The sequence below is a fragment of the Trachurus trachurus genome, assembly GCF_905171665.1.
Source record: "Trachurus trachurus genome assembly, chromosome: 12".
NCBI classification, from domain to species: domain Eukaryota; kingdom Metazoa; phylum Chordata; class Actinopteri; order Carangiformes; family Carangidae; genus Trachurus; species Trachurus trachurus.
This window is the reverse complement of record NC_139908.1, coordinates 6599532-6743710: the sequence shown is the minus strand read 5'-3', so window position 1 is coordinate 6743710 and position 144179 is coordinate 6599532. Positions and strand designations below refer to the sequence as shown.

Sequence of the window (144179 nt, the reverse complement as noted above, 5' to 3'; positions counted from 1 at the left end):
CTGTTCTTTTTTAATTTAGCTGGTCTTTTACAATAATTATAATTATACTTTCCGTTTTGATCGGCCTTAGTCCCTGTGATCGCTTCTGCAGATATTATGTAAAACAAAAACCAGTTTCACTGACTGTTTTTAATCAATATATTTGATTGTATGAAATGCCTTCATATGTCTTGGAGCATGATTTGTATATCTCTCCTGAAGCTGGCTTCTCCTGATGACGACGACGACGAGTTAATGGCGAGAGAACCGAAGCACATAGGACGGTGTTTTTAAAGAAAACCAGAAAAAAATGAACACTGTAAGTGTGTTTTGAAAATCTCTGAATATGATTTTAGAGATGATACAGAACATCTTTGTTTTAAAAAAGGAAAAACATAACAAAAAACAAAGAGACTCGACGATAAATACTCATACTGGTATAGTTTGCCTTTTCGTCTGCTTCTGATACTTGATGGAATAAGTTTGGGGTCGAATCAAGGGTACTCAAGCTGAACATTTGTATCCCTTGTGCCACAGTAATATTAACATATTGTACAGTCTGTGTGAAAAGTAAGAACAAAAAACAAACTTAATTGCTTTTCATTTACTCTCCCAGTTGTTGGGGAGGACGGATCATTGTTAAGACAATCCCAGGAAACATGTATCACTTAAAAAAGAGAAAAAACACTTGCAAAATAAATTTTATCAAAAAGTTCCTCTGGTTGGTGTTTGGTGTAAAAGATCAACTCATTTACAAACTGTTTAATTCACATTATTCATTTTTACACTGCATGTGGTGTGTATGTTTGACTCTGGGCCAGTAGATGGTGCAAGAGAGCTGATTCATCGTCTCTATGAACTGTGGGTGTTTCTACTAACCTGTCTTTTCTGTTGCATGCTACATTCACATCTGGACCCAGATGTTTGCACCAGTCTTTTAATGCAGCTGATGTTTTTTGTGCAACACACAGATACATTTATTCTCCTTTATATCAAACAAGACTGAGAAATAAATGTAGGAAATAAAATTAAACAATCAAACGGGAAAGAAAAGCTGGATTTATATAACAGTAATAAAAAATCAATATGAGCACATTACTAATACACATTGATAAATCATTCAAAGCTGTTCAGAAAAGGAATGGGATGGAGCAGAAGCTTTATCTTGTCCTATCCCAACATTAATTAACTAATAATAATAATACAGTAGAGCTTCTGTCCCATTAAGTGTATGTAACAAAACTGTCTTTTGTACAATTTTTGAATGCATTTTATTGAGGTTTTTTTCTTCAATGTCATATCACAAAAGAACTCTGCACAGAGAGCGATAACAAAATTGTATAAATTTGTAAATGGTGAAACAGGAAATTGGTTTAAAATATCAACAAAAAAGATGCTGACAATTTTTAATTTGTTTGCAAATTAGGTCAATACCAAATGCATCCCTGTTTACACCTCAGATAAAAACCAGGTAGTGTGACATCCCATCACACAAACAACAGACTTATATTGATTCAGCTAATTAAAAGTTAAAATAAGCTTATAGTTTCACAAAAGTCAAACTTTTACTTTTTGCACTTTGACTAATGAGCCATGGGCCATAACACAAAGTTTTTTTTGTCTCCACAAGACACGTGCAAAGACTTTATGTCATTCAAAACATATATTGAGCTGTGTATATTGATGTACGACAGGAACTCTCTCTGCCTGGACCATCACCATGTATCTCAGTAATTGATGTTTAAATTTTAATGATCGTCTGTCTCGTGTGTTTCCATCTCGTCTCTGCATTTCACAGTCAATCTGTGCCCACCGAGCCGCCTGCCCGCCCTCAGAAGGCTTTCAATCCACGTCACTTAGAGAATATAAATGGCACCAATTAAATCATAAGTGATAAGTGTGACATATGGATGATATGGAGGCCTGGGAGACTCTTCCCAGATAATAATCTTTACATTTCCTCACTGCATGTAATTAATGATAATTCTACCTAAATGAATCCCAAAGATTAATTTAGCTTTCATTCATTCATTGCAGATGAACCAGAAATACAATATAAATGTGCAACATGATACATGATAATAACAATGGGTGAAAACAGGACTCAATGATAATTTTCACATGATTCTAAGTGCAAAATACATCTGCAGCCACAAAATAGATCCAATAGAATCGATCTCTCCCATCAGTCTATAAGTCAGTGTTAATTGGCAATACACAAGACCAGCCTATCAGGATGCACAATATTTTATCTGCTTTATGACCTTTTTAAAAGCAATTTTCTACAGATTCCTCACATGTAAACCTCATAACAACATGTGCATCTAAGATATTTTCTTAAAATGCTTTTATTCTAATCTTGTCTGTATGCAACAGTCAGTTAAAAGTCCAACAAGTCTGTCATTCATGCAGCTTAAATACACATCATACTGAAACATGCAAGGGTTTAGTTTAGTTTAGTTCCTAAATGTTAAACTACTCCTTTAAATCTGTATTTTAAGTATTAACCACTACATTTATTGCACCACTAGGGGGCAGAAGTTGGAGTTGTCTCTCCACCTGTTGAGATGTATTGATCTGGTTTGGTCAGGAAGCTCCCAAATCTCTTTTATATATTTGTTCAGTTCACGTCACCTCTCACCTGTTTACTTTGGTTCTCCACTGTCTTCCTCTTTCTCTGGTGTTTCCACCGTCCTTTTGTGTGAGAGCAGGTGTTTGCAGTTTTATATTAGAGACACGCCGCCACTGGGATTTAAAAACAGATGCAGACTTGAGCAGAGTTGATTCCCTGCAGGATTCTCACTTAAAGGAGCATTATCGCAAATACAGCAGTAATAGCATAAAATAAGCTGACATATGCAAAAGATGGGTCGGGGGGAGCCATAAGTAAATTTACAAAAAAAATCGCCAACAGTATAGTGTCCGTGGGGCAAATGCAGCATTTGTCTTTGTTATGATCCAAGCCGGCCCGGCGCTTGCTGCGTTAAAATGCACTCGGAACTCGCAAATCCGACCTCCGAACCGGACAAATATGCAACAGTAAGTAATGTAGCAGTGTTAGGGTGCTCACAGTCACTGAATCGCTGGTAGAACACTTTGTCTCCACGTCCCTGTGTCTTTCTTCAGCTGTCCTCTCAGCGTTATTAAGGAGGAGGACGTTTCAGTTGTTGTTGTCGTTGTTGTGGTTGTGCGCGACGTAGAGCTGCCGCTTCCACTAGCGAGTTTTCTTTTTCCCGCGATTGCACGTTCATTCGGCCTGGTGAGGGAGGAGGGGGGGCGGGGGGGGACTAAACGAGGCTGCTCTCTCTCTCTGACAGCTGCCCACTTGTTTATATCTGATAAGCTCCGCCTGGCTCCATCTAGTGGCCGAATTTTGCGATAATACTCCTTTAATGCAAACCTCTCGCATTTTAGACAGTTATCCAAATCGGTTTTTATTTAAAATATAAAACATCTGGAGCCTAGCCCAGATGTTAACCCTGTATAGTGACTGCATGGGCCTGATGTCAGTCAGTTATTGATATTCAGAGGCAGCAGTGAAGGGCCGTGAGAGGGGCTGAGTGGTGACTGTTAGTGTGCTCCAATTACAAATCTATAGCACATCAATTCATGTCTCTACTATGACTAAATGTAGCATATGTAGTCATGGCGACAGATGGATGAGGAGAACTGCGTACAGTAGCTTTTTGATATGGAGGTCAGTCATTGCAGGTGTGTGAGCAATTTCACCAGGGATCTCTATTACTTTCATACATGGAAAAAAAAATCATACATGAAACTGTAATGAGAAAGAGGAGTGGGAGGAGGGTGGGTGGGTGGGGTGGGGGGCTTCGTCTCTCGCTCTCTCGCTCAGCTTTTGGAGACAGAGGCTTTGTGATAGGGAGAAACATACATTTTTAATGCGTTCTCTTTGGCTTTTAAGTCAGACTTCAGGAAAAAAAAAAAAACAGAACAGCTCAGAAACAGAGAGACGAGTCATAGGTGTAGACAAATTATATCTCCATAACTCTGACCCTGAGAGAATTTACATTTACGTACCACTTATTTGCAATTCACATTTAACGATTAAGTTTCCTCCGTTGTGCAAAAAATTCACCGGATCCCTGTGGTTCTCCAAGTTTTTCTGACATTCACTGATCATTAACAATAACAGGCAGAGAGCTGCTTATACAAAGGATCCTTGTTTGACCTTAGCAGCAAAAGAAAACTCGTTTATTATCATGTTAATCATCTAAGTTTGATTCACACAGTTTGAGAGCCACTGCCTCAGTGCAGAGCTGTAGTTCCTCATAGACTTGACCAACAGGCACAAAAATGACAGGTGTCGTTTTCACAGGTGTCGTTTTCACAGGTGAAATATCAATATCAATCAATATCAATATCATGTTATACTGTTGTCACTGACACAGGGAGGTTTCAACACTCGAACAAAGGTGAGAAGACTTTATGTAGCATCCTAAAAACAAACAGAACCAGAACAAAACAGCTGCTGCAAAAAATGATGAGGTTTTGCAATGAAAAAAAATCACTGGGCTTATTGGCTGTTTGCATAAAACTGCTACATATTGAATTAACCACCATTAAATGGTCTGCAAAGTGTCAATCTGGACTTAACCAAAATGTTGGTCACAGACAGTGATAAAAAAAAATCTAATTGTGAATTCTTTCACTCACATCTCTTTGTAATGTTATATTCTTCAAATGGTGGGTTATCATTCATTGCATCATATGGTAAGCCATGGTTTTCTCTTGCATTTTTTATGCAAAATGTTGTAGTTGAGTACAGGGACTCAATCTAAAAAAGTCTGAGAACCGAAATGCATTGTGTGATTAATTACATATTACATGTTGTCTCAATGAGACTTTACCTAAACGACCATATATATATAAATGTATGTTATATATCTCATCTAAAGAGTCAAATCTCACTGGAGCAGCCAGACTTTTTTTCATAAAGTTTGGTTGGTTTGGTATAAACAACTTTGTTCACCTCAGTGATAATACAGTAATTATATATGAATTTCCAGCCAGTCGTTTTCCAAATCCCATATCAATTACATATAAATCTCATGAGAATATTACTCATCAGCACATGTCTGATATAAAGTGTCTATCATCTTGTTCAGTCAGAAGGTGTTTCCCATGTAAGTTCCCCCAGGTGCAATAAGATAATGGAAGCTAAATAAATCAATTTGCAGTATTGTGATGTGCTCCTTTACGTTTAATGAAGTGCACAGTCAGATATAACATAAAACCTCCTCCTCCTCCTCCTCTTCCTCCTCCTCCTCCACCTCCTCCCACACAGATGTGGAGAGATTAACAATGTCCTCAGTGTGGGGCAGCTAAAAGGAATGGGCTCTTACAGTAAATAGCTCGGGGAAACAAAGTGACACGTATGTCTGCCTGATGAAAATCTCACATAAAATGGCACGTCGACCTAATGGAAGAGCTAGAGGATAGAGATATGGCTGAAGGTAGCGGCGCTAATGGCTTTTGGAGATTAGTGGGTCCAGGAGGTGACTTTAATCTGTTGAGAAGACAATCCATTTTCTCTTCACCCACAGGACACAGATTTAATAGATAGTTAGTGTGGGGGCCACGTTTATTATGGCCCTCCAGTAATCACCTGTATTATCAGCTGATTACGTTTGATCTCATTGCTTCTGATCTTCTGTCAGATATCAACACAAGAGAACGGCAGCAACAGTGTTTTAGCTCTGGATCCATTTGAATCCTCTATTTTTTTTTAGAAATAAATATGTTGAGGTGTTTTTTTGAAAATCCTCCTCCAAGGCAAACAGTCAGCAGATTTTTATTCACAACAATAAAACACATCAGCTGTCGCCTACGCAGATCAATACATCTGACAGAACTGTTGTATCATGGAACGAGTGCAACAATATTGAACACAGCTGCTCAATATCAATAATCCAGTCATCCGATCCAGTTCCCTGCTTCACTGAGGACAAATATCCAACATATTACCCCATATAACCCTGACTTGTTTAGATGAGTTCATTTATTTAGCACATTATTAAAAATATACAGAAAAATGACAAAGATTACTTATTGGAAGCCTCCAAACTAGAAATGATTACAACTTAAAATACACAAAAAGTAAAAAATAAATGAACAGCACAGCAAATTAATGAACAAAAATTATAATACACATGCATATACGTATGTATGAGTGTGGGTGTATGTAAAGGGGGATTAGTTTTACTATATTAACCCCTGAGCAATAGTAATATTAATACACATAATAGAGGAAGTCATCCCATAATTATACATTATTATAAAAGACATCTATAAACATCTTTATCTGAGAGGTTTTGATGAGGTGTTATGATTCAGTCAAGTCATTTTCTTTGACCCCTTTGAAATGAGAGTGCATCATCATTTGGGTTGGATTTGGGTTAATTCAGGTTCTTTCCTAAAGTCAGATGTGTTTAATCTTCATGGTTACAGTGATAAATGTGTTAAATGTCACTATAGTCACGTACTGATGAAATCTGACTCAAACTAGTGATCATTAGTAAGAAAATTGGCATCCAAACAAATAATGTTGTTGTTGTTTTTCCCGTCCTCTCACTCAGCTCGATATGAGTACACTCTCCTTGCGACAGAAATATAATCACATAGAGCAGGAATAAAAGAGGCGATGTATCACTTCACTTCACTGATATCCATTTTATTCATTTTTAGACCACTTTTTAAAAGGAAAAAACTCAAAAGCATCTGGCTATTCATCTTCATCTTTATGGGTTAAGTGACACATTGTGCATTGAAATGTTTCTACTTGAGAGATTTAATATACAAAAAGTGTATTAGTGTGAGCAAGGACGTGTGAGTTGCACCCGAGGGAGACAAAGATTTGTTTTTCCAAATCCAGTCAGAGGAGGTTTCTCAGCTAAAAAGTTCTGATAAAAAAAAAAGTTGACATGATGTGTGAGTTAAGAAGAGACAATCAGAGTTTGATCTGTGTGAAACTTTGACAATCTTCCAAACAAACTTGCCTCTTTCATCCTTTTAGTCATGGTTGAACTTTTAATCCTTTTGTTTTAATCACCCGGCTTCTGATTCCCATCTGTATCTGCTGATTAAAAACCTGCAGCAGATCCTTCAAAAACACTCCACAATCTTAACAAATACATTTCTCTGAGCGGCTCAGGCCTGTTTTATTTTAATCATACACTGTATTTATTTTTTACTCGTATCTGTCGTGAGTCACAGCTCATGAAAAGTAAAACAAACCAACAAAGGAAAGCCTCATACATCTTATTCATCCATTCCAGACACACAAACACTGACATTTCCTTCGTTATGATGAACACAGTCTCTGTATGTGACATCAACGTGCTGCCTGCTGCAGATTTTTTTGTGCTTCAGCACCAAATGTGTTGCTAAAAATATCTCCCAACAACCAGTAGGCTAATACTTCCCCCTTTTTTTATTTTACATTTAGCGCTGTGTCTGTAAAAAAATCACTCAGCTACTTCCATTTCACAAACAAGCAGCAAATAACATAAGACCGGCCTCACAGTGTGTTTAATGTTGTTGTTTTTTTCAACACAAGCAAAGCCAAAAAAGATAGCATAGAATACAGAAGACACATTATAAACATATCCCTCCTGTATGTGCATGAATACAGGTCAATAGGATTTCCTTCAGAAGTGTAGGCTACCTGTATGGATGAAGTGTTCTTCTCACTGTAAGATTGTCGAGGAGGCTTTCATTGTGGTGAACTTCATTATATGTGCTTCTGTGAGATGAGAGTTGTTTGGAGAGACATGGCCAGGAATCTTAATCAGAGAGTGTGTATCACTTCAACGATGTGACTCACATGCTCATTAACATCACACACTTATAGTAGCCTAGTTATAAAGCAGCAGGTTGTTACAGTGAGGACTTCATGTAATTTTATTTTTTTGAGTGTGATACTTCCTTAAAGGTGTTTTATTCAGACATGACGGATCCAATATCAGTGGCTGATGAATCGTGAGCAATGTGACGCATAATTTGTGTGCCTGCATTATCCAATGCGAAAAAAAACTACCCCACTTTCATCCCAGATTTACTCGAAAATATAATTTTGCACACAGTTTGGGCTCCATCATCTGATAGACGAGTTATTACACTAATGCTAAGACCCATAGTGGGCTCAAATTAAATGTTCTTGTCTGAATACCTTTACCTTTTTACCTATACGAAAAATACATTTTAAATATCTCATATAATGAATTAAGGAGAACTATATCTATAATAATTGATATTGCAGTGTGTGTATGTGTGTGCATTATGCAGGCAAAACAGGGACCAGGCTCTTAAAAACAGTGCTCCACAGTGCCACAAAATAAAAATCCATAGGGAGCCGTTAACACTTTGGCACAAACACATCAATTACTGTAACTTGTAACAAATTCTGAGCACACAAAAAAAATTCATAACATTAAAAAAAATGCTATAATGACATAAATAAATTATGGATTACAAAAAATGACATAATAAATATATATCAAACTCCACATGTTGATGCTCTCCTGATCCAGCATCAGCAATAACACATCACAAAGATTGAGGTAACCATTTCAGATAGGTAAGTATAGGATACACGTGGAAATTGTGCACGGACCAAATAGCTTCCGCAACTTCAACTCCGCATATAGATGTTGTATATTCATGACAAAGCTGTTCATTCTCAACACCAGCCGGCTCTCAGCCATGATAACCACTCCAAAGTCTATTTACTTCCTGTTGAAGTCTTTGTGACTGAAGCTCTTGAACCAACAATGAAAAGCTGCAGATCTTCACACAGATGCATCGTGTTCCTCCCGTCTCCATAGTAGCAGTAGCTGTTCTCCTAAACACTGTATGCACAGTTAAGTACAGCTGTCATGTTCAAAAGGTTTCTGAAGGAACTTTAGTAATTAGTTTCTATTTGATTCAGTCTTTATGGTGAGTTTCTCCCATTTACGCATATGTTTCTCTCCAACCAATCACAAATTCAACATCCTAATATAACTTTCTTCTTCCTTTTCCTCTTTCTTCTTTTTTTTTTCTTCCCTTTGACACTGTTTTAAGTGTTCAAATCTCAAAGCGCTCTGCAAGCAGCAGATAACTGCAGGGCTGATGGATGCTCTCCAAACGAGTCTGTGATCCTCTTCCAAAGCCGCCACATGTCGCAGCCATCAGCCCAGTGCCAGCTGCCTTTAGGGGAGGTGGGGTGGGAGGGGTGGGGCACTTAAACATGCACTTAGACGAGGGGGCAAGATGACATACATTTCAGTACACCGCCTTTCACATGCGCATTTTCCAAACTCGACATATTCAATTGCACTCTGGGCTCTCTGATAGGTTGTTGTTCTCTCACTCTGAAAAGTCGAGCAGTGGGAGCAAATGTCCGGAGCACTTGTGAATTTAAGTTTGATTGAACCTACGCCACGGCTCCACATCCATTGAGACTCAGTTTCTTTTCATCACCTGCAAGGATCAGTTGAGAGTAATAGATGTGACACAGCCGGACAAGGCCCAGAGAAAGAGAGCCGCAGAAACACAGCTGAGGTGATTAAAATAAAAATAGCCGTCCAGCAGATGTCATTACAGTGTGACATAAAGTGGACGTTCAGAAACCCTGAAGGCTGGATAGTGTTTTTCTCACTCAGCCTGTTGATCTGGGAGATGGACTGTTCACATGTTGTGTGATTTATCTGCACTTTTTGGAGGGGGAGGAGGTGGGGGGCATCGATCAGATGTTAAAAAAAAAATCATTTTCATTTTCACAAGGGGTAGGTCCTGATGGCACATGTTGCAGAAGATAATTGAGGCATATTTTCAACGAGGCGCTGAAGCTCTTAAAGGGATACTTCACCCAAAATCGATAATTCACCAATTTTCTACCTCACCGTCATGCCAAGGAAGGGTTTGGAGAACTTTCAGATTTTCATATAATGGCGGTGGATAGAGCTCACTTTTGAATCGTCCAAAACACACACTATGAAACATCCAGATGCCTCCATACTGCTCGTCTGTACTGACCCAAGTGTCCTGAAGCCGCCACATGAAAAAGTTGTTCGTAAAAAAATTAACTTGATCTCTGTTTTTATCCTTGTTGTAGCAGTAGCTCCCAGTGGCTGCATGAGATTTGTTGCGAGAAATCTTGCACATGTGCACAAACATCAACAGAGACACTGGGAGCTGCTGCTACAACAAGGCTAAAAACAAACATCAAATACATTTTTTCCGAACAACTTTTTCATGTGGCAGCTTCAGGACACTTGGGTCAGTATGGACGAGCAGTATGGAGGTATCTGGATGTTTCATAGTGTGTGTTTTGGACGATTCAAAAGGGAACTCCATCCGCCGCCATTATATGAAAATCCGTAGCCAGCCGGACCCCCCCTGGAACTCCTAAAGTGTTTCGATGACTCCGAAAGTTCTCCGAACCCTTCCTTGGCATGACGGTGAGGAGAAAAGTTGGTGAATTATCGATTTTGGGTGAAGTATCCCTTTAAAGTGTCTCTGTGCACATCTCTGTCTCAGTCTTTCCGTCTAAATGTGGGATGACTTCTCCAGATCCTCCATGATCAGGTCCTGCTTGGTATCATTTTTACACCTCTCCTCCTGGAACGAGCACTTCCCGTTCCCCACCTGCAGCGCCGCCGCCGCCGGCCCGACCGCCGGCCCAACCGCCGAGCCGGACCTGCTGAGGGTGGCTGCGTGCTGCACGGGGACCACGGCGTTGCCCCTGATCCGGTGCGAGTAGGTGTTCTGGTGGTGGTGCCCCATGTCGGCGTAGCACAGCTGGAACTTGAAGGCCGCCTGGAAGCCTCGGCGGAAGTTCTCGTTGAAGAAGCCGTAGATGATGGGGTTGACGCTGCTGTTGAAGAAGGCCAGCCAGTGGGCCAGCGGGTACACGTAGATGTTGACGACGCGGTACTGGTGCTCCGTCAGGCTGGCGTAGTCGCTCAGCATCATCAGCGTCCACAGAGGCAGCCAGGAGAGGATGAAGAGCAGCGCCACAATCAGCAGCATCATTATCACCCTCTTCTTCTTCCTCGAAACCGTGTGGCGACCATGCTCCATGCTCATCTTGTTGTTCCCGCTCCCCTCTGCGGACAAAGCCACCCCGCTGCCCCTCATCGGAGGAATTGTGGTCTTGAAGAGCGTGAGGCCGATGCGGGCGTACATGATCACAATCAGGCTGAGAGGGGCGAGGTAGATGTTGGCGAAGAGCACGGTGGTGTAGATTTTCCTCATCTCCTGATTGGGCCAGTTTTCCCGGCACCAGAAGAAAGGGCGCGTGTCGTTGTTGTTGTTGTTGTCGCGGGCGCCGAGGACGATGCGCACCCTCTGCTCCTTGGTGACCTGCAGCATGACCCCGGAGGGACACATGATGAACACGGCCAGGACCCAGATGACGACGATAATCAGCTTGGAGGTGGCGATGGTGAGCTTCTGCTTGAAAGGGTAGACAACGGAGCGAAACCTGACACAGAGGGGATTGAAGGAGATGCACTGAGGAGAAGCAAGCCTCTTGGGGGGATCTCGCCACCACACGCCCACACAAGCACTTAATAATATACCAAGTAACACAATTACAGCACTCACCTGTCAACAGCTATGGCCACTAGAGTGAACACAGACGCAGACACGGAGATCCCCTGGACCATCCCGCTTAGCTTGCACACCAGGCTGCCAAACGGCCATCCTGCAGAGAGAAACAACAAAACATAAAGACAAAACAGAGTGCATGAATACTTTAGATATTAAAGGAGACATATGATGCCCCTTTTCCATAAATTAAAATAGTTACCAGGTGTCTTGAAGGCATGTCTGTGACATGCTTCGGTCAAAATACCCCAAGGATCAAACATCACTCAAACAGCCCTGTTCAGAACGGCTGGTTTCAGTGCTTGTCCCTTTAAATGCAAATGAGCCACTTCCTACCCCGCCCCCTTTACTGGTACTCACAGGTACAGTAGGGGTGGTATTATGCAAATTTGAAAACTAATGATGTCATGTATGGAAATTGAGGGAACAGCTTGTAAAACCATGTGGATTTCAACCTCAGGAGCCTGAAAATTGAACATTTTTACGTCAATTCTCAAATTTTTGGGGGCTGGAAGGCAAAACAAACACCCCAAAATATGTTAAAGGGACAACGAGGAGTTTGTATTTGGTTATAAAAAAGTCTCATATTAATGTGGATGAATCTACGTTACCCACACTTGTTAATGAGTCCATTTTCGATAAATATATCGTTTTGTCTTTATCGTTATTTTGTTATAAGTGGTGGAAATGCTGCCTAGTTTCGCCCGGCGGGTCATGGGAATAACGCCGCCAAATCGCCGTTTATGGTCGGAACTACGATCGTCTTTGAACCTCCGACTTTAATTATTGATGAATGAAAACATTCTTGGCAAGACATCCGTCATAGGAAATGTAGAGTGAAAATACTTTGCTTTCCAAAACTCCTCATTGTCCCTTTAAAGAGCCTTCAAAAAGTGACATTCCCATAATATGTCCCCTTTAAACTGCATGAACTTCACATCCTCACCTGTTATGATGTTGTCCACCAGAGTGGTGGGCATGCAGAAGATGCCAACCAGCAGGTCGCTGATGGCGAGGTTGAGGATGAACAGGTTGGTGACGGTGCGCATGTTCTTGCTGCGCAGCACGATGAAGCACACCACCCCGTTGCCCACCATGCACACCACGAAGATGAGCAGGTAGGACACGGTGAAGACGGCTGCCACCGACGGCTTGTGGAGGTAGAAGTCCACATAGGTGATGTTCTGCTGGGTGGGCGGGGCTTCCTGTAAGTGCTGCGAGGTGTTCGGGGAGGGGTTCAGACTCTCCCAGGTAGCGTTCGAGGCCAGATTCTGGGTCATGGTGACAACGTGGCTGCTACACAGAAAGAAGAGACAGATGTGCAACATGTGGATAACTCATTACACGCTGGGTTTAAAAAAAACAACTGAAATCTTCCCTTCTAACAAAATCATCCAATTATAGCCCAGTGCCGTTTCCAAACATCCTCCCAGTGGGAGACGAATCCTGCAGACCAGAACAGGAATCAATTGGTAATTAAATAAAACAATAGAGCCTCTCTGGGGATCAATAAACCAATTGCTGTGTCTTTTGATTTTGATCAAGTCAAGTGTGTGCTCTCTCCCTCTCTCACACACACACACCCTGTAACAGCAACATGCTGAGTGAAATGACCAATCTGTCCGGTGAGCAGGACACTACAGCTCCACAATTGGGCACATCAATCATCCAGATGTTACACATGTGGGACAGAATGAGGTTTTTTAATTAACAAGTCTAATTACTTTGGGGGTCAGCATCTCCTGCCTTTAACACAGCAATGTTTTCTTTTCTTTTTTTTTCATGCAGCTACTTAAGATACAACTGTTTACAATGAGTTGTTAAATCAAAGTGTGTGTGTTTGCGTATGAATGTGTGTGAAATTGTTTTTTTCAGTGGCATAAACAAACCAAAGTAGGCCAGGTTACTCTTTGATGAATATTTTATCAATGTCATGTGATGAATCACAGTGTGCACTAATTAGTAATTACATACTGTATGGAACCGCACAGATTAATAATTTTCCTTTTTTTTTTTACACATTTTCAGAACCTATAAAAATAGAGTCAGTGTATAAAACTGACTGAGTTTAATTTGCTCTTCGACCTCTGTGCTGTTCAATCTTTATGAGGATAATCACAATAAAGGAGAAAATGTGATTATAGCTGTACTGCATATGGTTACTATAGCCACACAGTCACATCCATCATGCTGCTCATTACATTATGACATGTTTTTAATTATGAATGAATAACATGAACCCAGGTTTATTTTGTATTGGATTAAATCATTGATTGTTTTTTTTCCCTTGAAACTATAAAACTCTTTGCCCTGACACAGATCACCAGATCAAGCTAAAAGAAAATGCATCTAGGAACAAGTAAGAAATCCATAATTAAACTGATTTAACATCAGTAATTCCCATAAGATACAAAGGAATCAGACACTTTACAATCTAAATATTAAAAAAAAAAAAAAAAAAACTGTGTCTAAATGACAACTAAAGGACAGACAGTTCAATTTAACTTATAAGAAAAGTCATTTTTTTCTTAAATTAGCTGCAGGTAATATAAGGATAGAAAGTCTCCACCATAAATTTGAATTAAATCATTTTTCTTACCTTACAGTGGGGGGGGAATCTGAGCTGTCTTCCTCTTTCCTCTTCCTCTCTTCTTTTCTTTCTGAATGTAAATATCTGTTTGATAGAAATCCCACTCATTCAGAGTAACGGAGCCGTGCGTCTGCGCAGTGCGCCTGCCACACAGAGACTGTTGCTGCTGCTGCTGCTGCTGCTGCTGGAGCCGTTAGAGATGAGAGGGGATGAGAGGAGACGAGAGTCACTCGGGGGAGAGAGGAGATGTGCTGGGCGGTGCAGGTGCTGCCTGGCTGGGAGCGATACAATATAGATGCCCGGAGGCGTTATGTGAATTGAATATAATATAGGCTACGAAAGCTGTCACAATTTTTTTGCAATCGACAATGAGGCGATGAGGTCAAAGGTTGAAGTGGGTGGGAAACACATGCAGGCACCTGTTTCTTTTGGCATCGTGCGAGGGCAGGAAGTGTGTGATATGAGGAGAGACGTCACGGCTCATGTTGGATCGGTTGAGACATTAGTCCTCCTCCTCCTCCTCCTCCTCACCTCTGCACTGATCAGGTCCTGCGTAAGTCAGGTCTCACCTCCTGCCTCCTCACCCCTCACACCTTCACTCAGACTCAGAGGGAGAGAAATGTGACATCCAAGCTCCATGCAGTGATCTGAATGTGTAATCGGCTTTATGGTGCATGACAGCGGAGGTATTTTAATGAATGCTGCTGTAACAACAACAACAATATTGCAAAGTAAATTTATGATTAATGGCAAGAGAAACTGCATGCTTTTCGAAGTTTAGAGAGGTGGTTGATGGGTTGAGAGGTGAAACACAGGATTGGGATTCAATGAAAGGTCGTAGTCTGATCGATACAAGAGTGAGAGGTGAGAGGAAGAGGTGCTGCCTGATTGTGCAAACTGAGATCCTTCAGGTGGAGGATGAGGGGTGATGTACTCTAAGTGGATGGTTGACCTTTGACCTTATGGATGAAGTCAATGAAGTCTACAGTACGAAACATTGTCAGTGTTTGTTTGGAGAGCCAAACCCTTGCTGCAGCTGCTGTACAGTGTGTAATTAACATGTTAAAATGCCTTCAGCAGCGTTTGTCAAAACAGTTGAGATTCTCACCTTAGAGAGAAGTGGGAGGGAGGAGGAGAGGAAGGAGGGAGGAAGGGAGGGAGGGGAGGGAACACACTGTCAGCTGGGGATGAAGGATGGAGTGAAGTTTGCCATTTAAAAAAAAAATAAAGTTTCTTGTGTCTACTGAACCTTGTAATGGCTGCCACATGCAGTTATAGTCATTATGTCCTATGAAATTCACAGAAAGCAGCCGACAAGTTGTGATGGCAGACTCTCTCTCTCTCTCTCTCTGTCCTTGTTTGTGTCTTGTGTCAAAAATGAAAAGTCACAAAGCTCTCATAAACACACACTCCCAGCTCAGTTTTGCCTCATCCTTGAAGTTTTGAGCTCAAATAATAAAGCTAAGCTAATTGTTTAACATCACTAATGAGACCAATTATTAACATTAACATTTGCACTTGTATTGCTGCTATTGTGCCTTAAAGTGTAATTTTCTTTTTTTTAGTTTTATACGACCCTATACGACCCTTGTTTCGATCCTCTGTATGTCCTGTAGCCTACATATTGTAGAATTGACAATAAAGCTGACTTTGACGTTCGTTAAACATTTCTTGATCTGTGTATGACAAAGTGCATAACAAACAAAAAAGACATTAATTTCAATCAATTTAAACAAGTTATTTTCTTTTAATCAACTGGAATGCCATCTGAAGTCGGATCTCTGACTTGGAAAGCCAGATAAACCACAAAAGCCGTGTAATAAGAATTCATGATGGCCACCACTCTGTAGTTTTTTTTATTGATTATTTTATTTCTCTCATAATTATTTCACATTTCACATTAACAAGTCAGCCACGTACTGTTCAATTCTTATCCCTGGACATTTTCCTACGTTTGTGAGTGTTGTTATCAAAATAGCATTGTTAACAATGGCTAGCAGCGGCTAACAGCTAATGGCCCATTTGTTTTGATGTATGTTACATGTTTTTGTTGTAGTTTGTACGGCTTTTTCAAAACGTTATAAATAGTTTGCATTGAAAACTAAACATTCACAAGTATGAAATCATTATATTTTTGTTTCGTTCTATTAATCGTCCATTTTTCCAACTTCGGTGTTTGTTTTTCAACGAGAAAGTGCTCAAGTTGGAAGTGATTGGATTTTAATATGTAGCTTATTTGATTTTTTGATTGTTTCTTCTTCTTCAAATTTGACCCGACCAAGATGACCGAGACAAAACAAAAAACAAGACCAGGAAACAGATAAGAATAACAATCTATTAAAAGACTAGAGACAACAGTCATGCAGCTTATTTAGACACAAATACCAACTACAGCAATGTTCAGTCAGGAAGATCTCTACTCCTCTGGCATCCACAATCCTCTCATCCTCTCCTCTCAATAACCTCAGCAGCCAATCACTTCATGCCGTGATCTCAACCAACCAATCACGTTGCTCCTCAGTTCTCACCCCTGCTGTCAGCCGTCATTTTCTATGACCCTCTCCTGCTCCTTTCACCTCCTCCTCATGTCCAGTGCAAATTGCTGCGACCTCCTCCACAGGATCCCCTGAGCTCATCATCACCCTCCACACACCCAGACCTCCAGCTTCTCCTGCTGTCATCTTCAAGACCACTCCCCAGTCTAGACCTCCTGTGGGGGTTTCCTATATCGATACTCTGCAGAGCCTCATGCACATCGCTTACTTTTTTCTGTCTTATTTTGCACATGGAAATAAAACTCAATTCATTAACACAATGAGTCGCGGCTGATTTGCACTCCATCAAAATAAACACTAGAACTAAAGGTGGAAAAAGCCTTAATAGCGTGGTAAATGGTGCATTCAGCTGGTGTGTAAATCATCTACAGTACAAGCTGCTGTTTTGGTTTGTGGAATTTGGAATTGCAAACTGGAATCTATTCATAAAAGGATTAAATAATCTCTTCTCTCCTCTTTTTGCCCAAGGCTATTTGGCTCACTGCAATTTCTAACAGTGGTGTTTTTCTTCCACAGCTCTGCACTCCCTCCAAACTCCCCCTAACCCCCCCTCCCTCGGCCCCTCCAGGCGACATTTCTGTCTTAAGTCCTATAACGCGCTCCATGTGTGGTTTGTAAAGTATCTCTGCATTTCACCTGAGTGACATCTGCAGGATTATTGATCGATCCTGCACGAAAACACAACTTTCTTTTTCTCCAGCAAATTCATTGTGTGAATCCATAGGGATTCTGCATAATTGTGTTTATTTCTTTTATATAGCTCAGAGCCAAGGCGACTTTCACTAGCAGGTTAAATAGGCTGTCATTAAGTGCTTAAAACCTTTGTTTCAGCTGCTCATAAATCACAATAGCCTATTTCAAAAACAAAAAGCTTTTCATCGGCTTTTTCAGAGCAAACTGAATGCATTTTGTTATTTACGACAAAAACGTACACTAAGGGCCACATATTCCAGACAGATACTGTTATAAATCTACAGAAAGAGAGAGGACAGGAGACACAGAAACCAGATAATCACCTGAACTTAAAGGAGGTTTGATCAATCATCCAATTTTTTGCTGAAACTCAGACTGCCAAATTGGGAAAAAAAAGTTCTGTCTGACAAACTTTAGGTCACTGTCTGTTTGTCCTCACTGTCATTCGTCGCCCTTCATGCTTCAGATTCATCAAAAAAAAACATGCATTATATGTGTGAGGTGAAAAGACTGCAGCAGCAACAACTCTGGGCTGAGCTGCGCCTTCTTCTCAAACGTCTCCCATGTTCAGCTGTGGTGACACCTGGTGACTCACAAGTCCTGCTTGTGACTCGGCCGGGGTCGTCTCTCTCCAGTGAAGTATTTTCTCTGGTTGTCGAGGTTTTGCCTTTAATCTGACACGCGGCAGCTGTCAGACCTGTTAACACTGGCACTGGCACTGACACTGACACTGTTGCCTCACAGCAGGAAGGCCATTAGTGTGAAACAGACAGTTCTCTCACTGTCTGTCTTCTGCCACTGTCCAAAAACATGCCGCTCTGTTTCACTTTTCATTTTTCTCTACACTGACAATATGCTTATTATCATTGTTTCTATAAATGCACAGCATCACTTTATCATACATCATTAAGCTGTTACAGAGACGTAGATGTCAAGTCAAGTCACTGTTTATTGGCATTGACAGGATACAGAGAGAGAAGTGCCATATTCTGAAGCTTGTGCAGAAAACAGCGAACCAATACAAAGCAGGGGAAATGTTTTTTAACTTATTTTGAAACTTTTGAAACTAGAGGTTTTAACCGAGGATCACCGAGGCTTTTAAGGTCACTCAGCCTCACTGTGACCCAGCTAAACGAACATGAACATGATAACGTGGGCGATGATGACACAGGCAGAAGCTGAGGGCACCATCTTGTTGTGGGAGGCAGCAAAAAAAAAGAAGAAACACACAAAAAAAATGCATGGAAAATTTGCATGAACGATTTTCTGTAGGCAGCTCACATCAATGATGACGTCACTGTGGGAGTCAGAGTGGGTTCTGGGTTTTACAAAGTAGAACTGACACTGAGATGTGCACTGCAAAAACTCAAAATCTTTCCAAGAATATTTGTCTTATTTCTTGTAAAAATGTCTAATTTCTAGTCAAAATTAAACTCTATAAGACTCATCACCTAAAAATGAACTTGTTTTCAGATAATTTTCATTTGTTTCAAACTAATTTTCACTTGAAATAAGTAGAAAAATCTGCCAGTGAAAGCAGGTTTTTTGTGCTTGTAATAAGAAAGAAAAACTTAAAGCTACGTTTTAATGTGATGAGTCTTATTTTAAGTATAATAAGATTGTTTTGACTAGAAATTAGACATTTTGACTAGAAATAAGACAAATATTCTTGGAAAGATTTTTGAGTTTTTGCCGTGTGAAACATGGAAATAACAGCATTTTCTGTTAATTAAGTCTTTCAATGTAAAAGCACAGGTTAGGTTAGGTTAGGTTAGGTTAGGGTTAGGTTAGCTGAGCTTAGTTTAGGTTATTTAGGTTTGGTTAGCTTATTTTATCTTAGCATAGTGGAGGTTAGGTAAAGTTAGGTTAGGTCAGGTTAGGTTAAGTTATCTTTATTGTACGACTTAAAGACGAAGCAATGAACTGCACACAGTCAATGCCATGGAATAAGGCTTCAAAGTGAGTGTAGGTCAATAAAACATACATGCAAATGGGTGCAAGTACAAAAAAAAGTGCACTTAGTGCTGTAGAGTAGCTACTAAAAAAAAGTGATCCCTCACATCTCTGCAGAAGTTAAATAAATAAGTATAATGAATATAAAATTCTCACAGTTAAGCAGTTTTACTTTAGTGATAATGAAGACCATAAAAAACAAACTGATCGCTACTGCACACTAAAACTCTGAACAATGAAAATCTGGGTTAACACACCCAGAGTTTGAACAGAACAATAATTACAGGGCTCATGAGTCGGAAGGAAGATTTGTTGCAGAGTCGTTTTCTGCTCCATTTACCTCGTTATTAAAACGTCGACCAAAAGTCCCGCTCCTCGTATCAGTACCCCCCCCCCCTCCCCCCTCCCCCCAGGAGCTTACTGTGACACATTTTCTCACACCATGCGTTCCTTTATTTGGATTGCACATGCATACATTCAGCAGTGCTTTTGTTTTCCTTTGCGCATTGGACTGATGTATAATTACAGAGCCTTTATGTTGTCACCAGATCACGGTGTGACATCAGTAAACCTGTTTGTGCTGCAGGCGCACAATCCTGCTTTTGTTTTAACATCATGTTCCTTGTGCGAGTGTCAGAACAGAGGGATATTAATTAGCAGACAAGCACCAGCATAAAGTGCAGAATAAGAATTAAATTAAGTCATAAATATAGATTCATTTTATTAGCTGTGACGCTGCTGATTGGCTTAACTGCTCAGTGAAAGACATTTTATTTTTGGAGGGTAAAAAAAAATTGACATTGTGCTTTTTAAAAAAAAAAAACTGCTCATGAGTCTGAGATAGAAAACACTTTAATGGGTTGTCTCGACTAGAGATGGCACAGTGAGCAGAGACTCACAGGACATCGTTATGAACCTCTGACATCATGTGTGGAGGGGCTATAGGCGCCTTGTCACTTTATTAAGAGAGTTAAAGCTGAAGCAGAACAACTACTGCACATCAAGTTTTCAAATCTCCACCAAACATCTGTTTTTAACTTTTCTTTATTCACATACCAGGAACAACAACCAAATTTAGCAGCTCATGTCACTTTCACTCTTTTTTTTCCTTAACAATCGATTGTTAAAGGTCAAATGTAGCCGCTAAAGTGAGTTGACAGTTTGTTTTCCAGAGGAATTTTATGTTTAATGGTCAAACTTAGCAGTCAAAGTTACATGGAGCTTTTATTTTACTAATTCTAATGACATTTTTCCATTTTATACAATGTTATTGTATTGGTATTTTCCAGATAGAGGATGATGTGTTGTTGTCTAACGTGTTTGCATGTGATTTCTTAAGTTGCACTGTTTTGGGCTCTCAGGGCCACCATACTACTGCCCCCTTCAGGCCAAATGTACTGCATTTTCATGTGTCAAAGGTCATTTTAATGCATATTTATATAGGCTATACATAGTGAGGTGGATCTGCTGGCTATGCATTTTCTTTCTTTACATAGTAAATGGTAAATTATGCAATAAAAATACAAATCCAATTACAATTCTGCACATAATTCACTTTAAATGCCTTATAAATATGAACTATGCATTTATTGTTTATCATTAACAGGGTATATGTTTATATTTTGCATATGGGGGTTATATATTTTTTTTTATAATTTGCATATTTGAAATGGAGCGCAGTAACAGAATAGTTTCTCATGTGGAATTAATGAAGTATTTCTGATTCTGAAGGTGTGTGTACAGTATGTACTCATTATATAATTCATTTGTATTGTATAATGAGCAGACACACAGCGCTGGGATGTTTGTGTGATTGTCTTGAAATTCCTCCCTGAACTTTAACAAATCACTCCATCACTCATATCCAGTTGCTCAGGCAACACCTGTAATATCCAATAACAGCAACCTGAGCGGAGAGAGAGAGAAAAAAAACACAGACATTCCCTCCTACAGCAAAATGAGGAGTTAATTATTACACATTTCTCTCATCTTGGCAATGACAAGAACAGAGTGAGTCATAGTAATGAGCCAATTAGTTTCATTACAGCTGACTCAAGTCCTGTGATCGCGGAAACTATGTGCCGACCCCCCCCCCCCCTCCTCCTCTGTCTTATCTGAGCTGTGAGACTGGGATGTGAGGACGACGTCTGACTGTAGCTTGGCTCTGAGTTTGAACTCAACCCAATGCATCCACACACATGCACTCCATGTGTCCACGTCTCACACAAACACACCAGATGGTCGTGAACTGAAAAGTTGCTGGAGTAAAATATTATTGTGTTTATAATGTTGTCTAAAAACACTTTGTGGGCTCCTAAAATGATGTAAACCTGGTTATATCCACTGTGCAAGTCACACAAACTCATACTTTAACAAAAAACACACAACGACTGCATTTAAGAATCATCTGGACCGATTTATTGCTCTCATTCAAGACACTAAAAAAAAAAAAAAAGGAAAAAAAAAAATCCCACTGACGTCTGCTTCCTTCTGAGTAATCTATGATTATTGAACACACAAGATGTTTGTATAAAATTGGTTTCAGAGTTAATACATCAAAAAAACAAACAAACAAAAAAATATATATGTATGTATTTTACATTAATGGTGGAATCAGAACCAGAAAGTCAAGATATACAGATCACAGTGGAACAAAGTGGAAGACATTGTGCTTTTTGATTTGTTTGTTTTTTGGTTCAAAGCAACTTTAACAGTTTGTACGTCACAGTGACACCTACTGATGTGATTTAAAAAAAAAAAGCATGAATTAAAAAGCCCTTATTTGAAGTAAACAGCGCTGATTGATTTGTTTCATCCTTTTCCCGCCTCAGAGAAATATAAATATGTACATCACAGGATTGAGATGCCTTAAATTCAAAAATAGGCCTTATAAACTCTTCACAAGTTACAGCGTACATTTCAAATCAGCAAGAAGAAGTTATAGATATAAACATTTGAACAATATTACAAAATTAAAGACAGGTGCATTTTGAAAACTGTTGCTATAGAGTTTAAATGATAATGATAATGTGTCTCAGTTTTAAGTTGAAGCACTTGTTTCATTCTGTACACTATAAAGCAGTAGTTCTTCTTCTTCTGAGACTAGAAGTCACAGCGTTGCATTGCCTCACAGTGATGGTTGGATTTTCATTATAATAACAAAAAAGAAAAATCCACATATAATTTAAAAAATAAACTCAAGACGGAACTCAAATTTATCACATTAAGAGCTTTTAAATATGATCACATTTCAAAGGAAAATTCAACTTTAAGTTCATGGTCAAGTGTGTGAGAAACATCCAGAAGTGTTAAAAAGAGACAGAACATCACTCCCCCCCCAAAAAAAAACAAAGAAAGAAAGAAAGAAACAAGTTTTATAGTAATCAGATGATGCCATTTTACATTTTAGTTTCCCTGTTAAATGTTGGAAAATTTTGATTTTTTTTTTAAAGAATGAAAACCCTAAAATGTTAAATTTTGATGGAATTACCCGTTGGAAAAAAAAAGGTTTAATATATTAAAAATACAAGATTTGAAAAGATACTATGCAGTGCCAGTTAAAATTAAAAACAATAAATAAAATGAAAATAAGAAGGAAAAAAAATCACATATCATAATAATAATGATCTGGCACCTACAGATAAGAGGTAGAGCTACGTGCTGGTACGGTATATCTATGAGGTGACCACAGTCAGAATTTGCACAAACAGGGGATTGTCAAATGATTAAAAAAAACAAAGATTAGATTCAAACAGCAAATGATTCTGCTCACTGAGAGTTTAAATATAATAAATATATAAAAAGAGGAGAAAAAAGAAACAGAAAAGTCAGCTCCAGTCTGCGTGACATTGAAATCCTTTTCACTTCTCATCCTGCTGATCTGGATTTTAACATTATCTTCTAGATGGTGTTTTTTATGAATATGCAGCATTTGATGGATTTTTGATGAATAATACATGTACAATATGCTCATAAATACTAAATGCATGTCCGCTCTGATGACCTTTTTGTTCACTATGTTGTTGCAGAAATCTGCTTTGAAGCCATGTGTACTCTGCTTACTACAAGCCTAATGTGTCCCGGGCCCTTTAGTTAGATGCATGATAAATTATTAGCGTCCACATTAATAAGATATTAATGTTCCAACACACACTGTATTACAGACGACCTTTTGTAGTCCTTTTTTTGTTTTGTGCAGATAAAAAAAAAAGAAAAGAACATTCACACAGACGAAGAACCGGTCAAACAGATCCTGTGTCAGCCTTCATTAAAATTCAGTACCACCAAAGTGTTTCAGCTTTAAGACAAATACTTCCAGCCGTTTGGATTTAAAATACCGCGAAGAAAGCCGGTACGATAGTACAAAAAAGAGGAAGAATGTTGTGTTGTGTTGTGTTGTGTTGTTATTGTACTTTTTTTTGGACGGTTTGTTTGTTCGTTCACAGATCCGTTTCAGAGCCCCTCCTCCAGAAGAAACCGTTCTCCACAGAGTCCCGGCCGATTCGGATCTGAGGCAAACCTTTACTGAAGGATCCTCTGTCAAGACTGGGGGGAGAAAAAAAAAAAGAGGATATAGATGGTTGATTGTGGATTTGTACTTCTGCGTTTCCTTTCTGAAGTTATAAATATAAATAAACATGTGGCGAGGATGCCAGCTGCCGGTACTCACTTACTCGGCCACTGTGGAAGACTCAAAGTAGTGCTCAGCACGGCGAATGCGGGCTAAGGAAAGTCTGGGATTTATCTCCTGCAGGGAAATGAAAAACATTTTAAAAAACATACTTCACAAACACTCTGACATTTCGACAGCGGCAGCAGGGAAGAAGAAAAAGAGAAAGAGGCGGAAAGCATCAACAAAGCTGCTTTTAGTGAGTGTTGCGTTACAGCAGCAGCAGCAGCAGCTCTTATTGTGCGGCGGTCAGAGCAGCAGTTTGAGCTTTCAGGGTTTTAAAGTGATGTTGAAGTGCAGACGAGGTTTGATGGAGGAAGATGAAGTGAAGCCGTCAGAAGCAAAGATCAAGTAGCAGCAGCAGCAGCAACGGTGGCGCTCGCTGGTCTGTACTCACTATCCACTGATTTGTCCCCCAGCATCGGCTCCTTCTCCATCATGTCCATGGAAATTTTTATACTGGGGATGTTTTCATTGTAGGGGTAGTCGGACTGTGTGAGGATGAGGATGAGGGATGAACATTAACACAAGGATGCTGAGGATCTACTACAGGAGGCTGTATCACACCACCACCATCACATGACAACACAACACATGGATGTTTGGATATTTAAGGTTCAAACTAGTTCAGTTCACTTACAAATTCAGTTTCGCTGTCGATGCTTCCCTTCTTCTTGCTCTTCTTCTTCTTCTCGTCCTCCTTCTTCTTCTTGTCTTTCTCCGGGATGACGTCGTCCAGGTAGCTGAGGTCGTGCTGCGAGAACAAGTAGTCCATGGCCTTACGCACCGCCACCAGGGCCAAGATCTAGAAACAAATAAAACAAACCAAAAAAAGAAAGAGGAACCGATTAGTCACACGCTCACGTCTGCAGTTGTTCACCATAATAAACGCGTGTTGCTCTCACCATGACGGGGAAGACGATGGCCGCCACGGTGGACTTGAGGATCCAGAGCAGAGCCAGACACAGGCCCTGGATGAAGGTGAAGAGGTGGATGCGTCTCTGGGGGACGTGGCGCAGGTAGATCAGGTCCGGCTGGTGCTTGGCCGGCATCAGGAGCAGCTGCAGTCGGTCCATGAACTGAAGCGGACAAGACACACATGATAAAGTGTAAATTTACAAAACGATGCTGCAGAAATTTTCAATTTAAAAGAGGCCAGTTGTTTTTTTAAGTTTGCAACATGCATTTATAATATGAAATTCAGAAACTACAGTTACTAATTCAAGTGCTGCTTCATTATTTTGATGTTTTGCAGCAGCCAAATTCACCAAAATGTAATTTATAACTAGAGCAGATGTTCAAACAGGTGTATGCTAAGCTAATCACCTTATGACACAGTGTATTTTTTATTCCTACATGTTAAAAACAAGACGTTGTATTTAATGTATCCCCATAAGGAAACTGCAGCAGAAACTTGTTAGATGTAACGCATTATGCACCGTGCAGTGTGTACTGTATCCGTGTTTACAATATGAGCTCCTTATGTGAAGTTATATGTACCTGTATTATTTTGAATGCTCTGAACATTACTGTACATCTTATGTAGATTTTCTAAATGTGAGTTTCGTATATACATGTACCTCCACAAGGAAACTGTAGCGGAAACTTGCCGGATTGAATGCATCATGCAGTGTGGACCGTTTTTTAGGTGATGAGCAACAGTATTTATCATACTTGAAATTGCACTCTGTAATTTAATCATGATGATTTAAAAACACAACCCTTAGTCTTATGATTGCTGGTATTAATGTATCCTGTAAGTACAAGTTAAGATACACAGTACAATCTATTTATGATCAATCTATTGCGTTCTCTGGTAAATCTAAATCTGGTGCAGCCATCTTTTTATTTCTTTGAATAATCAACGTCACTGCACGCTGTCCTGCCATAAACTAAATAAACTAAAACTGAAGTGGAGGATTTTAAAATGGTTTTCTATGCACTGTGCTAAATGTGATGAAGCAAAAGTAAAGAACCAAGTAATTTAATTAGTTAAACAACCTGTTCTGTATTTACTTACTCAATTAAGTAAGTAAAACCTAATGAGTCACACTGGTGCAACAGGTGCAGGTAAAAGCTCAGTCTCACTCACCTGGACTCCGTTGAGCGATGCCACTCCCATGTAGAGGAACACGCCGTAGAGCACAGGCATGGGGATGAACTACAGGACACAGAACATATAAGGTATTAATGTCACATGTAAGTGGCTGCAGTGATGTCATTGCAACTATAAATAAACTAACAAACTTGAAAAAAAAAACACAAGATGCAAAAGGTTTATTTTTAGCATCCCTGCTCGGTTAAAAATAGTCCACAAGCTGCTTTTCTGAGAAGGTTCTTTAAGCAGACGCATCAGTGTGAACAGTCACTTGGCTGCGACTGCTGCAGGTTTAGTAACCACTTGCTTAGTATTAGAGTCTAACTATAGAGCAGAGGAGGGGAACCCACTACAATCTGGAGAAGCAGGTGTTGCAGACTAAAAAAACATCAATAACATCAATAATCAAACTAGAAGATGATAAAATGTCAGATTTATTGCATCTTTAATAATTACTTTTTGCACTTTTTCAAAAATCCTTATGGTATGTAGTGTAAAAGGGGGAATAAGACAATGTGGGCCCAGAGGTGCAGTGTGAGAACTGTCCACAGGGGGGAGCAGCAGCTCCACTGATCTGGACCCACTGACTGTGAAGTCTTTTTTTTTTTTAGGCTTAATGAGGGAATGGAAACTGGAGAAGCACTCAGCTGCAATCGGAGCTTAAGCCCTGATGAACATGCTTATTTCACATCGTGTTACTTCAACTATCAGGAGTTGCTAATCGGATGAGCACCAGATTTTTGAAATTATTTTACATTTGCACAAAAAGGGGCGACAGAGGAGTTTGTCCTAAAACAGGAGGACAGTAATCCACATTTCCGAGGAGGAGGAATTAAAAAAAGCTACCTTGAGGATGGGGGCCATGAAGACGGAGAGTCCTGTGAGGAGGAACACGAAGATACCGGTGACTCTTTGCTCTCTGGATCGGAGGAAAGGTGGAAAAAGTACAATATTAATCGATCAGGAAGAGATGGATTCTCATCAGTGAAGCCAATACACACAAAAACTCATGATATTCATGTGTATTTCTATATAAACAGCTGTATACATTCCTGATTGCTTCATTCTTGATTGATTTAGAGAGATTGTTGTTCTGCTTTGACAATTTATGGGAGTGTGGCAGGAAGGAATGAGGTCTGAAGATCTGTGTGCAGGTGCAGCTCTATAAATCTTATCGTTGTGTGTCAACTCACACACTCACACACACTGTTGTGGCTCATGCTCCTAGAAACTGGGCAGCTCTGCCCTGCAGCTACTTACTCGGAGATTTACTTTCACCCAGGAGTCTGAACTGAATGTAATTAACTACCTGGCACAGTCAAAAGCCAACCGAGCTCTGGGAAAAAACCGGAGAGAGGAGCAGAAACCTCTTTTTAATTCTCCAGTGACGTACGTAGACGCTCCGTCCGTCTTTACTGACCTGACACCCAGGAATTTGGGCGCCTCCCCGGGCGCCGACGTCTGCGTCTCCATCTTCAGGGAGTCGATGTGGGCGATGGAGATGACGGTGGCGGCCACGTACCACGGCAGACCCATGAAGGAGCAGAGCACGATCAGGATGGCCACCCAGAACAGGTCCAGGTGATAGCCCGCCCCTTTCTGACGGACAGCAGACAAAACATTTCAGAATAAAAAAGCGTCTTTTTCTGGACAGTTTCATCCTCAAATCTCTTCCATTTTTGTACATTTTAGTAAAAAAAACTCGATACCAACCTTGAGTTTGTGCTCTTTCCTGTTGACGATGACGGCCGTGATCTGCTGATCCATGAAGATGAGGATGGTGACGAGCAGAGCGGGCAGCGCAGCAGCCAGGTACACCCACCAGGGGTTCCCTCCGAACGGAGGAATAAACCAGCCCCTCTTTGGATTGGTGGGCTGGAATACAAAAACAACAACATTTCAGATTTATTTTTACATATTGATGAACACTGTCATGTAAATATGTGGGATTGGCTAATTTCCATCCCCAGTCCCATTGGCAGGTTGATGTTAGACATAAAAACAATGAAGATAAAAGCACAAGGAGGCAGGACTACGACAATAGAACAATGCATCATGACGCACCTTGACATCTTACACAAACATGACTTGAACAACATGCGTATGTTAATTGACCAAAGTAGTAAGGGGCCCAAAAGATTACAGAAGTTATAAAGTGCTAATTAAAGTGCTATGTGCTAAAGTGACATGAGTGCAAGATTAAATTTAATCTGATTGCACAATGCCCCAATAAAGTGCAAGACTGACTTAAATTGCACTATGCCCATGGCACACGATTGCACATGCAGATGTGTGTCTAATATTGCACTAAATTTGTGTACATAAATGTATTATGTACACACTATTGTATGGAATTGGGATACATAAGTATATGTATATACAATAATGAGAAGGAGAGAGAAAATTATTAACCAATTGGACAAGACGTACACTTAAGGAGACCTTTAAAAAGAAAAGAAAGCCACACAGACACCTGACTGCATGTCAGCAGTCCAGATCTCAGACGTGGATAACATGTCAGACAAAAAAGTGAGAGAGAAGCAGTTACTTCTTCACCGAGTCTGAAGTTACCGGTGAAAAACCTGTGAATTCAGCCTCTGTGGTCAAACAAAGCCGCTTCTGTACTTGCAATTATAAGACCATCTGTGTTCTCACATCGCCTATAATCAAGTTGTTATTCGATGCAGGTGCCTGCTCCTCGATCCCATCACTCCCTCTCTGTGTCGGGGCAGAGGAGGAGGAAGGAGGGAGGAGGAGGAGGAGGGGGGAGTCTTAACGCCAGCGGAGGAACATTTGAGCTTAGCAATCTCAGTTTCAGGTAATATGTATCGCTGGCTGGGCAAACTACAAAGAAAGTATTATGCCGGGATTTCAGGGAATTACTAAAGGCCGTGCTGCAGGAACATGAATCATTATCTGTGTAATTAGAGGAAACTGCACCTGGCTGACCGCTGTCATTCACCTGATTGATTTCTAACCCACAGCAGAACCAGGACGTGTCTCTCCCTCTCTTAGAAAAAAAAGTGTTTGTTGGTATTTTCTATTTTACCTTGAATTCACTTGGCACTATGAGCTTGGGGGTGTCCACGCCGACCAAGGCGTCCACGCCGCAGAAGAGGAGGATGGTCAGGATGATGGCGAAGTCGCTGATGAGCTTCCTCACCTGCAGGGAGGGAAACAAGTCACAGCAGGTTGGACAGCGTTTCACGGCTGGAGGCAGAAACACTGTGGTTTTACTTTTTACTTGTTTCCTTTCTCTCATGTGTTTGGCAAAGACCAACAGGCGGTTAAACCACAAACTTGTAGACAAACAAACAAACACTGGCAGATATCAACCTGCTGACTTCTGTCTTTGTGATACTGAAAGTGCAGTTATATGTGTCATTTCTGTTCAGGGACTTTAGTTCTGCAGGTTGTGACTGAACAGGTTTTAAAACGAGGCCACAGGATCATTAAGGGAGGGAATAAAAGAAACAGGTATTTAATATATAAACAACTGTGATCTGATGATGAAAGTCAAGTTCATCGGTCAAGGTTTTATACATCTGAAAATTCCCATCATGCTCAGCTACACTGTGAGCCACGATGGTGAAACCTACTTAACATTAGCATGTTTAGCATTGACATTATGTGACCTACCTTTGTAGTCTTGCATTTAATTCAATTTTTATTATTTAACTTATCATTTTTTACAGTTTTATTATTACGTATTTATTCTTTTATTATTATTATCCTATGCTTTAGCATGTTTTCATCTGATTTAGTTAAGTACGTATTTATTTCATCTACTATTTCTGCTAATTTTATCCTGTTTTCTTTTTTTCCCTGTATCTTCTCTTATATTTCTGGTTTTACTTCTTTAATATGTCCCAGTTTTATTCATTTTCTTTTACACTTCATTTTTATAGACTCTTTTCTTTTGTTTCCCCATATCTTATCACCGTTCTAGTTCTAGTTTCATGATGTATTTGTGGTTTGGGTGGTGGGGCAGGCTGTTTTTATTATGTAAAGCACTTTGTGTTGCATTTTTTAAATTGTATGAGAAGGACTATAGAAATAAAGTTTGATCGATTGATGTCAGTGAGAGAGAAAACCAATGTAATCTGCGAAAGCCAACTCGGTCACTGGTTGTAAGTGGCGTCACTCACTGTGGTGGGGAAGAAGCGACTCGTCTTGAACTTCTTCAGACACATGGAGCAGGCGTAGGTCCCGAAGAACAACATGAAGGACATGAGGGTGATGTCAGGCACGTAGCCACAGGCGTCTCCGACCAGCTCACCTCCGTACGTCACACACTGCTCCTTGTCCAGGGACGCCCAGGTGGCGTTCACTGGCTGCAAACAGAGAAGGAGAAAGAAAGAGAAAGAGAGTTTCCTTTTAACCAACCAACCAACAACTGACAGTTCAGTAGCGTGAAGTCAGAGTTGACAAAATGTTGCATAAAAGAAACTGAACGTCACCAGAACAAAAAAAGCACAAGGACACCACATACCAGATCAGTACTGTTTGTCGAGGCAGCGAGATCAAGGAGTTCTGATGAGTTGCCTGGAGGAACAGAAACAACATCTTATCACCAAAATGAGAAAACTATCACTCGCTGTATCGCGTTCGCTGCCGTTTAAAAAAAAAAATCCGTGTCAACATCTCGTCGCTGCCAGGTCACATTTGCGACACAGAAACTGATAGGGCTGTTTGGAAAGTAAACAGAGGTATCCGGAGGCCGACGCAGTCCGCTATCATTTTATTATCTTGACTGTAAACACCAAGAAAAAAATAAATTGAAACCTTTGTTTGACACGTAATACGAACGTCGCTGCCAAACCGGACAAAACTGAAGATGATGACGGCTTCACTTTCAGTCGTCTGGTATCACGGCTGCTGGCGCCCACATACAATCAACAATGAGGCGTTTTTCAGCCAAGAGCGGTTCAAGAGACGACTGAGCTCTGGTGTCAATGCAACCTTACTACTGTAATCTATCTTATTATAACACATCGTCATCGTCGTCGTACCAGGAAGGCATTGGCAGCTGTACTGGGTGACCAGGTTGGCGTTGAACCCGGCGTTGATGGGGTTGTGGTGTGCGAGCTTTATCATCTTCTTGAACGCGTCGTAGATGAAGATGAAGCTGATGAGGGCGGAGAAGCCTTCCTCGGTGAAACGCGTGAAGTACTGCACCAGGAAGCTGGCGTCCGTGGCGACCAGCAGCAGACAGAAGACCCCCGACCACAGGCCGATCCACAGCCGGAACTCAAGGTAGTCGAAGCTGTTGTCTCTGAGGAGGAGGAGGAAGAAGAGAGGGAGGTGGTTTTATAAAAGAAATTCACTCCTACATACAGTATCTTTTTTTTTTTCAAAGCATAAAACTTTAGGTATGCTCCGACTGCAGCCCTTCAAAATAAAAAACAATCTTTAAAGGGTTCAACATTTTGGCAAATTGGCCCATTGCCATAATCTCTATAGTCATAGCAGTAGGTTCGTTACCTTTAATTGTCGGTGCAAGCTGTTTTTAGAACGGCGGAGCAGAGCCGTGAGCTGCTCAGAGCTACGCTATAGAGGCTAATGGGATTTCTTGGTTTCCCTCATCAAACTCATCAAATACACAATCCAACAACTCCAAAACGCTCTTGTGGACAAGTTGTGACCTGCACATTCACCACGCTATGAGATAATAACAGAACGTTACCAGACAGAGTTGTTTTAGAGGGAAATTAAAGCAAAACCGCTGATGCGCGTTCCTGTCGGGAGCAGTTTTTCGGCAAACAGTCTCTGCATTTACCTCTAAAACAACTCTGTCTCGTAACGTTCTGTTATTATCTCATAGCGTGGTGAATGTGCAGGTCACAACTTGTCCACAAGAGCGTTTTGGAGTTGTTGGATTGTGTATTTGATGAGTTTGATGAGGGAAACCAAGAAATCCCATGAGCCTCCGTAGCGTAGCTCTGAGCAGCTCGCGGCTCTGCTCCGCCGTTCTAAAAACAGCTTGCACCGACAATTAAAGGTAACAAACCTACTGCTAAAACTATAGGGATTATAGCAATGGGCCAGTTTGCCAAAATGTTGAACTATCCCTTTAAGAGCTGCCTTTCAACCATATAGAAAATCATCCACCTATGCTATGTGCATGTTCAGCAGCTACAGACAAACTATCAGCAGCTGCCACTGACTGACTCAGCAACTTCTGCCACCGCCGCCGCCACCGACTTGAGGCATGGAAACATTTGGAGGCCACGAGGGCTCGGCGACATTCTTCGCTCACAGTGTAAAATTAAATGAGAGTGAATTATTAATAACGGAACATAATCAGCGGTGTTTGTTTGGGTAATGCAAGAAGACGCTCTGTGGGAGAGGGGAGGGGCGGTACAGTGGAAGGAGGAGGGAGAAGTCGACACCTTTAACTCCCTCTGGGTTTCATCTGCACAAATATGGAGTGATATACAGTATGTATTTAAAAGTTAATATAGTATTTTTGTTTTTTTCCCTTTTGTTTAATGAACTTTTATGCACTTTATTGTATATTCTCCTTCGTCTAGTTTGGTGCCAAGTTCACAATGTGAATATTTCTATTGCCATTGCACAAGTACAATGAAAAACTGAGGTAGAAACACTATTAAAAAGAGATTAAAGGGGCAAACAGAAAAAAACAAGAGTAAAAAGACACAGCAGAGTTAAATACAAAAAAAACAAATTAAGTGAATAATCTCTGCACAGAGAGAAAACAGTCAGCTGTAGCCTGCAGTCAAAAATTATAGTGAGATTTTATCCAAATCTTGTTGCACGGCTGTAAAATGGAAATTATCCATTTGTTTTCATTATGTTTTTATAGTTGGATCGAATCTCTGTCGCTTTTTTCCCCCCAGAGGCCTGATGCAGGGAGTTTGTGTGTTGTGTTTAGGGTCTATAAATATCTGCTGGGCGACTGTTTCTGATTCTGAACTTTGCTTCACCCTCGCGCTAATACTCAGAAAGACAGAAAGGAGCGATCGACTGGACTTCGATCGGCCGGCGACTCCACTCACTTGCTGAAGTTGAAGAGCAGCCGCTCGAAGACGAGCACGGGGCCGGTGCTGCTGAGGATGGTGAGGGGCTGACCGGACAGCAGACAGAACACTGCTCCCGTCAGCGCCGTGCCCAGGAAACTCTCCAACACTCCCTGCAACAAACACACACACAGCACAGAAAGAAAAGACATGAAGCTTTTGGTGCATGTTCAGATTTGAAAAACTATTCAGCCTGAAGCAAAATCTTCACACTGCAAAAACTCAAAATCTTAACAAGAATATTTGTCTTATTTCTAGTCAAAAGTCAAAACAATCTCATTATACTTAAAATAAGACTCATCACATTAAAAAGTAGCTTGTTTTTAGACACGTTTTAACTTCTTTAAGCATATTTTCACTTGAAATAAGTCTGATAGTGGGGCAAGTTTTTCTTTCTTATTACAAGCACACAAAAAATTGCTTTCAGTGGCAGATTTTTCTACTTATTTTAAGTAAAAATTTGTTTGAAACAAGTGAAAATGATCTAAAAACAAGTTATTTTTTAGGTGACAAGTCTCCTTTTAAATGAAAAGAGATTAGTTTTGACTAGAAAAGAGACATTTGGACAAGAAATAAGACAAATATTCTTGGAAAGTTTTTGAGTTTTTGCAGTGCAACTGTTTTTTTTTTACCCCCTCTGCTCTTTTTGAGCCTTTAACATTGATAACATCATTACACGGCAGGAAACTGCTACACTACATCACACACACACCCCTGCAGGTCTGGTTCATCAGGAAAACCCTGTTTAAATTCCAGTCAAATCATTGGAGTATTTTAACGGCCCTGCTTTAGTTGCTACAGAGATAAATGAGTGATTGTGAACCACGGTGCAGAGCGAGAGAGAGGTGAGGTGAAGTGAGGGCAGGGATTCCCTCGGCTGTTCCCAGAGCAGCAGCAGGAGGAGGAGGAGGAGGAGGAGGAGGAGGAGGAGGAGGAGGAGGAGGAGGAGGAGGAGGAGGTGGGTGGAGGGTGATGCAGGATTGAGGAGTTGCACACTCGTCTGCGGGGGTGGAGTGGGGGTGGAGGGGGGTTGACAGGGTTGGGAGGAGCAGAGCCGAGTGGAGTGGTCATGACGGAGCTACAGTGCAGCTGAGTAATCTGGATCTGTGGTTATTTACGGCCGCGGGGTAAATCCCTGAGGCCGGCCGGCCGGCGCTCTGCAGGGCTGCAGCTCTCTGCCAGGGGGAGAAGCTGCAGCAGGTGTCTCCTCTGCGTTACTGCACACACACTTACACACACACGGATCAAGCAATGCATGCCATCATAACACAATTGTACAACTCCTTCCTCCACATGCTGCAGCAACAACAGCAGGTACAGCAGATGGAAGCAGTATATGAGCTCCACATTAGCATCAGGGCTAATTTATCATCTGAAGTCAACTCCTTGTTCCTGCTCAGAGGTTTTGTTACTTTAGTCCTGATGGTGCATGAATGAATACGAGGCCGACGCTGCACCTCCACCTCCTCCACCACCACCTCCTCCTCCTCCCTGCGTTGAACTCCCAGACACAGTTAGTTATGCAAACTTATTTGCATCGGAGGCCGATTCAGCCGCTTTTATCAGCTTGTCAATCTTGTTACTTTCCCACCGTGTGCGACCAAAATAAAGAAGCTCAGAGTGACACGTTTGCGAAACACGTCTGACTTTAGTTTCATAATCAGTGTGGGAGTGATACATCGTCTTTTGTTGTTGTTGTTGTTGTTCGACATTTACAGGTTTGTTCAGATCTTTTTGGGGGCTTTCAGTGCCTCTACATGCACAGTACACCTTCTATATCAATTTAATCTGATTATTTCTTGTACCTGATGGGCCCAGTGTATTTAATCGATGTGCATACTGGCCATCTATTGTGATGTGACTTTTTGCATTTATTCTAAATATTCTTTAAATACTCATCTTGGGAAAATTTGTTGAACACTTGTTTATCTATTCATCTGTATTCATATGTTTACTGATTTTCTATCAACCTGCTCAGTTCCTCAGAACCTTTTTATTTCCCAACAACAGCCTCAGATTGTATTGATGTGTATGCTGCATCCCTGGCTTGATGACCAATTACTTATATGAACAAGGTGTCTCCTTTGTCCTCTATCCTGACGAATATCTATGTGGTCGAGACATTGATCTTATAGCCTACTGTACAATAAACATCTGAGGAGCTACAACAGTGAGCGGACTTCACCCTTTCTCTAAAAATTGGTTCAGATTTAGATCCACAGTCACCTGCAGAAAGATAAATCTGTATCTATATAGAGAATCTTTGGAGACTCGTGACTGTTGTTGTGCAAGATTCGACCTGACCCCAAACTGGGTCAGTTTGTTCTCCCCTCTCCGTCTGCGTTAGTTAAACCTGAACTCTAATTTAAACTTGACCTGTGTGTCACAACTTTGCAGGGTGAACAGGAAAGTCGGTTGTGTCTTTTTTTCCTCTGCATGTGCATTACAGTGGTGGTTTACCTGCATGTTATCCGTTGCATCTCCCAGCAGGCCTCCGAATGTGATCGCATTCGTGACCGTGCCCAGGTAGATGAACAAGATGGCCGACAGGGACTGGATGTGCAGCGCGTCGTAGAAGTCGCTGGCGAAAAACGGCAGCTTCCTCTTGATGTCCAGGACCAAACCTCCGCAGAACCTGGAGGAGACACAACCATTTATTTATCAGCAGGCCTGATAACCATGATATAACTGGGTTGATTTATTCAGGGAGCCATGATGATATGTAACTGATTTGTTTATTAGACGAAGATTATGATTTCTTTGGCAAAGAGAATCAAGAAGGTAAAACTTGTTCTGAGATGGGAAAACAAACGGTGGATTGTTTTCATTGTTCTTCATGTGTGGAACGTTTCCTCATCAGAAACCTACAGAGGGTCATTATTTCTACTCAACGGTGCATAATGCCAACAATCACACACCATCAGGAAGATAATACACTCATTTACAAGTATGAGAGGGTCATAGCAGTAGTTCTGAATCAATAAAAAAGGTGTTATAGTTTTATTTTTAATCAAATCCACTGATTTCTTTTTCTTCTTCAATTTCAAATTAGGAAAATATCAATGTTTGATTACTTTCTGGTGCGCTGCAGCTCCTCTCCGACCTCGTGACCTCCTCCTCCTCCGTGTCCCGCATCATGAGGAGTATCTCCGTTCATCTGAGGCGTCTCCAGCCCCACGTACATGTTCTTCCTTTAACGAAAAAACAGAAGAAGTCAAACATACAACAAACTTTTGACAAATCACATGCACACAGAGAAACGGTGAGAAAATCTGTCAGTACGACTTGAACGTCCTTTGAATGTCAACAAAGAGCGGTCACAAACTGTGTGTGTATGTGTGAATAATGTGTATATTGCTCACTATTTACTATTTATTGTTTTTATTTAAATATTTTATTGCTTGGAAGACTCCAGAGATTTGCCAGATAAAATCATGCAAATATATAAAACATGGACATTTTACATATTTTCTAATTTGAAATGAGGCTTTACACTGCAAAAACTCAAAATCTTTCCAAGAATATTTGTCTTATTTCTTGTCAAAATGTCTCATTTATTTCTAGTCAAAACTAATCTCTTTCCATTTAAAATGAGACTCGTCACCTATCTTTTCACTCGTTTCAAACAAATTTTTACTTAAAATAAGTAGAAAAATCTGCCAGTGAAAGCAAGTTTTTTTTGTGCTTGTAATAAGAAAGAAAAACTTGCTCCACTATCAGATTTTTCTACTTATTTCAAGTGAAAATATGCTTGAAAGAAGTTAAAAAGTGTCTAAAAACAAGCTACTTCTTAATGTGATGAGTCTTATTTTAAGTAGAATGAGATTTGTTTTGACTAGAAATGACATTTTGACTAAAAATAAGACAAATATTCTTGGTAAGATTTTGAGTTTTTACAGTGTAGCAGCAGAATGGATCCATTTCAGTGTGCTATGTTGAGTGTTGTGCTGCTTTGAGTAACTACACTCATTCTGGCTTCAGACATGTTATAACTTTTGAGAAAACAACTGACACAATCGTCTTATCAATGATCATTTGAATTGCATACAATCACTGCTATATTGCCACAGTGCAACCTGGTCTGGAGTCAGCAGCAGCTATTTGCTTATGTTCACACATTTAAACTCTGATGCAACTTGAGCATCTGCATCATCACTAAAAAGCTAAAACAGGAGTTCTGCATTGACATCATCATGATAGATCAACGCGGATCGGATCATCGGATCATCAGACCTCTTGTCGGACGACGGCAGAGACTTGGGCGGCTCTATCCTGATGTCAGGGTCCCACTCGCCGGGGGGGAGGACGATGACCTCGTCCAGGAACTCCTCGATACCAGCCAGCAGGTCCTGCCTGTCTTTAGCTTTGTAGGCGATATCATGGAACACCTGCCAATAAACACACACACACAAACACACACCACTGATTAGTAATCAGCCAATCAATAATATAACTTATCTATTTGTTCATCCAGAGCTTTGGAGAGAGAGAGAGAAAAAAAAGGTACAAAAACTGGGACATAGGGAGGATTTCCCCTCTTTCACAATGTCCATAAATAACGTCACCATGCGTGTGTGTGTGTACACTGCAAAAACTCAAAATCTTACCAAGAATATTTGTCTTATTTCTAGTCAAAACAAATCTCATTCTACTTAAAATAAGACTCATCACATAAAAAGCTGCTTGTTTTTAGACACTTTTTACTTCTTTCAAGCAGATTTTCACTTGAAATAAGTAGAAAAATCTGATAGTGGAGAAAGTTTTTCTTTCTTATTACAAGCACAAAAAAATTAGTTTGAAACAAGTGAAAATTATATGAAAACAAGTACATTTTTAGGTGATGAGTCTTATTTTAAGTGAAAAGAGATTAGTTTTGACTAGAAATGAGACATTCTGACAAGAAATGAGACAAATATTCTTGGAAAGATTTTGAGTTTTTGCAGTGTATGTGTGTGTCCTGGGACAAATGTGACATGCAGGTAGAGCCCTGCTGGACAGCTCAGGGGGGGGGGTTATTAGTCCAAAACACAAACATCTGTTAACCTGTGTCACAACAGTCATGGGACAGGAGAGGAGAGGTGGGGGGAGCAGAGGGGAGAGAGGAGAGGAGGGGGTAAAGTTTAACTTGAGGAAATCCTGGAAAAACACTTCCTATCCTGCCGTGTTGACACATGAGACACACCGAGGCCTGTGGGAATTTGTGCGCCAGGTGCTCTCAGGGTTAAGAGACGTTACGAAGTGCTTGTTAACATTCCTGACAAGACGGAGGAGAAGTGAAGACACACACACACACACACACAGATCAGGATGTTACAAAGAAGTTTAAATAAAAAAAAGAAAAGAAAGAAAGAAAGACCTGGGTTGTGTTGCAGGATTCACTGTGTTGACACCAAAACAAAAATGTGTCGAACCGCAACTCCAGCCCACGGCTTAGCAGCTAAAGCCGTGAGCTGGTGAACTCACCACCAACTGCTGCCATGATTAATACGGCAATATCCACCGAGCTGAGAGCTGGCAGCAGGTCAAGTGGTGAAGGAGGTGGAGGTGCAGAGAACTCTTTTATCAGAGAGTCTCAGAAATGATCTGGCTCGTTTTTGTTACTTATGAGGTGCTAATGTATTGCACGGCAGTTTTTCAGTATCATGGATTCCTGTTAAATCTCCTCTGTATCTCAGTCTCTGGTGAACTCTTGACTTTATCTTTTGTACTTTTGATAAAATGACATGTGGCAAAGACACGTCGTCCACACTAATGACATTCCCATCAGCCACAGCTGCACTTTGCATTGGGAAAATGTTAGCATGCTAACCTGCTAAAGTTTGATAAGTTATCTGCTAATATACTGTATTAGCATGCTTTTTATGCTTTTATGCCATTTCATTCAGCTTCTTATATCTGTCTTTCACAGTGTTTATCTTTTTATGTCTTAATGCAATTTTGATTTCTCTCTCCTTTAATCGCTCCAATCCTCTCACATCTTTCTGTTGTTCCTCCTCCTCGTCTCCTGCCGTTATTCTCTTGTACGTTTTTCTGCTTTTATATATAGCACTTCGTAACACTTGGCTCAAATGGGACCAGTTGTTAGTTATTACATTATAATAGCTGCTGAATCCGTGGGCTAATGCAGTTTATTGATTCACTGGAGCGTCGTCCCTCTTAAACCATCTTGTTATCAAATAAATGTCAAGATGCCCCATTATCCCAGGTTTACCACAGTAACTTAACAATTACACTAACCCAATAGAACCGGCTCTCAGACTCCAGGGTGAAAGCTAAAAACAGAGGAGAGGGTAAAGCAACAAAATATGAAATTAGCGCGGTAATAATCACCTCATCTGACATCAGAGTGGCGATGGCTCTTCCGATCTCGTGATAGGACTTTGCTTTGCCTTTGGGGCCGAGCAGCACAAAGAGGAACCTGAATGCAACAAAATAAGATGCTCATGATATCTATTGAGTGACGGTAAGTTGCTGATGCTGTTGTGTATGTACTGTATGTGTGTGTGTGTGTGTTGTTATACCTCGTGGGCACGGGGACCTCGGTCAGAGCGCCCAGCATGACGGCCTGCTGCAGACGAACAAACGCCACGAAGGGAGTTTCCAGGAAGTCGACCTCCCCGACCAGCACGTTGGAGGCCTCGGCATCACGCGGCAGTTTCTTCATGAACTTATTCTTCAGCTGTTTTTTGGGGGGACAAAAAAAACAAAAAACAACATCAGAGAGGCAGTGAATGAAAAAGTTACAGGCCGACTTTATAACAATGAATTTAGATTTACGCAGCGAGACACGCTTCCTCATCTGATGACAGACGAGATCTTAAAGAAAGAAACGACTACGTCTGACGTCTTGTTTGTATTCTATAAGCACATAAGAGCAGGTAGTGCCCACCCTTTCCTACTATTATTTGCTCAGCAGCAACTGCAGTTCGACTTCATGCCACTTAAAGGGATAGTTCAACATTTTGGCAAATTGGTCCATTGCCAAAATCCCTATAGATTTAGGAGTAGGTTCGTTACCTTTAATTCTCGGTGCAAGGTATTTTTAGAACGGCGGAGCAGAGCCGTGAGCTGCTCAGAGCTACGCTACAGAGGCTAATGGAATTTCTTGGTTTTCCTCATCAAACTCATCAAATACACAATCCAACAACTCCAAAACGCTCTGGTGGACAAGTTGTGACCTGCACATTCAACACGCTATGAGATAATAACAGAACGTTACCAGACAGAGTTGTTTTCGAGGTAAATTCATGCAAAACCGCTGATGCGCGTTCCCGCGCGTTCCCGCAGGTGGCAGTTTTTCGGCAAGCAGTCTCTGCATTTGTCTCGAAAACAACGTGCCATGCCTGCCATTCTAAAAAATAGCTTGCACCGACAATTAAAGCTAACAAACCTACTCCTAAAACTAAAGGAGTATGGCAATGGGCCAATTTGCCAAAATGTCGAACTATCCCTTTAATAAACAAACTTTACCACAGTTGTGTGACTCTGCATGTACATGTACGTAAGAGAGTGACATGCAAAGTCTGCACTGCTCTGATTTTGAAGAAGTTGCCAAAAGAAACAAAAAGATAAGTTGTGAGGCGATGATTAACCGAGGCCTTGATGCGATGTCAAAGGCCGGAACCATTCTGACTAATGCACAGTTTCATTAACTGTTGGTGCAGGAGCGTTAATTCTTGCGGTTACACTTTAACTGCTTGTGATCTTTCATCTGTGTGTGTGCAGAGCATCTGTACAACACCCGGTGAGTTTCCTCATCCATGACTCACGACAAAGAGAGAGGGAAGAGAGAGGGAGGGAGGGAAACTGCATGTGCCTGTGATAGAAACTCACACGACAAAAACGAGAGACAGTGAGCTTTTGTTCCAGAGCAGCGAGGGAGCCAGGGGTCTTATCTATCGGTGTGTGTGTGAGGCTCACAAGCTCATGCGCACACACACACAAAGCCCCGACACATGACATGACGCTGGCTGCAATGGGGCTGCTTTGTGAATGCATGCATTGATATAAGAAGAAGGGACAGAGACACACAAACAAATTTATTACCTGGTCCTTCTCTGGTTTGTCAGAGAAGTCGCTCAGGCTGTTGGAGGTGAGGTTTCGATGGGCGGTGGTTGGGCTGCCTGCACGAACGAGGAGGAGAGAGACACACTGATGATGTTAGAGGAGAGGAAAAGACTGGAGATATTTAAATGAGAAGAAGCAGTATAAGAAAAAAAAGAAAAAAGGCAAAGAGGAAGAGGAATCAAAGACAGAGCTAAAACATCAGGAGCTGAGCTGAATGTGTCGAGGCTGAAGCTTTTAAACTAAACACCAGATGTTCATTTATTCAGAGAGGCAGCCTGGTCGACTTATGCTCGGGTAACTACGTAGTGTGTGAGAATGCAAACTTTGGAAATTCACGTGACTTCTGCAGTGTTTCAGTTTTCTGTTGCCATGTAAATATTTATGTAAATACATCAGGAGTTATGGAGCGAAGCTTTTCTGTCTTTGTGTTGTTTCTACACTCAACGCCGAGTAAACACAAATCCAGCTGTTTGACACGATGGACTTTTTCTGTTGGCTCTACTCAAATGTGGTGATTTCCATGTGTACCAGAGGGGGTGTTGCTTAAAGGGATAGTTCAACATTTTGGCATATTGGCCTATTGCCATAATCCCTATAGTTTTAGTAGTAGGTTTGTTACCTTTAATTGTCGGTGCAAGCTATTTTTAGAACGGCGGAGCAGAGCCGTGAGCTGCTCAGAGCTACGCTACAGAGGCTAATGGGATTTCTCATAAAAAAAACTCATCAAATACACAATCCAACAACTCCAAAACGCTCTGGTGGACAAGTTGTGACCTGCACATTCACCACGCTATGAGATAATAACAGAACGTTACCAGACAGAGTTGTTTTAGAGGTAAATTCAGAGACTGCTTGATGAAAAACTGCCCCCGACGGGAATGCGCATCAGCGGTTTTGCATGACTTGTCCACGAGAGTGTTTTGGAGTTGTTGGATTGTGTATTTGATGTGGGAAACCAAGAAATCCAATTATCCTCCGTAGCGTAGCTCTGAGCAGCTTGCGGCTCTGCTCTGCCGTTAAAAAAATTGCTTGCACCAACAATTAAAAGGCAACTATTCCTAAAACTATAGGGCCAATTTGCCAAAATGTTGAACTATGCCTTTAGAGAGGCTGCATTCTAGAGGAGGGGGAGTGCTACGCCCTCACTTACAGAGGTATCCCATGCTGGAGCTCCTCGTGACCTCGCACTGCTCCTCTACGTCTTGTGGGGTTAAGAAAGGCACTGGGTGCTCTTGGGTGCTTCGTACTATAAACCACCCCCCACACCCAGAGGCAGGAAGTCAGAGGCAGCAGAGATCCAAGAGGAAGGAAAAAGGAAAAAGGAAGTAGAGAGAAAAGACAAGGAGGGAAAAGAAGTGAGAAGTCGTATTAGGAAAGAAAATAACCAACAGTTTGTTAGTGACTGAGTTGGAAATGAGTCAAAGTGAGAAGTTAAGAGAGTTTAAAAGAAGAAAAAAAGATTTTCCTTTACCGTTTTCCTGGTTGGAAAACAGACGACTGGCGCTGGAAACGCTCTTGCCGATGTCGGCGAGAGAGCGCAGGTTGGACTTCTTGGTCTGGTGGCGATGTTTCCGTAGCAACGTGTACATGACCTTCTCCTTCAGGTCGGCCTTCAGCTGGCCGTTTTCGATCTGGCTGTCGGTGATCAGCTCTGTCGGACAGAAACGTCAGAGATCACCACCATTTGTCGACACAGAGGCCACTGGCAATTTCGTTGTATTTTCTTTTACAATGACAATAAAGCTTCTATCTATCATCATTCCTCTTTGTGGATGTCGGAGGGGAAGAAGAAGACGCCGTACTCACCGACCACCTGCGGCAGCGTGCCGGCCTCCAGGTCCAACATGATGGTTCCCTTCTCGATGCACGTCTTCAGCTCCATCAGGCTGTGCAGGGACAGCGTGGCCACGTGGGGTTTACTCCAGCGCTCGCCGCCCTTCTCCACCTTCTCCTCGAACTTGATCCATCTGGAACGGGACAGAGCAGGACGAGACAAGACAGACAGAGGGACAGAGGGACAGTGTTGTGATGCATTCACTGCCAAACAAAAGCACAAATACCAGAGTGTGTATAATCATTTTTTTTCCCCTTCTCAGGCTCCTGAAAGGTCACTGCAGAATATAAATACGTGCAACAGAACAATGGCTTTTAAAAAAAGAAAGAAAAAAAAAAGGTAGGGAACAAAATACAGGCTGCAAACAAAAAAGGGAGACAAGATGGGTTCTGCTTTCTTTACCAAAACAAACCCCGAGGTGTTGTGACTCGGTCACCGTTCACAGGGACGGAGATGGAGTACGGGCTGCAGGGGAGCGTGGAAATAAAAAACAAATCTCGAAAACTTTAGAAAAAAAAAAAAGACACTGCAATGTCATCAGCAGGCCTGCACCGCTCTCAGGTCGCACAGAGACTTTAAGGATAGTCGAGTCCTGAGGCCCAAGACTCAGGACAAGGATCCTTTTTTTTTTTTTTTATAATAATGCCTCACATGTCACGGCTACAAAGAGCCTTTCTCCTGAGGCCGGAGGATGGGGTTTCCTCTGGGGATAGAGTGTCCCCTCTGGCTGAGCTCCACACGCCTGTGACCAGACATCCACCAGGGAGAGGAGACGCTGTCGACCTGGAGGAGTCCATTTACTCTGCTTTTTTATGCAACTCACTCTTTTAAAAGAGAGAATAAAGGCGAGACACTACAGGCAGAAACATTGGTTTTTCATGCAATGATCAATTTTGCTTCCTTAACGTGTCTTCTTTCAGAATAGTGGAAAGAAAATGGTAGAAAATCCACATTAAGGTGGTTAGTTTACTTCATTTTGTCTCTTGTTGGTAGATTTTTCCTAAATTCACCTAAAGTTAGCATGCTAACGGGCAAACTGTTCCATGCCTGCGTCATGTCAGGTATCATTGTAAAGCTCTCTCTCTCCTGAACAATTATGTAGGCTCCAAAAGTTGTCATTTCCTTTGTATCAGCTACAAATCGTAAAAGTACGATTGATGACAATCTATGGAATTTTACAGTACAAGTCATTAAAAAATGAGTTTTTCCACAGACTGAGCTAAAACCAAACCTTCCAGTTTTATTCCTGTCTATATTCCGAAGGTTTTTACAGAGGGGATTGTTGATATATCATTCACAGCCTGATTTATACAACATTTTATTCCTAAAAACATGGCGAAATTTGATTTTCTTTTAGGGCTAGTGACAGTATTTTCTCATTTACAGAATGATAAAAAGAGATATCCAAAATCTCCTCTGTAAAAACTTCTGATGTTAATATGTCAACAAAATAAAACCAAAGTTTTGAAAGTGGCTTTATCCATTGATCAGATTTCTGTTCTGGAATTTTATGCAAATCGGTGCATATTTAATTAGATATTCCCTCATTTACATATTTAAACATAAAATTTGACAAAACTCGTAATACGAAAAATATTTGTCTTAATGTAAGTGATAAACTTGGGAAGTTTCATGGTGATATCTGTTAGTTTAAATTTCTACCCTATCCACCTGTAGTGTCACTGTGCTTCCTCTATTACAACTGACTGCTCAGCTTCACAGTCAAAGTGCTGGAGAGCCGAGTGCAGCATGAAGTTTTGTTGTGACCATGTGGGAGTTTCGGCCTCTTCCTGCTCTCACAGAGCAGGTACAACTGATCTCAGCCTGATAAGAGCCGACGGGCAGTTCGCTGGACGGCGGCCTATTTCCCTACACACTCACACACACACACGCACACATGCACACACACACAAAACGGGATTATTCATAGGAGGCCGTGTTCCGCAGGAAACTTTCTCTACACTCCCCATGGCTGGTGGTGTAGGAGGCAGGGAGGGGATGGGAGTAGAGGGAGTAGTGGAGGTTGGGGGATTGTATTGCATGCTTGGCTTCTGTGACTCGGTGTCTCACCTGGCCGTCTCCTTCCACTCCATCTCCTGCCCGTCCACACACAGGAGCTCGTCCAGCTCAGTGAAGAGCTGCGGTGGCGGGGGGCCATCGTCCTCCTCACCGAGGATGAACTTGATCCTCTCAGCTGGAGAAACTGAGGAGAGAGAAAAAAAAGAAAAAAAGACAAGTTAGAAACTGGTTTTCTCAGGTTCGACTCCTGCAATAAAGCTGATAAAACATGATTAAAAACAACAGTGTTACTCATTTATACTGTATGTGAGTGTGCATGACAGCAGCAGCATCTTATGTAACAAACAGGGTTTAACAACTGTTCATGAAGTCAAAGATGCAAATCATTTGACGCAACATTTCTCATGCTACATTTAAGTTTTTGTTGTTCCATGTAACACAAAATCCTCCGACACTTCACTGTCTGTGTTGTTGAGGCCATAAAACCAGTTGTTACAACTGTGACATGAAAAGTCAGCAGCGATTAACTTCTCAGGAAAAAAAACACAAAAAAAAACAGAGGTCTTCCAAATAACCTCAGGCTCGTTGCATAACCTGAGTCATTAGTCTGAAAATCAACAAGTGTTTGGGACAAACAGTGACGCAAATGTGTAAAAGCCACTGACAGACAGAGCTGCAGGGAATATGTCAAGTTTGTTTTGAGGAAACCTTTAAAGAAATTCTGAAATACTCTACTTGAAATCTTCACTTAAGTATTTAAGGTTTTATTTTTTGGATTGTATGTTTAGTTCTATGTAAAAGTATCACTCTAAGTTAGATATTGATATTAGCAGGAGTGGTTCATGATATTCTGAGTGTGTAAAAGTCATTTCCTCTTCTTTTTGGAACAGTTTTCCAACGTATCATCTTCCAGGTCAGATCTACTTCTTCCTGAGCTGAAGGAACCTCTCTCTCTCTGTGCGTCACACCCTCACACCCACTTTTTTTTTTTTTTTTTTTTGCCTTGGCCTATAACTTTTTACTTCCTTCTAAGAAAGGTGCGCCTGAGCTCTGTGTCAGCAGACTGACCTGTGAACATCCAACAAGCAAAGAGGTGAAGTATGCATCTTCCTCTTCCTGTTCACACAGATCACACAGATAAAGGAGGAAGCCATGGCAACCAACAGGCCACATTATATAACAACAATAACAATAATAATAATAATAAAAAAGAAAGGAGTTGCTGCTGTGTTTTAGATTCAGTAGCTTACAGGAGGTTTTCAGTCCTAATGGTTCTGAGAAAGTTGTGCAACTTTACAAGGTGATGGTGGTGGTGGTGAGGGGGGGTTATATAGACGCAGCTTTTCTCTTGATACACTGCAGCGGACTGCAGAGTGTGTCACCTTTTAATCCTGAAACAGCGCGCCCAAGCTTAATTTAGGATGCTTGTTTTTAAAATAGTACAGTGGGAGCTGTTCCACCGCGCTGAGAAAATCTAACAACTGTTAAGCTACAACAAGGTTAAGATCAATGTCGCGACTGACAGCTTCAGGATACGGACCACTGAGTGTCCCCTCGTTGCTGTGTGTCAACATCATCCAGCCACCACGACAACGGAGGTTACAAAACAGAAACACAACAAAGATCTCCTTTCCTGGTTCCCACAGGACCTGAACTTGACTTTTGAATGCAACACTTTTGTGTGACGCCACGCGGTGTACCGCACAACAGCGCTCACCTCTTAAGCCTCCGGACTGTGTGTTATCAATGAAAACCAGGCTTTTGTTGTGGTTACACACGACTTTTAAGTGGACAGCTCCGCGGGACGGAGAGAGGGGGGAGGAGGGGAGGGGGGTTTGTTAGAATCAACAGGATTAGAGAGATTTGGATGGAGGGCAAAACAGCGGAAAATCCTACAAGTGGAGGGCGCTCCGTGTGTGTGTGTGTGTGTGTGTGTGTTGTCTAGAGAGGTGTGTGTTTTGAGGAGATGTCATCCTACCCACACATCAACATCTCCCACTGTATAATATACATGTACACTACAACATCTTCACACATGGTGCGTTTAAGGACCTCAAACCTCCCTCTTCCCTCCCTGATGCTCCTCAATTATTCATATGGAGCAACTGGTGGAGGCAGCAGCAGCGACGGAGCAGAAGGTCGACGCAAACAAACTAAACAGGAGACAACATGTCGTCGTACACAAATGGTAACACTTTACAATAAGGGTCCCTTAATTAACATTAATTAGTACATTTTTAAGCATTAATTACCTGTTTACAGAATCATTATTATGCATTACTTAGGATTAGGAAACACATTAATTATGTAGCCTATTAGTAAGCAGTTTGTTTACTACTCAAAGTTAGTTAAGAAATTATTAAGTTGAATAATGTAATTAGTTATCATTATGTATGCATTACTCAGCATTAATTAACACATTAGTTTATATATTAATGCTTAATAATGTACTAACTAACGTTAATTAAGGGACCCTTATTGTAAAGTGTTACCAAAAAATAAAAATAAAGATTTTTTTTTTAAAAAAGGGCAAAGAAGTGGATATGGAAATCTATAGTGGAGCAAAGTGTTGATCCCAGCAGACGGCTCTGCCCCGGCATTCAACCTTACAGGACTGTTTACAGCTCAGATCTGCAGCAGAGATACAGCAGCAGGATGAGAAACAAGCAGGAGGCGCTCTCTGTGTGTGTGTGTTTGTGTGTTTATGAGTGTGTGTGTGTTTAGGGAGTGAAACCAAAGTGAACCAAACCACAGTTCAGCTTCATAACTGCTTCTGTGTTTGGTTCCACTTCTGTCTGACCGCCGACCGCCTGCTGATTGACAGTCTGATACCGACTGAGCGCACGGACAACCAGCTACACTATTAGCCTTTACACACACACACACACAAAGTGCTACAGGGTAAATAAAGGGCATTAACTCAGGACCTCAGTGATGCCGACAGGAACAAGTTGAACTCTATACAAGTTGTAAAACTCTTATCACAAATGGGCCGACGCACAAACCTGAATCACAATTTATGGATAAATCTATCAGTTCCTCAGTTACTCAGGAACAGGTGTGAAACTGCAGAACAAAAACATGTAATAAAAAAAAAAAAAAAGAAAAAAAAAAAAAGAGTGCGTTGCGGTTTTGTTTTTAGTCGTGTTGAGTGTTTACCTTCACGCTGTGGCCCTGTGACCCAGCTCCGTGTGAGTCATGGAGTAATCACAAAGGCCCCACACGACACGCAGACAGACAGAGATTAATGTGAGCAAAACTCTTATAGTATCGTGACATCTTGGAATGACTAAGCACCCGGGCTGGTTCACACCTGAGCCCGAGGTGCAACAAAGGAGGATTACAGCGTCAGAGGAGACAGAGACAGCAGCAGCAGAGTGAGTGAGGGGATTAGTCGTCGTCGTCGTCCGGTACGACCGTGATTCTGCTGCGCTGAAGGAAAACGGTGCAGCTGCTGCAGGCGAGACAGGTGAAATGTCCGTCCGACTCCTACGTGACCTTTAATTGACCAGATTCATCGTTTTTCCTCATGCATCTTAAAGGGATAGTTCAACATTTTGGCAAATTGGCCCATTGCCATAATCGCTATAGTCATAGCAGTAGGTTCGTTACCTTTATTTGTCGGTGTAAGCTATTTTTAGAACGGAGGAGCGGAGCGGCAGGCTGTTCAGAGCTACACTATGGAGGCTAATGGAATTTCTTGGTTTCCATCATCAAACTCATCAAATACAAAATCCCAAAACTCCAAAACGCTTTCGTGGACAAGTTGTGACCTGCACAATCACCACGCTATGAGATAATAATGGAACGTTACGAAACGGAGCTGTTTTCGAGGTAAATACAGAGTCTGCTTGCTGAAAAACTGTCCCTGAACGCAACGCGCATCAGCGGTTTTGCATGAATTTACAAAACAACTCTGTCTCGTAACGTTCTATTATTATCTCATAGCGTGGTGATTGTGCAGCTCACAACTTGTCCACGAAAGCGTTTTGGAGTTTTGGGATTTTGTATTTGATGAGTTTGATGAGGGAAACCAAGAAATTCCATTAGCCTCCATAGTGTAGCTCTGAACAGCCTGCCGCTCCGCTCCTCCGTTCTAAAAATAGCTTACACCGACAAATAAAGGTAACGAACCTACTGCTATGACTATAGGGATTATGGCAATGGGCCAATTTGCCAAAATGTTGAACTATCCCTTTAAGAAAAATATCATGCACCACTGAGGTTCTGACTAAACGCTGCAACAGCTGCTACGAGACTCGACCGTGGGTTGATGAAACAGATGCAGATTCCTCGGCTACGCTCACTGAGCCGCACCGCGACGTCTCCTGCTGCCTCCAATCTGGATTCCTCAATTCCCAAAAGACTCAGTTCTGTTTTGTTTTTTTCCCCCCACACACACACAATTGTCTCTTCTCGCCACAAGAATCAGGGGTGTAAAGCTCATAAGTCAGAAGTGAGAGGAGGTTTGTATTTAAAAAGAAAAACAAAACAAAACAAAAAAAAGGAGGAGTAACTTTCACCTCAGCGCCTCATGGTTGTGGTTTTGAGGAAAACAACAAATCACAGACTGACAGCTGCTGTGAATCAAACTCAACTCCTCCACTCACTGCTGCTCTGTCTTCTTACAAAACCATTTCACCCTCTCATATTGTAGCTTTTCTCTCCACATCTGGCTCAAACATGCAGCGTTTAAGTGGAAAATTCCTTCCCTCCTTCTTCTTTCTTCTTGTTGTATTGTTTGTGGTGTTTGATTAAAGCTTTATTTTAATGAAGGATGATTGGTGACACCTCATAATTCTTGATTTGTGGCTCTGCTCCAACATGCCCTCGTGATTTGGGAGGTAAACCCCTCCTCTTTCCCACCTACACCTCCTCCACCCCCCCGTCTTTCTCTCTCTCTGTGATACTGTAATAGTTACCTCCACCACTGCTGCTGCTGCTGCTGAATGAAAATCCTCCCTATTGTGCTGGTTTCCCAGTCTGGGACCATTTGAAGTGTTGGATTCCAGTGTTGTGATAATTGCACGTCTTGTAAAGAAAAAGCTTTGTGTTGGAGCAGAGGCTTAAAGATCCCACACACAGGTGAGAGACTCAATGAAGCTAAAAGGTGGGAAATCATCTCTTCTTGGACATGAAGGAGACACATGGGGTCAAATTGACCTTGTCTATCTGAGGTCTCTCTTCTGGAGTAGTAATAATAATATTATAATAATAATAGTCATCATAGATTCCTCCAGCTCTAGAAAAGGATTGTGGGATTAATGGCTCCTCCGTGACTCTTCTCTAAGCTTCAATATCAGGAGACACATCTGGTGTGGTCTGCACTGCAAGAGCTCAAAATCTTGCCAAGAATATTTGTCTAATTTCTAGTCAAAACAAATCTCATTGTACTTAAAAATGAGACTCAAATGAGACTCATCACATAAAAAGTAGCTTGTTTTTAGACACTTTTTACTTCTTTCAAGCATATTTACTTATTTTAAGTAAAAATGTGTTTGAAACAAGAGAGAATTATCTAAAAACAAGTTATTTTTAGGTGATGAGTCTCATTTTAAATGTTAAGAGATTAGTTTAGACTAGAAATGAGACAAATATTCTTGGAAAGATTTTGAGTTTTTGCAGTGTGCAGGCTGACCACCACCACCACCACCATGACCTTAAGGTGCGTTTTGTGGATCTACTTTTATTTTATTCTGATTTTTAATGATTTATTAAACAGATTTAATCATGTGATCATTTCTTTAATCATTGCTCTTTTCTTTCTTCCTGTTCTTTTTTTTTTATCCCCTGTGAATCCTGCTTCACAAATCCCACACAGCATCGTGTTAATCGTCAGGGCGACAGGTAACACCCCCTCCTTGTATTGACTTTATAGACTCCAAGCCAATGCTGTGTCATTTTCAGATTAGTATTCAACATGTTCCCAGTTCCCCCCACCCTCCACCCACCTCCCTTGTTTCTTGGCCGCCCCACCCAGGCCTTTTCCCGCTCTGTGTGAATGACTTAACTACAGAAGCACTGATATCCTGTGATTTGCCGGTGAACGCCGGCTGCTGGCCGTCGCCCAACTCAGAGAGATTTATCCCTCTACTCCTGTGAGTGAGTGAGCGAGCGACTGACTCCTCCCTGCACTGTTTCAACTGAGGACCAGAAACTCACTCAGAGGTTTGAGGATGTTCGTCGTCGACTCATCCGCCGTCTCCCCGTCCGCGTCCGACTTGTACCCCTCGGTGCTGTGCTCCGCCTTCTCCCGCTTCTCCTTGTGGCTGGACTTGCGTCTGTGGCGTCTCCTGCGGTGGTAGCTCTTGGGAACGTGCACGCCAATGTACACAGTGTGGTGACCTAACACAATACAATAGAGAGAAGGAAAAAAAAGAAAAAGAAAAGAAAAGAAATGCAGGTCAGATTACACCCATAGCGAGAAGGAAATCACATTAATCCTCAACGCTGGTGGTTAATCTGTCAATCAAACCCGCTGAGCCGGACCGGCCCGACTGGTTTGGTTCAAGTATGAAAAAAAAAAAAACTCGGACTCTTCCTCTGCGCCTCGTTGCTGATGATGAAACCGATTAGTTCGACAATTTGCTGCTTATTTCCCCAATCAGGAAGAGATACGGCCAGTTGTCAGTCACAGAGAAGAACTAAAGAGATGCCAACGACTTCCTACGCTGCTGCAGCTCGTACAGGAAATGATGACTTAATTTCTCCAGGAAGCAATTAGAGACAGAGAGGGGTGGAGGGAGGTGGGGGGGGGCTCTTAAAAACACTGTGATTGACTGACCCAAGTTTGTATTGCAGTACAAAAGTATTTTTCCATTCAGCCATGCAGACCATAAATTACACTAAATTAAACATTTTTTTAAAGGGATAGTTCAACATTTTGGCAGCTTGGCCCATTGCCATAATCACTATAGTCATACCAGTCTGTTAGTCACCTTTAATTGTTGGTGCAAGCTATTTTTAGAATGGCGGAGCAGAGCCGTGAGCTGCTCAGAGCTACACTACGGAGGCTAATGGGATTTCTTGGTTTTCCTCATCAAACTCATCAAACACACAATCCAACAACTCCACAACGCTCTGGTGGACAAGTTGTGACCTGCACATTCACCACGCTATGAGATAATAACAGAACGTTACGAGAGAGAGTTATTTTAGAGGTAAATACAGGGACTGCTTGCCAAAAAACTGTCCCTGAAGGCGACGCGCATCAGCGGTTTTGCATGAATTTACTAACCTATTGCTATGACTATAGCGATTATGGCAATGGGCCAATTTGCCAACTATCCCTTTAATGCCCTTTCATTGTGGCTGTGGTCGCTCCTGCTTCGTTGCAAGAAACTGACATACACTTGAAGTGTTCACTCACACTCGCACACATTCCCATGCAGGTCTTATAGCTGCAAGCGCATGCACTCACATAAACACACACACACACACACACACACACACACACACACACACACACACGGTGGTTGGTACGAAGCCAAATTTTCTGACGCGCTCCCTCTTGTTTGCACATTCATAAGAGTTCATTTGTGAACCATGTGAACGTGTCACTTAAGATCCACGTGGGCGTCTCCTCGTGAATTCTTCTGGACGGGATTACGACACTTGAAGGAAACGTCTTTACTGCTCTGAAGTGTTTGGATAAACTGGATATTACTCATCCTGTCTAATCTGATGCTGATACAAACCACAGAGCGACATATTGACATAAAAAAAAAAAAAAAAAATGAGGAGGAGGAGAGAGGTTAAAGTTCACGGCGTCTCCGTCAGATAGTGAAACGTTACCTTCCACTTCCTCCTCGTCACAGACGTGTTTGACAAAGGCCGCTCCTCGGTCCAGCACCGCCTCGTCCTCCATCCTACGAGGAAACAAAAACAGACATTAACAAGTGTCATCACACAGGACAGGACGGCACGTCTCTCTTTCTTTCTTCACCTTCATATTTCTAAAAAGACACATATAGCAGGGTCAAATGAACAGTTACAGAAACTTGGTTGAACACAGATACTTTGAACAAGGAACTGAACAAATGACACTAAAATACTCAGGTGGATTAAAATCAAAATCTGGGTTCACATGAAACATAATCCTGATAATGTTTCCTGCTCAGCAGCTTCAGTATCAGCAGACAACTATTTATGTCTCATTGTGGCATCAGAACAAAAAGAGACAGACACACCACATGTTACACTTTTGTTAGTTTTATAAGCCTAGTTATTAGTTTTTTGTGTTTGCAAAACACTTTTTAAATGTTTCAACTATTTCTTCCAATATCCTGATCATTTTAATCTAATTTTAGGTTGTTGATTTTACCAATTGTGGGTGTGTAGGGACCCCAGGAAGAACAGCCATTACTCCTACGATGAAGTAATGGCTAATAGGGATCAATATTAATACATCATCACATTCATTCTGCTTCTTCCTGGTTTAAATGTACAATTTGGAATAAAAAAAGTAGAAAAATATATAGAAATAAACTCTGTTTTCATGCTTTAACCTGCACCTACACGTGAGCTCCTCTCTTTCATTGACTGTATGAATACATGAATACATAGCAGAGTTTAATGAGAGCAAGATAAAGCCGTATTGTTATGAATGGCGGTCAAACCGGGCGTTCTGGATCACACTCAGACACACACACACACACACAGACAGTAGGCCTCATGTTTACTCCTAAGTCTCATCAAAGCTCGGCCCATCTCTGTTGCCCAGGAAGTTTCCCTTGATCATCGAGCTTCAACCTTCCTGGAAGCTTTGAGAGGAATGTGGCTCCTCCAGTCCTGCAGCGAGGACCAGATCCAGATCCACGATGAGAGAAGAAGGAGCGCTGGAAACCCCAAAGGTGAGTCAAAAAAAACAGGTGCAGAGGAAACAATGCACCTGAAACTGAGACTGTTGTTCTACTGTGCAACATGTTTGTATAGTTTTCTTTCTTCTGAGCCTTTATCACACACACACACACAGATTAAAGAGTTAATCCAGTCCCTCAGGCCGGTCTGAGACGACATAAGCGTGTCAGTATCAAATTAGGGGGCTCATCATCTGTCAATCTGACCGAGCAGCTCCATGAGAATAACTCTGGCGAAACCGCAAAATGTAAATATTTGATTTTTTTTTTTTTTTTTTTTTTTTGGAGAGGAGGGGGGGGTGGGGGGGGGGGGGGGTGGATGCACATCAAGAATGTCAATAAACATCTGGACAGTTTCCATTCGCTACTGCAAAGAGAGAAAAAAAAACCCCGCTGACTGAGGACGACACAGAGAGAACGAGGAGATGGGATGGGAGCAAAGAAGTAAACAAACAAAGTCAGGAAGGATACAACTTGTTCCTCCAGCTCCGCTCCGCTCTGCGCTGCGAGCTCATCTCCGTCTCCCCAGTGGACACGGTATCTATCAGGCCTTCAGGGAGACGGAGGTACAGGAGGCAGATAGTGGACATGATGTTAAAGCCAAAAGAACAGATCCAAGATCAAATGAGTGAGTGAGTGAGAGGAGGAGGAGGAGGAGGAGGAGGAGGAGGAGGAGGAGGAGGGGGGATGTCTGGGCCTGGAGCCAAGTTTACAAGTAATAGTAATACAGTGATTAGCCCGTGTACCCTCCTTTTGTTACTCATTGTTGCTGATGAAAAAAAAAAAAAAAAGGAAAAGAGGAGGAGGAGGTCAAGTTCCCACACGGCGCCGTGTCAACGCTGTCATTTAGCCTGCACATCATTCATTTGTGTGTGTTTATGTGTTGTGTGCCATCTTTTTTCCCCTTGAGGCCGAGGAAATGTTTTCTACTTGTATCATCTCATGTGTCACCGAGAGGAGACACATTCAAAATATATCAAATACAAAAAAAAACAGGTGGAGCCGCTCAGGTGCATTCTTAAAAAACTTGTGCACATGAGTTGGGAGGATCTCAGTGTTGTGTAGGGGTGTGCCAAAAAAATGGATTCACATAAGAATCGCAATTCTAATTTAATACGATTCAGAAGATATAAAATGTCCCAAAATCTTAATTTAAAAATGGAAAAAAAGGTAACAAATCTGCTGGCTGTCGGCCTCCATTTCCTTAGAATTTAAATGGCAGCATGTTTAACTGCACTTTTAATTTTGTTACTTAAACAATATGTGATATTGCTTTTATGCAACAGTTTCAGCAATTCCATCTAAGCATGGATAAATGTTTAAAACTCAATAAATAAATGTGAAAGAGACACTTTAGTCATTCTGTCTTGCAAAGCAGACTGGAGTAGATCGTGAGGATCCTTTGCACACCGATAGACTGAAGCAGAAATCATTAGGAATCAAATCGTTTTGAATCGAAAATCGATTTTGAATCGAATCGTAGCCCCCAAAAAATCTGATCTAATCTAATCGTGAGATAGTAAAAGATTGCCACCCCTAGTGTTGTGATACCAGAGAGTGTGTGTGTGTGTGTGGCGACAGGTCATGTGTCACAGTGAGAGGGGTCGTCGGAGCCGTTCGTCGGCCACACAGCAGCAGGAGGAAGCTCATGTTGCAGGTTCACTGGTGTGGCCATTGTGCCACATTAATCACTCCTCACATTAAACTGGTTTGTGATGGAGGGAGGGAAAGAGGAGGGAAGGAGGGGGGGTGAAGAAAGAGAGAAAGATGGAGGTGGATGCAGCAAACTCTGATCTTCTCTTCAAGTCAGAATCTATTCGACGGCAGATAAGATGCTGCATCGTCTCCGAGTGCAGGAAATCTTCTTGATCTTCTTTCATTTCCTGTCATGACTTCCTCTGACTGATTATCAATCAAAAAAAAAAAAAAAAAAGCTGAGAAGCTGCTGAGGGTCAGAGCAACCAGCTGCAACCACCCGTCTTCTCGCTGCTTCTTGCTTCTTGTGACCTGATGAGGCTGGATAAACCCGTCGGTGCGTGAGGAGCCGGGATCAGCTGCTCGGGATCAGGGATCATCCCCATCTCTTTACAGAATGACGCAGCCAACCAACCAACTAACAACTAACCCCCCCCAACCCCTGTCAGGTGCCCCCCTCCCTCCCTTTCTCCCTCTCCAAGCAGAAGGGTGATGATGATGATGATTTATGGAGCTTAAAGTCGTCCTGTGAGCATCAAACACTCAGCTCTACCCGACGGCTGTAAAACATGTTTAACTCCATGTGGGAAAAGTCAAAAGGACTCTTATTGTGAAACTCTCTGGAGGAAAGTCCAACAGGTCATTTACAGGAGTGACGCTGGAGGGACACTTTATTATGCTTCTCATTTCATCATCAGATCAATAAATAGATAAGAAAACAGTGAGAGTGTTTCCTAGAGTTCAACGAGACACCAAACTAATGTAAAAAACTTCAGTTTATAGGTTCAAACATCAGAACTGGTTGATGATTTCCCAAGTTACTGTATGTCCCAGTAGAGGGGTGAGAGAGGACAGGACACCTGTCATGTGTCAGACAGCATGTACATGAACTCTTTATATGTCATTAACCCGCCTGTCTGTCTGTCTGTCTGTCTGTCTGTCTGTCTGCAGCTCAGGTAACTACACCTTGACATTTACACCTCCCACCTGAATAGACGAGCCTCTAATTGCTGAGTCACAATCGCATCAATCAAAAGGAGCTGCGCACAAAAGGAGCATTCAAGATTCCCACTGCAGCATCAAGAACAGAACAATAACAACAGTGATATTTCCTGGTTGCAGAGCAGATTTCATAACCCCAAGAAGAAACAATAGAGCCAAGTCGAGATGTTACAGTTTGTGCAAAGGTTTCACTCACTGGTTTTGGGGAGGAGGGGGTGGACACTGGTATGACTGAGCCCCACCCAGTCAGACAGACAGTCAGTCAGTCAGTCAGTCAGTAAGTAATCTGGGTTGGGGGGTTGGGGTTAGGGGGGGTTGAGTAGATACTTTGGCCTAAGTTTTCATATCTGACTATAACAAACTCATGAGGAAACCACAGACGCGTAGATTTTTGCCTGATTTGTTGCAGATCTGGCAACCGCGTCATTGCGCAACTTGGACGCACACGCTGCCATGTGGATATTTATTTTAAGGGGGGGTGGGGGTGGGGGTTGTGGGGTGTCAGCGCCCAGACCGCATGGCCCGCGAGACGACGCGAGGCATGCATACACACACAAACGGACTGACACACACATACGCACACAGACGGACACACACACACGGCTTTATTCATGAAGTTGCGCCAGAGCAGAGACAGAGCTGCTGCCTGCACCACTTGGCCCTGCGCGCTACCTGCTGCGTCTCGCTAATTGGACGTGACAGGTTCTTGGAAAATAGATTAGCGTCCGTTCAGACAGACAGGAGGAGCTGCCTGCAGCCGCAAAGGTGCAACACGATGAATGAAAGTGTTTCCTAACGTGATTAAAGCCTGACAACACAAACAATAAGAAGACAATAACAGCGTGCATGAGTTTCACTAAATAATAACAATAAAAAAAGAGAAGTAGTGGAGCAGAGACTAAAGTGAAGCCAGATGATGATGATGATGATGGAGCAGATTTACGCACGGACGCGGCTCAAATTACACGTTACGCGTAAAAACTCCAAAATGTGTCCAACTTCACACACACACACACGAACCACTTTCACCTGACGTCTAATTTAGTCCACACTGTCCCACCTGGACAGGAAGTGGCTTCACTGCGCGCGCCACAAGGTGAAGTTTCCAACACTACACACACACATACATACACACGAGGTGACAAAAAAAGAAAGAAAGAAAAAGAGAGGAAACGTCGTTAACTTACTTGCTCTTGTCGGAACTCATGGTGGCAAAGTTTTCGCCTGTGGAGACAGATGATCAGCCTGGTGTCTCCCCCCCCCTCGTCTCCGCGCTGCGTTCACGCTGCTCTCGGTCTTCTGAGAGGCTTCTAGTCTTTAGCTGTCGCGCTTCTTCTCCAAAGGGGGATCAGCAGCAGGAGTCAGCGGGTCCGTCACCGTCGGTCCAGCAGCTGGAGCAGCTCACTGATCTCGCTGGAGCGATTTCCTCGACTCTACTACAAATCAAATCTACAGTGCGAGGCACAATCCTCATATCGTGGCCAGGCCGAGCTCGGCTGACATCCTGGTGGAATTTAAAGTTAGTAATAAAAAATTAAAATAAAAAAAAGTTAAAGAGAAGGTGGAGGTTGACTTGTGTGTCTCGCCAGGAGCGTGTGTGGAGAGACTCTGAGACGCAGCGTGTCTTTTTCCATATTTAAAGTGCCATCCCTCCTCCTGCGTGACGCCACCAGGGGGGTGGAGGTCAGAAAGTTACTCCACCAAACACTGAGAGACTTGTCAAACGGTTTCTCTGTTGTTTCACTTTGCATCTGAAAAAAGAAGCACATTAGAAATTCAACACAACTGATAATGTGGAGAAAAAAACAGATTCATGTGGATTTTTTTTCTTAAACTTCACATTTTTAACATTACTTTTTTTTTTTTTAATTAAAGTGAGAGCTGGTTTTATACACACATTATTGATTATAACCATGTATTAAAAAGTCTTAATGCTTTCTGTAGTTGCACTTTATGTAATTATGAAGCTCTACAGGTGAAATAAAAAACACCTTTTCCAAGGAACTTCCCCCTAAATCCTCTTGTAGATACCAGGTAATGTGGGACAGGAATAACTGCAGCGCTGCTGTGGAGACCAGCGACACCTACTGGTTAACTGTCACAGCCTCAGAGCTGAGACTTCAACCTGCTTTCACCTGGATAATGTGTTATAGAATAATCAACTTTTAACTACATTAAATATTTCATTGATGAGACACAGGATTCATTGTTACTGGAGTCAAAAACTCCTTAATTTCAAGTTTATTGTCACAAAATGACACTGTACATCCATATTTGCAAAACTGGTGTTGATAAATATACAAAATTCATGAAAACATTGCTTTAAAAAAAGAAAGAAAAAAAGAGGTAAAAGTTTTTAAAAACAAAATCCCACAGGACAAGTCATTTAGAATGACTGTAAAAAAAAAACACACACACACACACAATAATAAAAAAAAAGAAATATTACTGCTGAGGTTTCATTTTATGTCTTTAAAAATTAAAAAATTTACATTTCATCCACTTCTTCCCCTCGTGTGGACGTTGTCTGTAGTTTTTCCATCGTTATAACGTGTTCAAGAATTCACGGACCTGAAACAGAGCAAACAGACAAACTGTTCTTTAATCTGTAGTTAGAAAGTCAAAGTCGCAGGTTAACGTCATTTGTACGAAGCTTTGTGAGTGGAACTGGATCCATCGGGGAAACAACAACAGCTCCTGTGTTTGACTGTGTTTACCATCAACATGAAACTGCTACATAAGCAGCTCTGCAGCCTCATTAACATAGGTGAAACCCAAAGAGGTGTTGGTATCAGAAAGATCACATACACAAATGCAAAACCTCCTCTACAAATGCACTTTCAACACATTTTATTCCTAAAACTTAAAAAAAAATAAAATCATATAAACTCCATATCCATAAACCTTTGTCATAAATATAAAAAATAAAGATGTATTATAGAAGTAGAACAAACATTCTCTACAAAAAAAAATCTTGTTTTTGTTTTTTTTATAGATACTGGACATCCATTTGTTGAATTTAATTTGTTGGAGTTAGTCCTAATGTTGTTATTGTCATATTCTAGATATAATTAGATGATTACTTCTGATAAATGAGAATGAAAGCAGCATTTTAGTGTTGCAGCAGGTGGAGAAGGAGACAATTTCACAGCTTCACAGTCACAGTTTCATCTAAAATGAGGCCTTTTCTTTCTGCATAATCCTGAAATAAACACTGAAAACACACACACTCCTGGACACTGTTATAGACTTGCACCAAAAAAACTTTTAATAGCTGCAACATTTCGGTGCCGTCACTTACTTCAAGCAAGAAAAAAGGGAGGAGTTTTGCTTGAAAAGGTCACGATAACCGTTGCAGCCATTAAAAGTTCTCGGTGCAAGTGCAACAGTCTGCAGGAGTCTGTGTTTTCTTCTGTGCACCTGTCCAACAAACAGATGTGCAAAGTATTTTTTCTCTTAGATAAAATAAATATCCTTTAACTTGACTTGTCAAATAAGATGGATAGAATGTGACACTTTGAAGTCGAAGTGGTCCAGATTCATGATGAGTATTTTTTTTCTCCGTCACTCACCTTCTCCATCATGTCGGCTCTCTTGGCGTCATCGCCCTTGAAGCTTTCGTTCACGTCCATGGTGAGGACGGGGACGTCGCCGAGATACTCGAACTCCGTCCTAAGCAGAGGGATGAGGGGACACGCCGTTAGTGACTGACAATCGTCCACTGTCTGTTTCCTTTTATATGATTCTTAATGTTCTTTCCTTTAAGGAGACGAAGCTCTTTATTTGACATTTTGTCTGTTGCTGTCTGTTAAACACATTCACATGGTGACGGCAGCAGCAGCAGCAGCAGCAGCAGCAGAACAGGTCACATGGATCAAAGTGCTGCAGAGTCTGAGCTGCCCTCAGGTCAGTGGATGAATGGAGTCTCTTTCTAATGAGCCCCAGTCGGTCAGTGACTCGTCCATAACACAGATCTGTCTGTTGTTCTCGTAGAAATGCACAGTATTTGGAGCGTGCATGGCATAAAAGAGTGTGTGTGTGTGTGTTTGCTCACTTCATGGTCTTGTGCTGCAGCCAGCTCTCGTGCTTAAAGTGCAGCTTCTCCAGATACTCCAGAGGGATTTCCTGCTCCTCCTCTCGGCCTCTCAGGTGAAGTCTCTCTAAACATTTCTACGCAAAACGAAAAAGGAAGGAAATGATGGCGTCTTTTCACTTGCATTAATTACATTCTTTCCTCTGGCCTAATGCAAGATAAAGAAGGTTGATTTCCATTGCAAATAGATGCAGCAGAATAACAAAAGCAGTGGCGAGCAGCTGGGACAATACCTCAGGTGATGCTCTCAGGTAGATGATACCATCCAGCTCGATGTGCTTGCCAAACTGGTTGTGCAACCAGCCGTGCCAGTCCTGGTACACGGACCATTCAGTCTCATTCAGACACTCGCTCTCATACAGGTTGGATGTGAAGATGTACCTGGAGGAGCAGGACAGGGCAGGACAGGACAGGGGGTATTATTTAAGATGTTACATGTAAATTATATTGAGGTTTAGTGTTTATATGCACAGATTACTCATTATGGAAACATTAAAATGTCCAAGTGCATTCAAAGGAGGTTGTTAAGAGTCTTTAAACTTTGCAGGTGAACTACAAACTGTCTGGTTTCATGTAGAATAATGTCTTGTCATTGGTTGATCCACTAGAGTAAAATCATGTTTGTGTAAAATAATGTCAGTTTGTGGTTTTATCTCATTTCTAAAAGTTCAATCCTCACAAAACTGTAGGAAAACAAAGTGTGCCATTGTTCATTAGAGACTTTTTGACCTTTTTCTATTTCTATTACCTACATTGTCCATAGTTTACTGCAGTGCTGCACATTATATCAAAGTTATTTGATGCTAAACAGTAAAATATCGAGCCTCAAATACAGATTTGTCACAAATGGGGTCACTACAAAAATTGTTAGTGTTTGTAAACATGAGAAATATTGGCTGATTGATCCCTGATCAGACTTTTTTCATCCCTAATATCAGTTGGGCCTTTCAGTCAGATGATAAACAGCAAAGTAACACTTCTATTGTAAATATGAAAAGTAGGGATGCACCGAAAATTCGGCCACCAAAAATTTTCGTCCGAAAATGACCCAAAAGTGCATTTTCGGTTTCCTCATTTTTGGTTTTCGGTTTCGGCCAACAATTTTCATTTCGGTGCATCCCTAATGAAAAGGTATTTTTTTGGTCATTTAATTGCTTTAAAAAGTGTCAATATTCAGCAGCCCACACTGACTGACTTGAATGCCACAACACCACATATATAATAATCTGTATGAAAGTTAGCTGGAAAAGTACAATTATACCAGAGATCTTTTGCTTTCAAACAAGTTTTGACATTATAGATCTATATAGTCTCAGATTGCAGAAGCTGAAACCAGAGAAATTATTGTTTACAAAATGACTTGAATTATAAAAACTGATAAATTCGTTTTCAGCATTTATGATACATTTTCAAACACTGATTTCACCCAGAAAGTAACTTCACTCTTAGTGATCGGTTAAATAACATTAAAGACTCATGATCATTGCATTCAGACCGTCCGATACCTGTCGCTGTAGATGGAGCGTTCAAAGAACTGCACGGGGTTCTCCGCCTCCCGCAGCTTCCCGTTGGCCGAGCGGATCTGGGCGCGCACCCTGCTGATGCAGGCGTAGCTCTGGAAGGTGTAGGCCCAGCGCTCCGGCTTCTCGTACATCATCTGCAGGATGTTCCCTCCGCTCCTCTGAGACGCCGACAGCTCCTGCAGCGCCGGCGAGTACAAAAGTCTTGAGTTACGGCTCAATATTTAACTTAATATCTTTAATTCAATATTCAATCCACTGTTTTAAAAAGTCTCCAGACGGCACACAGCCATAGAAATAGAATTATATTAGAACTAGACTTCATGTCTACAGGAGGAAAAAATACTTTTGTATATGAAATTCAAGACTTCACCTTTACTTGAATGCAATAATTTTAGATTTTTGCTCTTGTTTGACATTGCTGTAATTGAACCTTATACTTGACATTTTTAACGCCCAGTACATGCTGTCTTCTACCTACTGTTCATTCTTTCACTTTTGTCTTCAACTTATAATAATAATAATAAAACATGCACAACCAACAATTTCTCCAGCAAGTTTTCTAAAAACTCTCTTTTCCACTCAGCAACACACACTGTCAGTCAGTGACCAGCAGAGGGCGCCGGACCAGACTGATGAAGTCATTACAGCTCAGAAAGGTGGAGGCAGCCAGAAGCCTTGTTAGAGCAGCAGTCCTACATACTGCACTGATAATAACCCCCCTATCGTTTTACTCGGTCCCACACAGTGTGCTGCAGCACTGTGACATTTGCACAACGTTAGGAACAAAAACCAGAGCTTTGCCGGGACTTTTTGTTTCTTCTTTATCATTTAAAAATAATATTCTCACTGTTCAAGCTGCAGCTGGACTCAGTGAGTTGCATATTGTTTTTTTTTGGCTTAAACTGGTTAAAGTTTCACTGAGCAGAACCATCTTCTGGATCACCTCTTCAAATCTAGGCTAAAAAACGACTTATTTAGGATGGCTTTTAATACCCAGTAGCATGATGACACTTCTATCTTATTTGATTTTGTTGTATTTTATTGCTTTCACTGTTCTTTATTGTTTTTACTTATTCTTCTTTTTATTTATTACCTGCTGTAAAGCACTTTAGTACACTTAAAGGATTGTTGTAAAGGGCTGTATAAATAAAGTATATTTATATTTACATTTACATTAACACAGTAAAAACAAAAATCCAAGATGCTCTTTTAACTATATTTACAAATTGAATTAACTCATTAGTTAAATATTCTTTATCATGGGTGATAATCCAAAATACATACAGTATATTAAACAAACACCTGCATATCCTGCTTAGTGCCACAGCTATATACTGTATTATACAGTATATAAATAAGGCCTGAGGGCGAGGCTATAGGCTCGGTGCAGCTGTGTTGGATGTTTGCCCTGATGATGGCATGTTCATCCCACCATCTGTTCCTCTGGGTGTGTTTCTGTCTCTGCTGCTGCTGCTGCTGCTTCTACTGGTCATAGAGCTACTGGTGCTGCTGCCGGTGGTTTAACAGTGACCAGCGCAGATAAAGTTGGACAGATGGCAGCTGCTGCGCTCTAAATACAGATGAAGACTCTCTCCCCAGTTATCTGAACGTGAGCTCTGTGACTGTCTGCTGTGTGTTGACTGAGTGGCAGAGGCCACAGGGCTGCAGGAGGATCATGGAGGATCAAGTTCCCCTGAAGGAGCAAAAAATGAAAATGTAAAGTAAATCATATCAGCTGTGCATGGACTCAAACTGGACCTGGGACTTTTAGAGTTAATTAAATCTGATTTAATCCATTAGCACGTCCTGTTCTGTTCTGATCCGTCTGGGTGGATGAATGCACTGCACTCCCCGCATTAGTGATCATTTCTGCTGTCATCATGATGTCAACAATACCTCAAAGTCACTGCCTTTTGTTTGGACATTGCACCACCTGGCGATCGGCTCTGGCACCACCTCCCAGTCCGAGCACTCCTGCTCCAGGAAGCGCACAAAGGTGGATTTACCTGCGGCTAGAAACACACAGAAAAAGGTGCAGGAGGTTGAGATATAATCGCATGATGATACATAACAGTTACATAAAAAGGCTGCTCGGTGGTGTAATGGGAGACTGCAGCAGCTGGCAGCAGCTGTGGCAAATGGCGGCAAAGTTAAAGTTCATAAATGTATCGATAATCAATCTGTGATCTGTGCACACATTCATGCAAACCTAACACATGCATGACAACCATATAAAATTCAAGTTTAAAGCTGATTTTAAATGTGACAACTCGCTTTTCCAAGTAAAATATCAAGCCCTGAACTCACCAATGTTTCCCTCCACTGAGATCCGCTTTATCCTTTTCTCCATAGAGTCGTTCATCGACACGTTCATGGACTCGTTCGTTGAATCGTTTAATGAGTCCGGGCAGCGTCTCTTCGGAGTAACGTTATAAGACATGTTGAATGAGTAGACTAATAATCCTATTTTTCCTCTTCTTTCTCAGAGACGATGCAGCAGCTGCAGCAGCTAAACGCGCCCTGTTGTTTAAAGTTGGCGGCAACGAACGTCGCCGTCGGGTGACGCAGCCGAGGCCCCGCCCCCACCCGGAAGTAGCTGCTGCGCCTCAGCTGCACGCAGCCGGTGTGTTTTTGTTTTGTTTACACTGTTAACTGCGGTAAAACCGCAGTCTATGGGTCAAACTGACACTTATCTGCCAGTAAAAGTGCTGTTGTCAATATATCACTTATTTAAAAGTAAATTTGCATTGTATTAGTGATTAAATGTACTTTGAGTGACATAAGTAAAAGTTATTCTTATGTAGAACAGCTACTGTTTAGTGTTATATTATTATAATGTAGCTAGTACTGTTTATGTATATGTGAATTTAGATGATTTTATATGTATAACATTTCCAGATAGATGTTTTATTAAGAATAAATGTAAATAAATGTAGTCAATGTAGTAATTTAGTAGTAAATAATGACTTGAAAATGTTTTTTAGTAAAATTACAAAAGCACTGGCACCATATTCTCAGGTATTAATTAAGTATTAAGTATTTAAATACAAAAACTGGCCTTTTTAACCTCTAATTCTGGTTCATGCACAGATTTTTACAAATTATATTGTATTTTATTGTTTTTTAACACAAAGTTTTTTGATATTCCATTGGTTGTGTTGTTCTCTTACTGTCTCTATCTGTACAAGCACCTTGTAGCTTTGTTTAGAGAAGTGCCATATATATTATGGTTATTAATATAGAGGTAACTGGCACAATACGCAAATACTTAACTATAAATACACCAAAATCTGCTCTACCTAAAGTGCACTTACTTTACCACAAACACCACTTATAATTCATACACAAAGCATAAACTGCCTTACATAAGATGAGTAACTACAGCCAGCTGTAAAGTAAATTCATCAAACATCATTCAATAAATATCTGAGTGCTTACAACAGGTGTATAGTAACAGGTACATTAATAAAACACTGACATCATCCCAAGAGTCAAGACCACCTTTATTTGCCTTGTAAACAGCATAAATCAATTCAGTAGCATTGAAAACCCCATACCAAGCCAATATTTACAAACATTTCATCAATTATTTATTACAGTCGAGGAGGAGAAACTGTAGGCGACGGGCATTTCAAAAAAAAAAAAAAGAAAGAAAAATAGAATAAAGGAGGAGATGCTTTCAGGATGACCGATTTCTCATCTTATTACATCTTCTTCTTCAGGTATCTGATGAGCAGTAACATTCATAATAGTTTAGCTAAGGAAGTGGAAACAGATACTCGACGATTAAAACAAACAAAAAAATGTAATATCCAAACGGGGCGGGGAGGGGAAAGGGGGAGGGGGAGGGGGGAGCAGCCTCTAAAAAGACTCGATGCATTCTTTGAACCCAAAGCTACCACTCCATGCTCTCTGAAAATTACTCTGAAGACAGGTCTAACCCTCAGTATTTACACGTGTGCGACGAAGTATTACACCTCTCTGATATAAAATGCTCATGTCCCGTTTTTTTTAGTCTGAAACCAAACCTGAATGAGAAGCATTAACTCTTTATTTTTAACCTACACCAGAATTTAAGCGCTATTAAAAAAAAAAGAAAAGAAAAAAAATGAACATTGGATAATATAAAGTATGAATGAACCAGCTGGTAATTATCTTATAGTGTTTTTAAGTGTCAATTATTGCATAGTAAACTACACTTTGAGATTCACAGGGAGGGGGGCAGAGGGGGAGGGGGGCACATGCATCTTTCTGTTTGTAGCGCAGCGACGAACGACTATTAAAAAAAAAAAAAAAAGATCTCAAAAAATCTCACTTGTGCCTATAAGAGTCGATGTCGGAGGAAGTTTGAAGCAATTCAACATTCATTTTAAGGGAGAAAAAAACCAAACTATGATCAGTCACATGATGTTACAGCTTCTCACAAAGCACGGTCTATGCAGAATAAAACATTCAGGCAAAAGAGAAAGAGAGAGAGAGAGAGAGGTCAGGAAAATTGTTCAAAGTGCTTTATGGCGACGAGATAACACGGGATGTCTTGAAAAAATCCAATTTTAAACACAGTTACCTACTTCTATTTATTTACTGACCTTAAAAATCCATTTTAAGGTTTCAGATCCCTCGCAGACCCTTTATTTCCTAAAAACGCGTTTCTACTCAAAAGTTTTCGGGGCTGGGGGAGGAAAAACTACAGTAGTACCCAGGAACATGTTACTAGAAAACTCTAAAAGTTAAAGTAATGTCTCAGTCCCTGCTACGACATCTAACCTCATCTATACGTCCTTCAAAAAACATTCATTTATCTTAACCTGCACAGGAACAGGAAGTTGGCAAAGGGACTTTTGTAACTACAAGACGGAGGAGGCGTTTGGTGAAGAGATTTTGCGGAGAAAATAAGAGGAGATTCAGAGCCACAGAAACTAAAAAAAAGGAAGATGGGGTGGAAAAATGTTAACGCTGTGTCAGTGGTGTATATATATATATATATAAATGTATATATATATATGGCCTTTTATCTTCTTACAGTTCTGTTGATATAGGGCGATTACGAGCCATGCTAGGCACTTAGGATTCCTCTGTAGTGACAGATACAGATGTGAGGGCTAATACAGATGTGGACAGCAGTAGCAAACTGTAACCCAGCTCCTTCAGTGTAGATTCAGTGTGGATTTAAAATAATAATAATAATAATAATAATAATAATAATAATAATAATAGTGGCTAAAAGCTTTACCAGCTTTAATTGTTGCCATTAACACCAACAAAACCCTCCTGTTACATACAGCAACTTTACTTCCACTGTCTTCTCCCCCTGTGGGCAAAAGTGGGAAATAATCTAAGAGCACGTAAACGCCTCGTTGTCATAAATCCAAGTGGACGAAAAGAAGAAGAATAAGAGAAAAAGAAACATCTGTGCAGTCTAATAGAAAACTTATATGCCTATACTATACTAAAAGTAAGCCATGGGTGAACACTGGGGACTTTTCCATACAGCTAAAACCACTTTCTATATTATGTTATTCTGTAGTTTGTTCAATTAAGTGTTTTTCTCTTTTTATTACTGTTATCCCTGATAGCATTAGTCCTGGTGCCTTAAACCTATCAAGACCCTTCCTTCTTCCTGGCCTGTTTTAAAAACATTTCCCCAAATGGAAATATAGTATATACTGCATACGTACAGCCAGGGTGGGGTGGGTATCTGTGCAAAAAACTAGTAGAAGACCAATAAAATAAGGATTACATCGCTGCTTATCTATCCTTGGTTGTCAGTTTTTCAATCAGCTCCTGTAGTGGGACCAGCTCTTTCCTGTCGATGAGGTTGAACTCCTGCAGAGGGCGAAGGAGAAAGGAGCAAACGGGGTCAGATTACACACTCCTCTATATATATATATACTGTATAAGCAAAGTGGAGAAATATACAGATTGTTTACCTGAACAAAGAAGATGAAGTGTTTGAACGACGTGTTGAGGTGAGCCTCCTCCTGCAGCTGCATGACGGAGTCAAAGTGCTGGTGGTAGATGTGGGCGTAGACCCTGAACAGGCGCTTCAGGATGGTCTTCGCCACGGACATAAAGTTTCGCTTGAAGGGGACACCTGAGGAACGAGACAAGGACGGACAACCAAGGCCGATCAGATCATCAGAAGGACGACAGAAGATATAAACCATACTGTGAGAAAAAGGAGATTTTTTTTTTGAGTTTCAAAAGGCGTCTTCAGTTAAAACATTTCTCTGAGAGAACTGGCAAAGATAAGAAGTTCACTCAGTCACTCAAACTTTGCATTTTTCCTCTTTTCTTGTCAAACACTCAGAAGTGGAGTCAACGCTGCCGTGTGTGTTGTCTTGTTCTCATGAACAAAACGTCTCTGCAGGAACAGGCCGCAGCACGATCTGAGAGGAGCGTGCAAACAATCACGACTGCAGCAGCTCAGAACGACCTTGTGGTTGAACAACGGCGTGTTGAGAGCTGATCTGTCGTCAGGAGGAAGACGCTGGGATGTTGTTAGAGCTATAGAGGCCCAGTGGAAAAGCTGCCTGAGCCTTCAGTGTGTACACAGAGAGAGAGAGAACGACCTACAGCCACATCAATTATTCAAATGAAGGTGGTGACTGACGGGACAAGACAAGGAGTTTTAGATTAGAGCTGGAGACTGTGCACACACACTGAACCTGAGTGAACTGTGGATCAATGGTTTTACAGCATCACTATAGAGCACAACTAATAAATATATTATAATTATAATATTGTGTCACTGGAGGGGAGCTCCTTTCATCGCCACCACGCCCTCTCCTCCCCTCAGGTGTTTGTACGTACGAAGGAGCAGATCAGACATGCACCTACGCTGGCTCCGCTCCAACTCTGTTCAGGACTCACTCCTCCACCCTGAACAACACAACACAAGCCTCAGCTGGTTGAGTGGGGGTGAGGGCTGTGCCGCTGTGTAGGTTAATTATTCCTCTGTAGCTTTTATGTAATCTATACAGTACAAAGTGTTTTCATACTACATTTCCCATGAGCCTCCACGCGCTCAGTGAAATTCTTGCAAGACGGACGAAAGCGAAAGACAACAATGTCTTGAATGCCAAGAATGTTTTCATTAATCAAGAATGAAAATCAGAGGTTCAAAGACGATCAGATACCGTCGTAGCTCCGACCATAAACGATGCCAACTAGCGATCCGGCGGCGTCCAGGAAACCAGGAAATGCTGGGCGAGTCAACCACTAAATAATAATATCAAAATAACCATGAAGATAAAATGATATATTTATGGAAAATGGACCCATTAACAAGTGTAGGTAACGTAGATTCCTCCACTTTAATATGAGACTCTTTTATAACCAAAAGCAAACTCCTCACGTAACGCACCCCGTAACCCGTAATCTATTATTTATAACAGATGAGACTACACAAATATACATATGGCAACATTGTATATGACAAATAACGCTATCCAGCGCTCCATGGATTGATTTCTCGCCGGCTTCGTTGAAAACAACTGCACATGGGGAGGAGGGTTAGCAGCACAGAGGAAAAGAGACCAGACTTTATAGTTCCCCTTTAAACAGCTTTTAGATCAATTCCCTTTGCATTATAAACAAAACTGTCCTGTAAAAATGAGCGTGGTTACATGCAAATGACAATCCAACAGGTTTGGTTTTATTGCTGCGATAAACAGTTGAAGTTCAGAGGAAGAAGAAATGTTCATTTTTCAAACATGCCACACAAGGAAAGCAGGAAAATAAGAGGAAACAAACAGACAACGACAACGTACCGATCTTTGAGGGGAAGAGCGTCTCGTCGTCGAGCTGGTCCTGCACCCAGGTCATGAGGTAATCGATGTACTTGGGAGCAGAGCATTTGATGGGCTTCTTGATGTTGGTCCCATCGGCCCAGTGGTACTCGTACCTACGGGAAACATACATGACTAACATTAGAATTTGAAGATGTTTATGGATTCCCTCATGTTAGATGGATAATATATTTTCACCACCTTCTCTTCTCAACGTTGCGTTTAGAAGTTTAGTGCGAGTTGTGCAGGTTTTATTGAACTCTAACTGTTTTAAAGGGATAGTTCAACATTTTGGCCCATTTCCATAATCGCTATAGTCATAGCAGTAGGTTTGTTACCTTTAATTGTTACCTTTAAAAGCTGTAGAGACTGCATGCTGAAAAACTGTCCCTGAAGGCAACCTGCATCAGCGGTTTTGCATGAATTTACCTCTAAAACAACTCTGTCTGGTAATGTTCTGTTATTATCTCATAGCGTGGTGAATGTGCAGGTCACAACTTGTCCACTAGAGCGTTTTGGAGTTGTTGGATTGTGTATTTGATGAGTTTGATTAGGGAAACCAAGAAATCCCATTAGCCTCCGTATAGCGTACTGTAGCTCTGAGCAGCTCACGGCTCTGCTCCGCCGTTCTAAAAAGTAGCTTGCACCGACAATTAAAGGTAACGAACCTACTGCTACGACTATAGGGATTATGCCAATGGGCCAATTTGCCAAAATGTTGAACTATCCCTTTAAGTGTCGAGTGTTTGTCTGATAAAGATCTGAGTCCATCAGTTGCCCCGTCAGGCCTTTGACAGACCAAAATGAGCCGAGCGAGGCGCGTTGGTTGCGTTTATGGGATTACTAAAACTTGCAGACCTGAAATTATGAACTTACTTCGGCCCAGCAGACATGACTGGACAACTTTCCTCTGTGCAAAAGTCTGTGATGGTGCCGTACAGCATGTTGATCTGGTTGAAGAAATCCACAGCTAGAAGAAAAACAAAAAATAAACCAAAAGACATTTAGAATCAACTGTACAAGACACAAAGCACCATGTGCACCAGCACAGATATCTGGCATCAAGTTTCCCCAGAGACCTCAACCACCCCCCTCCCTGCCCCACTCCCCACTTCACTGCCCACACCAGTCTGTAGACCAGTACACACACACACACACACCCACATACACACACAGTTATCTGGCGCAAATTGTGTTATCACTCATTCCCAGGGGCAGACGGCCAACTTCAGTTGGAGCGATCCACTTTAAGGGTTTGGCAGTGTCGCTGTTGTTGTTGCTCCTTTTACTAATCTTTGACTAAAATACACAGGGACAGCTGACGTGGCATATGTTTTTGTGTTACCCCCCCACCCCACCTCACCCTAACTCAACCCACCCACCCTTGTCAAGGAGACACCAGATCTCTCGAGTGTTTGATCGCCGGGGTTTGCCCAGTTTCTCCTCTGAAGATATTTTAGTCAAAACCTTTTTCAGTGTGTTTATATCTGGGTGAAGGTTTGACGGTAACGAGAAAAGACACGAAAACACTGTAGATTACAGCGTCGTCTTAATGTTGACGCTCGAGAGCTGGAAGCCAAACACTTCACTAAAGTTCCCTAACCCCGGCTGAGATGATGAGGTGTGAGACTTCTGGTACTAAAGTCGCTGCCACCATTAGAGATTTCCCTACAGGCCTGTGGACTGAGCCGGAGCTGCTGTATGCAAAGAGACGGCAGAGCCACGGGACGTTACAGATGCTCATGTGATACAGAATTAATTTGATAGATTGTTCAACATAAAAAGGAAAACTGTGTTGAGGCCACATCATCCTCCTCTTCTATCCATTTCAGGATCTGCTTCTCGTGGACAGATCATGTGTGAGGTCATTTTAAACCGGCGGTGACTGAGGGAAGTTATTACTCGCGTCTCATTTCATCTAACTTCTCCTTGTTGTGCAACCTCTGAACAGCTGCTATCACTGTGACTTATGCATCCATCCGTTTCCACGACTAACTACTAGGGAGTACAAGTATTGTAATGTTTCTCCTGTTTATGAAGTAAATATATCCAAAAAAAAAGCTCATCCAAACAGCAATTAACCTCAGGTGATTCAAATGACAGCCTCTGCTGTTGTCACATGCGTCACGCCGGTGTTATAAAAAGAAGCCACCATATCAAAACAATTCACATCCTAATCACTTTATCTGGTCCTCTACTAGTAAAAAGGGCCTTTAAATAAAAACTTGAGCAAGTCAGGCGATCTGACGTGAGAGAGGAGATTAAGCTCCTACTGACCGACCGACCGACCGACCATTTATCTCAATTTTGGGAGGAAAATAAACACGGCGCTCTCACAGAGCAGACAATAAAGTCTATTTAACATTCACAGTGCGGGGTTTGTTTGTTTCATGGTCTTTAAAGGAGGGAATGCCAGGATCTGATCGCCATGGTAGTTCACTCTCAGCTGAGTCTTGATGTGGATTAATTGAGATTTGAGAAACAAGACGATAGCTAAGACACACTGAGAGGAGACTGACAGAAAAGAGAGAGCATGTGAGGGTTGAAGCCGTTCTTCCAGGAATCTTAAAACAACAGCCAAAAAAAAAAAAAAGGGCGTATCAGGGGGAGGAGGGGAAGGTATAAACTCTGTGCTTACTGTTGACTGCGACCCATTCATTTAAGTCTTCGCCCTCGGGCAACATGACCGCCATGCGCAGGTTTCCACTCCCCAGCGTCGCCTCTGCATGTTTCAACAGCTCGTACTGATGAGAACCCTCCGGGATATTCTTCTTGGGCTTGAACGTCTTGGATGAACGGTTTCCACTGTGAGTCACATTACAGGAAGAAAACACACGGTGATGATGATGATGAACAAGGGACGAGGGAGACAAAAATGATGACAAATCATGAGTTTGCAAGCCCCCCCTACTAGGTGTGGGCCTTTTGCTAACACAAAGTTAGTTAAAATTGCAAACAAAGGAGTTTAAGTGGGGTTTTTTTTGTTTTTTTTTAGAGAATCAGAGAGTAGGACCAGAACAGGGTCTCGCTCTGTGTATGAAGCATAATGAGGCCATTTTTTCAGTGAGGTGCTGTTTTCAGTTCCTGTCACTGCCCCATTAAACAAGAATTTATGTGAATCATCACAACACCACAGATTAAAACTGAATCCCCCCTAGAAATCAATCAATAAAGTATCAATCTATTATATACTAACACACCAATGCCAGTGCACACCAATCTATAGCTAAAGAAAACAGCATAGCCTATGTGGTTGCATTTTATATAAAAAAAATATGATTGTATATATGTGTTTTAGTGGGTCAAAAGAACATTATCTTGTTGCTGAACCACTGGGTTTTTGAAAAACCAATATTGTCCATGACCTCTCCTTCAAGACAGATGTATTATTGATCATCTTTACCCATTAGCAATCAACTAAAGTCCCTCATATGTCTGTCTGGAGCGTCTTGTCTGATGGATGAGGGAATGATAAGACTTTAAACTGAGGGATTTCTGATTGTTATAACCCTCTGGATGTGTTTTTGGTTTCATATGTTTACTAATTAATTTCTTATAACGCAGGTAAGTTAGAAAATAAAGCGGTGACACACTCGTCAAAACCTTTCATTGGTTTATATGTTTTTATACCGATTTACCAGTTGCCAAATAACACATATTTCCTCACCAGACAGCATAGTTAATATTCCCAAAGATACTCCTAGATCCTTCATATCAATAAACAAAATATTGGCGAGTTATGCCATATCAGATGTGGATTAGCTCGTAGCAACAAAGTGTCCACTCCAGCAAATACCCAAGCCACACTGAGATCCCCACTCTTGTTAAATCCACTCTGGTGTTGGTTATTAGGTGGATTCATAATGTCAAAAACAATAATTAATATCGATCATTCTTCTGTTATAGCTGTCAAACTGTCGATGTTGAGGAGTCATTTCCCAAAAACAATCTAACAGAGAAGCAGAGACAACAATCACATCAAACATCCGAAGGTGAATCCAGGAAGTAGTCGCAGCCCGTAGTTGTCTTCTATGGCATATATAGCATTGCTAGCTAGCCAACACGCTAGCTAGCAGGTTGTATACATATATATATAAATCACCGCTGACAGTTTCTGAATTCAAAGTCAAACAAGCAGATAAAATAGACAATAATAACACATGTATAACTCACAATAGAAAGCTCATGGTTCCTCGGGTCCCAGGATAATAATAACTCTCTTAGCAAATGGCTAACACACTGGCTGTTGTGGACTAAACTCTGGATTCTCAACACGTCCTCCTCGGCTCTTTTCCTCTGTGGTCCCAGCGGTGGTAAATCTCACTGTAAACACGCCACGGCGATAATGAAAATAAAGCCGGTTAGTTAATTGCACAGACAACAAGGCTGCTGGTCCACTGGTCGCTGCTCTGTACGCTGAGAGGCAGCAGCGTACTGAATGTAATGTAATGCTGCTGCTGCTGCTAACGACTTCTTCATGATCTGACGCTCGGAGTAGCGTCAGTCGCCGGTTTGTCGTTTGCTGCCACCTGGTGGAACCAACAGGAAGAGCACGGGAACTGCACAAGAAAACTTGAATTGTTCCCCCCAATAAAAAATACCCTAAATTATTCAAATGTATTTTTCACATTCTTCACATTTTAGATTCACATCGAAAAAGAAATGATTGAAATGGTGGATAATGTTTGACAAATATATATTTCTGACTCCACATTCCATCTCTGGTCTCCTCCACTACAATGCAAATGAATGCATTTTATAAATATGATTGTATGTATGTGTTTTAGTAGGTCAAAAGAAAATTATCTCATAGTTGAACCACTGGGTTTTAAAGTAACAACAACAAAAAACAATATTGTCCATGACCTCTCCCTCAAGACAGATGTATTATTGACCATCTTTAACCATTAGCAATCAACTAAAGTCAATCATAGGTCTGTCTGGAGCGTCTTGTCTGATGGATGAGGGAATGATAAGACTTTAAACTGAGGGATTTCTGATTGTTATAACCCTGTGGAGGTGTTTTTGGTTTCATATGTTTACAAATTAATTTATTATAACACAGGTAAGTTAGAAAATAAAGGCCCTAAATACTAGTACTGATGACATAAGCATTCTTTTAAAAAAAATGACCCCCCCCCCCCCCTTCAATCTTAGAGCTTCATCCATATCAATTAATCATGCATAAAGTAGTCCCATACACTGGGAGAAAAGGAAGCTGGTGAGAAGAATTGGGGGGGGCGAAAGATACGAACGTGAGTAGACATTACATGCCCGAGACCCTTAAAATTATGATTTACTAATAAAGAAATATTTTCCTAATCTCTGAAAGAAAATTGTTTGGTTACACTGCCCCCTCCTACATTTAAAAATAATTTATATCTAAAATAAAAAACAGAGGCATAGTTGAGATGTTTTTATATACTTATATTGTTAAAAATCACATTTAAATACAATTACAATACAGGTTATACAAAATTGAGTTATGAGAGAAATAAGAAAGTAAGACTATATTCAATACATTTCAATTTAAAACAAAGTGCAGATTCATCCCTACTGGATCAGGCAGGAACACATCATGATGATTTCAGGAAACAGCCCTGATACAGGACGACATTATACCACCACTCTGAGTTATCGTCATAACAACTCCAATAGGTAAGAGTTTGTAACGTATGCATCCAGCAGCCTCATGTTGCTTATGAAGAGCCATTAGAACGATCTGTAATGAGACAATCCCACGTCATCATCACTGATTCTCCAAGTCTTCAGATGTAAAATCAGTAAATGGCACTGCATCTGTGAAGAAAAGACACATTCACTTTAGTTTTTTTTGTCATTTAAATACAGTGACATGTTGGTAAACTACTCTAGGTATAGCAGGTGTTGAAGGGAGATGATGCTGCTGCTACCTTAAGGTTGGATGAAAGTGAACATAATGAACCGTCAGCTCTGATGCAGCTCCACCGGTGGATCTGGTCCACCAATCAATGATCCTTGGACTTCTAAATTATGACAGACCATCATCAGTAGAAAATAATAAATGCAAAATGTTTGAATCCAATTAATAGATGAAAGCTCTTTTTTTTTGTTCATTACCATGTTGATTGACAGGGAAACACACACCAAGCTTTGCTCAGTGGGGTTGATGTTTGAGTTACAAATCGGTGACATACATTATGAAACAACTACTGTGTGGTAAATTGAGTTGAAGTATCTGGCCCGGTTCCATACCCAAAATCCACTTGGGAGTGAAAGTTGAGCTATCGTGAGCCAGTTACTTTGCGCCCCACTTACTGCGCAACAAAGGCACTGCAGCCAGAGTTGCGTCTCAAGGGGCAAATCATTTATTTTCATCTTTTTATCATTATCTATAATATAATGTCTCGGGTTACAGAGTGAATTGATTACCATGCACGCCACGGTCATCTCAGTAACTGCCCTCATGGGGGGCAAAGCCACGGATCTTCTTGCTTTGCATGTAATGTACCTGCAAAACCCCAAATAACATACATGAGAGTGTATGTGAAGATGTTTCAGTTTTACAGTTCAAAATGAATTAACTATTTAAATAATTTCACATACCAAACATCATGGTCCATTGGTCCTTTAACATTTTGTATCCATAATACAAAGCTGAAGGCTGCATCTGTGAATATAAAGGATAAATGATTGGTTTAGTCCTGATGACAGAATGGAAAGGTTTATTATATTTTAGTGAATAAATACCTTACAATATTTTGATAATGAACTTTTTTTTCATGTTTATGGGCAACAACTTGGATGATAATTTAAGTGTTATTATACACTGATGTGTTATTTACTGTATTAGCCTACACTTTCTACATGATAACCAGGAATTAAAAACCCATAACGATCCATACATATATGAGACCAGTCAAACTCTGTTAAATCCTGCCAGTCTGGCTCAAATGAAGCCTTTAAAATCTTTTTATTTACATAATTAAATAAAGTTCATTATAAGCTCTCTACAGTAGCGCCATAATAAACATGGCGTTGAGACAAGCTAAGAATAGACTGTTGCTGTCTGATCACGTGGAAGTCAAACTGCAACAGAACAAACTTAGTGTAAACTCAGTTTTAAAGGTAAATAATCAACGTTTATTATAAATATCATTAAAATTACTGACAGAAGTGAAAATTTGACAACAGGTCGCTGCAACTTTTCGAGTTTGTGCAAATGGCGAACACACCCAAGGCGTAAAACCTCCACTTTCTGATTCAAATATGACGCCACATCGTGAAATAAGACGGTTTTTATAGGTTTTATATTGTTTATTGAGAGTAAATGCGACACATTCGCACTCACCTTTTCGTCCTCTCAGCAGTTTGTCCCTGGTGGCCAGAGGGAGCAGGTTAATCCAGGAGAACGAGTTTACAGCTACGGAAGCCGAGAGCGACCAAACGTGTGCAGGCATGCGCTTTTTTGCTTCTTATTTTTTTAATCCCAGCCACTTCCTCTTTTAAAAAGATGCTCCGTTTTTTGTTTATTCACTACACATATGAGTTATGCATCACTTTAATGTTGAAGCAAGTGAATTAAAAGCTAATTTTATTTCCGGTATTTTCTTTTTGTGTAATGTTTCAATTTATTACTGAGTGGGGATCAAAAGTTTAAACCAAAATAATATTATCAATAAGGACCAGAACTGTGAAGTTACTCAACATAATAAGAAGAGGCACAGCAGGTAAGTCATGTACAATAGATATACTTAATTACAATAAATTGGATTACAGTATATCATACTAAGCTAAATGGCTACATATACTTTGGTGTATATTTTTTCTATTAACCATAAGACAGTACATGTTTGAGTACACACCATATTTATCTAATAGTCCCAGTGTTTCCCCTACATGCAAAATGATTTATTCAAACACTTGACGCCATTTTTTGCTGCAGCCCATGTACATTTCACATGTATTTATATGTGTTCAAGCAGCATCTCTGCACAAACAAAACCTCAGTGGTACGAAACAATGACATGCACAGGTTAAAAAAATAGCAGGAAACTTAGAACTCAAACACTGTAATGTTGCATGGAGGGATTTAATCATTTCAGCAAAATCTACAGCATGTGAGTCAGTGAGAACATGAATGTGACAGTAACATCAAGTGCTGTCTGGTTTGGGCTGTCAAAGGTCAATCCTGTGGTGAATGATGCATGTAAACTTAATCTGTGGTAACATGAATAATATTTTAAGGGTCAAATATGAGAAATATGTTGAGTTAATATGAGAAGATGATGTCACAGAAATAATATACAAACACAACTCAAGTCTTTAAACAAGACAGCACTGTAGTCAATTCAGCTCAGCCCCCAGACACACAAACATCTTTCTTCTCAGATTTTCTCCAGATGCACGATGAAGGCGAGGACAGACAGTCTTCTTATCTTTGTAAATGCATTTTTTTAACGTCTCTTATTTAGAATATACAGTATTTCGTCACGAGTTCGGTGCGGCGGGCGTCGACAGGCCGTGCAGCAGCTCCATCTGTTTCCGTTTGTCTTTGCCGCGGTTGATGGTCATCTTGAACAAGCGGCAGTACAGCTCCACGGCGGCCGGAGTGTCGTCGTTCCCGGGCACGGGGTAGGTGACCAGGCAGGGGTTACAGTTCGAGTCCACCACGCCCACTGTGGGAATGTTCATCTTCGCCGCGTCTCGGACCCCGACGTGCTGCTGGAACACGTTGTTGAGGGTGGACAGGAAGACGATGAGGTCCGGCAGGCGGACCCCCGGGCCGTACTGGATGGGGGCGTTGGTGAGCAGGCCGCCCTGCCAGTAGTGCGTGTGCGCGTACTCCCCACAATCCTTTGCGGTCCGCTCCACCAGGTGGCTGAACTGACGGCGGCGGCTGACGAACAGTATGACGCCGCCGCGGTACGCCACGTGTGCGGTGAAGTTGAGGGCTTGCTGAAGATGCTCCACGGTCTGGTCCAGATCAATGATGTCATGGTCCAAACGGCAGCCGTACAGGTAGGGCTCCATCAGCCTGAGGCAGAGGCAAGAGTATATTACATATTCACTCCTTTTTTGCATAATAAAACATATTTTGTAAATGAAATAACAGCAGACATGCAGGTGAAGCCAAAACAACTTGTCAATTCTATAAAAGACAAAACTATATTAACTATTTTTGACAGTAAATTTCTGCATGGATCATATCTGCATCTATATTTGCAAACAGAATGTCACACCCATACTTTGCAGTATATGTATATCTATTGCACTACAAATATATACTTTTTATTCCAATTTTTATATTTTTTTATTTAAAATGTGTGTCATATTGTTATCTTGTGTGTATATATTTTATTTAAACACACATTTAACACAATTTCAAACTCTGTATATCGTGTAAATCATGTATATAGCAGCACTGACAAATAAAGTTGACTTTGATACTTTTCAGTCCAAAATACAAAATGCATGATGTTGCTGCTTGTAATACTCTTTTGTCATAGTACACTGATTATATTTGAGTTTTAGACAGTTGTTAAAGCCTCACTACCTCACCCTACTTTTCATGTGCAACATTATGTGAAAGTGTTGTCTATCATGTGCAATAACGCTCATATCTTTTTCTACTGACAATTTGTGTTTTTTTTAGCTTACGGTAGGTACTTTAAGTTTTCACACTTATGTTGTGTTAGTACTCGTCATTTAAAATGTATTTATTATGTCTTTACTTCCTTCTATTTTATTATATACTTTTTTTGGATGGTGTTTTAAGCACGTTTTATTACTATTTACCTTTCTATGTCTTTTAACGTATTACTACACTCCAAGAAAGCCCTGCACAATAATCCATGTGTGTGGACTTTTGGTTTGTGCACAAATGGCAAATCTCTCTCTCTCTAAAGTGTTTTTTGTATCGTTTTGTTTTTATCCTCTGTGAGGCACTTTGTGTTACTGCAATGTATGAAAAGTGCCATATAAATAAAGTTGATTTGATTTGATTAAAACAAGTCACTTAAAATGCATCACATTGCAAGTCCTGCAATAAAAGCTATCTGTCAGGGTTTTGACATCTTTTTGGTGGAGGAGGTAATGTAGATTTAGATTGTGGCTTCCGCTAAACGATTCCCAGCCTTTGATGCATCATTGGAGCAACAACATCAAGTAGTTACATATCATTTATAAACTCAGTGAGTGAAGTCACACCAACCAACCTGTGTCTGCAGCCTTTCTTGTGGCCAAGATGAACTCTGGCGTCGAACAGGTCTTTCAACGAGAACAGCTCTGACACACGGAAGAAGTCTGGCTTCTCCAGAGGCAGGTTCATTATCTTATCTGCATGCAAATTAAGTAACATATTCCTGTGTCAGTGTCGCATTAAAAACAAACAAACAACATCCAGGTTACAGCACAGACATCCCTGCAGCGTTAGCTCACCTGTCACATCGTCTACGTGAAGCTGAGGCGGTTTCACGGACGCTGCAGTCGCGTACTGAAATCCACCACAGGAGTGACCGACTGTAAAAGCCCGGAGCTGCTGTCTTAACCCCAAAAGGCCTGAGCATGAAACACAAACACCGGTCAAAACATTGGACATTAACTGTTACTGCTAAGTTACCCAGCTAGCAGTTTGACGTTAGCTGTAGTAGCTAGCTTGTTCGTTAGGATTACTAGGATAAAAACAAAACAACGCCACAACAGTGCTTGGTATGAATTGATAATTGTGCAAACATATTTTATTAATAAGAAAAGCATAATGATTCAACGTAAATGAAAATATAAATGCTCAAAATACCTCTGGTGAGTGTCGGGGCTGCCATGCTGCTTCAGGAGCTCCACGGAAGGTCAGCGAACTGCGCATGCGCGTTTCTACCGTTTCTTTTTCTCTGCTTTTTTAATAGTCTAACAACTTTTAAATGCAAAGCGCCACCTACCGTCTCAGAGTATGTACAACAGGCCAGAGTAAAAGACAACTACTGAAAACTACACAAGTAAATGGCTACTAAACAATAAAAAATAAAAAAATGTTTGTGTTTGTAGTTCATCGGCTTCCGTACAATATATTTTTTTTCAACGTCAAAACTTTATTGAAGAAAAGGTAAACACCACTGACTGTTCTTGTTTAAGTTATCACACTTCTTTCAACAATAATGGCTGTTATACAAAGAGGAACGACTGAAAAGCGCAAGCCTTCATGAACTAAACCTAAAAACTTTACCTAAATATTTAGGGGTACTGGTAACCAGGACAAATAAATGTGTAGAACATTTTTGTCAAAACAAATAGTACAACCTCCAGAAAGTTCTTGGGGATTAGATCTACTATTTAAACAAATAAAAAATATTAAAAATGCCCTTAATTTGGTATATAAACAAACATATGAACCTAAACTTTCCTTTGTGTATTGTTCTATGTTTCCAAAATTAAATGTGCTCCAAAACATTAAGTTGTCATTAGACTGCAACATCAAAACTGTTGTGAAACCTTAAATAAATGAAAGGCTTTGTTAACCACAAGTCAGTTATTCAACAACACAAACACTGTAATCACCATATCAAACATTGCAGTGCCTGTTTTAAATTCATAATGTTGTAAGTTTTATCCTGTTTTGCTGTGCTGACTGGAAGCTTCACTCCTGCAAAGAGACGAGAATAAACCAAGATAGCTTTTTGTTTAGACTCTTGATCATTCGCTGTGAAGACTTAACCATGGAGGTCCTTCCAATCACATACCTGTTCACTGGGACAAACTGAAGCTTTCTCTTGACCTGTTGCACAGGCTTCTTCTGCACATTAGCACCAATGATAGACCATTTCCCCTACAGGAATTATAATACACATTTTACACCGTCTGGGAATTAAAGTCAGCTTTACTCACAACTATAGTGCAGCGAGTGAGTTTGTCTAATATCTGGTACCTTTTTGCTTTTATCAGTCAGGTACCTCCTGCTGAACATCCTGCTCCTCTCCTCTGTGGTTAGAGCTATGCAAGGGCTGAAGGTGAAGCCGGGGTCAATGGCAGAGGACAAAGACCTGAGCGGGGCAGAGCAGGACATGCATCAGACCACTCCCCACTCATTACTTTTAATTTGTTACCAAACACAGTGAGCAAAATCTGTAAATGATACATTCAGATTTTTTAATTTAGCATGTAAAGTGTAACTATGATTCATATTAATGAACATTATTTATGAAGAAGGCCCATTGTTGTTCGTATTCCACTCTTTATTACACAGATGCACTTAAAAGACACGGCAAAAGTTTTTATTTGAAAGAGTAAAAGAAAAAAAAACACTTCTTACAAAATATTTACAAAACCTGGCAATGCACAGCATGTTCAGTAACTTTTTTTGTTTTTTTTTGATAAACAAAAATAAATAGCCTTTTTTTTCACATAAGAAATTCAAGAAAACTTTAACATGACGAAGAAATGGAACACACTGAATATCAAGTTTAGCAAGACAGAGAGGAGTAAGTATGTGACTGGAACAACATGTGAGTCATAGAGGTAATAAGTCCAAGACTTGTGTCGTGGCCTTCATCCACCACCGAGCTTCAACTTCCATCTATAAATGTAAAACTATACGATGAACTAAGGCTCTGTGTCTGAAAAACAAAGCTTGAGTAGATGCTGTATAAATATCTCCATCTTTATTTTATTTTTTAGAAAGGATACAAGACTGTTTCAGTATCACTTCCTGTTGTAAAATTGCTCTAAAAAAAGTTGCTTATTATTTGTCAAGGGTAGAATATTTTTTATAGTGTACCCTGGCTATTTCTCCTTATGTGCAAAAGTTAGAAAGGATCGTTTACACAGGTTTAAGGATGACGTAAAGGGACATGATGACTTGAGCAGGAAGATAGAATTTGGTCACTTGGGACAGAAAATATTGAGTAAGCAGCCAAAGCAAAGTCGGTCAGTGTGAAACAATATGAGGAAATCAATTGATAACATTAAGATTTACTTGTTTTACATGTGACATTAGTGTTTAGTGATACAAGATAGATTCTGATACATAAGAATATTTCCCAATTTTGTTGTTAAGGGCTGCTACTAACACTTACTTTCATTATCCATTAAATAACCAAACATTTTCTTCTTCAACTGATTAATCTATGATGATATGAAGGGCCAAATAAACCCAAAATAAGTAAAAAATTTCTAGAATACATGAAGAAAAAAGTCCTGTAAGCCTTTAACTTTCTGTCCAATCAATCGTGTTTTCGATTCGCAAGTCTGGTTCTCTCTAATCACCCCAGTAATGGCAGAAAACTGGGTCAAAAGTCCCAAATTGTCAGCTGAACATGAAACATCTAAATGTATAATTTTGGCTTTAAAAAAAAAAAAAGAAAAAGAAAGAGAGATAAACCCATAAATAGAGCAGGGATGGAAACTTTGTGTAACTTTTGCACATAAAAAGTCTTTGATTTCTTCTTATAATAAACCTACATGACATTTAAAGTTTGTCACTTATGGAATGATAGCATGTATTTTTCTGATTAGCGTTATTAGTGTGTGTTGTTCCACGGACACATTAAAATATCCTAATTTCAAGCATTTGGACTTTTATTTTTGGGTCATTTCCTGCATTGGGAGAGAGTAAGTAGTTCTACTCATGCAGTCTGTATTGCTTTTCAAAGGGTCAGTGATGGGGATAAACCTCAGAGCACAGGATGGTGCCAGTATGTTACACAGCTGTATAAGTGTACAAACACAGTAAAAAAAAAACCACTGGATTTGTTTTTCTCGTATCAACAAACATTCCCTTAGAGCCTATAAATGAATCGACTTGATCATAACCTACCTTATACGTATGAGCAGGGTATAATCAAGAAAATGATCTTGTATAAAAGTTGGATTATGATGCTATGGGACATAGTGAGCAAAGGAAATACTTACAATGTGGAAAAGCCCTGCTTCATCTCTGGATTTCTCCTGTTGCCTGACTCACACTCTGCCTCATCTACAAACTCTTCCTCTGCTCTTTCTAGATGTACGTCTTTATCGTCTATCTTCTTGCTCTCGCCTTCTCTCTTTCTCTCAATTAGCAAGTCCACTCTCTCCTTTCCCTCGCTCCTGTCCCTGCTTCGAACCTGGACGTGGTTGGTCCTATTAGATTCCAGTTCGACAAACACACTCTTGTCTTTAGGCATGTGCACCATACTCTTCGTCTCTCCCTCGATGGGGCACTGGGACCTCTGGGTGAAGGAGATCCTCGGATGCTGCCTGGCGGAGGACAAACTATTCAAACCGGGGGATGTGAAGGTGTTATTTACAGGAGTCTCTGAGGACCAGGGGAAAGGGGGTCCGCTGGTCCTTGTGGAGGAGGACCAGACGGTGACGGGAGTCTGTTGTTTGAGGCCGACGTCCCCGCTCTGATACGGCGAAGCTGCTGGTGCACTCTCGTTGGTTTTGGACGAGGTGATGTGGAACGGCGTTCGGATGGGAGTCCTGGTGTCGGTGATGGGGAGTCCAAAGCTCTGGCGCCACTTGATGGCCTCAGAGCGAGAGTGAGCGCTGCTGCTGCTGCTGAGAACCGGCAGAGCCCTCTCCGTCTGTGAGCCGCCGCCGTCGCCACTGTCCGGGCCGGGCCTCCTCTGCTCGGCTCTGGCGGCCCCCGCCCCGTCCGCCGGCTCCAGAAGCGAGGGGCTGCGGGACTGGACCGAGGACAGACGTGATTGCGCGCCGCCGCCGACGACAGCAGAGATGTCCGGGGTCGGAAAAGGTGGATCGCTCAGAGGAGACTGTCCGGAGGTGATGATACTTTTTCTAGGAATTTCAGCCAGCTGATTTTCCGGTTTAACGTCTTCATCTCGAAGTCGGGCGCAAACCACGACGGTGCCGTTCCTCGACACGTCTCCGTCTTTACTTTTCACTGCGGTTGAAACTTTGGCCTTTTCAGCCAGAAACCTTCTGATCTCTTGCTCGATGCTGTCGTCGCTGTCGACTGAACTACTGTCGTCCTTAATCTGAAGAGCAGCCTGGGGATGGTGAAGCAACACGGAGTCTCGACCTTCAGTCCCTTTCAACATCTCCGTTTCCGCTCCGAGTACTTCATTCTCTTCACTTTTATCCGTTTGTTTTTGTTGGGAAATGTTCTTTTTGCTATTTCCAGTCTTGTCTTTAATGCCGTCCTTTGTCTTTTGTAGTTTTTTCAAAGGGCTTCTCTTGGAGAGCGGATCTGGTTTCAACTTTTTGGCCGGTAGAGTATTTCTGAGCAGTGGTTCTTCATCCTTGAGGCACTTCCTTGAGTTCCGCTTTAAGTCTCTTGTCTTTTTCTTTGACTTCTTCTTTGTCTTGAGCAGGTCTTTTATAGCGGTGTCTAGGTCCTCATCACTGTCAAGCGAGCTGCTCTTGTCTCCACTTTGCTCTGCCTTGTGTAATCCAGACACTGGCTGTGTTTGACTCCTGTGGGTTAACACCAGTGGGCTCAGATCGGGTGAAGATTTCGGGGGTTTGTCTTTATCGTTGTGATCCGTCCCCGACGCGTTGGGAACGCCGCAGTTCTCCGCTCTTTGTTTCCTCCTCTGCGTCAGGGACATCCTCGAAGGTTTCTTTTGCGTCGCGGCTTGTTTCGTTTTCTCTGTTTTCTCTGCTTCATTCAGACTCTGAGGGTCTTGCGTCGCGGCAGAGCCGGGGGGCTGTTTGTGCATTTGGGCCTTCTGCTCGAGGAATTTCCTGATTTCTTGCTCGATCCCGTCTTCGCTGTCAACGGAGCTGTTGTCGCTTTCTTCATCTGGACACGTGTCGGGAAGCGCAGGGGGCAAAGAAGGTTCCGTTGGGGCACAGGTGTTGAGGTCAACGCCAGGATGGAAAGCCCCGGGCATCACAGTTTTGGAAATGTCCAGTATGGCCTCGGCACACATGAGCTCTGCCGTGGTGTTGGCCTTCGGTGGAGCAGGTGTAGGTTGATCTTTAAAACCTTCGACTTTAAAGGAGAGCAACCCGTTTCCTTTGCCTTTCTGGCTCTCCGACAGCGGGGTCTTGGGAACGAGAGCAGAAGGAGGAGGAACCGACTTTACGTCTTTCTCCGTTCTGGTCTTTTTCTTTCTCATTTTGTTTTTCTTCATGTTTTCCATACTTGTACTTCCATCAGATTGCACCAGCGACTTGCTAAAGGCCTTTTGCTTGTGTACGAACGGTTTCAGGACGCTCTTCTCCTTCAGCTGCTCCAGCTGGTAGCAGCGAATCGCTTCCTCGATCCCGTCGTCGCTGGTGGAGTCCGATTCAACTTTGAACGCGTTTGGACTGAAAGCCCCCCTTCTGTTCAGCTGCTCGTTTTTCTCCAACTGGTATCTCTGAATGGCCTCCTCGATACCGTCGTCACTACTGGAGTCATTCGAGTCTTCTTCTACCTTCACTGTGACCGGGTACTTCACTTTGTTGAACATGCTGATGGTTTTAGACGGGCTCTTTGTCTGCTCTTTGGGCGAGACTAAACTTTTGGTTGTTGTACTCCGATTAGAATCCAATTTCCTGACCATGCTGTCGTGAAGGGAGGCCTTGTTCTTGATGTACTTTTTTATGGGGATACCAGCCGGTGTCGTCAGGGTTTCTTTGACACTTTTTGGATACTGGCTGCTTGCGATCAAAAACGTATTGTCATCAGAGTTCGGTCTAGAAACCTCAGGAATGGGGAGATTTTTCCTCTGAATTTTGGATGATTGGAGGAATGTGGAGCACGGTTCTGCTTTGCGTTTGTGATCATCCTTTTCCTTCAGATACTCCAGGATGGCCTCCTCGATCCCTCGGTCCACAGAATCGTCGCTGTCGGAGTCGGTGCTGTCGTGGTCGATCGGGGAGGAAACATGCGCCTGCTGGTTTTCAGTGGGACCTTTAGTTTTGGACTTCCCTCCCACATAAGAACCCACTGCAACCTTGCAGACTTGGGGATGACCGTCTTGTCCTGATAGCACATTTCCCTCGATCTCGTCGCCCATCTCGAGTGAGGACTGGGTGCTCCGAAGGCTCTCTATGATCATCCGGACCTTGTCTGAGATAGGTGTGCCTCTGGTGGACAACTCGGTGTCAGAGTCATTGAAGCACTGAAGGCTATAGCCTCCTGGTGGGCCACATGTTCTCCATTCTGTTTGCGTCGCTGCGACAGGCGGTACATTCATCAAGTACATTCTAGTGAAGTGGGGTGAGGTCCTCGACCACTGGAGTGCAGCTGCCTCCGATCACAATCACATTGTTCAATCTGAGAAGAAAACAGAAACAGGAAAGTCAAACAATGTTTTTTTTTAAAATTAATTTATCAAATCACACACACACACACACACAGTGTTATTTATTCTGTGCCCACACACCAGATCCTTGGTGTTTTGTAAGAGCTGTGAATGATGTCCACCATTTACAGGAGTTTTGCAATGCACACCCAAAAACATGTCGAAAGACCTTGACATTTTCTCATCTTATTCAGTTGTGTAGCAACATCTTGAACTAACAGTCTATTTTTAACGGAGTTTTAAGGTTCTGGTGCAAGACATAGTACTATAATTCAATAGTCATTAGTCTTAAAACATCTTATAATTCATTCATTGTGCGAAATAACAGAAAAAAACACAATTTCCCAAAGCAGAGATGACACCTTTAAACTAAACCCTGTCCAATAAAAGATTTTTGGGGATAAATGCTCCCATTGCACTGACAGAAAGGGACACCCATCTTTTCCTAATCCCCATAGTTAACTAAGTACAACTATTAGCATTTCCTTGTTTGATTTCTTTACACTACAGTCGATCAGAACGATCAATACTGACACAGACACCCCATTGGAATACATATCCAGACACACAGCTGCACAGCAGACTAGTCTCAGTCGGTAATCTGCTGCCACCGTGTGGAGGAGCCTGATGCGTCCACTCTGCAGTATCAAATGCAGGCTGTTATTTAAATGAAAAGGTGCTGCATGGTTTTGGAAGCTTGTTCTTGCAGCTCACAGGTGGACAAGTTAGTGTGTGATACATGTATAATAGTTCAGTATGTTTAATGTTTGCAGTTTCACAATAAAAGCCTTGTAGTGTCAGACCTTTGCCAGGATCCCAGCCTTGTTCTATCTGGCTCCATTTATTTAAAAAATCCGTATGCGAGTCCAGTGAATAAAAGTGATCCCTCAGTTACACACCAAAACTGGACAGAACTACAACACGACTGGGAATCTGGAACAAAAGTGAGCAGATGCAGAGATGCCAGAAGCTTCCACAGTGAAACCCCTGAGGGAAGTGTTCAGGTGCATCCAGACTAAGGGAGAGAATAGAATTCATTAAAGCTCGGCCAAATTATGGCAAATAAGCTGAGGTCAATGTGCCAAACCTTTGGAGTGTGGGCTGCACACGGCCGCATTAACCTGCGATTGAACTCCGGAGCACAAATGAGCTGTGGGACTGTGTTCTTGTCGCCTCAAATTGATATTTAAAAATATTAAAAGCTAAATTCTGACACCCATAACACAAAGCTTTTCCCCATTTAATATGATGCATATTGCAGCAAATGTGCAATCATAAAATCACTACAGAAACACAAATGAACCCGGGGCCTTCAAGGCTCTTGGGCGTCCAGGTTTCCCGAGGGCAGTTGTCCCATATGCCCCATTTAGCAACCTAGCATGGCAGCACAAATAACACAACAGTGTTTCAGAACAATACACCACTCCACCCTCAAGTGTTTGTTACCTTACACACAGTTACAATCACTGCGGGCAATCTGGGTGTATTGCTACAGCCAGACTGTAGAATAAACTGTCCGCCAAACATTTCCAAAACAAGGTTAAAGATCATCTCAGAAGTCCTTATGACATGCCCGCTATGTGCTAACTTTCAGGCACGAGATCCATTGAAAGGCCCCAAAAACTCCTCATGTCTGTTCTGATAGTCTTAGAAGGGCAGGTATTAGTCTGTTGAGCCCGTCAGCTATCGGGGAAACAAATTGGATTACAAACAATTACACCACAACCTTGAATTATTAAATTTAATCCTCCAAATTAATACCGTTCAGATACTGATGTAGTAGGACCTACAGTCCCAGGTTGCTGTTCCTGGTTTGTCACTTATTGAAAAGCAGCCACTCAGAGCACCAGTGTCAGGCCGGCAGCTGTGTTTTAATACAGATGCCCCCTCTAATTACTGAGTCCACTTCCTCAAATTAACAGCGTTAAATTATCGTGTTTATCCAATTGGTCTTTGTCTCCTCCACAGACTCTTCCCCTTTCAGTAATAACACTTCAATGGACAGCGTTTAATCTCTCCTTTGATATAATGCAACAAAGCATATACTAGACAGGTGTGAGGGGGGGAAAAAAACATCCACATGCAGAAAGAGCTGCAAAATACATATAAAGTGCAAGTAAATTACAATCAACTAGCTACTACTAATCATGTCCAGACTGTAGATTTAAGGATGCTGGCCCTAAGGTTTGGGATCCACTTGACTAAACTATCAAAATGTCTATAAAGCCGCAATACAGTGATGCATAACTAGCCTACTAACAATTTAACAGTAAAAATAATACATCTGCACCCATTTTAAAAAAAGGTATTTTAAGTAGCCTATATTTGGCTGATAATGCTTTAATTTGGTAAATATTGCATGATTTTGAATGAAAGACATTCTGTGTTTTTACATAGTGATATTTGCAGTCATAGGCTACTTCAATACTTGTAGCCTATGTGTAGTTACTTCCCACCACTGGTAGACTACAAGATGCTACACCTGATAACATCCATAGCTAATGTTGCAATTGAAGCCATCGCAGCTATTGAAGCTATGAAGCTAAAAGCTCAGAGATACTAAACCCTCCAGCATCCTCCAGGAGGAACCACGCTGTCTGGCATTAACCAAGCCGGGGGAGCTGCTCTGCTAGCCCGCCTGTGGACCTCCCCCACACCCCGGCTCATGCAGCCTGCTGCCTGCTGCCTGCCTGCTGCTTGCACAGAGACTGAACCACCCGACTGCAGCCGACACCGAGAGACAATAAGCACCGAGAGACAATAAGCTCTTCTTGACCATTTCCCAATAAAAAAGCTGCTCAACCTGGCTGGTGGAAGAGTGAAAACCGCCGAAAAGCCCCATAAACCGAGCTGGAAGGTCGCTACACGAAACCCAGCGTTTCCAACTTTGTTTGCCATAGCTACAAAGAAACTTTCTGCAGACCTGCCAGCTAGCGTTTGAGGGTTGCCTTTTTTATTTTTAATTTTTTTAATTTTCTATCTAAAATCTATTACATAACATAACGTGTTGTTGCGTGCGTTTTCTTTTACCCCCTCCCTCCTTCTCCTCCTCCTCCTTCTCCTCTCCTCTCCTTCCTCCTCCCGGACGATTTTTTTTCCTGGTCGCAACACACGGCGGCAACCCCGGCTGTCCCCGTAACCGTCTAGCGGCACAAGCTGCACCGATGCCGGGCGTGCAGCGTCAGGAGACTCCGCAGAGCAACCATGTTTCTTTGGTGCCCGGCCACGGTGGTCAAAACCCCCAGCGCGCTCGACTCGCAACGACGCAAAACAGAAAAACCTAAAAACGTGGTTTTAAAAGCAAATTACATGCTGTTAGATGGAGCAGAAATGTGTGGGGGTTAAAGGAAGACATGAATAAGACAAGGGGATAACCGCTGCTAGTAGTCGGTGACTTGAAAGACACAGGCGGGCCTCCCGGCTGCTGCAGCCCCGGCATTTTCTCCGGCAAAGAAAGCCTTTGTATTGAGCCACAGCCTCGGCTGTCTCTCCCCTCCTCCTCTACTCCGCGGAGCCACAAGACACAAGACGGTGCACAAGTTAAAACTCACCTGGCTAGGACACAGTACAGAAAGAAAAAAAACCCCGGCCGCTTCCGTAGGAGTAGTTTGTTCGTGGTTTAATTTAAGATGTTGTTGTTTTTTTTGCTGCTGGTGGCGGTGGTGGTGGGGCGTCGCGGAGAGAGAGCAGTCCGTCCGTCAGCAGCGCACTCACCGCCTGAAGCTCTCGCCGTCGAGTCCCCCTCCTCTCCCCGCTCCGACTACCGGGAGGACAGGCTTCCTCCAACCCCACAGTCCAGCCAAGCGTGGACCGTCACAGATATGACCCCGGCGTTTTTCTTTTTTCTTTTTTCAAATACGCACACTTACTTTTAAAAATATATATATTTTCACATTATCACACTAAAAAAACACACATGTTTGATTATTTTTTATGTTAATGCTGCATTAATAAGCGAAACGAGCTCTTTTTCCGGGAACTATTTAGTGTGCAATAACCTTTAAATATATTTTTTCTGCTGTATCCCAGAGGACATAGCGATACTATTATTATTAGCTATTATCAAACGCCATTTCATTTAAAAGTTTTTATCTCCCATAACAGAGTAGTTTGTTTGTTTGTTGAGTAGGCTAAAGGCGACTCCCAGTCAGACTGATAGTCTGCTCTAGTGTCTGGTTACTGAACTACCAGGGATATTTACACCTGCTTGGACTTTTAATTTTAAGTTTTAACTGTATTATGCTTGTAAAAACACTAGAGTATATCGTGTATTGTATGGTCAATTATTCATTGATTTCATTCATAATTTATAAGTTGCATTGAACAAGATACAAATGGCAGAACTCTGACTATTCGTATTATATTGTTCATTATTTTATCATTTTTTATTGATTATCCTGTTTATTTATGTCCAGAAATGTCAGAAAATAGTGGAAATTGCCTTTATATGTTTTCTAAAGTACAGTTTTTCAGCAGCAAATCCCTTACTTTAGTCTTAAAGTCAAATATATATTCAGTTCACTATCACATAAGGACAAGCAGCGATGTCCTGCATTGCTTGAAAAATGGCTGACAACAACTAATCCATTATCAAAACTTTGCAGAATTTCCTGTTGATCAATCAATCAATCATTTCAGCTGCAAAAAGTCATGCACCTTTTTAAAATTGAATGCTAGATGATACTAATATTAGAATATCTTTAAAAGTCTTTCTTGCATTTGTCCATTTGTCCTTTGGTTTGTGTCCATCCACTTAGGTATGCAATATCCTTTTAAAACAATAGTAAAATGGACACAGTGTTTACAAAAGCTTATTTAAAACTAAAAACCAGAGCTCTTTATTTAAACTGGGATTTACAGTCAACACATTTATTCACTCTCGGGGAGTTTTCTCAACATATGGAGGATAATTGCAAAGAGGAATCTTGGCAGATTAAAAACTGTTGGAAATGTCAGCATGTGGATAAAATATATTAAACGACGATGAAGCATTTTGCCAAGAATCTTAAATTAAAATCACTGCAACACGTCCCAGAAGCTGTGTAGCCTAGTAGATGTTACAATCAGCTTCTCTAACACCCAAATTAAAACAACAGAGGATTAAAAATCAAATTGAATACAACACTGCAGGGGCATTTAAAACTGTAGTAAAAGTAAAATACTGGTGAGGGGATAACAGCTACATCTACAGGAGAAGATATTCATATGAGCTGTTGGACATGAAAACATCTAGAAATACTGTCCAAATTTAAAGGATTATGAATCCTAAAGTGCCACAACAAGAATAAAGTGTTCAGTCGCAAGAACTGATGGGCAATGACGTGTCGAGTCATTGATTTTTAGGTCAAAGGCGAAATAATCAACGATCATTTTCATAACTGATTCATAGTTTTGAGCTCTTTATCAGGATTTCCATTGGTTTCAACGAAACGATGATTATCCCAAATCTGTATGTTTGGATTTGAGTTATTTATTATTGGACAAAATTAAACACCTGGAGGAATCACCTTAGAATGTGACAGTTTTTCTGATATTTTATTGACCAAATGTGTGATCAGATGGGAAAACAATCTATCAATTCATCAATATCAAAAGGTAATTGTTAGTTTGCAGCACAGATTAATTCTAACAAGTTGATTTTTTGAGTTGAAATTTACCTTGAAACATGATACATTCATGATAAAGTATCTGTATTGTACATAATTCATTATGTTACATTGGATAAAGCTAATGCAAGAGAAAAATGTCTTTATGCTACAATATTATAAGCTTTTTATAAGATTTTGGATTTGGCTCATGAAGTTAACAGTCGGTTGGTTTTGTGATCTAAAGAAATAACACTGCCACTTCCTGTGATGTAATTAATCCATTAATGTGTCTGAGAATCTGCCTTGTGATCAATCAGTGGAGTGTAGCTAATACACTCAATTCATAAAATACAGCCCCAGTTTACACCAGTAAGTCACTTTGAGTGTTTTTTTTATTATTATTTGTTCATTGTGTCTTAGCAATTGATTAATCAGTTAATAAAAATGTCAAAATAGCTTTTAAAACTTTCCAGAAACAAAAGTGGCACTTTAGAAAAGAAAATGAGTTTTTGTTTCCTATATTTGACCACAGAAACAACATAAATGGAAACCAATCAACCAAAACTAATCGATTAATCGACTAATTATTGCCATTTTTCTGAGTTTTCCAACCCACCAACGAACCAGACGGTCAAATTTCAGTTTTTCTTCATTTTATCAGACATGAAAATGCTCATTCTGTCTGTGTTTGATCACCTCTATGAGCTTCTGGCTCCTGTAGTTTATCTAATATACTGAGCAATACAGGCCGCTCATGTAGCTCAGTGCTTGTTATCATTGCGGGCACACAATAAAAATGTCTACACCGCACATAGTGTGATAAAAAAAAAAAAACACCCGGCGTGCTATTGCATTTCATATGAAGTGTAAACTCTGGATCGGGTTGAATAACCTGTATACACAACACTTCTGTTTACCATACAGTAGCAGTGAAGGCAACGCTTTGGGATAGTTTCCACTTACTTTGAACCTCCTACAACCAGACAGGTGAAAGTATAAAGGCAGAGAGCTGTACCTTCTTATTTGTTGCTATTAGGGGATATAATTATCATCTGTTTGCACCGTTTTTATGGAAAATATGGTATTAGACACTCACATAAACCACCATATGTTCACATTAACATGAACAGGAGCGTGTGCAGGGGGGGTGTACATACACAAAGACCTCTCTCACTCTTGTATCAGTACAAACAAAGCAAAAAAACAAGTGCAGGAGAGTCTACCTTGATGTTATAGTGTGTCCACATCATTCCCAACCTCCTGGCTGGTGAAGAAAGTGAAACTAATGGAGTCAATAAAATTGTACCTGTATCAAAATGTTGCAGAAGTTCCTGTTGATCAATCAATCAATCGATTATTTCAGTCATGCACACTTTAGTTTATAGCATTTTTTAAATTGAATGCTTGATGATACTAATATTACAATATCTTTTAAAGTCTTTCTTGCATTTGTCCACAGTCTTTGGTTTGTGTCTATCCGCTTAGGTATGCAATATTCTTTGAATTAAAACAATAGTAAAAGGGACACAGAGTTTATAAAAGCGCATTTAAGTATAAACAAAGCAAAAAAAACAAGTGCAGGAGAGTCTACCATGATGTTATAGTGTGTCCATAACATTCCCAACCTCCTGGCTTGTGAAGAAACAAGTGAAGCTAATGGAGTCAGTTTAACTGTATGGAACTATGACTCTGAATAGACGTCATTTAGGATCCTGTGATATGAAAAAAAAATCAATTTCCTCCTCCTCCTCCTCATTAACAATGCGTCTCCATTTGCACCAATATTTGCTGTGAAAAATGAACTGATGGTAATGTGACTGAACCAGTTTGGCACACACAAGAGCGTCACTCCACGCCACTCCACACCACAACCGCGTCGGTGTGTGTTCCTGACCTTGAAATGCACTTTGTCTGGTCGTTCATTTGCATGCAAATAAGGAAGTGGTGGTCCCCCCCCTCGTTCCTGGTGATAACCGAGTCTAATGTTGTTCTAGGAATAGAAATGAGAGGGCCGAGTCGATGTCAGTTCACTCACACAGTCGCACTCACACAACCCCTCATTTGATAGTAAAAACAAGAAGTGATGGATATACAAAGCGAAGCGGTGTCTCTGCCTCTTTTACTTCCTGTCTACATTCCTCTCTGTCCTGTGGAGGATCAACTCCTCAGGCAAAGAGTGGGAAAAAAAAAGGAGGTTCAGCACCATGGACAGTTGCCCTGCTCGCTCCAGCACCAGAGGGGAAAAGGATGGAAATGTGTAAAAAAAAAAAAAGGTTGTATCAACAGCCTTTTGCCTTCAACATGACTATGTAGTTATTTAACAGTGTTGAGGGAAGGTGATCAAAGTGATGCAACCTGGGACTTCCTGTTTCTGTCTTTAATTTGCTCTGTGTTCTCTGTGATCTGAGCAACGCTGTTTGTCTTCATTACACAACAAATAACGAACCACAGCAGATTAACAGAGTGAACAACGGTGCAAAATTGCTCCACCTGAAGGCAGACGTCTGCCTATTCCTCTTTAACACAGTCTCGGTGTAGCACTACAAAGAAAACAACATTAGCCACCTGTGTATCCAAACGCTTTACAAGCAGAGAGGCTTTTAATGGAGTGATTTTACTAGAACGGAATTGATCAAGGATGAACTGAACTGGGAAATGTGGCCTGTTCACTTGTGAATCTTGTGTCTTAATAAAGTTAAGCTACATTAATTTATATGCTTATTAAAAGAGGCTGCGAGAAGCTCATGCAGGCTGCAGCGGATCATGGAGTTCATCGTTTGGCTGAATTGAAGGAGTAAAAACAACCAAGATAAGACAAAGTAGGAAACACAACAACTTTTGCAAATGATAAGGGTTTAAAAACACAAGATAACTGCAGATAAAAAGGATATTTATCTCTGTGAATTGGAGAAAACAAACAAAAAACTACCTGTACCAGCTTTTCCTAAAGGCACCAGTGGAAGTGATCATTTCCGTTGTACAGGTTTATATAATCGTCCAATGGGAGATGTGACATCCTGTTTCAAAGCTGCATTAATTCCCAGTATTGTTTAGAAATTATAATAACTTTATTTTTCTTGAGAAAAGTGACAGTCGACAGAAAGTCATGTCACAGTTTAGTCAGCCTGAGGGAGGCTCCTGGCTGACAGAATTAAATGATGTTATTAGATAATGTGAAAGTGTAATTTATTAGCAACACTTGGAGCTGTTAAGATCATACTTTATACTGATTTAGGATGATTAATAATAACTGTAACATACCACCAGGTGGCAGTGTAGACATGTATACAGTCAAACAGCTCTACAGGATAAAAGCAGGGTGCTGTTGAACTGTATATGCAGCAAACAGGAATATGAGGGAAATAAATACCAACAAAAATACAATGTTATATGCAACTTAATGTTGCTTATTAAAGCCACTCTTTATGTCTGCAGGCTGCATGGGCCAAAACAAAAGAATGAATCTGTGCTCCGCAGGTTTTATTTTTGTTTTTCTGTCTGTGGGGACGAGGGAAAGATGTAACACCTGCTCCGATGCAGCCCCAGTGCACTATGGGTGGAAATACAAATTGACTCTTGTCTCTATTACCTCCGCCCATAATGTATAGTAAACACTGCAGCCTGTGTGTGTGTGTGAGAGAGAGAGACACCCAGGGGCATAAAAGGACACAGCAGCCTCTTCAGCAGCAGGATGCTTCATCAGCTGCTGCAGCCCATTAGAGCATTTTCATTACTTATATAAAAACACACCCATCCTGTGTATTTTTCATGCAAAAGCCTCCAGCATGAAGTTGGATTTCTCAAAGGGGGCATTTAACGTTATAGTAGCCATAATTCATGTAAGCGTCGGCTGCAGCAACAGGGGGCAGCAGAGACCCACAGTGGCGGGCTTTCTTTTCTTTCTTTCTTTCTTTTTTTTTTAAATTTTCTTTGCAGTATTTGTAGTATTCAAATGAGAGCAGTGTTGTACAACTCCAGCCTTGATTACACCTCAAAGTTCAATCTTAATTTCCCTGCTCTGACTCTGCATCATCTCCTCACAGGAGCTCAGCAGCCTGACGTGACGGCCTGATGTTTGTCGGCTAAAAATGAAGCTGATCCAGAGCCTGAAATGCCACTTGGCAGGGCCATTATTTTTCTTAATGCGCCTGTCAAACACAAAAAGTGCACATGTCTTGCTGGAAATGTGCGCGTGGCACCGCCGTATGAATTCAGAGCTGGTGGTCTTGAGGAGATTCAAGCAGACTATAGAAAGGTTTTGTTTTTTTTTACAGCGAGATGTGGAAAAGCTTGAAGGTGGTGGTGTTCAGAGAGGAAGCCTGGACCCCAGCTGTGGCCCTGCTCCCACTCAGCACACATCACATGTACAGTATACACACATGCAGATCCACCCACATACACACACACACACAAACACAGCAGGCCAGTGTTGATCTGTGTTGACAAAGAGCCAAGCAGATATACCAGTAATGATTCCCACAGTACACAAAGAGCCATCGAACTCCAGCTCAGAGAGAAAATCTGCAGGTGGTGCAGGACTGAAGGGAGAAACGGCGGTCGTTACGGCCTAAAAACATCAAATCAAGTTGCTGCTGCTCCAGTTCACTGAACAGACATAGATATGTTGCATTTTAACATCCAACAAGATTCATATTCATATCAAATACTGAGCATTTTTACCTTTCAGGCCCTGAAGGAACCAGGTAAACTGTGTTTTTTTTTTGCACTTGCCAGAGGCTTCATTCATTCACTGCATAATATTGCTTTTTGATTGATTTATATCCTGGCAGCTCATTCCCCCCTGGGTTTTCTATTCTTAGAGTAAATGTAACCCCCCCCCACACACACACACACTACCCCTCTCAGTAAGAAAACAATGTATGAAGCCTGTCAGCTCTGACATATAGTATAATCCAAGAGATTCACTCATCTTTTGACACCGTCGTTTCCAAAACATGCGCGTCATGAGTGAAGCCTGGTGGCAGAGTTTGGGATGAAAAAGGTAAAAGTGTCACCTCAAGATATCAAACGTGTCTCTCTTTTTCCTTTTTTGTCTTTTGTTTTGTTCATTTCAGGACTTTCACCAGAAAAAGACTTTGTAGAAGAGAATAAAAAAAAAAAAAACCTGACACAATCAGGGGGAGAAATCTGCTTCATTCAGCTCTGAGTCTGTGTGTGCCGTGTTTAATTTGCTGCTCAGGGGGAAGTTAGTGTTTGTCAGCATGTTTGCTATTGACCAACAAGTGAACATGAGCGGTTGCTCTATTGCATTTGGCTCTCTCTCCTGCTATGAGGCCTCTCTCTGCATATTCACTATTACAAGTTTATGTCCTTGCTGCTTTTTTTTTTTTTTTTTTTTTGGAGCTGTGACGCTCTGCAATGTCGCTCAGAGGCCGTGTTGCATAACCACTTCTCATTCTCGCCTTGCATCGAGTCAGAGAGTGTCTCCCCCCCCCCCCCCCCCCCCCCCCCCCCCTCCCTCCACCCCTCTCACAGATCTTGTAGAAGTTTTACATTTTTAGACGACAAAGGAGTCGCATTTACATTTTCACATTGTCTGCCTTTTTGCATCAAATTTCATTCCCTGCGTATGTTTGCCGGCTGCAATGATGAAACTCTGAAAATCCTCTGATGGTAATGCAATGCACAGTATATGGGGATGTGATGGTCAGACACACACACACCATGTGGGAGGAGGAGGAGGAGAAGATGTTTTCCATAGTGAAGGAAAAAGAGTAAAAGAGAAGACAAACGATGAGCAGCAGCAGCAGCAGCACACGACGCATGAAAAAACATTTGCTTAATTATCATACACTGGCTTGAAATTAATTAATTCAATCTAGAGAGCATCAAGAAATATATTAGCTCATAAAAATCATCTCTCCAGTGAATTAATTTATTGCAGGTCACAGAGAGACAGACGAGATAAAAGGATGATTTAGTGAGCTTGTAATGCTCTTTAGCTGGAGTTTGCAGGCGCGGAGTGTGCGATCGCCCTTTAGAGCTTCTGAGGACAATGTCAAGTCAAATGAACACTCAATTTCTAACCCCAACAACCCTCTATCATCTCCACACAGTGGGGTATTGATTGGTGGAGAAAGTACATTTAATTTCTATCTCAGCGTGTTGGCTGCTGAGCCCAGCTGTCCTTCAGCTTCACCCCTGTTTTCTGCTTAATGGAAGAATCCAGCGAGGGAGTTAGATATGTGGCTTCAACATCTACTCCCCTGGGGTGGGGAGGGGGGAAACGCTGATTTGATGAGTCCCTGTCATGACAATCACATGGCACTTAATGCACTTGGGAATTGTATTGTTCTTCCATCTTACTCATTCATTCAGTTCTGTGGATGCGATTCATCTGTTTGTGTGTCGGACGGCTGCTTATACTGGATCATCTGCATGTGTGCTCTCCGCCAAGAGATGTTCCCCGCCTCTGCAACAAAGGAAACGATTTCAAAAGCTCATTATGAAACTCAATAGACGCCACTCGCAAGAAATATAAAAGCACAAAAAGTAGTGGTTTTCCTCTCCACAGTAGCTATATAATAACATCTTTTCACTCCTTGACAATAACATTTCAAGATGTTTTATACGTAGGACGAGTGAAATGCAGCGTTTGGTTACATGCATTTTGTCCGTGAACAAAAACTCTGCTGTTTGCATCAACAAAATAAAAAAGATTCATTAAGTGTTGGATTTAGGACAAAAATACATATAATTTTCTGTCCATTCTCATAGAGGAGCCACTTATTCACCATACCATCTTTTGGAAAAAAACATGTTGTAAATTCACACAGAAATGCGACTTCAACCTTTAATTGACAGTTTATAAACTTCAAAATGATGTCAGATGAAAAACTTCCCTCTCTTTTTCTGCAGGCCTCAAACTTTAAAGTGTCTGTTTTCTTTATTATCCTCTGTTTACAGGTCACAGGGAGCGAGTCTGCATTGGCTTCTGTTAGCAAAAACACACCTGAACCTCTGAGCAAATGTTGACAGACCTGTTGCATTATGGGTGACGTAGGCATCAGGGTTCAACAGGGCATCAGTTTTGTTACTTAAAGGGATAGTTCAACATTTTGGCAAATTGGCCCATTGCCATAATCCCTTTAGTCATAGCAGTAGGTTCGTTACCTTTATTTGTCGGTGCAAGCTATTTTTAGAACGGCAGAGCAGAGCCGCGAGCTGCTCAGAGCTACGCTACGGAGGCTAATGGAATTTCTTGGTTTACCTCATCAAATACACAATCCAACAACTCCAAATCGCTCTGGTGGACAAGTTGTGACCTGCACATTCACCACACTATGAGATAATAACGAAACGTTACGAGACAGAGTTGTTTTAGAGGCAAATTCATGCAAAACCGCTGATGCACGTTGCATCAAGCAGTCTCTGTATTTACCTCTAAAACAACTCTCACAACTTGTCCACCAGGGCATTTTGGAGTTGTTGGATTGTGTATTTGATGAGTTTCATGAGGGAAACCAAGAAATCCCATTAGCCTCCGTAGCGTAGCTCTGAGCAGCTCACGGCTCTGCTCCGCCGTTCTAAAAATAGCTTGCACCGACAATTAAAGTTAACGAACCTACTGCTAAGACTGGCAATGGGCCAATTTGCCAAAATGTTGAACTATCCCTTTAATATTAAATCATTGTATGCGTACGTGTTTGGATCTGTCAATTAATTCAAAGTTTCTCATTTGATCCCAGCTGCAGAGCCAGTGAGTGCAGAATGACTCTGCTTTGCGACAAACATCCTCCATGTTGTGCATTATGACGACTTATGTGCTTGTTGTTGTTTTTGCTCTGGAAAGAAAAACACATTCATTCTCCTTAATGTAACTGGTAGTGCGTATTAGACAGGAGATACCATACATTGTTCAAAAGAGAGACATTCATCCTCAGAATCAGGAAGGTTTCTTTTCTTTTTTCTTTTTTTTTTGTTCCCTGAGGTGAAAATTGAGTTATAAATTTTCTGAGCTTTTAGCTGCTGACACTTTGTGCCTTTAGGAGTGTTTGTGAATTTCAAAAGCATTACCATATGGCTCCTACAGGGACGCTATCCCCATGTGTCCTTTATTTTTTTCCGGGGTAAGCCCTCCTCTGGGGCTTTTACAACCACATCCAACCTCATTATAAGCACGGATGACATCATACGCACTCCTCTCTATCTCCCTGAAGACTCGGTGCAGAGGAGCGTTGCTGTGATCACAGGTAAACACAGGAGAGCCGGCCTTGTGGGACAAACCTATACACATCTGTACAGTAGCTACATCTGTTTTAATGGGGGGAAAAAATACATTGGCGCTTAAAGATGGTCCGTCCTGTTTATCTGTGATATTGGAAAATGAAATAAATAGTCAACACTTACAGGGAAGGAAAGGACGCTCATTTATTTCACACTAACACTGATGTAAAGTAATAAAGCAGCAACATAACATATTAGCCTTGAATAAAACTCGTCCATGCGTCCTCTACAAACCGATAAAACAGCGAGATTAACACTGATGGAAGTTATCAGACTTCCTGCTGAGTTGTTGGCAGCTGGGAGGAAACTGTTTGCCTAGTCGATGTGACTTTTAACCAGAATGCCCCCTCGGGTTCAGCGCTGGGATTGGAGTGAAAGGTTGTCTATAAAATATGCATGTCACACTGGGGGCTAGTGGTGGTGGCAGAGTGTGTGTGTGTAGGTGTTTGTGTGTGTGTGGGCGATGGGTGCAGTGCTAAGGGATTACTGGAGAACAACAGGAGATGGTGTGGAAGTGTATTCTTCTGGGTGTAAAACTGTGCGTTAACTACAACCCAGACACATTTTAAAAATGAAAATAACAAGTCACAGTAGCAATTTCTTTTCTTTCAGCGTGCACACAATAAGAAAAAATAAGAAAAGATGTGAAAACCCCATTTTAAAGCCTCATGTTCAAACGTACATTGTCTGCCAACATTAAAATGTAAATGTAAAGTCAACTTCTCATCTTATATTATTCTCTCCCTTGTGTGACCCACCTCAGTCATAATTTATACAGGGAGACGGGGACAATCCAAACAGAATCACAAAATCCATCTGCTCTCTTCTGCACTTCAGTGCCCACGAAGTTTCCTTTAATCATCTCCTTCAGTTTGCTTTATTTTGCATTAGTTCCCAGTTACACATCTCTCTTTGGATTTTTTTTTACGATACAATGCTCACTGAGAATATTATAAAGTTGAATTTTATATTTCATGCAGACTATGTATTTTTGCTTTTTCCACTACTTAGCGGCTGTAAACACAACATTGACGTATTATCACATCATAATGTTGTTGATATTCAGTTCAACTGGTGCAGTGATCAGTGTCTGCATATTCATAGATTCAGGGTGTTTAATGAGGGAGAAGCAGCAGATTACACTTCCAGTAGTTAGACAAAATAATTCAACTTTTTTTCTGTTGCAATAATTTATCAGAAAAATTACTGTTCAACACAGAGTCTTTTGTATATGTGTGAGTGTCTTGAAGGGGGGATGCTGAAACCCACTGCAGTGAGTATATAAAGAAGTGAGTTAAAATGTGTAAATTAATGTAAAATCTTTTACATAGTGTATTGGCACTTTCATGTCTGAATTTAACCTTGTTAAGAACCATATTACTTCAGTTATAGGCTATTTTTCTCCTCCTCTTCTGATTGAATAGCCTAGGTGTTAAACTGTAAGACCTGAAATATTTTATACAAAACAGGCCGTCATGAGGAAAATTTGCAGTCAACAGGGATGGTAAACTCATTGATTTACAGGGACAGGGATCAAAATAAACCTGAAATCTTGTCAGTCCAGAGACAGTTTGCTATAACGCTGTCAGTCACTGAAAGCTTCAAGCTAACAAATGCCATGTAAAACAAATAAACGACGCTAACTACACTGTGTGTTTTCATACACTCTTTCACTCTTTCTTATAGAAAACTGCTAACGCCGTAAGGCTCAAGCTAACAAACAACATAGGCTATGCCATTTTAACAAATTATGCGATGTATGCTAAATGTGCCAGCCTTTAAGCTCCTGTCAGGTCACGTATTTAGGCCCAAGGCTGACACTGTAGACTTAAAGGTAAAATATAGCCTACGTGGCTGTCACAGAGTTGTGTTATCTAACAACACATTTCATTTCATGTAATTTTGTCTTCAAGTAATCACTTAAAAATGTGCATAACACAACAAATAAATGATGCTAACTATGCGAAATGTTCTTGAGAGCTGCACTGTTAGCTTCTTCACACAACAGAAATAACTAAACTAGATGTTTACGAGTCGCTAATTTCACTACAAACTCCTCAAAAACTCCTAAGTGAACAAAATATTAACAAAAAGATTAACTAAATATATATCAGAGCTGTGTTTTTATTCACTTGGATGAATTAATAAAGTGAAACGAGTTAGGCCTACTTATTTAGACCATTAGCATTCAGCTGGAGTCGCTAAGGACGAACTTAATAATGGATTTATATATTTTTAAAGAGAAAGCAGGTTCAATCCAATCCTGGAGCTGTTTTCCAGGATAAAGTTTGGACTCTTTCACAGAAGTTCCAGGTTTTTGAGGCGCCTAGCTGTCAGACCCGGTGAAAAGCCCCAGCTGAGCTACAACACCCCGCATTGTTTCCACATTTATCCTCCTGCGTAGCAGCAGCAGCAAGCCAACTCATCCTCTCTGCAAGGCAAAACAGAAATGTGAGGACATTTCTGCCCTGTACTTGTCAGTACACTGAAAATATGAAATCTCCACTCTGAAGCTTCCCTGTAGCTCCACAGCGGTGCAGCCGGCATGAAATATAAATTCAGCCGCTGTAGCAGGTAAAATATTTGCCCCTCCGCGCTCCATCCTGCTCCCGTGTCAGGTAATGTATATATCCAGAGTAAAAGCTCCTAAGAGTTTAGTGTTCCTCGATATTGGAGGAGAAAATATAAGACAACCCACTTATAGGCTTAGCCTTATCTTCACAGGACAAAAGCTTAAGCCATAATTCTCTCTGTGGTTCAGGTAAAACCGACATTTAATCTATTGTTTATCTACTTTTTTTTTATGGTTAAGGAAAAAAAGCCCTGCAGCAGTTTATAGTGAGATGTTCAATTACTGAGCCAACAACACAACCAGAAGACAGAAGAACGACCCCCCATGGCCTTCACCACCACCACAAGGCTACTACATCCAGTAGAAAGCATGGACACATAACTCCACTATATAGATGGAATCACTACTATACGGACTGGAGGTTTGGGGGATAACGTCACCTCTTGCCGTAGTACTGCCAACCCTTTTTGTTGGTTGCTAGGAGACAACACTGTAGTGCCTAAAGGTTTTCCGAGATCGTGTAGCGTTCCAGAGCCCTACTTCTTCATCCTGCACATGCTTGCAAAAAAAGAAAGAAAGAGAATAAACACACAACGTACTGTAGGGAGGGAGGGAGAGGTGTGTATGTGTGTGTGTGTGTGTGTGTGATTATGGATCAGCCCAAAGGGAACCTGCCAACACGTGTAAATGTTAATCACAGGTATTAAACACACCGAGGAGGCATATAGCTACATGTGACAGAAACACAGGTTGTAAACAGCTGCTCTTTGTAATAGCCTATGTTGGTGTCATGGATTAGGCGCTATAGAGACTGTTATGCTTTTATATAAACTATATAGTGTACTGGAATAAAAATAAATATATAAATAAGGAGAGAGAGAAAAAAATCAAGTTTACCTCCTCCTGTGTATTTGACTGTACGTGACGTATATGCCTCCACCAGTGGGGGGCAGTAAAGGTCTTTATCAGGTTGACACTCCTTCACTGGCTCTGGCTTTGGCTCTTTTTTTTTCTTTTCCTCTCCCTCCTGCCTCTCTTCTCATTATGTTTCAATTTTCTGTCTATCCACTCAAACTAAGTTCTCACAACAGCAGAGTGTGTATTTGAAAAGAGCCACTGCAAACCCCAAAAGGCCTTTTTTGTCTCCATAAAATCCCCCACTCACCACCACCAACCCCCTCTCTTCTGCAGCCCTCTTCTAAATAAAAATCATATATGCAAAAAAAAATAGAGTACTGTTGTTCCAAATGGCTCTGAAGACATTAAGACTATAAACCCAGCGGGATCGTCTCTCTACACTGTTCTTTTTTTCTTTTTTGGAGGTGGGGGGGGGGGGGTCTAAGTAAATACACTAATCCGCAAACAAGCTCTTAATTTTGGGCTTATAGCACAGAGGCCGACACCATCACTCCCTCCCACATCTGTTCAGTGACACCACATGCCTCGGCTAAAATAAAATAAAAATAAAAACTGGTGCTTTTTAGACGGTCTGATGGATCCCACAGGAGAGATGGGCTGGAGTGCACAGGGGGATTTTGGATTCAGGGTTTAAGAAACGGATTAACAGCAGTTGTGCTGAAATTACAGATGGTCAGTTAGAAAGTTTGATGCCTGCACATTTCAGACATAATCCCTTGAGATTGTGACAGTTTGATTCATGCAAAATGTGCCTTTTCTTTTTTATTTTACACCTATGATTATTTCTCTACTCGTGCAAATTGAATTATGTAATTGAAACAAAATCTGAACTGAACTGAACTGGTTGCAAATTCATTGGAATTCAAATAATTCACAGGTGCATTTACAATCCACAGAAATCCTAATGTGATTCACTACACGGCCACCTCTAATGAAGCTATTTTGAGGTCATTATGAATTGCTAAATTACTGCTATGGAGCATTTGTTTGACTTCAGGCTAGCTATAATGGTTGCATAGTAATGTGAATGGTCTTATGCAGCTTTTGCAATAGGGAAATATTATATTCCTCTATATGCATGATTTTATCCTCAACATATACGGTTTACTACAGACAGGACACGTCGCCTCTTCCTTTGATTATACAAGCTCATAAAGCACAGGATACCTGGGAGGAGCAAGAAGCAGCAGCAGCAGCAGAAGTACAATTTAATATCAGCTCTGTAAACGGACAAACCTGCCTGGAAGGAGGACACGAAGCGAGGCAGGGCGGTTTGTAGTTAGCCGTGTGGTTTCATATCAGCTTCTCAAAGAGTCAAGAGAGCTAATATGACAGCACTATGTAGGGTTTGGGTAAAATACAGGCTGAATCTTTGGTCCTTTGGCTCGCCAACAAAATACCAGCATTAGTCGTTGTAATAGTTTCTAGACAGAGGGAGTTCTCTAGGAACATTGGCTATTAGTCAGGTTTTATCTTTGATCCTTCATGTGTCCACACATCAGACGTCCTATTTCCACAAGTCAACAGTCCTGAGCGTCAGCATTGATTGAAACTGTTCTAACAGCGAGTTAGCTTCACTGGTGTCAACATACCAAGAAAAGGCAGAAATGTCAGCCTATACCTCTGAAGCTGTTGCTAAAACCCACAACCTCTGGACTCTTTTCTTTTTACTCGGCTACTCGATGTCGTTTTATCCAAAGAATGAGTCTGTCTCCTCTCTGACGTGTAAAAGGAATCTGTCTGTATAAAGGGAGTCAAAGAAACTGAATTGCCTGCAGCTACAATGGAGAAAAAGTGAATTTTTTTTTCACTCAGACAAAGAGCACATTATAACTGCTAAAGTCCGTCCGTACATAATCCTATTTACCTCAAGGTGCAATACATATTCATTCACTCACTCGTATTCCTCATCTGAATGCAAATGTAACCTGACTTGAGGTCTGCAGTCACAGTGTCTCTCTGTGAGGCTGTGTGCAACATCATATCATCACACACAGCTCATATGCTGAAGTTTACCATGTTAACCATTTGCATTTTAACACAAAATGAAGTTAATGCATGTGAATGTTCGTTTGTTTTGCAGGAATTTGCTCAGAAACCACAGGAAAATGAAAGTTACAATTCATCTTTATTTATTTATTTATTTATTATTTTGCTGCCGAATTTTATGGTATTCCACCCAAAAGATCTTGAAATATTAACATCAAGCTGATAAAGGAGCTAGAAAACAACAAATATCATTGGGAAAAACAAGAGTTGCAGTGTTAAAATTTAGAATTGAACTAACACGTTAAAGTAATGCTGGTGATGTTGTTGCTTTTACCTCTGATTGTCAAAATAGATGAGGCCGAATCAGGACGTGACCATTTGGTGTTTCTTGTCATTTTCAAAGGTTTCCATGTTTGTCCATCCAGGAGGTCTCAAACTGAAACAGGTCCCGCAGTGTGTGTTTCCAAAAGACTCAGTTTTTGGTGCTTGAAAACACACTAAAAAAACACTAAACACAAAATGAAGTTAATGCATGTGAATGTTTGTTTGTTTTGCAGGAATTTGCTCAGAAACCACAGGAAAATGAAAGTTACAATTCATCTTGATGGGAGCATAAATGCTGCTGCCGAATTTTATGGTATTCCACCCAAAAGATCTTGAAATATTAACATCAAGCTGATAAAGGAGCTAGAAAACAACAAATATCATTGGAAACCTTGAGTATCTGCTGCCAATCCACTGCTGGAGGTTCAAATTTCGCAGTTGATGTGAAAATTTGACCCACTGATGATGGCGGTCTATGATCAAGGTGGTTGCCAAACATCAGTAGGATCCCTCCTCTGGGGACCAAGAACATCGCGTCAAGATTTCATTGCAGTTTATCCAATGTCGGCTGTGATATGTCACCAAAGTGATGGTGGAGGAGCAACAGGCCAACACACTGCTAATATGTCTGCAAGAACCTTTGCTCCTTACACATTCTGCCCAGTGTGGATTGGAGAAAACCTTGTGGTAGGTGAAGACAGATGAACATCTACAAAGATGGTATGTGTATAGAAAAAAAATATTTTTACAGAGTTTATGCCCGAAGCAAAGTTACAACATGAGCGAATACTGACCTTGCACTTGACAGGTGGAGGTAATGTGGACTCCAGCAGCTTCTAATCTCTTCTACAGTTGCATGATTGTGTGTAACTTTAGGGATGTGTTTGTTTATGTCTTGCTCATATAAAAAACCCCATAATCTGATATGTTTATCTTGTTCTCCACGTCCTCCAGTCAGAAACTGTTCACTTCCAAATCATTATCATTCTCTCCAGCACACCAACACCACAGTGAGTGTTGAAGCCGCCTCTCGACCACAAACAGAACAAAGTAACACTTATAAATAGATAAAATAAACCAATGTCTTTGCCTGGTGCTAAATTACAGCCCTGTCGATTCCAATTTGATTTCTTTGTGAATCTTTTCTTTTTTTTTCAATTCCAAGGTTGAGTCCATCTTGAATTTGCAGTTGGAGTTGACAGAAAACTGTTTATTATATCTGGTTTTTAAAAAGAATTATTCATGGCGTATTTTTCCAGTTATTTGAACTGGTGCTGACAAATGATTAAAATGAGAATCCTGTCAGAAAACTTGAAAGATGAGACTCAGTGGATATCATTTTGGATATACTAGGATATGTGATATGATGTCGGACAGATATCTGGAGAGAAATAAAGCTCTTTTTTTGTCGGTGTTTGTTCTGTAGCCTACTCTCAGTGAATACAGGACATTTTTCATTCAGCTTTGCAAGCCCACCATGGTCTCTCTGATAAGATCTTCATCTTCGGGGACTCGGAGTAGATCACTACCTTCAACTGAGAGAACTTAGATTTTTTTTCGGCATGCCTGGAGGCCCGGCGTACACCTGAGGTGATTTGGGATTTGTTGCGAGATACTTTACTGTGTATAGCGGCAGCCATACGGGAGGTGGAGGAGTTGCACGGCGCTAATGGCCCATTCATTTCCGTTGACAGGTTCCTGGTGAATCTGGACCTTGGCCATATGCTGAGGTTATGTGTGGTCGTCTGCGGTCGCACTGCCTGGGAAACGCGGTTTAATCCTCAGCGGATCAAAGGCTGCAGAAGTATTTGCTGGAGAAAAAAAAAAAAGAGGAGTTCACTTAGTTCTCCTGAGGAAACCCAGCAATTGAAAAAAGTGTAATGAAAGGCTGCACTGCTGAATAAAAGGGAGAGCAGGCAAATTACAGCGGGCGGCAGGTATCAGAACTGGTAATAAGGAATCATTCCCAAAAGACTGTAACCAATTCAAGTCACATAATTGAAAATTTATCACTCCGATACAATGAAGACATCACAATTCTGAGCAGCCGAGAATAATAGATCCAAGTATTTGTTATGTTTTATGATTAGCTGCAGCTTGCTAAACATCCACGTCCGTGTTAGGAGGCAAAAGTGGCTTCAAATAATGGTCAATTAGACTTCGAAGGGAGCGGGTATTCAATTAACTTCACACCCCGATATGAAGCTGCTGGTTTTCACTCGTTGTAATTGGCCTGTCACAGAGAGAGCAGGTTTCTATCCATCTGGGTTTTTTTTAATGGTAAATGCTAGAATTTAAGGGGGGAAAAGCATCGAGTTGAGTTGAAAGTTTTGGGGCGTGACTGAGATGGAAAACGTTGGTGCATCAGTAGAAACTAAATGACTCAGGTTTAAAAGACTCAGGAGAGATGAAAAATGTCAGGAGATGAAAGCGTCAGCGTTGCAGCTCAGAGCGGGAAAATGACTCGAAAACACAACACAACTCCAGAGACGCCGAGAGAAAAAGTTCAAAACAACTCAGGTTTGGTGAAGCTCAGCAGGAGGGAAGGTCAGGACGTGGTCAGCAACGGGGCGACAGGAGAAACAACAGAGGCTCATGTGTTTCTGTTGAAACCCAACAATGGTTAATCCACATTATAAAGTTGGGTTTTGACATTGGAGTATGTTAGATTTCGGTTAAACACAATCTAAACCCAACAAACGGTCAATACTAGCTGTATTAGCATGTATGTAGCAGTATTCAAAAGTTGGTATTAGACATTGTCCTGATCAGATCTTGTTAAAGGGATAGTTCAACATTTTGGCAAATTGGCCCATTGCCATAATCCCTATAGTCATAGCAGTAGGTTCGTTACCTTTAATTGTTGGTGCAAGCTATTTTTAGAACGGTGGAGCCGAGCGGTGAGCTGCTCAGAGCTACGCTACGGAGGCTAATGGGATTTCTTGGTTTCCCTCATCAAACTCATCAAATACACAATCCAACAACTCCAAAACGCTCTGGTGGACAAGTTGTGACCTGCACATTCACCACGCTATGAGATAATAACACAACGTTACCAGACAGTTACCAGAGTTGTTTTAGAGGTAAATTCATGCAAAACCACTGAAGCGTCGCTGTCGGGGGCAGTTTTCTGGCAAGCAGACTCTGCATTTACCTCTAAAACAACTCTGTCTCGTAACGTTCTGTTATTATCTCATAGTGTGGTGAATATCCAGGTCACAACTTGTCTACCAGAGCGTTTTGGAGTTGTTGGATTGTGTATTTGATGAGTTTGATGAGGGAAACCAAGAAATCCCATTAGCCTCCGTAGCGTAGCTCTGAGCAGCTTGCACCGACAATTAAAGGTAACAAACCTACTGCTAACTTGCTAAGACTATAGCGATTATGGCAATGGGACAATTTGCCAAAATGTTGAACTATCCCTTTAAGGTCTGACATCGGCCAAGTAACGATTCTGAACAAACACAACTCACTTGAGCTAACAGGACATTAATCATTGATTGCATTGATGCATCAATTAAACAGTCACAGGTTAGGTTTGCAAACGTACCCCTCTAACCCTGCTAATCAACAAAAGCTTGCAGGAGTTAGCACTTTATTGAAACCAGACAGAAGTTAGAGAAGTTAGTTTGAGCTTCTTTGACTTGCATCTTGCTTAGGATCAACTGATGATTTAGATACAGCTGAGAGAGGCTTATAAATGAATCTCAGAGAGCTTTGATTCTCGTCAGTCCACTGATCATGACTCTTCACAAATCATGATGCACGGTTGCAGGGAGTATGTTCTACTGCTTTGGACAGAAAAATCACTACTCTCCAAAAAAAGAAACCCCAAAAAAACATTTCTGTGCCCCTGAACTTTGCCGACGAGCACCTTGACACTCCGAAACACGACTGGAAAAATTAATTAGCAGCATTTATCTCAATAAAGCTGGCAGTAGGAGGATGGAAATAAGCATTTATTTGCTTTTTCCTTTTTCAGATTGGAACATTTCTGCTACGTTTGGATGCAGATTATTTGATCTGTGAGAACAGTGTGTGCTGAGATGTGTCAGTGGGTTCAAACAACCTGAGCGCGTTCTGCTTTTCATTTTCTGTTTCATTACGGCTCTGTCGATGTTGTTGTCCTGACGATGCACAAACAAAGAACACAGCAACGAGCGAAGCATCAAATAAAAAAACTATTTACTGCTCCTAGAATCATATCCGCTTTTATATAATATGTAATCGGGAAGTGTCAACATCAATTGAACAAATCAGTTCAATTTCAACTAATGCAAATATGCATCGAGCATAAGAGTGATTTCTCTGCGTGTCTGTCAGTTTGATTCCCCCTGAGTTTGGTCTCTCAGTGAAAATAGAAACCATGGATGGCTGTGAGTGGGAGACTAGATCCAGCAGCAGCCAGATGTAGCCTACTGTACAGCCCGCAACTGAACAAACTGCAGCTGAATTATTAATGTACATTTGTAAGCATGAACAGGCAGCGCGTCTCTCTGTGATCGTAGCTCATGTGCGTCGTTAACGTGCACGTTTCATCGCTTCTTCATGACTTATGCCTTGATGAATTGCTTGACCGTGTGTAAATGTGTACGCATATTGCCATTGTGATGTGTGTGTGTGTGTGTGTGTGTGTGTGTGTGTGTGTGTGTGTGTGTGTGTGTGTGTGTGTGTGTGTGTGTGTGTGTGTGTGTGTGTGTGTGTGTGTGTGTGTGTGTGTGTGTGTTGTGGGGGAGGCTGGTCTTTCATGGCAGAGTGCTGATGAAGGTGGTCAGGTGGAGGCAGAGCTGTCAAACACAGAAACACTTTACCAGGCTGCATCTGTCACGGTTGTGTCAGAGCACTCAATGCGCAGCGGGCGAGAGGGAAATAAGGGGCGAGAAGCCATTTTACAGCACAACGCCCCGCTGTTTATACAGTGCGGCACTCAGAGCCCGTTCAACTGGAATGTCACTCTGCGTTTTGACAAAGATATTGAGCTCCAAAGTGCCCCGGCTCTGAGCATTTATTATAAACCTTCACCTTCGCCAGCGGCTGCAGCCACCGAGCTGAAAGGCCCGGGCCGAGCGGCGCTGAGTCTAAGAAACATCACGTCAGCTGCCACTTTGCAGAGTGAAGAACTGATGCACTGGAAATGTCATTAAACTGCAGAATAAAAAAAAAAAGAAGAAAAACCCAAATTGTTTGTTTCTTTACTCAAACTTAATGAAGTCGTTCATTCACTGATTTTCCTCATCAGTCATGTGTTTACAGGCCTTGTAGGAGTACTACTGCATGTGTTTAAAGCCGTTTTGTGGCTCCACAGGGAGCTGCTGCATGAAATCTGATGAATTACCTCATTTGATGTCACTTCTTAAGAAGAAGAGGAAGGAAAAAAATGTGTGTGGGTGAAGGAACAAGAGAGTTCAGCCTGTTTATGACTCTGCTGCCAGTGGGCCGAGGCTACGTTAGCAGAGGCTACATTAGCGCCTTCTAGCATTACACAGCTCCTAGCTACTACTATCATGGGGAGTGTGCCTATGTTCCCACAGCCCTATGTTCCCACAGCCCTATGTTCCCTCAGCCCTATGTTCCCACTGGACTCTCTCTACCTATCTGGACTCTATCTATCTGGCCTGTCTAGCCTCTACCGGGTCTTTTTACTAAACTTAACCAACTCTTTTCTTCATTGCCTAAACCCAACCAATGGTGGGACCAAAGGGGTGTGGGAACATAGGGCCTAATTTTCAGTGACAACAAAAGTTAGAAATGTGGGAACATAAGGCTATGGGAACATAGGGCTGTGGGAACATAGGAATGACCCCCTAGCAGCATGAAACGGGCGCATGACGTCTGTCCGACTACCCATTTCTCCGACCATACATTTCTTTATTTTTGCGTCCATTAGTCCGACCTCCCACTTCTCCGACTTAAGTAGCCCTAACCCTTAACCTTACCCTAAACCTAACCTTAACACTGTAGAATGGGTAGTCGGAGAAATGAGACGTCGGACTTTTGGGCAGTCGGACTGAGTTGCACTGTAGATAAATGCAGGCGCCAGATTTTCAGACTTGTTTTCCATCCAGTCTGACAGAGTTGAAGCAGCGTGATGGTAAATTAGTGCGTTGCTAATTAACATTTCAGCTGTTTCACACACACAAACAGAATTAGCCTACAGAGTTTGGCTACAAAACAGAAAGTCTGGCAGAATTCAACAACATCACACAACGTCTTGGATTAGAGGAGAATGGTGAAGAATTGATCAGCTATCGACTAAATGGATCAGTGTGGCGGCTTCTACGCAATCAACAAAAGACCAAAACCTATAATGAATGAATCCGACCAACGACTAGTATGTTGTCTCGTTTTACAAAATTCTTTCATATCTGTAACACCAACAGTTGAATGTTTCAAGGAAACTATCAAAAACATGTCAGTGACCCCAATCTGTATCAATCCAAAACAGAAAATAGTCCCCAACAAACAAATAGACCTACATTAGACTTGCTCCTGTTTGAGTAACACCAGATAAAAGCTACAGAGCTGTTCCTGGACATTATTTTGCCTATTTTCAAGATTCACAGACATAGAAGTACAATATTTATCTATGACTTAATTTGTAAATAAAGTCATTTTCAGACAATATAACATCTGTTTGTGCACCCAACGCATGCAAACAAAGACCAAAGGCCTCTGTGCTTCTGTTTATCCACCTTATTTATTCCCTTTGTTTTATAAAATTCATCCTGTGATGTTTTATTCTGGGTCCACTGATGTGCTGTTAAAATCTAAAGCCTTGTTACGTCTTTATTCCCTGTACACTGGATTCACATGAAACTTTAATGATCTCTGTATAGAAACTAGGTCATTGCAGCAACTGTGAATAGGCTACGATATAGAATAAGACAAACAGAGAAAAGTGTGAGCAGCAGCAGCACTTGAACTACTGAAAACAGCCTACACGGTGACTAATATTGTGTAATATGTGTGCACGTTATGTAACACACTGTATACAGTATGTAAATGGAAATTCTTTAACTTGCTTACAAATTGAAGCAGATGTGCGAGTGCATACTCAGCAGAGAGGAGGAGGTTTCCAAGTTTCCTGTATTTACAACCACCCTAAATTGTTTTTCTAATCAGTTTCTCTGTCAGGTTTCCATGCACACGCGGCTGCTCTGTAAAATAATTATCATCTTCATCAATGGTGCAGTAGAGAAGAAAAGATCAAGCACCTGATAATCACGTTCTGCGGCTGCCACATCTATTATTTCTTGTTTTTACAGTTTCCCTCCAACACTAAGATCTTCTCCACCTCTGCGCTTCAGTCCTCCCACACATTCTGCCGTGTACTCCATCCATCCCACTGCTTTTTTTTTTTGCTTTGTTGCCTCTCTTCTCTTTTTTATTCCGCTCATTTCTTTCCCTCCGGGGGGAACCCTGTCCTGAAGGCCCCTTGGGTTCTGCACAAGCACTCAATTGCAGCCTTGGGGGGATAAGAAATAGAAGGGGGGTCTCTCTTCTGGGGGTATAAGAGAATAATGACGCGGTGGAGAGGTTGTGCCCCGCGGCCACACTGTGACATCCAAATCTGTTGCGGACCGCAGAGACGGAGTGGGAAGTGTCTGAGTGGGTTTTTCATATTACTCACCCCACAGTCGGTTTGTCTGCACATGCAACGCAGTGTGAGGACGGATGGAGTGGACGTGACAGGCTCAGAGCACAGCGAATGTTCTGGCGCAGTGATGATAATGTTGACAATGAAAACACACAGGCGTCTCTTTCAAAGCATTAACAAGACGTCAGCTCCAATTTCTCATCCTGTCGGTGAGTTTTAAGATGTAAAATATCATGTAACAGCAGCTGATTGATGAAAATCAAACTAATGGAAAATCTCAATCAGCTGTTTTTTTTATTTTGGTTTACTCCAAGGCTTCGTCGTCATCCACACTGCTACATTTTTATTTTAAAAGCATGCTTTAAAATCAAGGACGACTGTTTCAGAATCGATCTCCATCCAGACCGAGGCTCCATGGACACGACTACATCTTCATTTTAAGATGCAGCTCTATTGCAACAGAGTTTACAGGCACCAAAAGAAGAGATATCAAGGAACAATATTTTAGATTGAAAACACTGGGATTGAAATTGGAAAAGAAAATGGAGACCTTTGGACTCAATGACCCGTGAGTGCTTCTTGATTAGTTCTTACCTGCCTGAACAACAAATGATGAAAGCAACATGGACAAGGTAACATAAGATGCAACTGCCCATCACAGTGATATTTAAACACTCACATCATGGCACATCATAAAACTATACAACATTAAAGAGGAACAATGCAAACCACGTAACCCGTAATCTCTTGTTTATGACTACACAAATATACACATCGTAACATTGTATGTTAAATAATGTTATCGACCGCTCCATGGATTGATTTTTTGTTGAAATCAAATGCACATGGCCGAGAGGAGGGTTAGCAAAACAGAGGAAAAGTGACTGAACTTGCATAGCTCCCCTTTAAAGGGATATTTCAACATTTTTGACAAATTCGCCTATTGCCAAAATCCCTACAGTTTTAGGGGTAGGTTCATTACCTTTAATTGTCGGTGCAAGATGTTTTTAGATAGGCGGGGCTGCTCAGCTAACGCAACGGGAAAAAAATAAAGAGTTGTTTTTAGAAAATTTAGAATTGAACTAACACGTTAAAGTAATGCTGGTGATGTTGTTGCTTTTACCTCTGAGTGTCAAAATAGATGAGACCGGATCAGGACGTGACCATTTGGTGTTTCTTGTCATTTTCAAAGGTTTCCATGTTTGTCCATCCGGGAGGTCTCAAACTGAAACAGGTCCAGCAGTGTGTGTTTCCAAAAGACTCAGATTTTGGTGCTTGAAAACCTGTGAGAAGTGTGGCCTTGATCCTCAGAGTGAAAAATCCACATTGCATATTCAGTCAACTTGAACTTATCTCAGTAGAGAAGAGATCAAAAGACAGAAGAAAATAAACTTTTTGTCGAGTTTATTCAAGACGGAAAATTATAATTCTAATCAAACTTCAAACTGCTTTTAAATAAGACTTCATCCGTCTGAATTTAACAATTAAATCTGGAGAGATGAAGAAGGAAAAAGAAACATGAGCAAATCCAGTGCAATCTACAGTAACTCCTGCAGCGTGATCAGAGAGGGGAGACGAAAATCTGTCACCACCACAAAGAGCTTCACACGTCAGCTCTGCAATAAATGTCACACAGATAGAGAGAGAGAGATTATTTCATCCTGTTATTTAGTCAGACTTGGAGGCGGTGGGGTTGCACCAGATTGTCTCATAAAGTAAATGTTTAAAACAGGTTGTAAATGTATTTGTAAAGAAACCTATTTACAACCCGTTCAACTTTGAATCAAAACATTACGACCGCTCGCAGATGAATCCAACAACATCGATTATCTCATAACTGTGACACATGTTTGGGAGTCGGTTCGAGAGGGAAACAGCCTCGACATTATCTGAGATGGAGAACCTGGCTGCACATTTACACTACAGAAGAACATTGTGCCTTTCAGCTGTTAAATATAACTCTAATACAGCTCGCACTCTCATTTCCTACGGGAGAATTAAGCACCTTTTTCTCTTATCTTTGAAATTTTACAGGAAGGAAGTCGATAACAACACCTCACCTCATCTCATCTCCTCTTTCTGCACCATCAATTTTATTAATATGGCTCTTTTCATGCAACAGTCAGTGATATCACACAGGACACATAAGAAGGTTACGCAATAACTAAGAGCTTTAAAGGGATAGTTCAACATTTTGGCAAATCGGCCCATTGCCATAATCGCTATAGCAGTAGGTTCGTTACCTTTATTTGTCGGTGCAAGCTATTTTTAGATCAGCGGGGCAGAGCCGTGAGCTGCTCAGAGCTATGCTACGGAGGCTAATGGGATTTCTTGGTTTCCCTCATTAAATACACAATCCAACAACTCCACAACGCTAGGGTGGACAAGTTGTGACCTGCACATTCACCACGCTATGAGATAATAACAGAACGTTACCAGACAGAGTTGTTTTAGAGGTAAATACAGAGACTGCTTACTGAAAAACTGCCCCTGAAGGCAACGCGCATCAACGGTTTTGCATATGTGTAACGTTCTGTTATTATCTCATAGCGTGGTGAATGTGCAGGTCACAACTTCACCAGAGAGTTTTGGAGTTGTTGGATTGTGTATTTGATGAGTTTGATGAGGGAAACCAAGAAATCCCATTAGCCTCCGTAGCTCTGAGCAGCTCGCAGCTCTGCTCCGCCGTTCTAAAAATAGCTTGCACCGACAATTAAAGCAGATATCAGTGGAATGTTTTTGTTAATATAAGTCCTAAATAGTCCTATTTTCCGTCAGCAATCACTTACATGAAGTATTTCAGCCTAAACACGAGTCTCTCCGTCACTCTGCTCTGCTGTAACCCGAGGAGAAAATTTTCCTTGTGGGATACAAGTGTTATCCAATGAGGAGAGAGAACGGCATGAAGGGCTGTGTGTGCAGCCAAGGGATGCGCGTGAATGTGGTGACGTAGCACGAGGACCAATTGATGCCTGACAAGGGCGGGGGCTGCTAACTCATGGTGCGTTCAAAGAAACTCGTACTTTGTGTTTTTCCTTCCTGTGAAGTCATACCAGTTCGATCTGGTACGAGTTCACGGGTCGGAAGTTACGAGTGGCCGTTATAGGGAACTTTCACAGACAACAGGATGGTAAAAACACGAGCTACGGGTTACCTGGAACGCTACCAAGTCGTAGTTGTGACTTGAAGCTGTAACTTACGGTTTCAAAAGCCTGCCTTGAACGCAGCATTAGCCGGAACGGCCGTGAAGCTGATATCTGCTTTAAAGGTAACAAACCTACTGCTATGACTATAGGGATTATGGCAATGGGCCAATTTGCCATAATGTTGAACTATCCCTTTAAAGGTACATATTTAGTTTGTTTATGTAAACCTGGGCACTTCCAGAGAGCAGGATCACAATGACTGTATGTTGGTTTGCACATCACAGAGCTCAGTGTTGTGTTGTTGTTGTTTTTTTTTGTTGTGGGCTCTGGGCCACATGTGTCCTGTCATTTCTATAGTAGGTCCAGCTGCTGCTTGTTGTACAGTAGTAATGGAAACATACTGGTGGAGCCGCTCCAGCCGGTCCCCGCTGGCTGCAGGCCTCATTAAAGCTGCGAAGGGCTCAATGGCCTGTCGCACCACATCTCCCTGCCCATTTATCTGCAAAGGGATGGGGGTGACCGTGGCTGTGCGTCGTCGGTGTGTCGCTATGTGTGTGTGCGTGTGAGAGAGAGAGAGAGCCGGGATGTGTGCTAGGGTTTCAGTAGGTCACTGTGTTAGAGACGCAGCTCGTCGTCTGCCTGTGTACATTTCAACACTGGCAGCAGCTCGTCCACACAGACTCATCTCCATCTGAATGAGGCTTTTGTTGCTTTGACAGAATAGAGGTTGCAGGATAAAGTATAATTTATTTAGTCCTGTGCGAAGTGCGAGCGCCGCGCTGCATCTATTAGATCGTCGGCTTTCTTTTTGTCTTTATTTTTGCATGTTTTTTTCTTTGCTGGCTGTCTGAAAAGTCCTTGCACTTTGGCATATTTCAGCTTATTAAAATTCCCTGCAGACATAATCCAAGGACGCCCCTGTTTTCTGTAGGTGGAGGAACACTTCAGCTGTCAGGCCACATTCCTGCAGCAGGAAACAGTGTAAACAACACGGTGAAGAGGAGAAGCGACGGAGAGAGTTTCCTCCATGACACCCGAGGGAAGAATGAGGGATGTCTCGTCGAATTAATTAGTAAATCACAAAAACAAAAAGGACGCGTGCAGAGGGCGAGAGAGGAGGAAGTCTTACATTTTATCATGATGATACTTTTTTCAGATGACAAAACAAATTACACTGATTAGTCCCAAACTCTGATAATCCTCATTCTTAACCTAACATCGTGCCCTTTGACCTCTAGGATACCTTTTTTGTTTTAAAGCAGGAAACAGACTGTTGACTGTTCTCCCTCCCCTCACCTTCTGATTATAAGAAGATATATTTATATGTTTATGCATGAAAAACCCATCAGTAAAGATTTGTGCTGATCTCTGATCCTCTCTTCTAATTAGCTGACTGTTTGTCGTGTGTTTCCTGCTTTATGTTTGTGTTGAGTGGCTCTTTCCTTCGGATTTTCTTATTTCTGTCTTGTTGACCTATTTGTTGATACTTTCTTTTCTGTTTGGAGGCATTTTGCGTTTGAAAACGTTTCAACAAATGGCCTCATTTTCCATTCACCTGTGTTTTTGGATTCCTTTATTTAAAGGGATACTGTCATGCCAAGGAAGGAAGGCTCTGTTGATGTTTGTGCGCATGCGCGAGATTTGCTGCGAGATGTTCGTTGGTCATTGTAAACCATTGGATGTATGATGTAAACACGGAAGAACATCTGGCAGCAAATCTCGTGCAGCCACTGGGAGCTACTGCTACAACAAGGATAAAAACAGCGATCAAATTAATTTTTTCCCAACAACTTTTTCATGTGGCGGCTTCAGGACACTTGGGTCAGTACAGACGAGCAGTATGGAGGTATCTGGATGTTTCATAGTGTGTGGACGATTCAAAAGTGAACTCTATCCGCCGCCATTATATGAAAATCCGTTGTCAGCCGGACCCCCCCTGGAACTCCAAAAGCGTTCTCCAAAATTTATGAATTATTGATTTTGGGTGAAGTATTCCTTTAAGTCCTGTATATCTCCCTCAGAAAGTAATGAAACAAGTGATACATCCAGTAATTGTGCAGGATTTCCTTGGAGTTGTGTTAAAGTTAAAGTTAAAGCAGATATCAGTGGAATGTTTTTGTTAATATAAGTCCTAAATAGTCCTATTTTCCGTCAGCAATCACTTACATGAAGTATTTCAGCCTAAACACGAGTCTCTCCGTCACTCTGCTCTGCTGTAACCCGAGGAGAAAATTTTCCTTGTGGGATACAAGTGTTATCCAATGAGGAGAGAGAACGGCATGAAGGGCTGTGTGTGCAGCCAAGGGATGCGCGTGAATGTGGTGACGTAGCACGAGGACCAATTGATGCCTGACAAGGGCGGGGGCTGCTAACTCATGGTGCGTTCAAAGAAACTCGTACTTTGTGTTTTTCCTTCCTGTGAAGTCATACCAGTTCGATCTGGTACGAGTTCACGGGTCGGAAGTTACGAGTGGCCGTTATAGGGAACTTTCACAGACAACAGGATGGTAAAAACACGAGCTACGGGTTACCTGGAACGCTACCAAGTCGTAGTTGTGACTTGAAGCTGTAACTTACGGTTTCAAAAGCCTGCCTTGAACGCAGCATTAGCCGAAACGGCCGTGAAGCTGATATCTGCTTTAATACAATAAAAAACCAGCGCACACTGGGGTCTAGGTTAGCTCTAACAGAAGTGCTGAACTACGTTCTCTGAATCTCTCTGTGTGCGTTTATCTACAGACCGAACGCTTTGATACTTTCAGAGTATTAATACAGCACCTCGACCTGCTTTATAACCAAAAGACGGGGCAATCTCACTTCCCACAATACGGGACCTTTAATAATAATAAAGCTGACATTAAAGAAGTTGAAGACGGACTCTTATCTAATCTCCTCTGGCTCTGTAGAACATATCGTTCCCTTGCTCGGAGCAATAGTTGCTCTTTATCGCAGCGAATGAAAGAAGGTAAACACTCGGTGGTTTCCCATTCAGCGGCAGGACAAAGCAAACCTCCCCACTGTCACCATGTGTCACCAATCACAAGGAAATGAAAGAGTGCAAACACAGCTTCTATGGGGACTGTGATTAAAACTGAATATGGCCTAATGATATACAATGGAGGGGATGAGGAGATACAACACTATCATTTAAAACTTTAAGGCGACTAGTCTCTTACAGTATATTATGCATGAATGCAGCTTTAGTATTGCACTTCAATAACAAGATAGTTTCCAGTTCAATACTCATCTTTCCTGCAGTTAAAATGCCGTCTAAATGTATAGTGATGTGTTTTTTTTTCTTTTTCTTAAATCGACAAAGAGTCCTTGAGGGCGTATTAGGGAGGAAAAAGCCTCTGAGCAGCTACAGGCTCGGCGCTCGTGTATGATTGACAGCAGGATACGCCGTGTGCCGGTAGCTGAAGCTTATTAGTAAAGGACACGGGACGTTTTGTCAGCAGTCAGTGGTGTTGGATGGATGAAGAGAAAGAGGAGGAGAAGAAAAGAGGCACAGGGCGGTAGGTAATTTACCCACAATCTGAATGAGATACGGAATGAAAAACGAAAGAAAAAAAAAGAAAATGCAATTTATTCTCAGGCTGAATTGGTCAGAACTTTCAAAACCTCATATCTGTACGGGTCAAAACTCCACAACACCAGGACTTCTACGTTTCTCACAATGCGACACATTTCTCTTTCAAACTCCACATCCCACAGGTTTACAATGCAGGCTTTCTTTCTTTCTTTCTTTTTAAGAAAAATGACTCTGAGAACATCATTAGAGTTCATCACAGGCTTTTGTCAGACTCCACAATGCTCCTGTAGAGCAACAGAGCTGCTTTTACAAGGTGGAGAGCATAAATCCAGTGCCGACACCTCCTACTGTTGTAGCCCAGCTCTCAATCTACTAGATATGTCTAAGAGTTAGAGGCTTATTACATTTTTTTTTTTTTTTTTTACAATATCTCATGCTCTTTTCCCATTAATATTCCAGTGTAATGTCATTAGCTTTGGCTTATGAGTGTATATATTAAAGATTAAAGATGCTACACTGACAGATTTCCCTGTTTATTCATAGACATGCCGCTGCTCAAGATGCTGACAGGTGAACTCTGTGAGTAGAGGTCGAGCCAGGTTCATGTTCCAGTGGGTGTTATGGTGAGGGAGGGGGGGCGATGCTAACCCCCCACTTCCCATTAAAAAGACCACAATGTAGAAAACTGTTGTTCACCTGCTGCCTTCCTCCCTCTCCAGCTGAAATAAAAACCCGACTGTGCTCTGTACTGATGGAAGCAGGACGCTGTCCGTGGTGCTGAAATCACATCCATCCACCAACCCATGCAGACACAGGGAGAACATGCAAATGCCACCCAGAAAGGCTCAGGAATCAAACAATACAAAGAACAGTTCTGTACAGAGCTATGGTTGCCTGGAATTCTCTACCAGCTCATATTGCTCATGAAAGTAACAAAGATCGGTTTAAAACGCTGTTAAAACAGTATCTCTTAGCATTTAATGAATTATGACTTAAAGCAGAAGTAAGCGATCCGGTCGTTTTGGCTACTTCTTGTCAGCCGATGGAGTTAGCAGTCCCCGCCCTCGTCCCTACGTCACCACATTCACGCGCATCCCTTGGCTGCACACACAGAGAAGACCGCCCCTTTATGCCGTTCTCTCTCCTCATTGGATAAAGGTTGTAGGATACAAGGAAAGTTTTCTCCTCGGCTTACAGCAGATCAGAGTGACTGACAGACCCGTGTTTCAGACCAAACACTCTATATAAGTCTTAAATAGTTATATCTTCCGACAGCAATCACTTACATAAACACAAATATTCCGCTTAGTTCTGCTTTACTGGTTTACAGTCTGAATGGAGTTGTGGCTGTACCCTTTTTTTTGGAGTGGATATGTGTATGGGTAGTTGAAGTGCATGGTTGTGGTCACTTCAGACAGTTAATGATTTATTTTTATTTATTTGTTTGTTTGTTTTTTTTTACTTTTTTTGTACCTTATTTAAGATATTGAAGTATAGAATGAAATCTGAGTGTAGAGAAATGGTGGTGCCTGTGGTGTCTGTCAAATGATGGCAATCAGATTTTTTTCTGAAAAAAAAAGCTGTCGTTGTTTGTTCTTGTTATGTCATGTATAAATATACGTATGTACAGTATGTGTAAGTGTGAATGTTTATGTGTATGTTGTGTGAATGTCGGACCCCAGGGAGAATAGCCGATGATGGCGCGGGTGCTAATGAGGATCCTAATAAAGAAAAGAAAGAAAAAAAGAAACCCCAGAACCTTCTTACTAACCACTGCTCCACCGTGCCGCCCACAGATCCAGCATCATTCAGTAAAGTGATTTCGCTCCAAACATAGCTATAATATGTCTGATAAAATGGTCCTAGAGCACCTGATATATGCTTTAGAGAGGACAAGTTAATATCAAGTGAAGAGGATATATAAATGTTTATATTTTATATTTTTATATATTTATATTTATATATAAATGTGTCCTCTAAATCACACATCAACTGCTCAAGGACTTTACCAGACATATTATGAATAAGCGTTCAAGAGCGACCTTCTGAAGTAGAAGAGTTAAATGATGTTTAGCAATCTCTGATTTCCATCACTATGGCAACACCTGGGACTGCATCCACAGCAGCGTTTCTTAGGTTAAGGGGGAAAAAATGTCATGATCTGGGTTAAAATAACTACACATAGAGTATATTGTTTTGTTGTCATGGTTCCAATAAGACACAAGTTATTTTTGGCGAATAACAACATAAACTGCTTCCCTCTGGTTCTGTTGACCCGTAACGTACCTCACTGCACTTTCCTGTTTGCTGCTGTCATAATCACTGCGACCACTAGAGGTCGCATAGAAACAAAATGCATCTAGAAGTCATAATGACCTATAGCCCCACAACAACATCCCAGTAACTCCCAGCAGCTCATTCACACTGCTCCATTTATTTCTGAAGGAAGCTTTACTTTACTTTTCTTTGTTTAAATTCTGCTGCTGTTGCCACCGGGTGAGTGAGAGGCAAATGACTGTGACATCTAATGTTTTATTTCTGTTGATGCTCAGCCATGTTTGAAATGCAAAATAATAAAAAAAAGTACATAAATAAGGTGACACCGGGGGAAAGGGAAGGGAAATGTTGCATTCAAACACCGCCTGGAAACACAGACATCTCCAGTAATGCGGGAAAAGTCGGCATTACATTTTTCTTTTTTTTTTAAAGTGTGTGTTTGATGGTCTCGGCTTTACTGCCCATCAATCACAGCTATGAGATGGTGAAGAAAGAAAAGAAAAATAAACAGATGTGATAAAAGAGACAGAGAGAGAGAGAGAGAGAGAGAGAGAGAGAGAGAGAGAGAGAATCACACAGGAAGGTGACTTTACATTTCTAATAGCTCTGCAGCAAGAAAAACAACTCTGATGTGTGTTTGTGTGTTTGAGTTAGAAAATAAACAGAGGATTGCTGTGGGGGTGAGAGAGGGGAGTATCTAATACACTGAAACAGATGTGTAATCTGCACTAAAACACCTCTAATAAGACACATCTGCTGCTCCAGACATGATTACAGTCTTGGTCTGGAAAGGAAACAATGGAGCAGAAAGACCCAGGCTGTGTCACAGTGTGTTATTTACACTCCTGCTTATTGTCTTGTCTTGTTGTGTACTGGTTTTTACAAATTGGGATTTCTGTCACATCCATTTAAGAGTCTAATAATTTTGGAGGTTTTGTTTGTTTTTTGTTGTTTTTTTGGGGAGGGGGTGGATGATTTTAGAAAATTTATGCCGCCATTGTACAAAAACCTCCCAAGGTGACGGTGTAAGCTGGTTTTCAGTGTATTTACCCAGCCCTCTGTTGTTGTGCATCATTACAGCCTGCTGTATTCCAGAAATTCATACAAGCTGAGCTGAATAGGTGAAGTCACAGAAACCTTGTGTCTCAGCCACAGACCTGCAGCAAGGTGGTTTATCTACTGTTACCTTCTGAAGAATACAATGTGCTTCATACGTGTTCTCTGAGGCATGAACAAACCTGTAGGCGTTTCAACAACAAGTGGTCTAAGATGGCACACTGCATGTTTGAGTTCAAGTAACAAAACCCTTTAGTTGAGCAGCAAAGACTTTGCACAGGAATAACCTAAATCTAAACCAAACTGAATCTAAAACACTGCACTGTTATGGATCTGAAGGTTCAAACTGGAGTTCACAAAGAAAAGACACACATTACAATATTTAGAAAACCAATATTGTCACTGTATGAGAAAAAAAGCAATGAAATTAGTGAGTGCAGTGTCTGCTGGGAAACGGCTGTAAAATTGAAAACAAGACAAGAAAGAAAGACAGTTGATCTAGCCTCTCTGGGTGCCAAAAGGATGATTTTGTCAAATTGGAAAATTCACAGAACAAAATGTTTCTCTATAGAAACATTGGGTTTCTGAATTTTTAAATCTCCTACTGTAGGTATGGAGCGAATAACAGATTCACTAAATGGCACTAAGTTACCATTTGGAATCAGGTGCGAGACTGTCTATCATCATCACAACTTTTGTTTTGATTGACTACAAAGTAGCTGAGAACTTCTATGTTGTTGATCCCATTTTGTTTCGAAATCTGATCAGCCATGTATAGGATCATTCTGAACCTTTCTGACAATGAAATGAAAACTTAAAGAGACTACGAGGAGTTTCGAAAAGCAAAGTGTTTTCACACTACATTTCCAATGAGCCTCCATGCGCACAGTGAAAATATTGGACTGGCCCAAGACGGACGAAAGCGAAAACATTTGTCAAAAATGTTTTCATTGATCAAGAACGAAAGTCGGAGGTTCAAAGACGATCAGATACCGTCGTAGTTTCAACCATAAACGATGACAACTAGCGATCCGGCGGCGTTATTCCCATGACCCGCCAGGCAGCGTCCAGGAAACCAGGAAACAAGGAAATGCTGGGCGAGTCGACCACTAAATAATAATATCAAATTAACTTTAAAGACAAACCGATATATTTATGGAAAATGGACCCATTAACAAGTGGGTAACGTAGATTCATCCACATTAATATGAGACTCTTTTATAACCAAAAGCAAACTTCTCGGGGTCTCTTTAACTAATAGAACATGCACTATATATCCCCCCACTTTATGTAGTATTATTGTGAAATATGTCAGTGTTTTGTTGTCGTCGTTGTTTTTGGGTTTACTTTGCTTGTCTTTGCTGTTTGTATCTATAACGGTTATTTATTACTCTCAAATATAAATATTAAAAAGTATTCTCTTCAACTGAAATTCTTTTTTTTTTTGACCAAAAATTCAAATTTCTTCAAATTTCTCCAAAGTCGGATATATCATCTAGGGGGTCGAGGGGAGTCCAACGCAGAAGGTTTGGTTGAGAGAGGAGGGGTGTTGAAAAAAATTTCAATGGGGTGCCATAAAAAAAAACAAAAAAAAAACAGACGCATACGTTTGCACAAAGAAGAATTTGCACATATACAAACCACAGTTCATCATATAGTGCAGTAGTGGCCAGGAGGAAATACATACAGTATATTGCACAGGTATAATTAGTGTACCTGTGTGTGTTGAAAGTGCTGTTTGCCTGTTTTTAAGTCTATTGGTGTAGGTTTCTTGTTGTCACATGCTGTGTTGATGATGCTCTTTTGCCCAAACAAATTACTACTAATCCTACTTTAAATGATGTTATATTCTTGCAAATTAAAACACAATTCATATTTCAAATAGAGATAATCGGAGGACATTTTCAGCCAAGCAAATGAAACCAAGGGCCCTAGTTTGCTGGCGCAGCGCAGGTGGCGCAAGGTAGCGCAGCCAGTCTAATGCAAGTTTCGACCAGCGCAGCCTAGCGCAAAGTCAGATTGGAAGATTTGTAGATCGCGCTGCGCTGAGATAGGCGTGGCCGCGCAGCAGGGGGAGGCGTCACAGATTCTGCTTGGTGCAGTGGAAGTTTCGTCCGAAAATGTCCCGCCGAAGTTGCGCTGAAAGCTCGCCACCTCCAACCAGGTCTAGTCTCAGCGCAGCGCGGAGCGCAGCAGGTGCAGTGGAAGTTTGGCTGACTGACCTGCAGTGCACACACGTCACCAAGACCTCACAGGCAGATCTCCACAGTTCCAGACACATTTCAATGCAATAAATATCCACAATAACCACTATTTAATGCAACTAACGGAATCAACACGTGAATTTATATCTATATAGATTGTCCCGTCACATCTGACGTCAGATCAAAGCAGAGATCAAAGGCTGTCGGTGCGTAAAGGAAACTCCACCTGAATTAACACAGCAGGGACGAACTGGCACTGAAAAGCAGCTGTGGATGTCCCAAGCAGGACTGAGGGTGGATGACTGCATGTCGCTGCCGTGTTGAGATACCACTCTGCCCTTGTGATGATCGCTGTATTTATTTATTTACTTATTAATTCATAAGCACGTGCGACCGCATCACGCAGCCGTAATGAAAAACAAAACACAAATCATCATCTCTCTTAGTCCACCACCACTGCCTCGGTATCAGATAGTCAGTATATAGCCTACTACAGTATATTCAGCATCTCTATCACAGAGAAAAAAAGAGAAAAAAAGAGACGGACAGAGAGAGAGAGAGAGAGAGAGAGAGGAGGACAGAGAGAGAGAGAGAGAGAGAGAGAGAGAGAGAGAGGGAGAGAGAGAGAGAGAGCGCGTCCTTGCTGATTTCATCCACATGGTGTGTGTTTATGTTGTGATTAGTGTAGCCTACACCTCTGATCTTATACACAGGGTTTGAATAAATGTGAGTTTCTTTATTAGTTTATTAGTTGTTGTTTCTTAGATTGCGTAGGGGTTCTCAGTGTATCAGATCAATCCTGGTTAAGTATATTAGTAAACTCATTATTGGTCACTCTGAGCTCGGACCTCCGGGGAAACAGCTGTTTCCTCCGGGGAGAGGTTCGGCCTCTGGCGTCGCTGTTTCCTCCGTCCATGTCCAAGTATAAAATGACAAACTTGCAGCGCGCATCACCCGCCGCGCAGTTAAAGGTGAGGAGAGGAGCTCCTTTGATTGGTGAAGATCTGACTCGGCTGTGTCAAACCCACTCCACGCCTTTCTCTCCTCCTCCTGTCTCCCTTCCGCCCTCTCTCCTCCCTCTTTGCCGTTTGCGCCGGTGGGAGGGACGAGGGGAGGGATTGCGCTGGCGTAAGTCTGACTGCGCGGCCCACGAATCTTGCGAAATGGACCTGGGCCACACCCCGTTGGCGTGGCGAAGCTGCGCTGACGTTAGACTTCGGGCTCTATTTTCGTGAACTAGGTGCAGGCGGAGCGGATCAGGCCTGCGCCTCGCCTTCGCTTCGCCAACGGGGAGTGGCCAGGAGCAGATTGCGATTTTGCTTCGAGACGCAGCGGAGCGCATCCCGCCTACTTCCCTCCCACCGGCGCAAATGGCATAGAGGGAGGAGAGAAGGCGTGGAGTGGGTTTGACACAGCCGAGTCAGATCTTCACCAATCAAATGAGCTCCTCTCCTCACCTTTAAATCCGCCGCGCGCGCAAGGCGGACGTTTGATTTCACCGTGGAAGAGAAGATTTGAATCAGCACCTACAGATTACAGCATAGACAGTACATCTATTATCGATTGTCCCGTCACACTTATGACACATCAAAGGCTGCACAGATGAAAGATGAGGATGGATTACTGCTGTGTTGACACTACACGATTATCTGCTATATTTATGTATTTACTTATTGATTTATTGAGCCGCATCGTCACGCGACCATAACAAATAAAACTGAAAACAAATAAACTATCATATCTCACAGCAAACCACAATCAGCCTGGCATAGTGCTCATAGTGAGCAGATATTAACATCTCCCCTCTCAGGTAAATTCTAAAGAAAAAAGAAAAAGAGAGACGCTCCGCGATGCATCCATTACGCACAGCTGTTTGTGCACACGTGTTTAAATATAGGTTACTAAATATGTCTTTATTAATGGAAAAGGGGTGTGAGTCCAAGCTGGCAGTGTCCGGTCACGCGAACAGACCTCACGGGCTGATGGTGCAAAAGTAGTCTGGGAGGGAGGAGGTTATGATGTTTGCTCTGACAGATTGAGAGCTGTTGCCCAGTAAAAAAAAACAAAAAACAAAACACACACACCCCTTTTCCATTAATAAAGACACTCATATTTAGTAACCTATATTTAAACACGTGTGCACAGATCACAACATAACAAACAGCTGTGCGTAACGAAGCATCGCGGAGCGTCTCTCTTTTTCTTTTTTCTTTAGAATTTACCTGAGATGGAGATGTTAATATCTGCTCACTATGGTGCCGAGGCTGATTGTGGTTTGCTGTGAGAGATGATAGTTTATTTGTTTTCAGTTGTATTTGTTATGGTCGCGTGACGATGCGGCGCTGGCCCCTAATAAATCAATAAGTAAATAAATAAATACATAGCTGATCATCTGCAATGGCACAGTGTGTAGTGTCAACACCTGCTCTTGGGACATCCACGGCTGTCTCAGTCCCTCCGTGGTTTCATCTGTGTTAATTCAGTCAGGCTGAGTTTCCATTACGCAAGCCTTTGATGGTCATCAGTGTGACGGGACAATCTATATAGATATAGGTGTATGTGCTGATTCAGATACAATAAATAGGGGTTATTGTGATGATGATTATTATTATTATTATTATTATTAATTGCATTTAAATGTGCCTGGAAGTGTGGAAATCTGCCTGTGAGGTCTTGGTGACGTGTCTGCACTGCGCGCTGGGCAGTCAAATTGCCACTGCGCTGGCTGCGCTGCGCCTTGCGCTGACATTAGACCAGGTTGGAGCTGGCGAGCTTTCGGCGCACTCTCCGCGCGGTCTATCGGCAACAAATTGTCACTGCGCCACGGCGAATCTGTCGACACCTCCCCCTGCTGCGCCACCACTCCCATCTCAGCGCACAGCAGTCTGCCAATTTACCGAATCCGCTGCGCACCTTGTTGCACTGGAGGAAAATGCCACTGCGCCAGCTGCGTCAGGGCTCGCTTCGCTGCGCCCCCGTGAGTTGCGCCAAGAAATTAGGGCCCTTCACCTGGTCGACGAAACTAGGGCCCCAAATGTTCCTCATTAAACTTAAATATATCAACATACTAAACATCAGTCAACACCATCATCCATAATCTTACAATAGATGAAGTTCAAAAGACACAGAAAACTCAACTCAGTGACACTCATTCATGTCGACATGTTGGTGTTTGATGAGGTCAGTAATTATTCAAATCTGTGATGACACGTTAGCGAGTCGTGAATCAATTAACATTAATCGATCGTCCTGCTCGTGTCTACATTAGCAGCTACAGGCCAATAGCATCACACAGCTGAATCTCTGAGGCAGCTGCTGGTGTTTGGGATGCATTGTGGGTAACATAAATAAACCAAAGAATACGAGGAATTATAAATGCATGGAATATAAAATACATTATCTCTGGTTCTGATGGATCATTATTGATACTAATAACTTTCCTAAACCAAACTCTGGGAGTGTTTTTTTAGATGATGATGTAATCCTGCTACACCGCCAGTCGAGGCTGCTTTCGGTTCGCACTGAGGACACACACACACACACACATGACAGCAGGGAGGGATGTCATCACAGTTACAGCACACACACACACACACACACACACACAGAGGAGAAAGTGAGCTGTTAGCCGCTGTGCAAAGTGGGTAAAATGGATCCGTCTCGTCTCATCCCCGAGTGATTGTGCGTTTTTAAAACTTATTTCGGGGAGGGGGGGCGGTGTTCACTTTTTCATCCAATGCTAAATTGGTGTAGTGCTATTTTAAGACCCCTGGCTGTGCTCTGAACGCAGCGTGACAACACGGCTCGTTGTAGATTGACACATGGAGGGGTGCAGCAGCAGTGCTGTTGTGTTGTGCACAAAAAGCCATAAAAGAATTAGAAGAGATCTCTTTCCAACAGATTATGTGTTTAACACCATCACGATCACACTCCTGACACCGAGAGACGGTGTCGGCGTGGCAACACTTCCTGCTGCTGATGCTGAGGCAGATGTGATCTGTATGTAGGTCAGGACGAGAGCAGAGTGTTGGCAAACAACAAACCACAACACGGCTTTTCTCCTTCCTGTGAACTGTGAGAGGGGCTTTTTTCTTCTTGTACCATCATGTTTTTCTTTTCTTTTTTTTTTTTTTTTTTCGGATTCCTCATTTTTGGCTTTTTACATAATTTCTGTCACTGTTGTGCTTCGACTGTGACGGCGCCATTACCACACAGCAGTTTGATGATAATGGTACAAATGGAGGAAGAGGGCGCACGCACGCAGCTTCTAAATGCTTCATGTTATAATCATGATAATTTGTTGCGTGTGTAGACTCCGTGCACGCACACATTTGCGTTTACACAACATTTCCAAACCCGGTGGTTCACAATAATCATCCCCACCGCAGCTGTGTTGAATGTGCACTGCAGTGGGTTTTGTTCTGCACGACATGGTTGTGGGTACAGATGAGGTTACCCCCACCAACACACACACACAGACACACACACACCTCCTCTCTCAAGGCTACGCATAGCTATTTCCACTCACCCTGTCTTTTTTAGTTTGGGAACGATTCCCTTGGACGCCATGAATTAGTAATAGCAGATCTCTGACTCGCACACAGAGAGAAGTGGTGTCTAAGGCATGTCAGTTTGGTTCCATCCACTGCTCCGCAAGCACATCCACCTCGGGAAGAGAGGATTTAATTAAACTTTATATTAAAAAAACAAAACAGAGTTTCTAAGAAATACCAAGAGATTTTAACAAAAAGATTCTGCAGATTGGGATGGATTTGACGAGGGAACGAGAGGCCGGATGAAACAGGTGTGTTGCTGTGCAGGTGGAGCAGCAGCTCAGTGATGTTGCTGCTGCTGCTGTTGTGAAGATTCTCCACCTACACTGGTTACTCCATTTTCTGAACCATTGCACAGCTCTAATCTTACATGCACATCACTTGGTTTGCAGGAGTGGAGATATGTATGTGTGTGTGTGTGTAGGGGTGTGTGTGTGTGTGTGCAGTGTGGTTGGTCACATTACTACATTACTCTGTGTCTCCTGCTGTTTCTCTGACTGGAGAGTGGGCTGAACTGAATCTATTGCAGGTAATAAATACAGTAATGTGGAGCGAGGTTTAGGAGTATATCTGTAAAAGGTTTCGTTTTGGGAGCCCTAAAATATAATATAGTGTATATATATATATATATATTTTTTTTTTTTTTTGGGGGGGGAAACGTATCCTGGAGTGAATAAAACTCAAAATGCCACCCTTTGCATTTTCGTGCATACAAGTAATACACATAACAAAATAGCTCCACCTCTCAAACCTCAGCCCCATCGCTAGACGTCACATATCTACAACAATGGCGGACTAACTACAGACTACTCTACTTCTGTGGTGAGCATCAAATGGCCATGAACAACCACATGTTTGTACACATTGCACCAATGTTATGGCCATGCATTGGTGTATGTGTGTGGCAGCGTTACAGCACCACGTACAGGCCTGTTATATGTACAATATAGAGCCGTTTCTGTGGTTTTGTGTGTACGCACTACGCAGGTCTACATTTCTTGAACCAATGCTGCATTTACGGAAAACCTTTAAAGAACGAAAAAGAAAAAGTTAGTACAAGAAAACCTCAACTTACATGAAACTGGATAAGAACTTAAAGTTCTGTTTTTTGGGGCTTGGACTTTCGAGTTTTTGTAATCATGAAACTTCACTTCAGTTTACAACAACACATCACATTGTAAGTTTGTACCTTGTAAGTTCAAAAATCAACTAAATCGGGTTCAGGGAGGTCATTGTGAACTTGTTGTGCAGTAAAAAAGTGTAATGCATGATGCAGCCATTACAGACAGCCTGAAACACAAACAACATAAGACAGCAAATAAAGCATTAAAAACAATTAAAAGTTTTCCAGTACTAATCAAGATGCTAAACAACCCAATTAATACAGCAGCCAATAAATACATAAATAAACACTTCAGAAGGGTTATTGTGTGCAGTGTTTCCTAATAGCTTGTAATTTAATCTTAAATATATAAACTAGATATAAAAATCTCCTCCACCTTAATCTAAATTTTGTGAATTTGTGACTCAACGATGAGAAATATATCATAATAACACAGCCACTTTCTGCTTAATGACGACTTTTACTGTTGACTATGACTAATAACTTAATCTCTGTGCACATTTATGACTATGTCAGGCAGGTGAAGGATCCTCGGCACATTTTAGTGCCACCTTCCCTTACTCAGTGTGATTAGACTCAGACTGAAGCTGCAGCACAATTTCTTTCTTTTTCTTTTTTTTCTTTTTTAAAAAAGAGCCATACTGTACGTCCTTAACTGGGAACTGGAGTTTTGTATGCACAGGCCTATTAAAAAGTGTGACTTCAGGTGTGGGTGGTGCAACTGAGGAGACAAAGGTGTTAAGTCACCTCAGGGATTTATGCACAGAAATAACTCATGCGCGTGTGTGTGTGTTTCTGTGTGTATTTAAAGACGCTATTAGTGTCCTAACAGAAACAGAAACATTCATTCAGAAATACAAAGCTCCACTTTAAAAAAGAAGAAGACGATAGAGGCTATAACGTGTACAGAGCTTTACTCTCCTCAGAACTCATACAATAACGCCTCTGGATATCAGAGCTGCCTTTTAGTTTTTTTAATAAGCACTTTCCCTTCCACGGTGGTGCCATTAGCAGCCTGGAAATAATAACAGCAGCAGAGTGCAAAGTGTCCATCCTCAGCCCGAGCCAAACACACACACACACATACACACACACACACAGAAACATGGAGATGGAGGAGAATGTGTAAATTTCATAGTGTATACACAACTAAGGGCACTTGTCTCCCTGAAGCATGATGACTACTTTGAACAAAAACAAAAAAAAATCCTCCAAAAAACCTAAATTTAGAGGAGGACTGGCAGCCTGGATAAACACAGAGAGAAAACACTGAAGGGTTTGGAATCAAAAAGAGATTATTACAGTCGCTACGTTGGGAGAAAAAGAAGAAAAGGCAGAGATATCAGCGCGATGGAGGAGAAAAAAGAGAAAATCTCTGTCTGCCTCAGGTTGAGCAGCCACAGATCTGAATCTAGTTAACCTCCTGTCAGGGAGGACGCTCCGGTCGCCGCGGTGTCTCCGAGCAGATCTGTCCCAGCGCTTCCGACAACAGCCGAGCCCTCGGTCCAGCCTGACACCTCCGGGCCGAGTGAGTGACCCCCTCCCCTCATACTGCTCACTGACCCCTGCCCACCTCCATACATACAGCTTTCCAGCTCAAGGGGTGGAGGGGGGGAAGAAGACAACTCTGAGTCCCCGTACTCGTCTCGTTGCCCACCCAGACATCCATTTTTCATGAGACTGTCGCTGCCAGATAAAAAAAACCTGAAGGTCTCATCATCTATTAAGCCTCTGTGATAGCGCCGTGTTATCGAACGCCTCAGAGCTCGGCTGGAAACCAGACCAGACGGTTGTTTTGGGGACAAACGCCGCACAATGAAGCAGAATCTGTTTAAATTATAGATTCATGAAGGCAAAATGCTCTTTTCATTTCTTTTTTTCCCCTTCTTTTTTAGCCCCCAAACCACCATATCAAATAAATCTACCACCTGCTTCACAATAAAAAGCCCCGAGATGTTTTATCAGTGGTGTTGTGTGGTGTAAAGAGAGCAAACAGTAAACACTGATGTTATCAATGATGTAGAGGAGAGTCACAACGGGCTCAGTGTGTTTGCTGCATCCAAAACAGGACTGGCACCATCACCATCACCTCTACCCATAATTAAAGGGATAGTTCAACATTTTTGGAAAATTCGCCTATTGCCATAATCCCTATAGTCATAGCAGTAGGTTCATTACCTTTAATTATCGGTGCATGTTGTTTTGAGATCTGCGGGTCAGAGACGTGAGCTGCTCAGTGAACACAATGGAGGTGAACGGTACAGGTCCCCTGTCCCCCATCAAATACACAATCCAACAACTCCACAACGATCTGGTGGACAAGTTGCGACCTGCACATTCACCACGCTATGAGATAATAATGTATAATATGTAACATTATGACACATGAGGCAAATACTCTGAACTACTTGACGTGTCTGGAATGTAGTTCTGGCTGCATTTGCCTCCAAAACAACTGTCTCGTAACGTTACATTATTATCTCATAGCGTGGTGAATGTTCAGGTCACAACTTGGATTTTGGAGTTGTTGGATTGTGTATTTGATGAGTTTGATGAGGGACAGGGGACCTGTACCGTTCACCATGTTCACTGAGCAGCTCACGTCTCTGCCCCGCTGATCTCAAAACAACATGCACCGATAATTAAAGGTAATGAACCTACTGCTATGACTATAGAGATTATGGCAATAGGCGAATTTGCCAAAATGTTAAACTATCCCTTTAAGACTATAATAAACACACAATTTATCATTTTGTACGCTGGTGTTGTCTAACTCACACAAGTGAAAAAAGCATGTTCCTGAAAATGTGGAGTTATTCCTTTAATGAACTTTTATTTTTGTATTTTTTTTTTTTTCCAAATCTGTTTGTGGTGTTGTGGACTAATTGATCCTCGCTACCAAAAATCTCCCTGTGTTCCTCCTCCTCCTCCCTCTGCCCATGACTCTTTATAACCCACCTTCTCTCTCTCTCTCTCTTTCACTTTGCTCATCCCTCTGTCTTTTCTATTCTGGATTGGAGGCTAAATTAGTGTGTAATTATAGTCACCGGCTCTTGGCAGTGTGGCTCTAATGGAACAGAGCCTCTCCACATACTTCGTTAATAGTCTGACAATCCAAATGAGCGGGGGCTCACGCTCCCCAAATGCAAACTTGATTGTCCACAAACACACAAACACATGCGCACACACACCTCATACTCCTGCCTGTGCTGTATCTCTGCTTTGAATAATAATAATAATATATCACAAATATAATGAACCAGTTTTGAAAAAGTTCATGATGACTTTTTTTGTTGTTGTTAGTGAAGCTGAATTCTGTGTTAGGTCAAGTTGTAGGTATAATATATTTTCATAAACGACACACACACGTGCACACACACACACACACACACAGTGATGCTCATTATCTCCTTGGAGTTGTCCCCGTTTCCATTCCTACAGTACCAGCAGCAGCAGCAGAGAGGAGGTTTGTGAAATCTCTTCTGGAGAAGCACGGCACCACAGAGGCCCATCCTGACCCAGATTCACTTCCTCGTTGTTTTACAAAGGTAAGACTGTGATATGGAGGAGCAGGTGTGCAAAAAAAAAAGAAACAGAAAAGATTTCCCTTCTCTTAAACATTATCTAACTATGTTTTCCTACATTTTTCACAACGCAAACGTTACATAACGCGTTTAGGAGAGAGGCATCATCGCAGTTTAACATCGTTTTCTGTGCAAGTGGCAAAGCAGCGGTAATGAAGGTAGCAGGGAGGTAGAGGGAGGCTGGGGGTGGGAGTGGGAGTGGGGGGGTTAGTTTAGGTGACAGAGAGTGACATAACAAAGGCGGGCTGGGATAAATTAAGAAGGCGGCCGTGCCTGATAACGGAGCGATGAAACTTTGGATTTGGAGCGTGAATGAATGAGCAGCTGAAGTGGAGAAGGAGCTTGTTGAGACGCCACTTATCTCACACGCTAAGATGTTCTAACAAAACATCCCCACTGTCATCCCAAAGCAGCCGAGTCCCGGGAGTCACAGAGGAAAAGAGAGCAAGAGAGAGAGATGGGGGGGAAAAAAATAAATAAAGAGCTGTAGCTGTTGCAGTGTAATTGCCATCAAAGGCAAAAAAAAAAATGGAGAGAGAGAAAGAGACAACAAGAACATGGAGGGTGAAAAATGAAAAGGTTTAGAAAAACAAGCAGCGCGGAGAAATTATTATCTTTTTTTATCAATAACACAAGCAAAACTCGTCCATCAGTCAAAGCAAACACTGGGATGCGAACAAAGAGATCTTTAAGTCCACTTTAATAACGCCTCATCCACGGATAATTACAGTTTTCATTCAGCATGTGGCTCTTTGTAGCTCCTAAGAGGCGTCCACACTGGGCCTGTAAGAAGCCGGCGCTGTGCTGCAGATGAAGCGCTAGTCGGGCCCCGTTCCCAGCAGTGCCGTGGCAACTAGAGCAGCTTCTGATGGAATATTTAATGTCGGAGACTCCAAGAAAGGATTCCTGCAACATTTCCCCTCACACTATATACTACACATGCTCCCTCACAGCAATGCAACAAAAAAAAACAACAGACAAAACACAGTACAAGTGTGTTTGCATAGCAGCGTTTTAGTCCTACTGTGTCCATCACTGTAGCATACACACACAAAAAACACAAAATATACCAAATACAGTGAGACAGGAGGAAGAAAAAAAGATGTAAAAATTAAAAGCAGGAGCAGGAGAACCAGAGGGAGGTGTCTAACAAGAGCACAAGCCGGGTCACGATGAATTATGTAGCGCTGAAATGGCTCCAATTCCCATTGTTCTTTCTGCAAAGAGATGGAGCTATGTGTGTGTGTGAGTGTGTGTGTGTGTGTGTGTGTGTGAGACAGACACTCGCTCTCTCTCTCTCCATCAGCTGATAAAAGATGCAAAGGCGACGGCGAAAGATGGAGGAATTCAGACGGGCAGATGGAGGGTAATTAGAGAGGGAGAAAGGGTAGGCACGTCCACGAGCCGGAGTGACATTTGTTAATATGTAAAGTGTATTTTTAATTAGTGCCTGTGGAGGGAGTAAGAGGGTAGGAAGAGGGGGAGGCGGAGGGATAACAGGAGTGGTGCTGAGTGACAGGTAAAGAAAGAGAGACATGTCAGCAGGAGCTGCAGCAGCGACCGGTTTCAGCGTTCCCACTCTTTTCTTGAAATCATTTTCCAGGACTTTTCCGGGACATTTTCAGTGGCTCTAGTTTGACAGACATGTAATTCTACATCCTCTGTCCCGTTCATGCTTTGGAGAAGTGTTCTTTTCGACAGTTGTACCTTAATTTGTACATTTTTGTTTCTATGTTTCTTCCTCTCCCAGCCCCAGAAGTCTGACTTAAAGGGATAGTTCAACATTTTGGCAAATTGGCCCATTGCCATAATCGCTATAGTCATAGCAGTAGGTTTGTTACCTTTAATTGTAGGTGCAAGCTATTTTTAAAACGGCGGAGCGGAGCAGCAGGCTGCTCAGAGCTACGTTACGGAGGCTAAAGGAATTTCTTGGTTTCCCTCATCAAACTCATCAAATACACAACCCAACAATTCCAAAACGCTGTCGTGGACAAGTTGTGACCGGCACATTCACCACGCTATGAGATAATAATAGAACGTTACGAGACAGAGTTGTTTTAGAGGTAAATTCATGCAAAACCGCTGATGCGCGTTGCATTCAGGGACAGTTTTTCAGCAAGCAGACTCTGTATTTACCCTGTATTTACCTCGAAAACAGCTCCGTTTTGTAACGTTCCATTATTATCTCATAGCGTGGTGATTGTGCAGGTCGCAACTTGTCCACAAAAGCGTTTTGGTTTTTTGGGATTTTTTATTTGATGAGTTTGATGAGGGAAACCAAGAAATCCCATTAGCCTTTGTAGCGTAGCTCTGAGCAGCTCACGGCTCTGCTCCACCGTTCTAAAAATAGCTTGCACCGACAAATAAAGGTAACAAACCTACTGCTATGACTATAGTGATTATGGCAATGGACCAATTTGCCAAAATGTTGAACTACCCTTTAAAGATGTGCAGTCTATGGCTCTAAGTTATGCAATAATCTCTTACAGTAGCTATACATGCCTAGAAATTCCTATGAATTTTTCATAGAACAACACAAACATGGCGTCCAATACTGGAAACACTTATCAACTCAAAATCTCTAGTTTTCTCACTTTTTTAAAAAAAATAAATCCTTAGTGAGGTCTGAAAACAGCAAATAGAGCTCTGGTAGCTAATGTGGTAAATAATTTTCCAGGACAACTGAAGCTTTTCCAGGACATTTGACTGTTTTTTCCAAATTTTCCATGTGTTGGCCCACATGCTTGTATCGCTGCTGTTACCACAGCCCGGCTCCGGCCCAGTTCTGGCCCAGCTCCGGCTCTGGCCCACTTGCAGCTTGATTGCCAGCTGCATTTTCGATATCTGGACCAATTCTGGCGCAGACACAGGCTGAGGATAAACTACACAGATGTGGAAGTGTAAGAGCCAGACTCTCTCACACACACACACACACACACTGATGAGAAAATGCACTTCATTTTGTCACTTTGTTTTGGCCGTATACAGAGAAATTATAATCCTTATTAACAGGAGACTGTTCCACCAACCGTGTCTCGAAATAAAGTATGTTCCTATACCGCTGATTTGCTTTTGCCAATTTGCATTAGAGGAAATGTAATTGCTTCCTGATTATGTTTACTGCCAATGTTTCTACCGATCCAGGACGAGCGCCATCGCTAACTGCAAACAAGTCGCACCGAGGAGGAGGAGGAGGAGGAGGACAGGTTATATCAACTCTGTCTGGCTGAAATTACACTGATGCACTGAGTTGCGTTCAGAGAGCAACAGTAATGCCCTTCTTAAATTAGAATATAAATAGTTTTGTTTTAATCAGCGTAATGAGAATGTCTGGATGAATTAATATTGACTACATCGATATAACACAATACAGACTCTGCCTGTAGCAGCAGCAGAACCTGGTTAATGGAAAGACGAAGTGATCTTGTGGTTAAATGGATTCACATTTTCGAGTGAGTTCAATGAGTTTATCATCGTCTAACTGATAAACTAGGTTTTAACCTTTATGGAAATGCTTTTACCACATGTGCCTTGGCTTGAACTCATCAGCAGCCACCTCTGTTTGACCTGCTGTGTGCTAAAGATACTGGAACAGGCTGCAGCCAAGGCTTTTACCCACACACTGAGGCTGTAAACTGAACACGCACGGTGCTGGATGGAAATCAGGGGCAATTTGGGAATCGGTGCGATTCCCACAGGAGACACTGAGACCAGAAGTTGGGGAGGGAAAAAATAACTCAGAGATACGTTGGACCATGTTGGATTCAGTTGGATGTTTGGGTAAACAAAGAAGAATATTTAGACTCTGGAAAGTTCTTGGACTACACATTACATCTGAGGTGTAGTTTTAATATATACTGTAACTCTATAATCTCTGCAGCTTGAAGAGTTCCTAGAAAATCTATTTACTCTTGTGTATTAGTGGCGCGACCATAAATCTGGATGGACTTTGTAAACAAGCTGATTATTTTCTGAGAGGAATTAGCCTCTTTACCAGAGATTTCTCAGCTCAGCGTCCTTTGGAGTTACGACCGCATTAGACGATCCGACGCCACCGGATTTATGTCCAGCAGCGCCGACGTTCGGGAGAGGAGAAGAGAAGAGGATATGCAGGAATTCAGACCACAAGCATTTCTCTTATTCTCTGACCCCATTTGCTTAAAAACCACAATCTCTCCCATTTCTGTGGCTCCGTGCACAGAAGTTGTTGCACGGTGAGAAGTTCCTGCACAAATCAATGTGATTTTTGTTGAATTTCCAAACAGGAAACCACCTCTGCACCTTCCACTGTTTAAAATTCCACTGTCATACCTAATGAGGCCGACAGCAGCCCAATGTCTAATGAGGTTTCTGGACCTGCTTCTCTTGGGCCGATGGTGGTAGCACCACGACAGGAGCCATTTTTTTTCGTGGCAGGTTATTATGGGTTTTTGTTTCACTGGTGACCAGAGTGCAGGAAGTTTGTCTCGCATAGGTGTTTTGTAGAAAATAAGCAGCATTAATCTTATTTCCTGTCACTAAAGAAAAGGGTCCAAAGCTTCATCAGTAAACATCGGCGTGCTTCCTCGATGCTGGATTTTTATTTAAAGGTATTCAACATTTTAGCAAATTGGCCCATTGCAATAATCCCTATAGTCATAGCAGTAGGTTCGTTACCTTTAATTGTCGGTGCAAGCTATTTTTAGAACGGCGGAGCAGAGCCGTGAGCTGCTCAGAGCTACGCTACGGAGGCTAATGGGATTTCTTGGTTTCCCTCATCAAATTCATCAAATACACAATCCAACAACTCCAAAACGCTCTGGTGGACAAGTTGTGACCTGCACATTCACCACGCTATGAGATAATAACAGAACGTTACCAGACAGAGTTGTTTTAGAGGTAAATTCATGCAAAACCGCTGATGCGCGTTGCCTTCAGGGACAGTTTTTCATCAAGCAGTCTCTGCATTTACCTGTAAAACAACTCTGTCTGGTAATGTTCTGTTATCTCACAGCGTGGTGAATGTGCAGGTCACAACTTGTCCACCAGAGCTTTTTGGAGTTGTTGGATTGTGTATTTGATGAGTTTGATGAGGGAAACCAAGAAATCCCATTAGCCTCCGTAGCGTAGCTCTGAGCAGCTCGCGGCTCTGCTCCACCGTTCTAAAAATAGCTTGCACCGACAATTAAAGGTAACAAACCTACTGCTAAGACTATAGCGATTATGGCAATGGGCCAATTTGCCAAAATGTTGAACTATCCCTCTAACAAAAACGGAAATAATCGAAGTCGCTGCACAGGCTGAATGTCTGGTGAGTATTAATAATTTTCTGATGAGAAACTCATCTGTCATTCTGATCAGAAACTCCCTCTTCTGATTTCTGATTGTTAATCCAGCCCCACAGAGAGATGTTTGCTCACCAGGACTTATCGGTGCATCACGCGGTGAAACACGAGGCAGCGGGGCGCCTTCTTCTCCTTCCTCAATCAGTGCTTCAAACCCCTTTTGTTTGCTCATCGTCGAGTCGCTTCTGCAACTAAATGATGATGGAGAAAGTTGGAGCTCAAAAGTAAAGTGAGTGTAGATCAACCGCACGGAGAGAAAGTCTCTTTTTTTTCCCCCTGCTCTGGTTATATGAGATTTGCAGATTTGCATAACAATGTCTTGTTTCAAATTGGTTTCCTCAATGTGCTGCATATATAAAACCAGTGTTTCCTCCTCTGCAGCCGTGGTTTCATCCAGATAAATGAAGAAAAAAAAAAAAGCGAGCAAGGCGTTGTTTTCATTTCCTGCAATTTGTTGATTCTCCTTTCACTGTGTTGTTGGTCTGTTTTTTTTAATTTGCCAGCCACCTGAGGTCCACGTTACGCCTATTGGGTAAATAAATTGATTCAGACGACGCCTCCTTTTGGTCACGTCCTGGCTTCAATACCAGATAGGAAACACTCCTCAGTTAACCAGTGTCTCTAGTCATCTCACTTTCTACATTCACAGGGCATCACATAGTCATTTGTTTGTTTGTTTTTCAACTAAAATAACATTAAGTTTGTGTGTGAGATTGTTTCTGCTCCGAGCATCACCACTTATTGGTTTCAGCGTTTGATGATTGAACTACGGTGGCCCACAGAGCTCAATGCACAAAAACTGAATTGCAAACATGCTGCAAATTCAGTCTTTGATGAGCTTTTTACTTCTGGTTGTTGAACTCAACTCAACAAAACCAACCAGAATCATAAACTTTTGTTTTTGCAGAGATTATTTTCTGCTCTGATCCAAAAGTCCATGTAAAGAGCCCGTTGGGACGTGGCTAACATCTGGGCTGGCCTAGAAAAAAACATTTAAAAAATAAATAACACCATCCCTGCAGCGCTCCATTGATGCCAGTGTAACTCACACCATTAGACTGGATCAGCCACAGACTGGGAGGTGTGTTTCTGTATTTAAAAGAACAGCCAGATAAATAAAGTGCTGGTTTTCTGTAGCAGAGCTGCTACCGTCACTCTGTCTGTGACCAGGAGCTGCTGACACCTCCAGAGAGACAGGAAGCATCGTTTTTACAAATTATTCTGAATGTCCATGGTTTTAATTTCCCTTGCTTAAAAAAAAAAAAAATCAAGGAGAAGCCTCGTGGTGAATCGGTGGCGCCCCAGTGGTCGGGCAGCACTTTGATGGTTTGTGGGGGTGAATGAGATGGATCGTGGCAGGAGACAGAGAGGAGAGAGGAAAGAGGGGAGGGTTCGTGCAGAGAGCTGCAAGCAGCTTTCAATATGTCTGATAAGTGCTTTCTGAAACAGTGGGACAGGCGGCGCACTCGGCTGCCATTTTTAGACCAAAAAAAAAGAAAAAATGTTGTGTGATCTCTCGTCTCACTCTCTCTCGTTTCTCTTCCTCTCACAACAAGGAGGAACTTCCATTTTTAGGACTTCAGGTGCAAATCAGTCAAATAATCGTGCAACACAGACACTGCTGCTCCTTCATATCACTCCTTGATAGAACAAAATACTGTAATAGCTGATCAGTACACAACTTTAACATCAGCATGCAACTAGGCCTGTCACAATTATTACATCAACGCCTCACCACAATCATTTGAGCTGTCAGACTTGAAATGTCAGACTACCATCACTGTTTCCTCGTCGTTTTCCACCGTTTGAGCTTTGACTGGTCCTCTTTTAATGACATCATCACACTGTGGCCCCTTTTTCTTCTTCTATGTGTGACAGTTGACGGTCCTGTCACTATGCCTCCAATTGATCATGCGCCCTGGTTTCTTGGCCACAGGGATATCCCTTTGGTCAAATGGTCAGCGCGCATGACTCTTACCCAGGTTCAAACCACACATGTTCTGGATGTTAGCGAGTGCTAGCACATCTCACTCTCTCTCAGCAGCAGCAGTCAGGGCCGCAAAGAAAAAGAAATACAGTCTGAGTGAAGCGCTGGAGCCGCGGACGGATACCCGGACGTCACCGACAACTACAGCCTTGAGTGGGATTATGAGGGCCGTTGTAGTGAGCTAGCTCGATGCTAACTTCGGCTAGCGGTAGCAGTTAGCATCCGCCGCTAACACCGTCTTCCCAGCTCACCACAACGGACCTCCTGCTCGTTACAACATAACACTGGAAGCTCCCATTGTTGGTGACGGGCGGGTATCCAGCGCTTCTCTCGGACAGTATTTCCTATTTAAAGCAGAAGTAAGTGATATATTTGTGTTAATATAAGTCTTAAATAGTTATATCTTCCGACAGCAATCACTTACATAGAGTGTTTGATCTGAAACACGGGTCTGTCAGTTATTCTGCTCTGCTCTGAGTCGAGGAGAAAACATTTATCGTATCCTACAGTTTTTATCCAATGAGGAGAGAGAACGGCATGCAGGGCTGTGTGTGCAGCCAAGGGACGCCGTGAATGTGGCGACGTAGGGACGAGGACTGTTATGGTGCGTTCAAGGAAACTTGTATTTTTCCGACCGTGAAGTCGTACCAGTTCGATCTGGTACGAGTTCACGGGTTGGAAGTTACGAGTGGCCGTTATAGTGACTTTCACCGGTAAAACAGGTCGGAAAAACACGAGTGGGTTGCCTGGAACGCTACAAAGTCGTAAGTTGTGACTTGAAGCTGTAATTTACGATTTCAAAAGCCTGCCTGGAACGCAGCATTAGCGAAAACGACCGGACCACTTACTTCTGCTTTAACTGTTGGCCCAGTTTGAATGT

General features: G+C 41.7%; 6 protein-coding genes and 1 long non-coding RNA gene across 7 annotated transcripts; all 7 read right to left on the bottom strand.

Annotated features, from left to right (window-relative positions):
• Positions 1 to 10527: 10527 nt before the first annotated feature.
• Positions 10528 to 12869, bottom strand: LOC310995067 (neuropeptide FF receptor 2-like; the record flags this gene model as incomplete). Its single annotated transcript, XM_083983996.1, has 3 exons — positions 10528 to 11464; positions 11587 to 11686; positions 12536 to 12869. The coding sequence occupies 3 exons, from the start codon at positions 12867 to 12869 to the stop codon at positions 10528 to 10530; spliced, it is 1371 nt and encodes a 456-aa protein (XP_083840122.1).
• Positions 12870 to 23847: 10978 nt separating this feature from the next.
• On the bottom strand, positions 23848 to 58136 carry LOC310994919 (electrogenic sodium bicarbonate cotransporter 1-like). The gene is made up of 26 exons (XM_083983824.1): positions 57850 to 58136; positions 52902 to 52975; positions 51270 to 51452; positions 45159 to 45291; positions 43061 to 43221; positions 42726 to 42905; positions 41234 to 41310; positions 39709 to 39866; positions 39518 to 39605; positions 37421 to 37575; positions 36262 to 36378; positions 35648 to 35822; positions 33167 to 33300; positions 31160 to 31422; positions 30640 to 30692; positions 30296 to 30481; positions 29197 to 29310; positions 27861 to 28022; positions 27568 to 27746; positions 26994 to 27066; positions 26142 to 26210; positions 24955 to 25128; positions 24690 to 24854; positions 24447 to 24540; positions 24054 to 24127; positions 23848 to 23925 (listed from the first exon to the last, which is right to left on the bottom strand). Exons 1-25 carry the CDS (start codon positions 57867 to 57869, stop codon positions 24084 to 24086), a joined length of 3231 nt encoding a protein of 1076 aa, XP_083839950.1. The 5' UTR covers positions 57870 to 58136; the 3' UTR covers positions 23848 to 23925; positions 24054 to 24083.
• A 1070-nt stretch (positions 58137 to 59206) lies between these two features.
• dck (deoxycytidine kinase) lies at positions 59207 to 64675 on the bottom strand (the record flags this gene model as incomplete). The annotated part of the gene is made up of 7 exons (XM_083983995.1): positions 64586 to 64675; positions 64175 to 64290; positions 62261 to 62454; positions 60989 to 61136; positions 60717 to 60832; positions 60235 to 60334; positions 59207 to 59233 (listed from the first exon to the last, which is right to left on the bottom strand). The coding sequence occupies exons 1-7, from the start codon at positions 64650 to 64652 to the stop codon at positions 59207 to 59209; spliced, it is 768 nt and encodes a 255-aa protein (XP_083840121.1). The 5' UTR covers positions 64653 to 64675.
• Positions 64676 to 65782: 1107 nt separating this feature from the next.
• Positions 65783 to 74535, bottom strand: LOC310994776 (MOB kinase activator 1B). Its single transcript, XM_083983599.1, has 6 exons — positions 74242 to 74535; positions 72707 to 72873; positions 70945 to 71038; positions 70051 to 70184; positions 68209 to 68372; positions 65783 to 68104 (listed from the first exon to the last, which is right to left on the bottom strand). The coding sequence occupies exons 1-6, from the start codon at positions 74253 to 74255 to the stop codon at positions 68027 to 68029; spliced, it is 651 nt and encodes a 216-aa protein (XP_083839725.1). The 5' UTR covers positions 74256 to 74535; the 3' UTR covers positions 65783 to 68026.
• Positions 74536 to 76488: 1953 nt separating this feature from the next.
• Positions 76489 to 77455, bottom strand: LOC310994618. The gene is made up of 3 exons (XR_014595792.1): positions 77399 to 77455; positions 76654 to 76717; positions 76489 to 76558 (listed from the first exon to the last, which is right to left on the bottom strand). It is a non-coding gene; the product is annotated as an uncharacterized lncRNA (long non-coding RNA).
• Positions 77456 to 78132: 677 nt separating this feature from the next.
• On the bottom strand, positions 78133 to 80918 carry mrps2 (mitochondrial ribosomal protein S2). Its single transcript, XM_083984266.1, has 4 exons — positions 80846 to 80918; positions 80488 to 80607; positions 80265 to 80385; positions 78133 to 79084 (listed from the first exon to the last, which is right to left on the bottom strand). Exons 1-4 carry the CDS (start codon positions 80868 to 80870, stop codon positions 78538 to 78540), a joined length of 813 nt encoding a protein of 270 aa, XP_083840392.1. The 5' UTR covers positions 80871 to 80918; the 3' UTR covers positions 78133 to 78537.
• A 632-nt stretch (positions 80919 to 81550) lies between these two features.
• ppp1r26 (protein phosphatase 1, regulatory subunit 26) lies at positions 81551 to 91021 on the bottom strand. The gene is made up of 5 exons (XM_083983288.1): positions 90830 to 91021; positions 83950 to 87250; positions 81968 to 82082; positions 81783 to 81868; positions 81551 to 81685 (listed from the first exon to the last, which is right to left on the bottom strand). The coding sequence occupies exons 2-5, from the start codon at positions 87177 to 87179 to the stop codon at positions 81649 to 81651; spliced, it is 3468 nt and encodes a 1155-aa protein (XP_083839414.1). The 5' UTR covers positions 87180 to 87250; positions 90830 to 91021; the 3' UTR covers positions 81551 to 81648.
• Between the last annotated feature and the right edge of the window lie 53158 nt (positions 91022 to 144179).

What these genes read in the sequence shown, in the direction of transcription:
- LOC310994919 (XM_083983824.1), bottom strand. Translation starts at nt 57,869, where the DNA reads ATGAGTTCCGACAAGAGCAA. An exon ending in TGACGAGGAGGAAGTGGAAG is followed by an intron (nt 51,453 to 52,901) that starts GTAACGTTTCAC and finishes GTATTGTGTTAG; the next exon opens with GTCACCACACTGTGTACATT. An exon ending in GTTTTCCAACCAGGAAAACG is followed by an intron (nt 41,311 to 42,725) that starts GTAAAGGAAAAT and finishes TCGTTCGTGCAG; the next exon opens with GCAGCCCAACCACCGCCCAT.
- LOC310994776 (XM_083983599.1), bottom strand. An exon ending in GCTCTTCCCCTCAAAGATCG is followed by an intron (nt 68,373 to 70,050) that starts GTACGTTGTCGT and finishes CTCGTTCCTCAG; the next exon opens with GTGTCCCCTTCAAGCGAAAC. An exon ending in ACTTCATCTTCTTTGTTCAG is followed by an intron (nt 68,105 to 68,208) that starts GTAAACAATCTG and finishes CGCCCTCTGCAG; the next exon opens with GAGTTCAACCTCATCGACAG.
- mrps2 (XM_083984266.1), bottom strand. Translation starts at nt 80,870, where the DNA reads ATGGCAGCCCCGACACTCACCAGAG. An exon ending in AGCCCCGACACTCACCAGAG is followed by an intron (nt 80,608 to 80,845) that starts GTATTTTGAGCA and finishes TTTCATGCTCAG; the next exon opens with GCCTTTTGGGGTTAAGACAG. An exon ending in AAGAAAGGCTGCAGACACAG is followed by an intron (nt 79,085 to 80,264) that starts GTTGGTTGGTGT and finishes CCTCTGCCTCAG; the next exon opens with GCTGATGGAGCCCTACCTGT.
- ppp1r26 (XM_083983288.1), bottom strand. Translation starts at nt 87,179, where the DNA reads ATGTACTTGATGAATGTACCGCCTGTCGCAGCGACGCAAACAGAATGG. An exon ending in AAGCAGGGCTTTTCCACATT is followed by an intron (nt 82,083 to 83,949) that starts GTAAGTATTTCC and finishes TGCCCCGCTCAG; the next exon opens with GTCTTTGTCCTCTGCCATTG. An exon ending in TGACTGATAAAAGCAAAAAG is followed by an intron (nt 81,869 to 81,967) that starts GTACCAGATATT and finishes TAATTCCTGTAG; the next exon opens with GGGAAATGGTCTATCATTGG.